At 41.6% G+C, this 144,179-nt stretch overlaps 1 protein-coding gene across 1 annotated transcript; it reads left to right on the top strand.

Moving 5' to 3' along the window:
* Positions 1 to 82,806: 82,806 nt before the first annotated feature.
* On the top strand, positions 82,807 to 143,969 carry FAM20C (FAM20C golgi associated secretory pathway kinase). The gene is made up of 10 exons (XM_074840874.1): positions 82,807 to 84,898; positions 86,810 to 86,982; positions 96,081 to 96,159; positions 129,143 to 129,235; positions 131,015 to 131,130; positions 139,138 to 139,318; positions 139,929 to 140,038; positions 141,769 to 141,850; positions 141,941 to 142,000; positions 142,821 to 143,969. Exons 1-10 carry the CDS (start codon positions 84,360 to 84,362, stop codon positions 143,071 to 143,073), a joined length of 1,686 nt encoding a protein of 561 aa, XP_074696975.1. The 5' UTR covers positions 82,807 to 84,359; the 3' UTR covers positions 143,074 to 143,969.
* The last annotated feature ends 210 nt before the right edge of the window (positions 143,970 to 144,179 follow it).

The following is a 144,179-nucleotide window of genomic DNA, read 5'->3' as shown; positions in this document are numbered from 1 at the left end:
TTATACGAAACAGCATCCGTCCGTGCTGCGTTCGGGGAACTGCAGCACTGTTCTCCACAAAAATTCAGCCTGGCTTCACGCCTGCCAATGCGAGGATGGCAGGCAGCAAGTGAGTAGTGCTCAACACTGGCAGCAAACGACCACACTGGCTTGCCCAGCCATGCCCAGAATGACTGATAATTGCCTTGTACAAAAGCATACGAATTCCACAGAAACGTTGTCCAAGATGCCGAGGACATGTAGGATGCGCAGCTGCCTGGGAGCCATCAGCTGGAGCCCCACACATTGACGCTCTCCTTTCTTTACACACTTTATGGTGTTGTTATCTGCTGGCAACTGCTTTTCAGAGCTGCTGGCCTCAGTGTATTTTTGCATATTCATTAAAACACTTGGACTAAAGCTACCTCCTTTCTGCCAAGTGGATCTGTTTGTGAAGGTAGTGTCACTGGTGGAAATATTTATTTTGAAAAAACAAACTTTCAAGCTTATATTGTCCAGTGAATTGTTCAAACAACCTCAGATATCAAATACTTCAACAGAATATAGGTGAAACTTTATTCATATTTACATTAGCACTACTCCGCTTGCAGTTTAAGCCAGAGGTGAAGTCTGAGACTTCTGGATTTGTTAACTGGCTGAGAGGAAAGTTTAGATGCTCATTTTGACCATTTTATCAGACTATTTTCTAGGGACAAATACACAGCTCCCTTATAACTCCAGCTTCCAGAAAGCAGCATGAATACTTGGTTTATTCAGATTAATTTTTCAAGTGTGCAATTTTATTTCTGTGATAGCATGCAATGTAATATTGTTTAATGCTGGAAAATAGCATCCCAGGGATGCTAAATTACTATCAACTACACCTTTTGCAAGTTTAACCTAACTTGCTCTAGAAATGTCAGCGAGAGGAAAAACTCATTAGCAATTAAATATTGTCCCAGAAGTAATTAAAAATATTAATGATACTAAATAAGAATACAATTATACCCTCTGGATGTCCAGTCTGAAGCAGTAAAAAGAAGTCACAGAAATAGAACTTGGTAAATAGCTGGATTTCAGAAAGAACCGAAGAGACTTCTTAACACAATAATAATATTTATTTCAACTCCTTTAATATAAAATGAAAGCTGTAGCACTTTCCAAAAATGTAGTTAGTGCTTAGCAGCAGCACCTGCTCATAGGCAGGAAATCTTTAAACTAATTTAATTTCACGATTTTAACAAAATAAGAACTGAACTCATGCCAGATCTGAAAAATGTCTAAATCTGGTTCAAGTTCGGTGAATAATCACATTTGATTTGTTTGCACTGAAATATTGCCTTTGACTCAACTCTTGTGGTATAGATGGTCATAAATTTTAAGCCTCAAGAGGTTTTCATAGTGTCATCCTTTTAAACACTGATATTCTGCTTTGCAATACTTCTCCCCAAAATCTCACAAGCCACAATATTCTTAACCACAAAGTCAATTTGAGGGAATGCAGTTCTCAAAATAAGCCTCTATTAAAATTCCTTGCAACTGGATCACAGTATTTGGCAGTATTAGCAATAACCATTAAACTCAGCCAAAAACCTTTTGACAGAAATCTGGGGCTTTGACCAGACAGAATATTTATTAAAAAGTATGCTGTTTTATTTTAAAGGAGTTTTCCTTGGAGAAAGAACTTATTCTGATTGCTTTTGGTTTACAAAAACAAGAAGTTGACATTTTCTGCAGGAAGTACAGCATTTTCTGATTAGCTCTAATAGCCACTTTTGGGAGATGCTGCAATTTATCCCAGCATTTGAAGTAGTTGAGTGTCATTAATTGCTACTCACTAGGGTATTCAAGGCACTTGGTACCTGGTAAAGACGGGAGCTAGAAATCAAACTGTAGGCCAGGACTGAACAAAACACTTCAGCACACGAATGAAGGCTGAACTGAACAGAAACCTCCTGTGCTTTGTTGGCCTGGAATTTTGCTTCATAAACCCCCACCAATGCGTCAGACCAAGTGCTAGTTTAAGCATCTGATAGCAAGATATGCGTCCATTATTTGGTTTTCTAGTTTCAAAAGCTAGGCATCTTTTTCATACATGAAGTGCTGCTAAAAAGTTTTCCAATTTGCTTTCCCCCGTATCACTCTTTCTCTCTTCTTGTTTCTCAAAAATACTCCCTCCAAACTAAATATATCTTAGCCTTATATTAAAACCACATAATTTTGTTACCCCTATAAACCAGATCTTGATAATGCCAAAGCTACGGTAATATGTAATTCTTGTCAAAAGAGTCACTTATTTCATTTCCCATCCTCAGAGATGTGCTCTCTAAGTTGGTTTCTGATGGAAACAAATGAAGGCAATGATTTGTCTTGAATAATAAAGCACCTGCAGCTGTTTGCAGCATTTAGAATGATAGTTTATCATTAGCAGAAATGCTTATATATTCCAAGCACCCTACATGCCTTGCAGGTAGGACGCCAGGGTCTGTGTCACTTACCTTAGTTTCTCATCATTTTCCAATAACAAGAACATCAAGAATGCAGCACATACATCACCTGCCTAGGAGTCTGGATTTGCTCTCGATAGTGACCTTTGAATAAGTCCCCTCTGCCCCCAGAAATGTCAGTAGGAGGGATTTCCTTAGACTTGAATCATGTAGAATCTATAGAGCAGAAATTTCTTTTGGGTCCGGGAGGCAGTAAGCATGATGGGACCCTGGTCTGTGACTGGGCAGTGGCAAATGCTAAGTAACTTCAGTGAGGATTTTAAAGGCAATTGTATACGCAAATATTCCCCAAGCTAGCAAAGCTTTGAAGACCAACTGTCAGGTTTGTCTTGCTTTGTTCTTAACAATCCCAGTAAGGTAAGACCTATGCACATATTGCTGTGCAGACCTGAGCATGAAGCAGCAGTAATACTGGGGAACTGGATGTGGGACTGTGCCAACCAGCTGAAATGGGAACTGGAAGCAGCTTTTACAGTGTAGTCGTACAGCAAGCAACTCAACTTCATTCAAAATAGATTAACTCATTACAGAAAACAGGAGAATAAATTGCACAGGAATGAGCAAGGTATTTTCAAGGGAGTTAATGCACTCTAAAATACCATGAAGCTCCTGTATGACTAGAAAGAATGAATTTGTAGCAGTATAATTTACAATTTAGAAAGTTCAAATAATTACACATGAATTGCTAAAATATTCATTAAGGGAACAGAAGATCCCTTTACTTTACAGAATAGCTTTAGTTTTTCAGCAATTCCATAAACACAGCCAGGTGAATCAGTTACTTGTCACTACCATTCAAATCTTTGGTGATCTGTTAATTAAAAAAAAACTCCATCCAGTTAGTGTTTCACATGGTTGCATCTCTGAGTCAGCATTGTCTCTAGCTGCAAACTCACAAGTTACAGCTCCACTGCAAAGTTAATACTAGATCAATTAGTGTAATTAACAAGATCAATAACAGGTTAATAATAAGCATTTTTCCTCTTAGGATAAACTGTGCTGCATTCACATAGCCCTAAGCTATGAGATTCACAGCCGAACACAGCAACATTAACCATCAAGAAGACTCAGAGCACCAGGGCAAGCACAGAAGAGCCTTTCTGCCAGTACTTACATGAGTCCCTTCCCCATTTCATTCTCATATCCTGGCTTTGCCTAGGACAGACAGTAATCAAAGCACAAAACCTAACAGGGCCAGTTTTCACTGCCCTCCCTGTAGTCTCATGCAGTCCACGCCATGGGGTCTTTGAAATTCCACCGACCTGACCCAGCAACACAAATCCAGAAGGAACTGTATCTACCGTTATTTTCAGCACGATGGTAACTACATTTGGTTGCTGTGTCTCTGGGCATCCTGCATAGTTTTTGCTTGTCCTACTCTCTGTTTATTCCAGTTTAGACACTGCTGCTTTTGATTTCTTCCTACCCATGACAGCATATTCCCAATTCCTCTGCTCCCACTCTTTTGCCCTCCCAAGCCTCTGCTCCTTCCAAGAAGCAATACTCTCACAGATATTACAGAGGACACCTTATTACCCTACCAGTCCAACAGACCTATCTCCACCCATCTGGAGGCATACAGAAGCATGCTCCTCAAGACAATTTTATGTCTGCTGCATGCCATATACTATGCATCATCAACCTAGCCCACAACTGCTCTCTCCCAGAAGACCTGAGGAATGAAGGAGGGCAACTGCCTGACCTCTTTGGCAGTAGAAGGCTATGTGCTCTGGAGGAGGGGAGTAGTTTTGGAAAAACACAACCCGTTTTCCCAGACAGCTCAAGGAGATTGTGGAAGTGCCACCAGACACAAAGGAGCAACAACCTGCAGACAGCAGGACACCGCTGCTCCCTTGCTGAAAAGCTGATTTTACCAGCCAGAAGATTGCTTGGCTGTATTTGCACTTTCAGTCAGAGCATGGGAGAAAAGCTGAGAGCTTATGTTCAGGCTACTGGTGACCTTCTCCTGCTTCCTCTGCCTTCCCCTTGCAAGGTGAGGTGGGGGGTCTGAAGGTACCTGCTGGTCCCACAGCCCCTATGCACTGGGCACTCCAGCCTTCAGATGCACCATCAGGGCTCCCACAGCAGAAGCCAGCAGTGCTGCATGCTTCTGGGTCAGCATTGGCCTCCTGTTGGCTTTCGGGCCAAAGCACCCTGTCCCAGTTGATACAAACCACAGTTTCTGATCTTCATTTTGTTCCTACAGAGACAATGTGACTACTGGCTATCTCCATCACCCTTACATTAGCCCCCCCAAACAGGCACAGAGCAGGCAGGAGAGCAGGGAACAGGCTCCTGGAGAGGGGTGAGGGGCTGTGCAGGTCTGCCACTTCTCCAGGATGCTTTATGGAATCCAAACTCAATGCTGGGAAAGGAGTGAAGCCTCATGGGGCACATCCAGGAGTTGACGGAATAGCTCCTCTCCCTTGCACGGTGCTTGGTAACAGCCATACTTATACATGGAGTTAAGTGAGAGAAACCTATATACAACACCACCAACAAATGATAGGGAAAACACTCCTTCCTTTGTTCTCCTCTGAAGAAACATGAAATCCTAGAAAAGTGGTGCTTGAGAAGTAACCTGATATCTGTCCTCAGCCCCAAATCAACATAAAATTCTATTCCTAGCAGATATTTGTCTAATTTAGCCTTTAAAAAGCTCTGAGGATGGAGGTATTTTTTACTCTGCTTGGTTAGACTATGCATAAAAGTTAAGAGATTTTTAGGTAAGTGTGCAAGCTGCTACAGCAAATTTTGCAAGCCTGTGCACAGGCCTATTATCATATTCCAATATTATTGGTCTTTACTTTTGCTGTGAGTTGCTGAACTAATATGAAATTCTGATTGAATTTGTGCTGCTGGTGAAAAAGCTGGAAATCAGTAAACACGCTAAGAGCAGACTGTGTCTGCAAGAGCACCAGGCAGAGGACTGCCACAGTGAAAGAGAAAAGCCTTGAAGGAATACTTCAGAGTGAACAAGCTCTGTTATGCCCTCCAGAATTGCTGTGGGAATGTCTGCCCTTCGTTGCAGGGATCCCTGCAGTGGTTTGAAGCCAGTGGGTAACATATCATCTAATGGTCACTGAAATGAGAGCAGAAAGGAGAAGAAAAGCAGAGAGGAAGAGATTATTTCAGAAGCTTTGCTCATACCAGTAAGGGTTTTCTGCTTTATGGAAAGTATCATATTACATCAGGTTTCTTATACACAACCTGTCAGAGATTACAGTTTGAGTTTATTTCCATGCAGCTTCACATGTCTTTGGCATGACCTTGAGAGCTGTCATTCTGCAGCAGCTGAGTTTCAGGGAATCGGCTTGGCTGAAGCACACCACCTGCAAGGCATTTCTCATTTTCCTTCCACAAGCCTCCATCAGCCTGTGTGTTGAGGGTAGTTACCAAACATATGCAAGTTTTACAGGGCTCACATAGTTTCTTTGCCCCCCCAAAGGCCTTTTCTCTTCCAAGAACATTTTCCATGGTCTGAGATGCACAAGTACCACTTCTTTCAAGAAAAAGAGAGCTCATGGGTAATGCCCAGAGGCCATGCTACCCCATCACTGGGCAGGCGCACAAGCTCATTGTGCCAAGTGAATCAACACTAAATATTACACACTAGCAATGGTTCTGTCCTTGCTCTCAACCACGAAGGACCTCAGTTTATCCTGAAAAAGTACATACTTCAAAGTAGTGTTGCAGACAGATGTGAATGCATACATCTCCTTTCAGTCCTTAACCAATGTCTTCAGATGGATTTTTCATTTAAGCATAGACATATCCCATAGGATTGTCTGTTAAAACAACTAATTTTTCTGAACCAATGTAACAACAATAAAACAGAAATAGCAGTGGGGAGAACAGTCCCTTACTTGTCTCACTGCAGCCATGACACAGCAGGGCAGAATTCTGTCCTTTAAAGACAATGCAACCAGTAGGGCAGGAGTTCAGGATACACCAGAAAAAAAACACATAGAGAAAATACAGTTCAAGGGCTACATTTGTAAACCTTTGCAGGCATCTAGAACCAAGTCAAGCTTCATCACAATTCATGCAGTCACCCCAGAAACTAATCATCGCCCTGTTATTTTTAGTTATTTCCAAGCAATGACTGCACACGAGCAATGTAGAAGTAAAGTTCTGAATTGTTTATGGTACTCAAAACACCTTGACAAAAATGTGTTCACACTGGCTCTTGAATTAGGAGCACAGAGTGAAAATTAGGATTTGGAGCAGAGTGGAAAAAATTCAGCCAGAGATTAGGATCCAATTTTTTTTTTAGCCACCCACTCGGCCTTGAATCAAGTTTTATTTTTCACATATCAAGTCTCACACACTATGCTTCAGGAGGTCTGCACTCAATTTCCAGCTCTTGTACAGATCTAATACAGATGTGACCAGGACATTCCATTTCTCTATGACTCAGTTTCCCACACATGAGAAAGAAGCTAATTTTCAAAGTAGGTCATTAAGATAAAACGAACAACATTTGAATCGCTTAGCTATTATTGTGATGGTCTATGTGAACAGAAAAATACCTTGAGGCAGTGTTCATTTAGAAGACAGTGTAAGGCAAACCAGCTTTCTAGAACAAAACAAGTGAATCTAATTTCAAATCAGAAAGGTATTTTTATATTTAATTATCTTGCCATTAATCCTTGGGGTTTTTTTTTTTTTAAAGGGAGGATGTTCAGTTTCCTGAAGTGATTCTACAGATGCCTCTCTTAAACCTTAATTTCACTGAATGAACCAGCCAATTTCAGGACTAAATAATGACTACAACTGCCATACATTCAGAAAAGCAATTTAATTTTGATCAGGACCTACTTCTCATCTTTGAATTCAAATTAAGATAGGCCACAATCTTTGAATGTAGTTACTTCTAAAATGGAAGAGATCTTGCTTCCTGCAAGAGATACATGAACTCTTACCATACCAAAAATTCGTGTTAGATAGTTAGTACTTGAAACACAATTCTCATTAAAATGGATTCATGTCCTGGAAACACAAAGAATAGAGGTTAATGGATTAATCCATGGAGAGTGCCACAATGATCTTTACCTTGTCCTTGCTAGAATAGCCCTCCCACAAGCCTTTTTCCTTTATTCAACTTCTAACAAACAAGGATGTTCTAGCTGAAAAGAATTCACTGAAATCAAAGCTGCCAAGAATCCTAAACATGCTTCTCTTCAGCTGTATGGTGTGACATAGGTAACGGCACATTCGACTTTGTTCCAGTAAGTTCAAAACTACCTTATCTTGTATCTGCATGTAAGAAAATCTACATTTGAAAAATATGTTTCCAATATTTACATTAGATACATTTTAATGAGAGTGCACCATAAAAATAAAAAAGCTTGCACCCATGAAAAGCCTCACTTGCATAATATTAAATATCTGAGATTAGGTGGAATCAAATTTCATTCTTTCCAGCTGTAGTGATTTAAAAAAAATAATAATTTCAAGTGATAGCATTTATCATCATGTACTTTTCTGAAAGGAGAATACATTGACTGGTTCACCGTATTTTAAAGCTCCTGTGATAAAGCCAGGAATTAGACATTTGCATGTGAAGAGTTCTGCAGAGGAATGCTCTTACTTATGCCAGTAATTCTGCTACCTTCAGCATAGTGACCGGTGAGTAGAGAACTCAACATTTTATATATATATATATCTTTTCTACTACCTCAACAATCCTGTCTTAAATATATCCATCATAGATGCTAACTATGTTTAGATATCAACTCCATAAAGATCACAAAAGTGATTAAATAACCCAGGGTTTCAATAGCAGGTGACTAGACTCCTTGATGCAGGGGATCACTTTTGGTCCAGTGTTCCTGATTTCATTGCCAGGGGATACACATCATTCTTGCAGTGCTGTGCCCATGCCCTTGAGCCAACATCTCCCTACGCTACCTGTTGATACAAAAGTGATACCCAACTTCTCAGCAAGTTATCCAGGATGGCCACAGTCCTGAAGTTAACCTGTCTTGCTTTTCCCAGATTGATTAAACAGAAGGGAAAATTCAGCTCAGACAGAAGAAATATTAAAATAAGAAGCTTTAATATTGAATCTAATAAGTTGACTGAATTTTTCTTTCCTCCAAACCTTCCTTGCATAACCTCAACAGCTTCCTACAAAGATCCCTGTAGGCTCCTGCAAAAGTATCCTTTTTCATAATCTTGGCTAGTTTGGCTTCCGCTCCACATTGCAAGTTCCCAGCTCCCTTCTTGAGCTTTTCCATATATCCTTGTGCAGAAAGCTCTCCATTTGCCTCCAGAAGTTTCTCCCAAAGAGCACCCAGTTCCTCCCTAGACTTCACCTGGCACAAAATGCAGCAGTTAGTACAGCCTGCACAAGCCACCATCCTTTCAGCTGTCTAGCTACACCCTTTGTAACCCATAATAAAAAGCTGCATACACTGATCCATGAACATATAAATGAACACCTCCATTTAAAACAGCTGTGCTCACACATCAGGTAGGTTTATAACTTCATGGGAAGATCTGGGGACAAGATGTGTCTGCCACAACGTTGATACAAGTTCTGTCCAGTAGTTCAAAGCTTCTTAAACTTTGGAAAGTGTTGGGTGTTTTCATACTGGTGAACAACCTCATTTTGGAGGGGTCTGAAGTGCCCTCGTGTAGGCCCAACACAATTAATTATGAGACTTGGCTAAAAAAAGCTGCCCAGGATCAGAAAGTGAACTGAAAATTCAAGATTTTTTTCTTGGGCACAGGTTAGCTAGCTCGGCTATAGTGGCTGTTTGAGCCTCACCTATGCAGAAGAACTACAGAGGTGTCTGTCACTCGAGCAGATCTTGAAGTTATTAACCAAGTGAACAAGTGCTTAAAATTGCTTTCCTCCAAAAACATACAGAACATCCCTGGAATATTACATGTAATTGTATAGATAACACCAAAATGGCCATTATTTTAATCCTGACTGGACAGCAATGTTATATGGAGGAAACACAACTGTGCCTATTCAGTGTTATGTTTGACAATGGGATTATTCAGACTACACCTTCCAAACAGCCTGTGTAAACCCTTCTCTGGTAAAAGCTGGATAGCATGAACAACAGTTCACCTTCAAACCATACTAAGCATGCCTTATTCACAGACAGAAGGAGCTAAGTGTACATCAAGAGAGAATAATTAGAACCTGACTTAAAATTTGGTATCAAGCATGTAGCATTTCAGTTACTGAATGACTGCATAAACAAGATGCACCTCCAAAAGTGAATATTCAAGTGTGAGACTTCAGTTCAACTGAGAACATAATTCTATTTCTACCAGATTTTTACCCTCCAGCCAGATTGAAAGATGTAGGTCAACTTTATTTTTAAAAAAAGATTATTTTGATCACGGTTTACTGCAGAAAGTTAGATCATTCAAAATTTAATTTCAATCCACTACCTTTCTTGCAACATCAGTATTGAATATTGGGGCAAAATAGTAGCTTTACCGTAAGGGAACTGCATTTTTCAAACAAAGAATCTGATTTTTTCAGCCCAGCAAATAGCAAGTTACAGAAGTCCATTTTCAAAGTATTAAGAACTATGAAGAACTGTTTAAAGGTTGCAGCACTACAAAGCAATGGAGCCTTCCAGTGCCTTGCCTGGCAGGAGGAGTACAGAATTTAACAACTGAGCAAACGCAGCTTCAAAAGAAGAAATAAATCCATAAAGTCCCCTTGACTTTTCTATAGAGGTGGAATTAATTTAGTTGCATCAAAAGGAATCAGAGTTCCTACCCCACTTTCCTTGCCAGTAGTGACTTTTGAGAAGGAGCAGAAAGGAGGAGAGGAATTGGAGAAGGGGCGTAGCAACAGAGTCCTGTAACTCCAGACGTGGCAGATGACAGGAATGGCAGATTCAATCTGTTTTGCTTTTGTACTTAGTCTCCTTGTAGCAGTGTTGGCATCAGAGTAGTTTAATCTCTACACATAAGCAGCTCCTCTCCTCCAGTGTTTCACTTTGTGTCCCCCAAAGGGAATGGTGCTCTCTCCCTCATCAACACAAGTCCACATTTGGTATTTTTAAAGCTAGTAATAAAAGTGAGCTTGAAACTCTTTAGCCAAGAGTGGTTGGTGGAACGCTATTCCACACAAATGGCAGTGCATGGGTGCAGGGCACTGTTCCCACCTTACTAGAAGATGCAATTGAGTGCAGGTCTGGGTACAGCTAGGCAGGAATAGAATAAGCTAGACGTAATACTACACAAATCCTTCCGACCTTTTCATCATTGCTGCTACTACTAGTAACTAATACAATGCTGGAACATATTACAGCACTTAAGATTTAAGGGTGTAGTTGTGGGGGAAGGGGGTTCTACTCACACTCCGTGGCATAAAGTAGAACGGAATCTTATTTCTTAACCTGAGGATTGAAGATCCATCCAAACTACCCAAGAAGACTTTGCCAGTAGGTTTTTATTACACTGCTCATACCTTGTTATACATATAACCATTAAGATGTTACCATGTGAGGCAGCTAACGTTACATCATTGCTCAAAAGCAAACACTGGTTTTAAAAGAAATATTCTGGCCCATCGTCTTATGTTTATTTTTGAGAGTGAATTTTAGTTGAAGACACTTTAGTATGCAGCACAAGACAAAGAATCACAGTCCAAAATGGGGATTTTATAATTCAGAACTGTTCCACATGGCTGCCCATTCAATACATATAATTCATTATCAAATCCCAACCCTGCTTACTCATTACCATGTATGGGTTGGATTTAATTTTAAATGGTATTTAAATAGTCACTAGCAGCATTTAAATATGAATCTATAGAAGTTTGGATACACAAAGTCCATTTAATAGTCCACATGTCTGTAATCTAAAGACCTAAATCCATTCCAACACCTGTTTTGTATTTAACAGCATGTCACAGCTACAAAGGTTGATGGAATACCAGAATAAAATAAAATCCTGTGTGAATATTCTCCCTCCATTGAACTACTAGCAGATGAACTATTAGTCTCATGATGAAATTAACAGGGCATTTGCATTATTTTAAGAAAAAACAATAGCTTTTGCTTTATCTTCATAATTTGCTTTCTTTTACATTTCATTAACAGCGCAGGTTTATTATGTATCTTGACTAGATCGGATACTACTCATCCCCCAAGCCTAAAACCAACTTTTAAATGTCTGGTTCAAATATTCTCTTACTAGTGTATTTTCCTGAAACAAGTTTCCAGTAGAGTTGTATAGATCACATAGAAAGAGTCTTATAAACTTGGAGAGCTAACACCAGAACAAGTTAAAGAATAGTTAAAACCATTTTGGTTTCTGGTCACTTTAGTCAATCATTAACTCAAAGACAGGAGAACGATTTAGCCTTGACTGCACTAACCCTCCACAGTGAGTGTTCCTCATGTGCAATGCTGAGCCATAAAGACAAGAGGAGCAGAGACATGGCTCTCTTAAGTGATGCTGCCATTTCCAATGGGAAGTCCATGCCTTTGACATCAGTTCCTCACCTGGAGCTCTTGAGCAACCATTCTGCCTGACATGATGCTCCTGATCCCCAACCCGGGGAATGAGATGGGCCCACAGGTGAAAAGCAGGTGATATCTATGTTGCTCTTGGTTACATCCCACTGTTATGGGACCTGCTGTTATACTCCTAAAATGTGTGCAGGGCAGTTGAGTGGTGAGAAGTCACATGTTTCAAGCTAGAGAGTTATGTGAGCACATAGGCATGGATGCCTGACACACATCAAGCCAGGAAAAAGCTACAAATACTAAGTGATGGAGATACTACCAGCCTGCTCCAGAGCAACATGCACCACTACATACCACTTGGTCTGAAAAAAAGAACAGATTTATTTAGCATGGCTAAGCATAGTCAAAGCAGATCTAGAGACTAATAAGAGCTTAGACAGCTTGTACTTCTCAAAGTACACTGTTACTCTTCCATCTGACCAAAGAACCTATTTCATTAGAAAGAAAACCTAAACCACAATGAATGCCTTCTCCTTCCCACACCTTCCTACGAAGAAATCATACCATAGAGTTTACTGTCCTAGCAGGAACTGGAGCCTAAAGGCTCAGTCTAACCTTAAGACTTGCAACACATGTTGCAGTTGCAGCCTTCACTCATCTGATACTCCGAGAAACATTGAATCCAAGTCGTTGGAAATAAACATGCTCTCAATGAAATTATAAATTCATAATTAAAATTATGCATTATATTTGTTTAATGTATTTGTATGTATACATGCACATGAAATTATAAACTACCACTCTAGAAGAAGAACATCTAGAACAAAAACTTAGTAACATTCCTCGTGAAATTCTGTCCTTGTTAGTTACCATTACCTACACTGTAGCTGACACACTTAATGTTTGTCCACATTTACACATATACCAGAACTGCTATCTTAAAAAACAATGCAAGTAGTAGACAAAACTTAACTTTGACAAAGCACCTAATCAAAATAATGCACTTTGATTTAAACTGAAATAGCCATTCTACCCAAAATACATACCAAGTCTGAAGTACCATGCAAATACAACATGTGTAAAGACCGTAGATAGCTATATATAAGGCAAAGTCAGAAAGAGTAAAGCCAAGCTTCTTCTGAAATGAAAATTTGGAGAATTGCTGTAAATCAGAGGAAAGTTCTTGTCTATTTCTGTTCATTCGTGGAATTCACTACAGACAACAATGCCTGAGTTATTCCATGTGTGATTATGTGATAAAATGAGAAAGAAATCCTGTACCAACAGCTCCTTAACATGTCTGCATCACTGAATATGGTGAAGGCTGTTTAGATTCAAGACCTCTTACTTATTTTTGGACATACCTGGAAACACCTAACAAAACCCCCACATATTTCCATCTATTGAAATAGAGTTCCAGCATCACATTTCTAAAATATCTGAAAAGCAGAAGTCAGTGTTGTCTTCAGAGATGTAAAGCATCAGAGTAACAGAAACAACTGGCTGGATTTGTTCAGTGTTTGGAACAATCCAGTGGAAACAAAAGGAATTTAGAGCCTGGAATTTCTTTTGATTGTTATTTTCCAACTAGAGCATGAAAAAATAACACAAAAGAATCCATTGGGAAAGATGCAACACTATCAGGTTTGGATCAAAATCATTGTCTGGTTAAAACTGAATATATTATTTCAAAAGTGTGGTCAATGAAAAGAGATCAAGCATCCTGTTTGTTGTAGGTGTTCTGCTCAGTTTTTTATTCAGTAAAATTTTACTAGTTTAGTGAGGGTTTTCTAAATAATGTTATTGAGGGTTTTTGCAGAAGTTACATCAAAGGGATAACCTGACATCTAAATCAAAAAGATTTTGAAATATGGAAAAATAAAGGCTTTTTCTACAGCTCTTGTAGATTGACAGACAAAAGTCAAAATACCACATATCACTCATGCCCTGCAGTCTGAAGTTGAAGGCTTAAGCTTCAGCCCTCATTCTGCAACACCCATACAATCAGGTGTGTACAAGCAATTCCCTTTGAATTCAGCAAGGCTCAGCCTGGCTGTTTGGGGTTTAGCATGTGCAAAGCACATACTGGCTCACTATAGCACAGCAGATGCCAGTATATCACAGTAGTCAGACCTGGAGTTTTTACAGTGAGTTTTTAACAATTTTTTTTAATTCTTTCCACTGCAGCTGGGAAAGAGTTTGCACTTTCCATTAGACATCCTGGACTACCAACTGCTTTGGTGCTAAGCCCAAACTCCTATCTCTCCTGTCCTGCCATACACTCAATCTCACTGTAGACGCTGGACAGTGAAACTCAGGTGTTCATGGTCATCCTCGCTCCACCTACAAGCCCTCTTTTCTACCATAATGACACCATAATACATCTAGACTGAGGGAAAATGATTTAGAAAGCAGGAGCTGCAGGGCTGTTTAGACATTCCTCCTGCCCTCTTTCACTTTAAGTGGAGAGCCTGGAGGACACGTGGAACACAAACCCTGAATTGTCAAAAAAAAAAAAAGTTAGTCCTTGATTGTCTTGGAGAGCAGATGTGCAATGTTACAGAGGCCCCAGTGAAGGCTGCAAGTACATAAAGGCACTTTTCATGGTCAGGCACACACTTCACTGACCTCACCTTTGCAAAAGGGGGTTCATGCTTTCAGATGTTACCACATGCTTCCATCACCCTAATTCTGACCAAATCTGGTTACAAGGGACACATCTGATCTGGAGGATTGAGAATTGCCAAAATTCTACTTTTGTCCTAACTCACTGCCGTGGAATCTGTGGTGCCATGACAAGAGATTAACCCAAAATATATTCCCAGTAAATACAACCGAAGTCTAATACAACTGCTGACTCAATATTACTGCCCAGCTTTTGTAGGGATGCTCAGATCATCCCTTCAGCCCCCACTGCATGACTGTTGCAAAGTTTCCTTAGCAGTAAGGGCCAGCTGGCTCAGATGGGAATGCACTAATGCTCTGCTGGTATTCCTCAAGACCAGAAGAAAACTCCTCCCCCTCACCAAAAGAAAAAGAAAAAAGAAAAAAAATGATGAAAGAAGAGACAAGGAGACAGAGTCTCTCACAGGAACACATAAGATAAGCTTCTAGTTACAGCTTGGGTTGGCAAAGAGAAATCACAGCTCTAGAGCAGAATGGAAGAAGTAAATGTGAGAGTTATTATCTCAACTACACAAGGTTATAAAAGGCAACTGGCCTTTCCATTCCTTCATAAATAACATCAACAAATATTTAGTCTTTTAAAAAATTGTTGGTGCCTAGCATGAAAACAAAAAGCAGTATCATACAGGTTAATGTTGCGATTTAGATCTGATAGAGCTGCACCACACTTCATTATCTGTTGCTGTTCATGCAAAGTTCTCAGGCCACATTGGTCATCATCACACATGGATGAGGTGGGGAGATAAGCTCTTTACTCCACTTAGCTAACTTAGATTTCAGACACCAATACACAAGACAGTGAAAGCATTTCCAAAGAACGGGAAGCCATCAAGTATTTGAACTGCAGTGGTCTTGTATCATCAAGGAAATTTGCTTCTTAAGTGATAAAACCATATGACAACAGCACAGCCAATGTGAATCTTTGCAGATTTATAAGTAGGTAACTATATATTACAGTATATTCTGAAGTTCTTTACCAAAAACAACATTAAGCTGACAAATTATACTAATACAGTATGATTTCAAGGTGTATCCACATTTGCAGCATGTGTAAATTTCTCAAATAGAATCCGATGTTTGCTAATATGGTATGATCTAAGTTAATAAGATCAAATTATGTCTGATCATACTACATTAGTAAATGTCACATCAAATTAGTCATTTTCAGAATTATAATGAAGCACAGAAAGCAACCAAAAATAACTTTTCCAACACAAGTAAGCAATGCTGAAACTGAAAATTGAGCTAAATGCCAAGCCCCTAGAGAATGCATTCTGAATTCAAGGTTAGCTGAATTTTCAGTCTTATTTGAGAGAGCTCTCACACATGATTTAAATCATAGTTTGAGTCACAGTAGAGTCTTGTCCAAAGGTCACTAATAGGGGCTGGAGATAAGGTCAAGAACTAGAAGTTGGCAAAACGTCTACTGAAAGGCAGTTAGTTCAGGGGTAGTCATCTTTCTGCATGGTTGTGTTCACTGCAATCACTTCAGGTAGGAAAACTCATGAAAATCCACTGAACACAAGTTTTGAAAGAGAAAGTACTTTAAATAGGAAGTTGCTTAAACAGTTATTAAACTTTCTTCCTTTCAAGTGTATTATCTGAACTGCTGTAATTAGTCAAGGCCTTGTAAGATTTTATTTTTCTTTTCTGTACTGAAATCAAGTTCCTGTCAGGTGTACATTTGGCATAATCTCATTTATTTGCAAACATACAGAGTTTGGTATCTTTGAACACAGCAGGAAAAACAAACAGCTTCTTGGCTCAGAAAGCCCTGAGTCTGTCCTCAGCAAGTTTCTCAGCCTAACATCCCTGGCCGTATGCTGGATCTCAGAGCCACAGTTATCTTTTTCCATCTTCTTCCACCAACTTGGAATGCTTCCACAGATTTCCTCCATCTAAAGGTAGGAAATATCTCTTGACATGCCCACATTAAAGCTGACCTGTCATGCAGCAGAGGCTACCCAAGTAGGGTGGTCACAGTCTCAAAGCCTACCCTAAAAACAGAACACTAAAGTCAGTCCTGTCAAGACTCTCACACACAACCTTTCCCAGAACCTTTAACAAGGGAAAAAAACCCAGCATGTGGCAGAAGTAGAAAGAGCAGGAATTTGAAGGAACATTCAATGGTCCCCACATTCACTGGGAACATGGGGAACATCAATCTCTCCAAAGTCCCCCATGATCTATTTCATTGTGACAGTGCAGAGAAAAGAAAAAAAAACAAAACCAAAAACCAACAGAACCCAAGACAGCCTAGTAAAGGCAGCATTGGACAGGAGAGATTTCATCTGCAAGGCTGAGCACAGTCTCCCTGATGAGGAAAGAATTCTCCCCTATGCCACCAGGTAAAGCAGAGTCTAGGATTTTCCCAGGCCATGGTATCGACTCCAAGAGACAAGGCTCTTCGTACCTTTTGATGAACTAAGAGACATTAGAAGGGAACAAATACTTGAGTGATTTCATTTCTATCTCTACTGAGTTAAAATATACCCATGTAACTACAGCTATCTAAGTCTTCTGGATAAATCACCTTTATTCCAAGCTGAATAAATTAGTGCCAGATGAAAACATTGCAAGCTCCAAGCAAGAAGCATTTTTCTGTGTACGGTGTTTAGGAAAGTGAAGGCCAAAGTGGTGGTGAATACCTAAGTTAACAGTTTGGTTTTTTCAAAAAAGTAAGATTAAAAACCACACTAAACAAGATGTCCACTGCTGAAAGGAGGATTTCTAGCTACTTTCTCAGAAGGCGAAACATATGTTCATTATTGTGACCTGTAGTGTTTAATATTAATTTTCGTGATTTAGTATACACTGGCATATGCTTCAAAGACTATTTTTTTCCCCACAATGGCTTTAGCAGCCCCTGTTGCTCATGACTTTTGTTTATTTGCTTGATATTTGTTTCTTTTTAATCCAAGCTGTCTGCATGAATTTTAACTTAATTATGGGTGTTTATATAAGGCAGTCTGTTCAGGGACAAAGTTGTTGATCCCTAGAGAAAGCATTGTTCCTATCCTGTCTGTATTTCAGCAGATTAGGTTTAAACCAGACCTATCATCAAAATACACTCACTAGCACACAAGCTTTACATGTGTTTTAGTTTGAATTGAGTTGTTATAATAGACCAGCCTTTTGTTATTAGTAATTATGAATACTTCTGTTGGATTCTGGTATGTCAGTGGACTAGGAACCCTTTGTTGTCTTTAAGCTAATGTCTACATTATTCTGCACTTTCTTCTTCTAATCCTTCCTCTATCCTGGAGGATTTTAGCAACATTTTACTGTCATTCTGTTATGAAACTTGTTTTCCCTTGAGCATGTGGCAATTTCATTAGGTACCTGAGAATCGTATAAAAATCAAACAACAACATAAGCTCAGCCAAAAAAAAAAAACCACCAAACCTCTGCTTAGCTCAAGACAAAAATAAAAGCACATGGGAGGAGGAGGGGAAAGAAAGAGAAAAATAAGGGAAGCATTATTTGCTGTATTTTGTTTAACTCCTTGCTGGCTATATTTGGTGGTGGATCTCAGATGATGGCTGTGCAGTAGAAGCAGCCAGGCAGCTTGCTCCCGTGGTGGTCCACAAGCCCTTCTCCAGTCTGCAATATGGGACAGGGCACTGCGAGGCCAGGAGCATTTTCTGGCCACTGTCTCTGCCCTAGAACTGGAAACAGTAGGCGTAACTTGAAGGTGGAAGCCATTCGCTGCTTTTGTAGAGATGCCTTTACCTCTTTCACACAGAAACACAAAATATATCCTACAGTGATGTCTTTCCTCTACCCTGCTCTCCTCTGCACACACCACCACCCCCCATCCCCCCACCCCCCAAAAGAAAAATAATCTTCCTTCTGGCTGAACACAGCTTGAAAGAAAAGTGTTGGAGAAAGTCAAGTGAAATTACATAGGACCGAAGCTGATGACCCAGAAGACCCTTCCAATCTTTTCCCAGGGAAATCATCTCAGCTAATCCCAGAAAAACACATCAGAGTCACACGTCACAGACTGTCCTATAAACTACTGTCTCTGACCAGATCAGACAGCCCAGGACAGCCTAGCCATTCTGATGGAACAGGAAAACTTTCCACCATTTTAACAGCAGAAAAAACTATCCTTCTCATTATATCAAGTCAAACAAGAGGTTCCTCCTTCTTGGAGCATGTTAATTACATGCTTGAGCATTTTCTGAAATATTATTTGGCTATACATAGACATGACTGATGAGTGGTGTTCTATTGACCTCTGCTTGTAGGACCCAAGAGTCACTCTTATTACCACCTCATTCACATTCTTTTGAAGTAATCATTCAGAAACTCAAGGGTTTGGATGTGTAGTGTTTGCATTTACCAGCTAAGCAATCTGAATCTAGCTATCAACATCTGAAAATGGGTATAAATCAGGAATAAACCTCTCAAGCCAGCTTTTTATGTAACATCACTGTACAGTCAAAAGTTTGAATATACATACAAGTTTCAGCTATTAAGCACAGTTCAATGACACCAATACAGTAAGCAGCATAGCAAAGCTAACAACAAAGAAAACTACTTGGCAGAGAAGGCAATGCATGCTGCTAATGCTGTACGAATAGCATTTTAATCAAAGCCAGGTTTCCACAAGTCACAAGCCCTGATCTTTTGGCTTTGGTTTAAATCTTGGGTCATTTTTCTGTTACACCCAAGTCCATCTCTTAGGATATAATCTTGCTATGATTTTACATCCACACACCCTGGAGAAAAGTACAGCAACATCAATAAAACAAGCTTTTCATACATTTATTTAAGGTCATAATGCATAGATAGTGCCACACAGGCCTTTGCCAGGCACAGAAAGATGGAAACTAAACTGGTCTTGAAGTGTTTCAGTACAACAGCTGTGTTCACTTTTTTCCAAAAAGGAGATTTTAAAGTTGAAAATGGCTTATATAAAATTGGCTTAAAATGAATTAGGGCCAAATTAAACTGAATGCTTTATAAATTTTTCTAAATAGGTTTAAAAGACAACAGAAACAGTTTTTCTTGTGTTTCCTTATCCTTGAGAGCATCCAGGGATCAAGCTAGAAAGTTCAAAGCCCTAACAGAATTAAATCTGGCCAGGGATGTCAAGGGCAACAAGGAAATCTCCTATAGCTTTCTTTTTTCTATAGCTATAGTATGTTGGTGATAAAAGGAAGACTAAGGAAAATGTGGGGCCCCTCCAGAAGGAAATGGGAGACCTGGTTACCCAGAGAAGGCTGAGGTACTCAACAACTTTTTTGCCTCAGTCTTCACCAGCAAGGGCTCCATCCACACCATCCAAGACATAGAAGGTAAAGGCAGGGACAGGGAGAATTAAGAACTGCCCACTGCAGGAGATCAGGTTTGAGAACATCTAAGGAACCTGAGGGTGCACAAATCCATGGGCCCTGAGGGAACTAGCAGATGAAGTGACTAAGACACTACCTATCATATCTGAGAAGCTGCAGCAATCCAGCAAAGTTCCTGTTCAGTGGAAAAGGGGAAAAATAACACCCATTTTTTAAAAGGGAATAAAAGAAGACCCAGGGAACTACAGGCCAGTCAGTCTCACCTCTGTGCCCAGCAAGTTCATGGAACAGATCCTTCTGGAAAGTATGCTAGGGCACATGGAAAATAAGGAAGTGACAGGTGACAACCAGCATGGCTTCACTAAGAGCAAATCGAGCCTTATGAATTTGGTGGCCTTCTACAACAGGGTTACAGCATTGAAGAATAAGGGAAGAGCAACTGATGTTATCTACCTGGACTTGTGCAAAGCATTTGACACTGTCCCACACAACATGCTTGTCTCTAAATTGGAGATGGGTTGATGGATGGACCACTCGGTGGATAAGGAATTGGCTGGAAGGTTGCACTCAGTTGCAGTCAACAGCTCAAAGTCTCAGTGGAGACCAGTGACAAATGGTGTTCCTCAGGGGTCGGGGTTGGGACTAGAGTTAACATCTTTGCTGGCGACATGGACAGTGGGATTGAGTGCACCCTCAGCAAGTTCACCAATGACACCAAGCTGTGTGGTGTGGCCAACGCACTGGAGGGGAGGGATGTGCCATCCAGAGGGACCTGGACAGGCTGGAGAGGTGGCCTGTGGAACCTCATGAAGTTCAACAAGGCCAAGTGCAAGGTCCTGCCCATGGGTTGGGGCAACCCCAAGCACAAATACAGGCTGGGTGATGAGTGGATTGAGAGCAGCCCCACAGAGGGACTTGGGAGTATTAGTGGATGGAAAACTATGAGCCAGCAATATGCACTTGCAGCCCAGAAAGCCAACCATGTACTGGGCTGCATCAAGAGAACTGTGGCCAGTAGGTCAAGGGAGAGGATTCTCCACCTCTACTCTGCTCTCATGAGACCCCACCTGGAGTACCGTATCCAGCTCTGAGGACCCCAACATCAGGAGGACATGGACCTGCTTGAGTGGGTCCAGAGGAGGCCATGAAGGTGATCACAGGGCCGAAGAACCTCCCTTATGAGGACAGGCTGAGAGAGGTGGGGTTGTTCAGCCTGGAGAAGAGAAGGCTCCGGGGAGACCTTATAGCAGCCTTCCAGTACTTAAAGGGGGCTACAGAAAAGATGGGGAGGGACTCTTGATCAGGGAGTGTAGGATAGGATGGGGGGTAATGGTGTTAAACTGAGAGAGAGTAGATTTAGATTAGATATAAGGAAGAAATTCTTCACTGTGAGGGTGGTGAGACACTGGAACAGGTTGCCCAGAGAAGCTGTGGCTGTCCCCTCCCTGGAAGGCCAGGTTGGACGGGGCTTTGAGCAACCTGATCTATTGGAAGGTGTCACTGCCCACAGCAGGGGGGGTTGGAACTAGATGATCTTTAAGGTCCCTTCTAACTCAAACCATTCTACGATTAAGTATCTTGACTGGAATTTTCAAAACAAAAGTGATTTAATTGGGCGATGTTCCCTAGCCCTGAGTGACAACTGGGCAAACTAGTCCTTGAATTGGCTTTGATAATTACAGTTTAAGATTTAGGAGTAGAAACAAGATTTGTCCTTTCATTTTTAAAATGATGGATTATTTGAGGTTTATGAGCAAGAAAATTAAAACAGGTCTTTGTTCATAGCAGGAGAGTTAAGATATATTTGAAGACAGAAACATGCAAAACCTTTGCTTTTAATTCCTTCAGGATTACCCACCCCCAGTGCTTGCCCTGCCTGACCCTCCTGAGAATCAGTCCTCCCCGCTAAAATTATTTACACCCCTTGGACATGAGAGGTGCCTGCATCAAGATAGATATCTAGGAACAGACGAGCATTCAGGGAACAGCAGGACTTACTGAAGAAAAGTTTCAGTGAACAAAACAGTTATCCTCACTGCAAGCACACCTAAAGCTCTGCACTGTTTTGTGTGTCCAGGTTAGCCTAGGCAGACACTATAATATCTCAATTTTATTATCTTCGGCATTATTGAACAATCGATTCCAGTATCATTAAGTGCCCTTGAATTAAGGGATGTAACAGCATTTTCATCTTTGTTTCCTAATGAGCAGCCCTCAGTGACCTTCACGAACCAAGGTCGACTGAGTGTATTATTCTTTGTCTGAGCACATTACACAACCCAATAGGACAGAGGAGACTAGTTCTGCTGCTCCACTTACACTAGCATGATCTCAAGCAGCACCCCAGTGCTTACTCTATGATAGGCTGCTCATTTTAAAACTCTTCAGCCACTAATGTATCTTTCCATTTTGATATTAGATGAAATGTAGACCTGTGTTTAAGACAGTGGTAGGCAAGGGTGGTCTAGGATTTAAAAGGCTATCCAAAGTCTAATTATTCTTTTATTTCTTCACCAAGGCTAATCCACAGCTAGCCTGTGTCTACAGCACACCAGAGACAGACACAAGGTTCAGCCCATTCCTTGGGCATCTTGGTGGGATTAAACAGACACATAGAGCATCTGTTTCCTACCTAGAGCTGTTCTGCACAGAGACAAAGTACCTCCCTATTTCCCTCACACATGCATTGATAATTAATGGGCCCTATACAGTCAATTGCTCCTTCTAAGAGACAAAAACCCCCAAGATTACTCGCTCTTCATTCATACTGTGCAGATTGTTTTCAAGGCAGAGACTGTATCTGGCCAGAAGAGTTAAAAAAAAGCCCTTCTCCCAACCTCTCAGTGATTCTGAGGATGTATCCATACCTTATAAAGCTCCATGATACCAGAATACTTTTGAAAATCTGCCTTCTGCTTGCAGAAATGAGCAGCCAAGTGGACACCAGCCTCCTTCCGTGCAGGACAGATAAAGAACAGAAGGGTCACAGTGAGGCCTTGTTACCAGCACTGAGTCTTACTTTGGGGAAACTACCTCTTTGCTTAAAGATCTAGATATCAACAAAGGACCATTTATTAAAAACCAGAAATCTCAGCTCTGGAAACATTTTTGCATAAAGCTTTCTATTAAGATACCTTAACTTACCAACCCTAAACATTCTATGAACTTACCTCATAGCTATTGGGCTCTTTCATCAGTATCTGTTTCTTTTCCTCCTGTTTCCTTCTCTGGCTTAATCTCCCAATACTTCTCCTCCCCCTTTGATTTTTTTCTTTTACAGAAAAGCACAGATGGAAGAAGCAAACAGAGCTTCCTATAATCAGCATCCAAGTAGTCCCCCCCAAAAAATAAGGCAACTAGGTTTAGAGCACTGCAGAAAAGGCAACTTCCAAAAAAAAAAAAAACAAAACCCCAAACAACCAACCTCTGCTACTTTACCTAAACCAAATGCACTCATAAGGGAAAACAAAAAAAGAAAGCACAATTTTCTCCCTACCCCAAATCCTCACCAAGTCCAACCTCCATACATTGCAGTTTCAGTCAAGCAAGCTTGCTGGAGTGGTGTCATTTTATGTGTAAGTAAATCCCTAATTCACGACAGCTGTCCCTGCCCTGACACACCATGTACTTAGGGCATGCAGCTGCCGCCACTCTTCTGCTAATTAGAAGCACTTAACCCCTTCCCTGCTAAACCCAAATGAAGGCTACAGATACTAGAGAGGACAGAAAGTGAATGAGACTGAGAACTTCTTATGAAACCTTGTGCATGTGATTGCTATCAACTTTACAGCTGAAACAGATTTAATTTCCAAACAGAAACAATTGCCAGACTTTGCCCTTTCCTTGCAGACTGATCACACTACATATCATTCTGGTTTCCCCTTTTAATTCCAAATTTCTTTTCTAGGATTTCATCACCTGGCAATGAAACACAGTCTCCAGAGGTTCCTGAACGATGCTGAGTTCAGTAGATCTGCAGCATACAGAATAGAGATAACAGATGGTGAGTTTGCGCTAGTGTGATAGTTCAAATCATATAGACAATTTAAAGACAATGTCCCAAAGGTCCCCAAATTTGGTTCACCCTACAGGGAGGTGCAGGGGCATGTGAATTGGATTGCTTGGGTAACTTCAGAAGTATTATTCCAAGGGAGAGCGGGTAGGTATTGATATGGAATTGACTGTGCTCTTTGTTCAGGTTAATGTGCTAGCTGAAGATGGCAGATTTGTCCATCAGTTTGCATCCCTGATCTTCTGCAAGGCATTTTGTTCCCTCAGCCTCAATGTTTACTACACATATGTTCGCTTCTAAGCGTCCTGACCTGAATCTTCTTTAAGGACAGAAAAGAAAAAAGATTTTTCTTTACAGAAAAAGGATTCTGTAAAAAAAAAAAAAAAATCTTCCAAAACACAGGGCTCAGCCTGAAGCTTACTGTAGCCTTTCTGAATCAGGGGTAACTTGGTAAACTGGTGAAGTTAAACGGACAGAAGTCAGAGCAGAGAAGAAAGCAGACCTTTTAGCCTCATAAAAACTAGTATGCGTATGTGGATTTATCCAAAGGCATTAAGGAGTCTAGTCCCCCATTAGTGCCACCAGCTGCCACACACTCTCGCTTCACATGGTAGCAGTCTTATGGCCTCAAGACACTTTCAGTCTCCCATCAAGACAGAGCTACATCTGCCATTAACACATTTCAGATCTGATTTTTGGATTCTGCTTTGCCCTGCAAGCTCCTGCATGCCATTTGGCAAGGTTTACAGCATTATACACAATCTGTAGCTTCTCTCTTTGGATTGGGAAGAACAGCTACAACGGTACTCAGCACGCACCCTCATTGGGCTGCAGCTTTTATCCTACATCTGGATCTGCTCACTAAGGAAGTCAAGCACTGTAAATATATTTTAAAAACACCAAGACTTGTAAACGCTGCAAGAAATGATTACTGTCTCTAAGTGATCAAGAAGAAATATGCCCTTTCATAAATGTGAACCATCTGACCCCAGAAAAGAAAAAGAGAACAAATAAGGGCAAGAAACTGCTTTTGCTTACAGTTGGCTTAATCCTAGCTGTACTACACAGAGACCTGATGTCATTAGGGTTACATCAAGTGTCATTGTGCGTTGACCCCACTTATAAATGTAAGAGGTGGATGATCCTTTCATATTTTTCAACAGCTGGAACCTGCATGGCTTAAATACTGTAGTTGGGTGGGCAACAATACTAGAGGCTCCCTGGTACACGGCTACATGGGAATGATTAGTTTAATTAATTACTGGGTCATTATAGGGATCAATTCTGGTGTTGTGGCCCATTAAGCTAGTTTGGTTTGTCCCAAAGCACTTGAACATTATTAGCTCAGAGTCAATAAGCCACATCACACAACCATAATCAATAGACAAAAAAGAATTTTGAAGGAAAATAAAGAAAAGGATGGATTTTGATCTCACTTAGATCAATAATTTCCCAGAAATTGGTGGAATTCCCTGATGTAAAATCAATGTGAGCAAGTTCAAAATTGAGTTGTTTTGCTTTGTCAAGAAGATAGAACGGAGAGCTGGGACTGTGCCTTTAAAGAGAGACATTTATAGATTAAATATTATTTGCAATATCTTGCTCTCCAGAGATTTTATCCCCATTTATAACCTTAAAATATCTGTGTTCAGGGGAAGAATAGAGGGATCTTGCACATCTGCCATAGGAACCTTGGATAGTACTTCAGGTCAATCACTATTCATAAAAATATCTACCCCCTGTCCTTGCCTGAGATAGAATAACTGATGCTCCATTTAAAGCCAGTATTTTCATTTAGGACACACCACTGAAGATGCCTGACATATATTCCCCATAATTTTAGCATTAACCTAATGTGTAGCCTGGCCCAAATGTCACCCATGAGAATGTGAATATCTTCAAGCGAGCAGCTCCATTGCCCCATGCATTCTGTGCAAGTGCATTATCATTGCAGGTGCACTTTTGAGTGCTCTTAGCATCAGACTATCCCACTCTGGGCTATGATACTCCACAGGGATAAATCCCAGTGTGACAGAGCTGGTGGCAGCCTTTAGAGACCCCTTGAGAGAAAAGCTGTTGAAGGATATATAGATGGACCAAGTCCATACAGTAGGTGTTTCCAAATTGTAGACTGAAATATGTACATAGGTAAAATAAGCTTTTTTGCTAGTGATCCTTTGAAAAAAGTTCCAAGATGGTTTTAGATTACTAATTAGCAAATATTGAAGCACATTTCACATAAGAGTCCAAAATGTGTGTAAAAACACACATAGTAGGTAAATGCATGCTCTGCTGAGTTCAAATATAGTTTGTATGGCACCATTCAGTAAAGCAAACAGGAGGCTGTAAAGCTGTAGTTATATGTATTAAATCTCAGGCTATGCATAAGCAAAAGAGGATCCCCTATGCTTGCAAATGAACAAGTTATAGAAAGCTCTTCTTTCAAGTCCAAGCAGGTCAGGGATTAGTGAAACCAGTTTTCACCTCCAGAGTTTGAACTTGTGTTTGACCACTCATCCAAGGAAGGTGTGAGTCATACAGTCTCACCCTTGTGAATGCAATAAAAGCCATGAATGTTACAAAACAGCAAAGCACACCTTGATGTAACGATCTGCCTCTGTTTAAAATTTCAAAGAAAGCTTTTGGGTGAAAGAATAAGATGGTGTGCTGACTACAGTCTCTGAGAGCTCAGTATATTCGCATCCATGGTATCTGTGCAGCAAGTCAGAGGCTGCGATCTTCAAAGGTTATGGGTAGGGGTTATTGCAGGGTTACCCTCAGCATGAACCTGTGGCACTCAGTTATTTCACAGTAATTGCCTCTTTCTAGCTGCTACAGCATTTCCTGCATATAAGAAAGTTCACTTCTTAACTGAGGTATTTCTCATTTACTGGGTAGCTGGTAAGGAGCAGCTCTTAGGGGTAGTCAAAGAGCTGTAACTTCAATGCCTCATTTTCACTACAGTGACTTGTTCAGCTCCTTGTTCTGTAAGAAAGTTCCAGCTCCTCAGCAATTTGTAATCACTGATAACTGGTAGTGGTGGTACTTTGATCTTCTCTGAAAATCCTAGCCAAAATGGTCATCTCTTTTGGCTATCAACTGTCCCATTCACTTACGATGTAAGCCCAGAGGATGGAAACACTAAGAAAAGTCACTTCACTAGGGGTGGTTTTTTAGCTGTAAAATATTACATCTGTGCCTGCAGTAGTTCATTTTAGAGTTGTGACATTTGGCAAGCCCCCAGAAGCCCCAAGTGTTCACTAACAGCACAAGCCAAATGCTCAGCAAGGGGACTGACAGCATGACCCTCTGAACCCACCTCTTCAGGCTAAAACTTTGCAAACAGGGAAAAACATGGTAGCTTAGAAGAGATGCAGGTAGAAACTTCACACACATTCTGTCCACCCAATATCCGCTCCTGTCCCTGCTGCACCTCTTCTCCTGTTAATGGTTGCTTTTTAAAGAATGTCAGCTGTTAGGATGGGAAGCACTGTCAACACAGAGTAAAGGTTATGGTTAAGAACACAGATTTGTTTCCAAATTATCTGTAAAAAATATTGGAGTATCATTACAAACCTCCAAGGGATTTAGGCGATTCAATCTCCAACACCATTTATGCTACAGCTACCCAAAGGATGATAGTGACAGCAAGATGTGATGACAAATTTTGCTCTGTGGACACTCATGGTGGGATTCTTTGCCTCTACCTTTCACCATCTAAGGAAGGTGTAATTATCACTGCTGTGAATTTTATGCAGTTGAGAGTGCAACAGAAAGGTTGGGTGAGTCCAGCTTTAAAGGTCGAGATAGAAGTTCAGGCCTGGGCACAATAAGGACTTTTTATCAGACATTTCAGAGTGTCAATCAGTGCACGAAACCAAACTCTACCATGAGGCAGAGCAATAGCTCTCTTGCCTTGCAAGTGTATCTATTACTGATGTAATGCATATCTGTGCTTCCAAAAAATCACATGAATTGGTATTGTGTACATTTTAATGTTTTGCTTGCTCTCCTTCCCTCTAAGAGAATAATTATGGTCTTACCTCCTCTCATTCGTTAAATCAAACCTTGTTCTCAGCACAATGAAGAGTATTCCCCACTGGATACACTTGCTCTTGTGCTGAGACCTTGTCAGCTCAGTTTCAGCCTAAAGCAAAATTTTCTGGCTGGGTTTATAAGCTCTTCAACAGAAAGGGACTATAATGGAAATTGCAATTTTGCTTCAACTCTGAGAGCTTGCCTGCCCTGCAATGAGACTCGGTACCCTACCAGACTAGCGCATGTACCCTCGGGCAGTATGAAATGACCACTTTCCTGTGTGACAGCCAAACCTCGTGACTTGATACAACTGTGTGGTACGTTCCTCCACTGACTTGTTTTTATAGGAGAATAATTAGTTCACAGTGACTGACATTGTTTTATTTCCACCCCATCACTGACATCTTGTCTGAGTTATATCATATCCCACAAATTGCATATCTTTTTTGGCTGCTGATGCTCTCTACTCCCTCTTCTTTAGTATGATACTCATTATAATCTGCTCTCTTATACTAAGGCCAAGACTCCTGCTGTGTTTCCAGGTAATGTATTCTTTTACTGAGTGATTCATTGGCGAGGAGAGAGGAAACAGAGAAGGAAAAGAAACCCTGAGAGGAAAAATGTCCAAGTTTCATGATTTCTGAGTCTCTGAAATAGTTCCAAAATTCCTTGGTGTTCTGGAGGTCTTTCCCTGCACGATTAAAGCACTGGGCTTTTGTACTGTTTGCTTTATTTTGCAATATTTTATGATTCTCATATATTCTGAGTTGTGTTGATTTGTGACTAGTTTTTCATCATTACCCCGAGAGGAATTTTCTATGGAAACACAGGAAAGAAACAACGCCCTGAAGTGAGACACTGCAAATGAGCAACTGCCATCAGACAATGGATTCCGTTACTTACCCAGTTCTTACAGAATACTGCAGCATCTGATCACCTCCTGAAATGATACAGTAAAAATAAAGGCATCTTTCTCCCTCTCCCTCCCCTTCACATTTACCTCCTGCATCAGCTCTGCAGGCTATTACATAGTAAGGAAGAGCCACAGTCTTCCCCAGACAGGGAAGTAGGCTCTATGATTAAAGAAGTAACCATGGATGCAAAACATGTCAGCTCAATCCCACCCTCCAACACATATTTTCTGGAGTGAACTGCCTAGTACAGAGCATCTAAAGTCCCTTGATTTGTAATGAAACCAATAGAAGTTATAGATTTCAATCTTGTTAGGAAACAAGACTCCAGTCTCTCTCTGTCTCCGATGCAATCTGTGAAATGAGGATATCAGCATCTCCCCAGCTCACAGGCAATAATTGATCCATGTAGATATAGAAAGTACTCAGATTGTGAGGCCATGGGAGCTGTTGAAATATCTAAGAATGATGACTCCATCTCCTTGCTCTGGGGTTATTCTTGATTTACAGAAATAAATGAGACCGATTTCTCACCATTCATATTTGAGAACACCTCCACAAAAACAGTGATTCCTTGAGCACTAGACTTCAGGGACCTAATTTCCTATGGATTTGCATCTCTCTGCTAGGAGTCCCTCTGGATCCTCTAATAAGCACCGAATTCATGACACAGCCATTCTTTTAACTGGGCACTAATAGGATTTTTCTTCTTTACCCAGCTGCCTACATTCATGAAATGTGTTGAGCTTATTGTCCCTACCTGTCTAACTGGCCACCAAGGCTTGTTTCCACTAAGAAATTGCCTTCACTAATTTAAAACATTCATATCCTCAGCTGCTGTAGCAGAAAGGGTATAAAGCCTAATACAATTAGTTTCAAGCCAGCTTTACTTACACCAGAAAAAAAATTACACTTCGCTTTCAGTTCTGATCTCCCAAAAGACTTTCATCATTTCAAATTCTGTTTGTGTATTCCTGGAACTATACTGACATCAAATCAGCAAAGTTAAGTGAGAATCAGTTAATGGAAATTTAGTCTATATTACTTAAAATTTTGTTTATCAAAATCTTGGCTTCACTATACAGGGCAAGGGGTAGATACAGAGTATTCTCACTACAGTTGGTAGAACTACTCCCAGTGCACTAGTTTAACTAAAAGCAAATCTACAAATATATCCATATCTAGGAAAAGTGGGCAAAATCCTGGTTTCAACTTCGTAGTTGAATGTATAGGGCAATAATTTCACCATGAGTTTTCTCTGGAGCAAGAAAGAGGGATTCCACCACCACAGAAGGGTATTTTCATGTCCCATATTGTTCCATAAAGGAAAATAAAAGTAGAAAAAAGTTAATTTTCATTGGAATTGGCTTGACTGGGTTTATAAAGGCTTGTAATAAAGAAGCACCAACTTTGAAACACGTATACAAGCCCAGTTTTGAACAACAAGCTTCTGTTGCAGTCTGCATTTTTTACCCATTCTTTTGCTTCAAAAGCAAATGGGCCTTTTTTGGAGTGTGTATATATAGAACAATGTCTTTTAGACAGCTTTCACATTAGGTGTCATTTTATGAAGCCAAGTGTCTTATTCTTGGCTACTCACACTAAAGCTGCAGTTCTTACGAGCACATTTTAATGTATCAATTTATATTCAGAACAAAGAACCTAGGGTTATTCCATCATCAGAAATCCTTATGAGCCTGATTTTTTACTGTTTCCATCATGTAGGATTACAGTTTCCATACAAAAATAAAAGAAGATTTCCCTTTCTTTTCTTCTTTTTTTTTTTTTTCCCTTTTCTTTCCTCCCACAGTTTATTTTTGGAATAGCAAATACTTGTGTTGGTTTTTTTAAAAAAAAAAATAACAAGCATTTGCTGTATATTATAAATTGGAAAGGAATGTGCCTTTTCCCACAAATGCATTAACCTGCTAGCCAGATGTGTAGTTTGGCACACTGACTGAATGCTGGTTCTCTCATGTAAAGGCCCACAAGACAGTTTGGGTCTGATCTCTGTTATCTAGTAGGGCAAAATTCTTGCAGATAAGGTTCCTTTTCTCCGTGTTTTTTGCACAGCATTGAGAAAACCCTATAAACTCTAAACGATTTATGTGAAAGTATTGAAGTGCCTATTGAAGATGCTCAAGTAGGAAAATTTTCACTAGCATGAAGTAGCCAAAAAGAATCATCTGTTTCTTCTTATCAATACCCAGAGATCTGCCACTTATTCACAAGGCAGTGAGATGACATGTCAGTATTGTACCATTTGCCAGAATGCATGTGTGTGTTTATCAAGGCAGCATGAGTTTATAACTCTCAAGGTGATGTTTTTTCCAATGAAAAACTAGAAAAAGGCATCAATACCTCCATCTTCAGAATTTTTTTTTTTTTTAAAAAAAGCATTTTGATGGAAAATTCCTACTCGGCTGTTCTTTGCATAAATTCTTATAGGAATAGAAAGAGCAGTGTGAATTCTCTCAATGCTTCCTGGTGGGTGATAGCATCCCTTGAGGGCAGGACCTCTTTGCAACGTTTCTTGTACAGAGCCACATCCACCTCTGAGGACTGCGCACCAGTGTACAGCTCCATGTGCGTCACAGTCCTTGCAGGATCAAGGTCTTACCTAGTATTTTTGAGTTTTCATTTTCATAAGCATTTGTGAAGAAACATGCTCTAAGTATTTTGCTCCATTTAGGCCCATAACCTCAACTGAGGAAAGGGGAACAGAGATGGAATTTACACCAAGATAGAAAAGAGCTGTTTTATAAATGTCTCTGTCCATCAACTTAAATTTGTCTTTTTGTTGTCTCCTATCATTCCTTTGTACAGCAAACTCCTTAGGCAATACCTTCAGACTTTAAACTGTTTGGGTGCAGCAAGCACTCTGCCTTTTTACAGGGTGCTCCACCTCTTTCCTGGAGTCTTGCCATGGCTTTGCAAGTCAAAAGATGAGAATGGACCTGGGAATCAATCCAGCTGTGTCTTTTACATCAGATAATGCTGGAAAGATTTCATCCCGAGACTATGCTCCTCACTCACTACTCTCAGAAAAGAGAATAGATGCTGTATCTATGGGGAGAAAACGCATTGTACAGAAATCTGGAGTCCAGAAAAAGATTCCTAAACCCCACCCATAACCCATTTTAAGAGAAATAGCACTCCAGCTCTTAAAAAAAACCCCAAACTACTCAAAGGTATGAAAGATCCTCATGTCCATTATCCAGAAGGCATTTGCTTTGGTTGCTTTCAAATCCCAGGGCTTGCTTTCTTTGTCATGTCTCACTTTGTTAATCCTTCAGTCACTTAAACTGAGATAGAGTTTGCAAGAAACTTCTTGAATGATGCCACCTAGAAAAACCCACGTGCTGTCTTGACGCAGTTCATTAGGAATTTATCCATCACTGATAGCAGAAACAGATAAGCAGCATTCAATCCAAACATGTGACACTGAAGGAGAGAGAGCAATGGATGTTGAGCATTTCTATTTATGAGGAAATGAAAATGGAGAATAGCTGGGCTTTTGGCTTCTGTCCACTACTTTCCTTCTCTTTAAATGTTTGCCCAGGCTTTACTGTATCTCTGCATATTGTATTAGCCCTAGACTTACATAGCTGTTTTCATTACTAACCTACGGAGGAATTACTGGAAGACTCTAGTGTGTTATGTATCACATAAACCCTCACAGGGCTGCTATGGCAATAGGCTGGACACCAGCACTCATTTTTTAATGCTCTGGGGAATGAATTGATATTTCAGAGAGACTAAATAAGTCGTCCCAAACTAAGTTACTTGGAGCTCAATATAATTACATTTTTCTCTGCAGAGATGGTAACAAGAGACTAAACTGCATTTGGGGTTTCGCATTCAGTAACATCCACTTTTCTGCAAAAAACAAAGTCGACTTCATTGTTTATCCTCATTTAAGATTACGAGAGATGTTCAGGGTCCTGTGCAAGATGATTAATGTCTTCAGCTGGCAGTGAGGCAAATGGGAGTTGAAGATGCTCAGGTTCTCGCTTTAGTTAAATGGATTTCTGTCTGGACACAGCCGCTGGACTGCAATATCTGCTCCTGTGAGACTGCCAGTGGCTGTGGTTGCTTTGCAATTAAGGAAAAGCTCCTAAAAACAGCCAGGCTGCACCAGAACAACATACCAGGACTACCCGTTTCCATCAATGCTCATCAGAAGATGCTCAGGAAAAGTGGCTAACAATGAAGATCTGTATAGATCCACCTTCCCAGCTGTCATCCAGACCTTTATTTCTGCTTTGTGAAGGTGATGCTATTCTCTAAAATTTCCAGTCTATTCTGTGTTCATGGGACAATGGCATCTCCCTGCAGACAACATTCTCCATTTTGATTTGTCCCTCTAATCTGCACTGCACATTTGAATCTTGTCCCATGCACTGAAAAATCTGTCCCTAGCACCAGCAGCACAGATAAATAATATTTCCAGCCTTCCAAGAAGAGAAAGGGAATGAAGGACAAAAATGTCACTTCATTTGTCTTTTGCATGCTGAGTTTTACTGCAGATTTATTAATGTCTGGACAAAATCATTAGCATTCTTTAAAAAGTCTGACTCTCCAGCCAAAACTAAAATTAATTTGATAGATTCTCCTTGCCTCTCAGTTTTTAGGTGAGTGCAGAAAATGTTCATAAACATGAAGGACCTTGACACTGCAAGCTGAAAATTGCCCTCATAATAAATTAAAGATTTTTTTATAATACAATTTCTCATTGCACATTTTGCCCTGCTCCTTCTTCCAAAGAAGTTTTTTGTATATATTTCAGGTTCCCTCACTTTCTCGCAGTGATAAGAACTTTTATGGGACTGAGTTGTATATTTTGAAATATTATCTTCATCAAGTAGTTCTAACAGCAAACATGAAATAAAAACGTGATCAGTACTGTTCAGCATCACTTTGACTTCATAGTGTGCTACAGTTTGGTTCAGATGTTCACCAAGATATTCTAATTAAAAATCCCAGTGGATTTGCTTTCTAAGAAAACTATCATTTACATGATAATGTTTTATATCTCAGAGAGAAACTGCAAATAGGCACTGAAAAGAGAAAGAAAGAAAAAAATGCCTGTGCTGCAAGGATATTTATGTATGAAAACTGGGTCAGAAATCACTTACAGAGATTACAGCTACAAGAAATACTGTGTTTTCAGCTGGAAAATTGGGTTTATCAAACTGCTTTTTAATTTTGATGATCTGATTGGGAATCTGACACTGTAACCTGCATATGATATCCTCCAGTCCTCCTATTTCCATGTAAATGAGAAGAGAATTTAGCCCACTGAGTGTGATGGGAGTTTGCCTTCATAAGCAATGAAAGTTTGAGTCCAACATGAGAGACACATCTGAGGGGGGGAAAGCAGTATCTTTCTGGGCAAATGTATGAGTTGTTGTCACTAATATAATCCTGAGATATATTTTCCTGAATTCAAAACTGTAGAACCAAATTGTACTGTGTATAGCCACATACATTTTATTAGATTATTCCAAAGTCCCTATAAGTGGAATTTAATTTTTTTTTTCTCCCTCTCTTTATATTATCCTTGGTGATAGTATCCATATGTCTCAAATGTAAGATACTTTTACAGACTCTACTTTGTCTTTTTATAAATATTTACATTTTTCTCATAGTGCTGCTTCTTTCGTAAAGTCACACTTTCTCTGTCTCACTGTTGATCACACACTTTCATTGCTTGCAAAACTGCACAACGTTTTCACACATACTGTGAAAGCGATAAAATTCCCCTTTTGCTGGTCTTAAGAGCACATTGAATTAATTTACCTCAAGATTCTTTTTTCATTTTTCTCAGATTGTAACAGTTAAAAAATTACTATTTTGCTTTAGAGAAACTAAACATTTTGCTTTATCTGACAGAGTATTGGAGGCTCAGTGCCACCCTTAATTACCACAAGCCATCAGAGATCTATTCACTTAGGTGGAGCTGCATCACCCTGTAACAACTGAAGATCTGGTCTCTAATGTGCTGTGAAAATCAAGTTTTCCTGGAAACGCAGTACAATGAACTGACAAGCTAAATAGGGAAAATCTGATCCTTCACTACTGTTTTTTTACTGCACAGGCCATTCATAAGGCACCCAGCATTATGGCAACCCACAATCTTGATGTGACTGGTGTAGAAGCTGAAAAAGACATTCCAAGCAATGGGCTTAAACTTTCAACTGGGTCATATCTCAACCAGTTTCTCTATATTTTCAATAATTCTTTCCACAGTGAGGACTCATACTATGCTTTTGTCTCGTGGCATTTTAGCACAACCATTCTAAAACAAAATTGAAAAACCTATATAGATAGAAGTTCAACCTGTATATGTACATGTATGGGAAAGTTATTCTTTCTCCAGGCTCTGCAGTCTTCAAAGTGGCTGAACTAGTTTAGTTCAAGTTGCCAGAAATAGCCTTTTCAGGCACACAGAGAGCTCGTAAGATGGTAGGTGAAGTTTTGAGCGATGGCAGCAGGGGACTGGGACAAAAACTGTTAAGCCACCTTGGCTGTTTTCTGTGCTTGTTCTCCCACTGTAATTAACCAGTCAGCTATACTGAGCTGGAATCCCAAACCCCACACCATCTTGCTTGCCCCAGTAGTTCTTTTAAATCTGCAGAAGAACTTAGAAACAAAATAGAAAAATTAGTCTGGTGACTTCTTGTAGGTGGATGATTAATTGTTCTAAGATTGCAGTCATGATTATGGAGCTTCCATCTCAGGTGATGCTAATTAGGTTTTTCATTCTTCTGCATGCATACGTGATATCAGAGCAAATTCACTGCAATAGCACTGGGGAGGCCACAGGCAAAGCCTCTCTGTTTATCATCAACCAAACATCCATAAAAACTACTGATCAAATGCATGGTTTATTGAAATAAGGCACTGTCTCAGTTTATGCAGTGTCTAGAACCCAAGGCCTCTGCTCGGGACAGTTTGCTAGTTGGGTTTAGGAATATAGTTTTACCAATCACCTATGGTAAATCTATGCCCAGGTATGCTAGTCCACCCTGAAGCCACTCCTTCAACTGCAGAGCAGACAGACAGGAGATAAATCTGGTGTGTCTGCAGCCCAGACAGAGTAAACACAAGCACTTTTCTTATCAGTGTTTGGGAGAAGTTCAGGCAAAGTCAGAAGCAGTAGGAGACATCCACTTCTCCCTGCTCCCATAGAAGAGGACATGGGGTAGGTCTGTAAGGGATCCAGAGGAGCAGGCAATTAATGCCACATAGGCTGGGATCCACCAGCCTTAAAATGCCTGGCAGGGGGTGAGTGTGCAGTCCCTGCTCCAACTTGCAAATTCAAGTTCAGTCAGAGGGAGCTACAGAAGAGCCACATGCTCTAACAGGGCCTGGGATGGGGCTGCTCTCTGCCTGCACACCCAGAGGCCTGGAGAGCACAGGGAGTTAAACTGGTTACGCCAGTGATGTGGAATCAGGCTGCTAATGCAGGAAAACAAGGAGGAGGGAGGAGGACAAAGCAAAGCATGGGAAAGCACATGGGAAATTTTGGAGGAAAAAAATTAAAACAGGCTATAACTTCTTAGTAAACATATTTTTTTCTCACCCTGGGAGAACCCTGTTTTTCTGAATGTATCCTACATCATAATAGCACATGGAACAAATTAACTCGCAGCCATGACCTACATTAGGATCAGAAAAAGACTGTTCTAGCTAAAACAAAGTTTTGAGCTGATGTTGTCAAAATACTGAGCTGTTGTTTTCTTACAGCCTTTAGGATGATCCCCTGCAGCAAAAGGCTTCAATGTATTCAACAGCAGAGCAAGTCTGCTAATAGCTTTCAAGCATTTAAGTCCTCAAATCCCTGGGAAGTATGGCTATCCCTCAGTCATTAGCCTCATTTGATCTAATGTGACAAGCACAAACAAGAGCAAAAACAAGGAATTGCAAGAGTGGAAACAACTTTTCCCAGAAACATCCAGTAGGTGTGAAATATCTGGAGTCCCCAGCATAACCACATCAAACCAGTGAGCTATATACGTACTTGGCACATCCGTACTAATTTTGAAATCGCTTTAGCCCTTTTGGATCCTATCCAAAGTAGGAAAAAGCCAGTACAGTTTCCTCTTCTGCAGAACAGGCAAAGCAACATTTGTTTGTTCAAGTGGACCGTGCAATGCACACAAAACTTGCTGGCAGAATAGCTGGGTCCTATTTTTGAAGCCGTATTTTTTGCAACCTAAAGATGCAAACCTAAGAAGGTAGAGGTGGGTCTCAACCAGGAGTTGCAAGCCAAGGAGCAAGCACAGAATCTTCCTCTTCCCTCTGGCTTGTTTTAGTCTCGGAATGTTTTCAGCAGTCTGGCTCCTGCATTTGCTTATATTCCCCGTGCCCCAAATTCAGCCTACACCCTGTATGTGGAAATTAACATCTTGTGAAAGAATTTGCAGCACTCTCATAACAAAAAGCTCCAGTATGCTCTCCCTTTCATTCTATTCTCTGAGGCTGTTGAAGTGGATATACCAACCCATAAGCAAACAACCTTTGCCAATAAACTTAAATATCAAGTCACAATTAGGAGACTGTGGTTGACGACACATAACAGAGAAGTATGACAAGACTGAAGGAGCGCCACAAAATGTCACCAGACGTTATCAACTGCTGTTGGGCCTGGAGCTTTCCTGGGGAAGCCTGCCAAGAAGACGAGAGAGTACGATGCCTGCGACTTGGTGGCAAGTAGCCTCAGACAGTGTAAGAGACCCAAAGTTATCATATATAAATCTCCAAAGGCTGGTGGAAAACAGTTAATGAAAGCAAGTAAAGCAGCAGGGAGAGATCTCTGGAGGCAAATGATAGAGCATCACCGAACCATATGCAACCCTACAAAGATAATGGCCCTAAATTACCTCTCGCTTGCGTTGGTTCATTAAGAATTTGATAGTGGTATCATTGGAAGCCTGTTCAGAGAGCTAAGTGGACTCTGGATCAGGCCCTGGGACTGGAAAATATATTAGGTCATAAAGTACACTATTACATATTTTATAAGGGAACAGCTATCAACGTCTGCTCCACCCAGAGAACATACAAAAGCAGCTGGAAATAAGAACAGCTGTGCATATCCCAGCCTCTCTTCAGCAGCAGCTTCTTCCAGCTACTCCTGAGCTCGTGTTAGAAAGACATTTCTATAGCTCCCTATCTGTAGGAGGAATCTTAAAACACTGAGAAAACAATTATGTTCAGTGACATATGTGAGTAAAATAATTATAGCATGAATAAGATATGCTTGACATTATTGTCAATTATTTCAGCTAACCTCTAGGTATGCAAATGTGGACAATAGAGATGTGTTTGCAGGCATCTTTAATAAGTACTGCTTATATCACAACCTTTCAGCCAAAATTTTGGTATTTGCTAGCCAGATTTAAAACTATTCTATGAATACAGTCCAAATCAGATCATCCATTGCTTATACATAAGATTCTTCTGTTAAGGTCTTTACAGAACAACAGGCAACAGGGATATGTAGTGGGTGAAGTTATTGCTAATGAGACTACTACTGATTACCAAGGCAGAGATTTTTAGACCTGTACTAAATTACCTGCCTCTTGGGAAAAATTCTTCACTCTCACAGCTGATTTTGATCACATGTTCTGTGTTAGATCCATTTGCAAGTCTACCACAATGACATCTTGCACTTCCAAGAGGGGAAAAGACATATATTAATCTCTAGATGGATGGATCCATGGTGCAATCCAGACAATTTTGCATTTAATTTCTTTTCCATCATGTCTGGGAGTTGGACCCAAATGGTGTTCTTTCATCATAGTTTTCCTTTAGTCATATAAACTAGAACATGTGTTGCATTGAACTGACTGATTGATTATTGAATTTAAATATCCAATAACTGATAAAGAAATCTGTTTACTTTTCTGACATATAATCTTGGCTGCCTAGGAATAACAGACAGATATTTAATTGTTATAAGGACTTCTATGTATTTTCCTAAAAATGAATGATAAAAAAATACAGAATGCTGTACTTCATAAAGTGCCCTTGTAAAATAGAATGTACTTGAGTGGAAAACCTGCCCAGAGTTTTCCATAACACACCAAATTAAATACTAGCTCTGTTTGGAAAAAACTTACTGTGTGCCTAAGGCTGTTTTTAGTACTGCTCACATGGAAACATCACACCATGCAAGTCTCCATTGTAACTCATGCAAAACTGATATTGCTCTCCAGGAATGCAGTCTCATGGCCTGTGCTGGTGGAGTAATGGATGTCAGTCTGCATAGATAAGTGGGAGATTCCTGGGTTTTTAGGTCTCTGGAGTAACACTAGCCTCAAGTTGCATCTAGGAGAGATTCTAGTAATTCACTGTCTCTTTGGCTATGGCAGAACTACAGAGGTCTATACACAAGAGATAACTTTTGGAGACTAGTGTTGCTAATGTGTATATATATATATCACACGTATCTGTCCTGAAGTTTTAGATGAAAGGCTTCTGCCATCTGATTTTATCCATACGATAAGAGGTAGAACTAAAATAATTGCTCAGTCATGACAGAAAAGCCCGAAGGTGATAATATCTGCCAATTTAATGTGAAAGTTGCCATGAGGAATTCCTGGGTGACGTAGTTCCCCCTCCCAACACTTAATAGGAAAGCTATTGACACTGAAGAAGGGCACAAAGAATAGCAGTGATGCTGTGTCTGGGCCATGAAGATTGAGCCCGTTGAAATTATTTTTTAATAAATACATTAACACTAAGGAAATACCTGAACACTGACTGACAGCTAGTGTGATGCCATGAGTCAAAAGTGGAGCTGAAGTGTGAGCCAGCGGCCAGCATCAATGCAAGGCAATGGAAAGTTGATACAAACTTCAATTAATAAAGATATTTAAAATAATAAAGTATAGAAATATAATTAACACCAGTAATCATGGTTTTATTGAAAACAGGCCTCATCATATAAATCTGATGTCATTCTCTGATGAGATTACAAGTTTGGCTGATAAAGATAACTGCATAGATGCAACACACTTAGACTTTGGTGAGTCATAGAACTCAGCAGAACACAACATACTGATGAGAAAAACATTACGAGATATGTGTATAAGAGGTTGTTTGTAGCGCAATATAGTTGTGGGCCAACCACAGTCAGTGGTTGCAAAGCTTCAGCAATCTGACATGCAGGAATCAGAAAATAAGAGATTAATCATTGAGAGCAATGTGCATTATTTAGCCATTTTGGGCACTTAGAACAAGATGCATTTTAATCCAGTCAAATGCAAAGTTTCACAGCTATCAATGAGGAATAGGCCATACTTGCAGCAAGGAGGACTACATAGAAAGCAGTGAGTTGGGAAAGAATTAAGCAACTGAACATGTCTTCATTCTAGGAAAAGAAAAAAAGCAAATAAGCAAATTTGACCTTTGGATACACCAAAAAAAGAGAACTGGGAGGTGTATTTTTACCTCTTCACACAACACCAGCAAAACTATCCTGGTTTAAAACTTGCATTTTTAAGGCCACTGAAAATTGGAGTAAAGAAAGAGTTTAAAATAATTTAGTAAAATGTTTTACATATTTTTCATTAGCCAGCAAGACAATGGAGAGGTGACTTCATTACAGTGTGTTTGTACACACAAAAGAAGAAAATAGTGGGTATCAAAGGAGCCTTTCATCTAAAGGATCAAATCATAACAAGAAGCAAGGTCTGAAAAGTGAAGCCATACAATTTTAAGTGAGCAATTAAGAACACATTTTAATGGGGAAAATTATAAATCGCTTGTGGAAAATACTGAGGAAACGGTAGATTCTGCAGTCCTCTGCAGGGACTTTTTGATAAAAATCAAAACTAGATGCTAGTTGCTTTTCTGGGAAAAAAAATAACCAAATATAAGTTTTCAGGCTAAATATAGGGGTAATTGGCCTTCATTAAACAAAATATCAAAGTAAGTTATCTAATGGTCCTTTCTGGCCTTAAACCAAATGAATCTCTAAAGAAACAGAGACTGCTTTTTCTTTAAAAATTCACATGATGACTTCTGCTTTTCAGCCAGTTGAAAACATGCTTTAAATTTTTCAGTTTTGACCGGTTTTCCCATTCTGCCCTGCGTGTTTGAAGCAGATCAGTATAAATATTGATAAAACATATTTCCCACCAAAAAGGAGATTTTTCAGTCAATAATTTCCATCGGCATTCATATATTTTTATATGTTTATGACTGGCTTTACAAAGTGCTGGATTCCTCTCACCATTTCCTGGCGAAAACCAGAACACTTTGTCATTGAAACGTCCATACAATTTTGTTTTGTATTTTTTTTCTTACCTGTATTTAATATTTTGTGAGTAATCAATGAAGTAAATGAACTTGATGTATGATGTCATTGTTTATTCCTATCTTTGCAGCCAGAAAGAGTTACATCAGTGCCATCTGCTAAAGTTTTTAATTTGTGTATCACATGATGGGCTCATATTAACGTGGAGCAGTTTCTCACTGCAGCACCGTATGTAGTGTCACATTTTTTGCATACCTCTATTGCTATGTGATACTTTAGCTTAACAGACAACTACGTGAATTTGTGCAAATTTTGGATCCAAAACACACGAAAGAAAATGGAGAAGTTTAGTTGACTTAATGGGATGGGACCTCCAGGACCAGTTTTTCCCAGCATTTCTTATGGTATGTCTTAGTCCTTCCCATCATTTTCCTATCATGATGGGAAGGCGCAGTGCTGCTGGACCATGGGGCACTGCTTCACGTGGTCTGAACCGCTCGACAGAGCTCACACCCACGTAGCAAAAACTAAAGAAACAACATCCTTTTGCCTCGCCAGCAAGGTCAAGGCTGGGTTTTTTTTCATGATACGGCCAAATAGAGTTGGTTTATCTCACTGGGGAATTCCACTTTGGGAAAACAAAGGATGAAGTGATATTTTCTAATGAAAAGCATACACTCTGCTGCGACCTACAGGCCACAACCGGTATGCGTTTGCCAAGAAATGTCTATTTTTTTTAGTAAGAGATTTTTCACTCGATTTTCCTCTCAGTGTTCTGCTGATTGTAATGGAGTTATTCCTGAATTGTTCAATATCAATGAAAGGAGAATTAGGTCCACTCTGCTTCCAAAACCCTTAACAAGTGCCAACATGTTTTTCTCCATCCGTCTCCCACCCATGCCGAGCATTTACAGCTACTCTATATCTTTCTAGTGCTATATTCACAAAGTAAAAGATAAAAAAAAAAAAAAAATCCTGCTCCATACATTTGCTTAAGGTATATTTGAAACAAGTACACAGCAGAGTCACAGTCAGAGCTTCATATTAACCTTCCTCCAAATGAAGTGAAGAACTCAGGGGGCGAAATTACATCCGAGGTGTCAGTTTGGAGTAACCTTGGGCACCTTCACTAGATCTTCCCCATCTACCAACTTTGAGAAGATGACTTGTCAAATAGCCAAGACTGTATTTCAATTCCTGTACTACAGACATGTAGTAAAAAAAAAAAGGGGCTGTGAGCTTGGAAACATCTCCACCCACAGGGAGCTCACAGCCCCTTGGTTTTGCTGATGAGAGTCAAAACTCATTCCACATCCCTGGTCAAAGCATCAGTCATAATTATGGGAAAAAAAAAAAAATCAGTCTGGGACCCCAAGGAGCAAGCCACAGGCTTTGCCCAGCTGGTAGTGGTCTGTCTCACCATATGTTCTTTCATTCGCATCATTTTCTTGTTGGGGGATTGTTGCAACCATCAAATTACAAAGTAAAAGACAATGTGGCTGATTACACTCCACAAATAACAAATAACCAAATCACCTAGAAGATGGTATACATCAGACACAGAAGCTGTGCTTTTTTGGTCTTTTAACATTTGGTTGTCACTCACGTATCCTTCATGGTTTTGAACATCTCCCTTTGTACATGAACACTTCATGTGCTGTCAATGATTTGCTTGAATCATACACCTTTCCAAATAAGTACATTCCCCAGCACCTAATGGCAAGGTCAGAAACCAGAAGCAGTTTGTAAATCATTCACAGATCGACCAGAGAACAGAGCCTTAGAAAGAACTCTTTGAACAGCTATAATATACTTAACAATATTGCAATAAAATGTTGATACTTGGAAATCAATAGGGTCTGACAGACTAAGTATAACTCTGTGGTCACAAATATGAGTTTAACTAACTTCAGAAATATTACCTAGGCTGGATGAAGATGAAAATTGGCCTTTTCCTTTATTGAGGGAAGAAAACAACAATTTCCTGCACTGTGGTCATGTAGAGATTTCACCTCTCTGCTGCCACACCGTTGTCCTGATAAGAACCTGTTTAATCTCCCTGACCCAGGGAACACTGATTCTGCTGATTCTCTGAAGGAAGTCAAGACATTCAACATGCCTTCATCTCAGACGTGTCCAGAGCCCTGAACGAAGCAGCATGACAGGACGTGCACCAGAGCTGCAGTGAGGCATGAGTCAGCCTCCTCCAGCCATAAATCTAAGTCATTGCAAAACTCCCTTCCATTTATTCCATCTGATCCTCTCCCCTGATTAATTTTGTAACTGTTCTTTTGAAATTACACCATTGCACTCTCTGAAGGAGGTACAGGATCTCTCGGGGAGTCTTGGAACAGTGTTGCCAACTCACATGATTTTTATCTCAAGTCTTATGATTTTTGAGCATTGTTTAGCTTTGGCTGCCAGAAGCATGCAATGACATGAGAAACTCAGCTTAGTGCCTCTCTTGATTTTTATTAATAGTAATTTTCTAGACTTTATGATTGTACCCTAAAGACCCAGAAATCAGAACACAAAGAAAAAGGGGCCAATTTAGTAATTTTAACTGTGATTTTTAAGATTACTGTGCAGTTCATGAAAACCTGACTCAAGATATTTTTCTATTAAAGTTGGCACCACTGTTTGCTTTTCATCCTCACTAAACTGCCCCTTAATATTATTCTAATTTAACTGTCTAGGTTATTAAAAGAAACAGGGAATACAAACTCTCTGTATCTGGAGGCAGAACAGCAACTTAAGTCATATTTTTCAGGTGTTTGCAAAGGGCTTGTTGGTACTAGATGAGGAACAGGGCCATTGGGATGGTGAGGAGGAGAAGGGAATGAGCTAGGTCCTAACTGGAAAGTCAGAGAAGAAAAAGAGAAGATGAGTTTGCCCTCACTTAAGGAAATGCCCCTCCATAGAGCCTCCTGGAGGCAGAACAGCCTTTTTGGTTGCTTCCTCCAAGATAAGACAAGATGAGGTGGCAAGAACCAAAGGCACCTTCTGCAGAGCAGGTCCCCATGCACATGGCTGACTCTGCTTTTCCTCTGGTTTCCACAGGACTGCAACTAGAGCCAGCTCAGTGCCAAAGAAATACTGTTCTTGGGGCAAAGAGGAGCCTGTATTTAACCAGCTTTGAACCCAGAGGGGTAAATTATACATATTCTTGTAGTTACCCAGCTTCCAAGCTGGGTTTCTCCTTAGTCTTTCCAGGTGCCAGGGGCTGTACGCACAGTGGTGCATCCACACTGTTACTGCTTTTCAAAACATAAAGGCTTGGAAATAAATGGGGGGTGGTGGGCATTAATTCTCTTCTCAGGCATTCAGGAGGGGTTTTGCTGAAGCCTATTGTGGCCAGACCATGTTGCTGACAGGGCCAAAATCTCTATGTCGTTAATACAGCAGCCAAGCTCCCATAAAGGAGAGCTTTGTTAGGGACAACCAATTTTGACCCTGAAGAGGTATATTGGTTTTTAGGGAAAGGCAGGAGGTTGTGCACAAGTCACCTTTTCCTAAGAGCTGCTTTGACACCAGTTAGGCAATGGGGACCGTTGCTCAAAAAGGAAGTGCCTCTGCCCAAAAGCATTGTGGCAGAATACTCTGTGGGTGTATGTTCCCTTGCTGAGCTGTAACACAGTCACTAGCTGGTGGCCACAACATGAGTCCTGTTATACTTGGCATCTTTCTGAAAGTGTTACCTACTGAAAGCATTTAATTAACTGATAATTTTAACCTTCAGAACAAATAAAACAAAATGCAACTGTTTAGCTCTGATGACTTTAGAGAAAACCTCAAAAACATAACCCAGGCATCCCCTGCAGGCACCAAAGGCAGATGGAAAGGTTGCCAGACTTCGTATTTTGCTTTCAGATACTATGGTTGTAAAGTTAACCTCCTAATTTTAGAGGACCTGACATCATTTTTGCATGGGAGGAGGCATTAATGGCTTATCTGGGCATTATCTTTGAGAGAAAAATAATTTAGAAGATATTAGCTATCTTTGGATAGTAATGGGCCAGTGAAGAAAAATGTGTTTTGCTTAAGTGTTCATTACCATTGCAAGTTTCACTTGCTTTAAAACAACTTGCATATTAAGTAGCAATAATATAAGCCTCATTAGGGACTGCCCATATGTCTGGCATTGAAAGGATACATAGCTCTGGTACTGTGAAAAAAAATAGAGACTTGCAACTGTAAGCTGTTCCCAACCTTTTCCACTGCCAATCCCACCCTGCCAAACTCCTCATCCAGGTGAAGGCTTCCACTTCTGCTGCTGGGTTGACCTGCAGTGACTCTTTCTCTCCTTTATGAATAACTACTCACATATCTTTCCATCTGTCAAGTGGTATATTACTCTGTAAGTGAAAAATAGATTACTGGTATGTCCATTACTAGATTGGACTCCTAGCGAAATAAAGTGATACTCAAGGAAGATGAGTAAATGTATCAAAATGCAGCACTAAGGAAGCATTCATCCCAGTACAAATGGAGAATTATGCTCAGCTGTACTGAGCTTTGCCCCAGAGAACAGGAGAGAGACCCGGAGAGCTGAGCCCTATAGCTTGATAATAAATATCATACTGCTGGGAGAAGAGTTTTGACAAATTGAACATGTAAATATGCAAATTTGAATTTAAAAATTTGCACACAAAGATGTAGATTTCTAAGTGTACTGAATAATCCGAGAATGTGGAGATTTGGCTCCGAGTAAAAAAAAATATCAAAATTTGCTGTATTAATAGCTAGATCCAAACCAATAATGGAAGAATTTCACCCAAAACTGTAAGATGTATTCTATTTTTCATGCCTCTAAACAATGAATATTGGTATTTCCTGCAATCTATAATACAAAATAACTTTAATTTCTTCCAAGCATGCATTTTTATGAAGTTAAAGACCTTGAAACACAGTCATACTAATAGTAACAAACTACAAAATATGTATGATCCAGTTTATCATTATGCCTCAGTTAGATGAGATTAGCTAATCATCTATCTTATTTTCCAAACATCTATATGCTGCTATTGTTTGTTTGTTTGTAGTTCTGTCAGACAAGCCTCAAAAGGATGAAAAACATGATTAAGGGTTTATTTACATTTTCTTTAAATATCAACAACATTATGTTATGAATGATGCTTTTAATCACCTACTCAATTCTGTGTTTCTAATGTTGCCCATAAATTCTGAGCACTGATTTCTTTTTTGACAAAACATTACTGGGTTTATGTGCAAACCTACAGAGCCTGATCTAACTCTCATCAGAGTCAAGAATCAATGGCTCTTATAGACATCTGGGCATTCAACCAGGTCCCACTGGTGTCTTTTCAATCACTGGCAATCACACAAGTGCAACAGACAACTTGCAGCTTCATCTCAAAATCTAAAGTCATGTTAAATCTATAGCTTTAAAGCCAGTCCTTGGAGAGGCAGAGGTGAATGCACTTGCTTTTGCAAAGAGCAGACCTATTCTTGGGGATGTGTTTTTTATCAGTAGCTCTGAAATCAGTTTAAAGAGGAAGCATTTTTGTCCCTAAATTTCAGATAGGCAAACTAAGCATGAAGTTACACAGCACGCCTGAGCAGATCCATCAGTTTACCATTGCTAAATGTGGGAATACTGCTCCCTTTGCCATCACTGCTCCTTCCTCACCTCACACCCTACTCTTGCCTGTGCAGGTCCAGCCTCCTCCTTGCACAGCCTGTCCTTCAAGAGTCACCCCACTGAGACAGTTCAACCCACTAACATGGCAGAAAACTATCCACTTTTTCCACCCTGTTAACAAGTTTGCAGCGGTTACCTTAAACCCACAGTTCTGCACCTCCAAAGCCAATTTATTGCAGAGGACTGCCATATTATCATCACAGCATTACATAAAATTATCAGCATCAAAAGCCTTGAGCCTGATTTTACCCCCACTCACAGAAATTGAGAAAACCACACTAGCATGTAAGAGAGCCATAAGCGAGAGGAGACTCATGGCTTCAAGATCCCTGAGTACCTCAAATTGCTCCTGCCTTTGTGGGCTGGACACAGGATGTCCACTCAGCACCTTGGATACTGCCTCTGAGAGGGGAGGGGGAAAAAAAAAAAAAAAATCAAAGGCTGAGAACAAAGAAGGTCATTCAGCAGCTGTTTCAATCCTATCTTTATTTTAACCATAGCCCCCAAGAACTAAGGGCTGGAAAGACTTATTAGGTCATCCTAGTCAACTGCCTGCCAAAGCTCTGTAGGCAGAGCAAGTAGGCAGACAAAGGAATATGCTCTGTAGCATTTTCTTGAGGGCTTTTATCCAGCTTACATTTTAATGATTCAAGTAATAGGGATTCCATGATCGACCAGACTTTGCTGTTTAGAAAAACACACCGACAGCCAGCTTACATTTCCTTCCGCTCATTTTCATGCCATTCCTACTCACTGTGCCTCCTTCTACCAACCAACATAACTTTTCCTGTGCTTTTGGGGCAGCTTCCCGGTCCCTGCCATGCTGCACTCAGGATGGGATGGATTGAGGGGAAAGGTTGACTCATGTGAAATGCTGCTTTAAGCACAAATTTATCTCCAAGATCTTGGGAATATTTGCTTCTTGGTTGCTGGCATAAAACACAGCAGTCTTGGGAATGTCCTGAGAGGTTTAAAGCACAAACTGGTGATCTTAAACTAGATACCCTGCCCTACTGGGTGTCTCCAATGTCTCTATTGACAGCTGAATTATACCTCTCCCTTGAGCTTTTATTTAAGCCATTCAAGCTTCTTTTAAGCATCCCTCCATTTACAGCCCCCCGCCCTAACTGACATCCTTCCAATCTGTCCAAGGGAGCCTTTGTTCCCCCAACCCACTTCAGAGAAACGAGGCCCTTTGCAAATTGCAGACCATCCTTTCAATTATATTTCTATAGTAATGCTGGCACATTAGTTCCACTTATCCTTGGTTAATAGTTCAGCTTATATTCAAACAGCCATTAACATAAAATCAACACAGCAATTTTGTATGAATTCTCATATCATTAATCCATTTAAAGTGGATACACAGTTCACACTCCAAATTCACTTAATTATTGACTTAATAACATTTAAAGAGGCCATGGTCTTTGGCTCCATTGAAATGCAATTTTTTTTTTTTCCCTCCCTACTTTTATAGGTTTTCTGCAGAAGTTAATTTCACAAGGTTTGGGTAATGCTTGGATGTGTGTCACCTCTGTGAGAAACCCCCACCTAATTATAGGTTCAATCTCATGAGAAATAACTTTACAGAATCCATTGGCTGGTTGGCTCAGTTAGGGGAAAGAGGGGAATGTCCATGATGGGCTGTCAAGAAGGGACCTCATTTGCCCAAACCCTTCTGTGGGAGGCAGCCCTGAGCATCCCGGGGGGGGGATTCCTTCAGCCTCCTCCATTGCCATGGGCTGCAGGAAGCCCTCACATTGTCCTGCTCTGGTGGCAGTCATAAGCCCTGCTGAGGAAGGGGAGATAATTACATCTTCCTCTGTATCTGATATAATTAGCTCTCTAGCTCTGGCACGGACAGTGGATATATCATGATAATTTCTGAGCACTACACATGAAATTAATAGTTTCATCAAAATTGCCTATGGAGAAGCTTGTTTTCCTCCATAATTTGATTCAATACTTCTTTCTCACTCCTTCCCCATCCCTCTCTTTTCTCGCCTTGTCATCATCCATGGCGAATGATGTTGTTTGTGCTTCAGCTGCTGTTACAGGGCAAAAGCAATCAGCAAGCAGCAGGTCTTGCATTTCACTTTGAAAAATGTCAGGTTGGGACTTGTCTGAATCCTCGCACAATTTGTGCCGCTGTTGGAGGCCCTTCCCAGAGATTCGTCTTTCTCCAGTGGCTCCAGTGGGACTTGGGAGCACAAACAAAGATCTGGGGAGATCAGAAAAACATCTGAGAGCCATGGGGAAGTGTGTGCATGGCTGACAGACCATTGTCCCTTCCAGCCTCCCTGTATGGTCTGGGTGCTTCCCTGAGGGCCCCTGGTGACAGCAGAGGAGGGTGCCCAGCACCACACAGCGTCCCAGGCTGGATTCCACCTTGTTGTCATGCAAGGCACAGCTATCAGTCTCAAGCAATAGGTAAGCCTGTGCTGGACATGTTTGCCAGAAGTCCTTCAAAACTACTTTGAGCCAGCCCTGAGATTATAGTAACTCATTTCATTACCTTAAAGCCACTTCTGTTTGCCCTGGCTACACGGCAAGCTGCATCTTGCATACAGACATATCCTAAACACCCTTTCTCCTCTCCAAGGTATCAAGGCAAGCCAGGCATCCCTGTGGCCTGTAGTACATTCACAGCACTATACTGGCAGGAAAACTTCATTACAGTAGACACAAGTGGAGGCTAATTGCATTAGGCTTTCTGCTGGAGAAGGGTCATTGGAGCCTGTAAGGCTATTCTGCTTTTCGTAGAGAAGTAAATGCTTGGAGAATCATATCAATGGAGAGGAGCCAAATTTTATAAATGTACTCTTGCCACAGACATCAGCAAAAGCAGAATCAGATGCATAGTGCTGCAGGTTATAAGCAAAGTTTTTAATTTGGATATTGTAGTAAAGAAAAGAGCAGAACATCCCAGGACAGACAATAACCATAGTGGTTTCTTCTTCTCAGTGGGGCCTTAGGGTGTTTCCCACATCTTCACCACACTTAACACGGTTCCCTCATAATTCAGGCATATGGGAATTCCCGGGTAGTGTTTGCTTAGGACTGCCTTTAAAATAATGGGTAGGTACTTGATAAAACTAAGTGCAACTTCGCACCCATTTTATTGCTTGCTTGGTTATTGCTCTGAGAACAAATGTTGTTTGCTATTTGAGATTCAAGACTTATCTACACCACTGAAGCATTAATGTTTAATGTCTACTGATGCATCTACTTATTTTATAAGGTAACACTGCAATCCTGCCTTTACTATATAACAGAATAAAAACATTGAAAGGAGTTGTAAAACTTCCCCTGAAACTCTGTGACATTTCACAAATACTAGCAAACATCTGCCTGTTCTTCCTAAATTTGCCACAGATTTTTTTAAGTGTTGCGTTTAGAAAACACAGTCCTCAAAGAACAGCTTCTCTAAACAAGGTCCAGAGCCTGGTCTCAGTCATTATGCAGATCAGCACTCTCGCTGCAGGCATTTATGTGTTCTTTGGGACCATGGTCCCTCTTGCGATTGCTGGGGAGACAAAGGAATTGAACACTTTCTGTCCCTATCTGCACACATAGATCATGACTCTTGGCAATTTGAAGGGTATGACAGGAGAAAGTCTACTGAAAAACACAGACTTCTAAACAGCCAGATCCATTTTAGGATATTCATTATATCGCCCTTATATCGTAGTGCATAGTGTGCAGCACCCAGGGCAGTGTGACTACAGCAAGGGCTGGACCTTGCGGTGGCCTTACATCTTGGCCCTACAGCTGAGCTTACTGCTCTACAGCACAGCATCATATGAGGGGCTTGAGAGGACAACAGGCTTTGTAACCAAAGTGGCTATATTTGTACATAGCATTTTTAAGAGAAAAAAAACCCTCAAACTGTTGAACATGAACACCCATAAACAGGTCAGGGTGCAGAGCACACCCACAGTCTGCCCAACAAATCTGCATCATACAAATGCCCCGTGCTCAGACAGCATGTCCCCCGAGCTGCGGGTCGGTGCATGCACTGCTGGCACAGGCAAGCTTTCCAGGCAGGCAGCCCTGCCAGTGCTAATGGTCTCACTGCGCTGCTGCTCATCCTCAAACGCCCAACCTGGGACGTGTCTGGACAAACAAGGCTGCTGAGCTCTAGCCTCAAGCCAGAACGGACTCAGCAGTGGGAGTGGAAAAATACCTCTTTCCCACGTGTATCCATTCACTCCTACCAGACGCTGCTCCTTCCTCTGCATTCCTCTCCATACTATACATGAGTTAATATAAACTAACTTGGAGGGCTGCCCTGCTTTGGAGATTCACATCATGCTTCCTGTTGGGCCCCTCGCCATCCTCATAAATATGTACTAAATCATGGTCGTTATTCCCAGAATAGATCATGTCATAATCAAATCTGGAACAATGCAGTTAAATATTTTCTCCATCTTACCGGGTCCAGCTATTTGCTGTGGAGAAACACTGGAAGGGACAATTTAAGGTTAAGAGATCCCAAATTTAACACACACACCCTTTCATGAAGACACTTAAGAGAAAGAAAAGAATTGAGTCACAGCTGGGCTCCTCTGGGGCATCTGCCAGCAATACTCAGCTGGAGGGATGTACCTGTGGACACTCCAACTATAGCCAACTCCTGTACACAGCTTCCCCCTTCCAAGGTGCTGCCTAAGAGGAGCACTAAGATGCTCAGAAATAGAAGTAATTTCCAGCAAGCTAGCTGCGTATATTACCATTGACTTTGGCAGAATGAAGATTCAGTCTAGTTGTAGGCCTGGAGACCACAAGAAGTTTCAGTGATGCACAGCTGTAAATCAGAGAACGAACACCAAGAATTGTCTTCATGTCTGGAAGGTGGAAGTTATGCAGACACGTTCAGACACACCCCGATGACATTTGCACATAGTGGGTATTAAAACTATGACACTACAGCACAATCTGCTTTGTCTTTCCTGCAGAAACAGAAAAGAGCAGCAATACTTTTCATATCTGTATGAAAACATAATCCTGATTACTGTATATGCTTCTTGAGAGGTATGACACATCTATGCTTATACATTAATACAGATGAAAGAAAAATGAGAACATTTGTTCATATAATCAACAAGACAGTTTAGGATTTTATCCAGTGTATATTTTAGACAGATTAGCCTTTCTTAATGCCTGAACTTTCCCTCTTCCCACTTTTTGCAGTTAAGATGCCCAGCTAACTATTGAGACTTTTTCTATCTGTGCTGAACCATGCCTTCTCCCCTGAAAAAACCACCCAAAACCCCATGTCTACATCTTGCTTCCCAGAACTGAGAATTCACCCTACTTTTTCTAGAATTATGTCTCTTTAGTAATTCAGCTCTTCCTGAAATCTTTAGATCCTCTCATGATTTTCATCTAGAGCTCTATGATCTACATAGTCCTGTTCATTTCCGCAGAGATAAATGAGGTGCAGAAAGACTGAACTACTTGAATATGACATAAGAAAGTCTGTGTTAATGAAAGGACTTAAAGCCATATCCAACAAATCCTTGACGGTGCTCAGATCACTGGAATTTTATCTGTAAGAGCATTTTATTGCAGCCCTGGGTCACAACTGGACATCTTGTTTCATGGAGGATACATTCAGATTAATTTCTCTTCCACATCAGAAAACACCAACATTTCAAAATCTCTTGCAATAGAAATTTTGGAGAAAATAGTTGCTTTGGATTTATCAAAACATTTGGTTTCTGCATGAATTACTTAATTTTATTTTTGACAGTTTCCATGACAGTAGGAAAAATATAATTTTAAATTCCCCCCGGGGGAATTGAAGTTTCTTGTTTTACTACCGCAGACATAGACCATCCCGATGCTGCTGTAATTTTCTTGTCCTTTTCTTTTTCCTCTACAACAACAAAAAATTGACTAAACAACATGATTTCACAAACAGTTTTGATTCTGGTGGAATTCAGTCCCTGGTAGGAAGATAATCCATGAACATCCCTATAGACAGATCTGTCTTGTCAGAGGTACCAATCAAATGAACAAGCAGATTTTGCTCTGCCTTTTTTGCTTGCAGAGCTCCATGTACTGCCCAAGCACAGAGCTGCTCTAGCATTGCTGCCCCTCTCCCACATTTTTTTCTTCCCCTCCTTCTTTTGCTCCATCAACACAACTTTTCTGCAGTAGAAATAGATGTAAGGCTTGAGTCTGTCAAACTGCAGTTCATGCAGGATCCTAGAAGTGCTGAGTTTCTCAGATTGCAAACAAGGATTTCAAATGAGATATTTGCTGTAACACAAAGCAGATACAGTTTAAATTGACTTTTTGGAGATGAGCAGGACTCTCAGCTACTCTTTAGGAAGGAAGGCACATCTAAATTGTTACATCACTTCTGCCATGGGGTTCCACAGTACTCGTGACTGACCTTAGGGGTTTGGGTGGATTTTTTGTTTTCACTGTGCATCAGGTATGCATTGCTGTCCATGTGGAGTTTTGCTGTAGGTTGCCACATACTTTGCTATTGTCTCTTCCTTCCCCCAAAGCCATTGAACATTCCTTCGCCTCACGTTTTATTTAGAAATTTGTGTGATTTTGTGTTTTATCAGTTTGAGGAGGGTGGAGTAAAGTCAGTTTTACAGATTTTTTCAGAAAAATCAGAGAACAACTCTCAAAATCTCACAGCAATGGTTTGCAATTTGTCAGGGGCTATCCTGCTTTATAGAAGCTAGAACATACGTTCCTCCAGTTTGGGTCCTGAACTGAAACAAACTTCCCTCTCAGCAAGCTGTAATACCAAGTGCTCAAGTCTGAACACCAGAGGAAAAAAAAAAAAAGCCAGCACTGCAGTTCTGGTCATGCAGTAACCTGTGGCTGACAGCTTGTTTTCACTGTACTTATTGGATCAGAATAATGCTCCTCCTGTTTTATTCAGGAGTCAAAGATGGGAGGCAGATTTCTATCCTCAGTATCAAGATCCAAGGAAACATCAACTGGAAAAAGACAACACCTACATAAAAATAAAAATTGTATATGAAAGGTTCAGAAAATACAGTGGTGCACAGCACTTTCCTTCTTGGATAAAGATTATACAATGATTATTTCCTTTCTTGACCCAATCTAATTTAGCAGAGACCATGGCTCCACCTCAGCACGTGGCACATCAGGTGACAGGTTGGACCAACCCATCTCTGAGTGATTCTTCCAAGATCCATGCATTGAACAGTCCTCTCCAGCCAACACACAGGAAAAAACAGCTGTTTGACCCTCCAGGGGCTGGGAACAAACCACCCTTAGGACCAGAAACATTCACCTCTTGAAGCTAGCAAGGGGAAGAGGTCTGCATGAAATATTCTATTTGTACACGTGAAAAGAAGCCTTGCTCTAGCTGAGAAGCCACCCGTATTTTTTCAGCTGCACTCAGCACAATTTTATATTTGCATTTAAATCAGCACCCTTGTAACAGGGTGGAGTCCAGGTTTAAAAGCCAAGAATAACTTGGAAACATCTTTCTCCATGAGCCAAACTTTTCTTATTTGATATGGCCAGAAATACAGGAAATGCTTTAAGGGGGTTCTGGGAAGATGCTCAGTGTGAAGCATCCTTTGAGCTTGCATTCACACAACAGCTATGCGCTGCTCACAACACCTGCTGCCTGGGGTAGGTGCCTTTACACCAGCAGAAGAGTGCCTGTCCCAGTGCAGCTTATTCCTCCAAGCCTAGGACTAGCTTGCATTAGGAAGGATGTGCTGGTACAACTTGACCACACACACCCCTAAGGAAAATACAGCTCACACCCATAAAAATTCATTTGTAGGGATAGCTTCAGTTGGTTCTCTGAGCAAACAAGCTATTACAGCAAAAGGATGTTGTTGGTGTATAAGTGTGTCTTTAAGGCTTTTCTCCAAAAGTAAAAAAAAAAAAAAAGGTAGAAAAATCATACTTCTGTGAAGTAGTAAAGTAAGGGTCACCATTTAAGTAAGGATTTTTTTAAAGGAAATATATAACCTGATCATTTTTCACTTCATTGAAAGAAATTGTGGGTAGATACTGTTATGAAACGGTTTTGAAGAAAGGTCACAAAAAGGTGGTGGATAATTAGAGAAAAAAACTCATGTTTAAGTACAGCACAATCTTAAGCAACTGAGATAGTATTATGAGTTATTTAATATTGCCTATTATTTTATTATTTATAATACTTGCTACAAACACATGACAGACTAGTAATAAAATGCTTTAAACTCTGCATTAGCTGCCACCAATACAGTGCCTGATTCCACTAATTGATGTTAATTGATTAAGTGAATGCACTTCATCTTTGGATTTTATTGCCAGCACATTCTGCCACCTTATTACAATCCATTTTGGAAGATACCTGAGGATCATACCTGAATACCCTTCCATTTCATTCTCACTTTCATCCTCTGATTAATTATCTGGTTTCAGCAAACCCAGAGCGTGCGTGTCCCATTTCTCATGAAAAGATGGCCCCGTTGGCTGCCAGCCAGCTGCTGACAACCCAGCTTCCTTGCAGCAAGGGACTCCAGCACATCAACACATTTAAAACACAGCACATCCAACCTGACCAAGAGCAAATACTTTTTCTACTCGACTCTCTTCCTTGATCAAGTGTTGCAGTGCATGGAAGACCCCTTCGGTTCAAGTATTCCTTTCCATTCAAGGATCTTTGAGCATTTTTTAATGAGGTCTTAATATACACCTGCTTAACAGTTTTGTATGTGTTTCAAAATTCTGTTTAAGTCTAGTTAATATTAAGATGCTTTTCCTCAGAAATTTACTCTGGGTTTTAGGATGTAATTCTCATTCTCTAGAGAATCTGCAGAGTGCCTATATGAAGGGAAGGGTGGTAGAGAAAACCCCAAGAATTTGGATAATGTGAAAATTGCAACTACATTATTCAAGTTAGAGACAAAAGAATTTATTCACCTAGAAGGGAAATATTCCCTGAGATAGCAGACTAAATTATATTTTGCATAACATTAATCATGAAAACACATGTACTCAAGCACTCACATAATGAGCAACTGTATTACAACCAAGCTACTAGAGGAATACAGGCCTGTATTTGGGTTATTTGTCCCCAAGGACTTCACTCAGGGCTCATCTTGAGAACTCAGAATACGATCTGACCCATATATGCTATTAGAGTATTGCATGTAGCACCGACTGGATTTCTGAATGCAAGGGAAAATGTGTTAGCACAATCCCTAGGATCTATATTCATGAGAGCAAGTGAGGTAGATAATATGCAGAGACCAGCAGTGCAGATAACAAGAGGAAAATAAAAATAAGTTCTGCAAGGGAGAAAAATGGACAATCTCTCTCACTCTGTCACTGTTTTGACAAGGCAGTATTCCAAGAAAAAAAAAAAAAAAAAAACCACAAACCCGTGCTGCTTGATTTTGAGTTATCCTAATAACTGGGGATGCTGTCATTACAGTGATAAGGTGAGGCTGAAGAATAAACCTACAAAAGGTCTTTTTGTCCTCACCACAAAACAGAAATTCAAGAAACTCATCCACATAAGACACGAGCCTTGTAGCCTGCTAAGGTCAGCAATTTTTGCAAATGATTGCCAGGCACGTTAACACGGCGTGAAGGCTATCTCAGAGCAAACAGCTAAACTTCCCAACCTCCAAAAGCTCCAGAGGGGAGAATTACAACCTGCAGATGATGCCTTTGTTACAATCCATAGTCTCCAACAGAAAGTACATCTGGAGCCAACAACTGGGATTTGCTACCAGTAACATAATTCCTCTATAACACAGTATAAATCAATGTCTATTTTCTTTTTCAAACTGATGCCTGTTAAGGTTTGTCTCCTAGAAAATGGCTCTTCCAAGTTCCTGTTGCACTTATCTTATATACAGATCTCTATCTTATCTACTGCATGAGTCAAGAAGGGGAGGAGGCTTTCTTATCTTTCTTAGTCAATGGGGAAGAGCTTAATGAAAAAAACTCTATTGTTCTTCTGCAACAATCTGCTTGCAGCTTCCAGCGATGCTCCGATACCTGATGGCCATACACTGATACCCATCACACTGCTACAAACATTTCTTTAGATCCAAATCACACATCTGAGTTATTCTACAAGAGTCCAGACAGCATTTCACTATATTTTTTTCCTCCATCTTCTGTATTTCTGAGCATGCAGGTATTACTATATTGTAATCCTTAGCTGGAAGTTTTCTTTATTAAAGATTAAGTATAATAAAGTTAACTACGTTTACACATGAAAGGTGATTCATATAAAGACAGCATTCTTCATACTGTCATGACTGTTTCTCAATAACTCCTTGTGCAGACAGCTGTAATTCCAACACATCCTCTCCAGAGCAAACCTTTGAGGCATTCATTGAACGCAGAAGTTAATATCTCTGCTGCCACAGTTTCAGGAGAACTTGAAGACAATTTAATCTTTCTAAAGAAATGCATTAATAAGTTTAACACCTAAAGCAGAACCACCAAAAGACTGTTCTTGCTGAAGTGCTAGGAAGTATTTTGACATTGCTAATTTATTCCTGCAAGGAAAGGCAAGTAAGATATCCCAGCATATGTTGACTTTTATGTTTTTAAAAGTTTCACACACGGATTCATGCAGATAAGTTTTTCTTTCTCTTTCTGAATTAGGGACACCAGAGAATCAATTCATCAGGTGTACCGAGGGCCACAGCCCTGATTGGCTTTGTTTTCCTTATCAAAATGCAATTAAAATAGTAATTCCATCTTCTCCTTGCATCAAATTTGTGATAAGAAGCCGTTTTCTTGCAATAAATTCCTAAAGATTTCATGACATGAGCAACAGAGCATGGTAGAAGTGCATAATAAATCAGTCCAAATTCTAGCTGTGTCTAAAGCGTTTATAGAAAGCTCTCTATCCGTTTTTCACACTCCAAAATCTGAATTATAATTAATTTCAGGAATCAACCAACCTACCCTTACTTTAAAAATGTCAAACTGAGGAGTGCATTATGCGAGATTACAATTAATCAGAAGTGCAGGCATGCACACACACACATCTTCCCACTTAAATTCTTTGGCCAAAAAATATTACAGCAGCCTTGACAGATACTAAATGATCTTTTCAAATAATACTCGCTGGTGATAAATGTTACAGTTTTTCAGCCTGGTGCTAATACAGAGCTTTTCAGCAGCAAACAGGCATCATTTGACAACTCCTGCGTTAACTCCAACGACATGCTGATGGCCATGACAGCTTTCTTTCTCTTGCATTCCCTATCCCATCTGGAAAGAACTCCAGGGATAGAAGAGCCCAGCATGCTAAATTATATAAAAAGAATTACCAACATTCACAAAATATTAATGAAACCTTAAACATAAATCTTTCTTAGGACAATATTGTTATTTACTCATTTTCTTGCACAAATTAAATGAGTTATGAGTAACTGTTGCTGCTGTCTTTGGCCCTAGCTGTGCTTTCTAGTCTTATATTGCCCTGATGAAAGGTAAATAGGGCTTTCTCTGTCTGGGTCTAATACTCTTTAAAATATGTGATTGCAACCCATGTTACCCAGATGTCCTCACAAAAAACAACTTCACATTTAGAGTGGAGCACTGATATGCTTTTACCTATATGACAGGAGTGAACACAAGGGACAGGCCTGTGTGGGCACCCAGGAGGCATTGACCCTCTCGGGGCAGGGTCCTTTCCGTGCCCTTCTTGCTCCTCATCTCTGCCCTTCTGTGGCTAACCAGCCCTACATGCTGGGAGAGAGGAGATCCAGGTCCAGAACACGACCCATAGTTAAAAGCAAACCGAAATATGAGTGTTCGTGAGCTTTCCCTCCCCTTCTCTGCAGCAATACCTGACCTTCCCTCTCCTCCTGTCTGGGCACCTCCCCAAATCTTCCTGCCTGGCAATCACACTAAGGAAAGGCATCTCCTTTCCCCTGCCTCAGCTCTTGAGATGCTAATGAAAAGGCTGGACATAGTCTCTACAAGGTAATAGTCCCAGAAATATCATTTTGGTTCACTGTCACCTGCAAGGGGTGAGGAACAAAAATAACTGCTCCCTAATTTAATATGGACTTTAAATAAAAGCACCTCCTCTTCCATTTATCTACCCGCAGAGCTATTTTTGTCCAGTTCACTGGGAGAATTGTTACATTCTGTTGTGCCTAAAATATTTTGCTTCTTTAATCACTGCACAGGGCTCCTACCTGCAGTAAATGAACTGAGCCGACAAGAGAAATTTATTACAGCCACCAGCCAGAGATCAAATTCTTCTCTCATCAATTATTTGGGCCACTATTGTTTCTAGCAGTTTCTCCTCTTAATAAAACTGATCACAGCTGAATGTTTGGCTGCTTCTGTAGAAAATGCCAAGACTTGTTATTTCATTATACATGTATTCTCCTTACTTGTATATTCTCTGGAAGGGTTTTATATATAAGTGATGAGCATTGTCTGGTTGACAAAGTATGACTAAAGTACAAGCCGAAGAGCTGGAAGATAAATTTGTTCTCGCAGTGCTGCCATTGATTTTCTATGCAACAATTAATAAAAAGCACTTTTCTTTTGCCCCTCTATCAGAGGCAGAGCTGGCAGTTTGGTTTTGGTGAGGAGAGGAAAGTGTAAAGAAGAAAGTCTGGGCAAAGCCATCCCCCTAGTCCAGCATTGAAAGGAGGACATGACTTCTGTACAGCCCTCCAGGATAGGGCTGAGAGCACTGGACAATCTTGTCCCTAAGAAAGCTCTTCCATACACTGGGAACCAAGTGCAGGGATCAAGTGATATGGACTTAGGTCTATATTACTTTTTCCTTGTCTTGTAGGGCACAGTTAGGATGCCCTCTTCCAAAAACTCCCTTTGCAGTCCCCCACCCAGCCTCTAGAGCAGCTCCAAGGGCCTGTGGATGGGAAAGCAGAGCCAGCCATAGCAGAGACTAGGAGCAAAACAGGAGAGCTGAGAGTGATACTGCTCTGGCAGGGAAGGTGCAACAGCACCAACCTGGGAAGGACTGGAGAGGAAACATGGGGGGAACTTCTCTTAACTCAGGAGAGGTGGAAAATCAAATCAGGAGTCACAGTTCTACAGCAACATGACCCATGTAACCTGGGAGCAGGAAGCTGGAGGCAAATGCATCCCTAGACTCTTTGTTGGGGGCTTTGGCACAGGTCATTACTCAGAGAGGGACTTTCTCATCTCAAGGACCAGCCAACTTGTTTCCAAGACCTGAGTTTCCAAGTTGCTAAAAGGTGAAGCTGGATTGAAGGATTTATCACTGGAAACACAGGTGATGCATTTGGAGGAGCCACCCTGACAGCTTCACGGAAACAGGAGATCACTGTGGCATGTGGGGAGATGAGTAAGGCCTCCCTGCCACTGCGAACTTGGTACTGGTGGAAAGGCAGCAGCAAGGGAGCTGCTGGGAACAGGCCTATTTCCATATGTTTCTTTTTGAGCACGGCATCACCTCAGGAGGGATCAGTGTGTGAAGTCAGGGCTCTTCCCCAGGCTAACAGGAGTTCAGCATTTCATAAAAGAGATGCTGGCAGCTTTGGGGATCCTTGGCATGCAGCTCCAAATCAACTTGCCACAGGAAAGACTTGCTTGTCCTTGAATAGAGGGCTTTAGCATATTGCACTCTGTGCACACAGGTGAGAGGCTCCTGCTGGAGGACTAAAAACCATGCTCTCACCTCCCTAGAATGAGAAGAGAAACCAATGAAAAGGAACTGAGAGCCCATAACAGCACTGAAATAACAGAACATATTAGGAAGGTTATAAGCCTTCACTTTGGCAGAGGTGCCATGACAAATTCTTCCCAGGGATAGGCACAGAGCAAGCTAAAGCAGCACAGAAGTAGAGAGGCCTGGTTGTATCTCAAGGACTCTCCTCATTCAGCCTAAAAGCAGGTTTTATGGCAGTTTTCCTAATGGCATTAAGGCAAACATCTCACAGCTACTGTAGCTCAAACTTCCTTCATGTATTTGCCCTGAAGTCTAATTCAGCAACCTTAACTAGAGATCACTTCAGCAGTCTCTAAAGGAACAAGTTTCCATAATCCCTATGGAATCCTCTTTCCACTGTCTATACAACATATACTCAAAGGAGTTGAGACACATCAGTTAAAAAAAAGCAGGTGCTATAAAACTTTTTTTGCCCTGTGCTTGCAAGCCTCATCACCCAAGCAGCCAGGAGGAAAGACTTCTGCTGTGAGAGACAAAGCAGAGAAGGTGCTGAGGGCAATTACTCTGACACCAGTGGGAAGATTCAGGGCTAATCCATTAGGGCCCTTGGTGCTACATAGCTCTGCCAGGGCACATGAGCTCAGAAAAACAGGATTCAAAAGCTGGGAGATTTAACATCTCTACCACTTAGTGAACTGAAATTTTATTTCCATAAGATGACTTTCAGGTCCCATTCATGTTTCTGAAGACAATTCCTGGCTGGAAGTGAAGCTCCCTTAGTAACTGTGTAGATGCAACAGTGCTGGTAAAGCCATGAAGTGACTTAGTCTGCTAGTAAAGTCATCCACATCCCTAGTGGTGTAGCACAAGATATTCTGAATCTTTGTTTCATGGATTGTAGGACTCCACACAAAAATGAGAGTATCTTAGACTTCTTGTTTGTAGAACCAGATTTCACAGTTGCCTTGTGACATGAAGTGGAGAGAGAGGTTACAGTGATGTGCATGTCTGAAACACCTCAAAGCTCCAGGTTTCTTGTCATTCTTCTGTTTCTAACCAACTAGAAAAAGCAAGGAAAAAAAGCAAGGAAGAAGCAAAGGCAAGACTCAGATCTCATTCACCCAGAACACAGAAGGTGGGTCTCCCCTTCGAGCAAGCTCACTTTGCCTGGCTGCGCACCTGCATACACATAAGCAGTGCTAAGAGCAGTCAAATTAAGCTAGAGAAAAAGGTTTGTGCACATTGTCCACTGGCTCTGAAGATACATCCACTGAGTCTCATTTGCCCTGATTCAGAAGACTAGCTCCAAAACCACTGAAATGAATGGGGTCTTGCCATTCATGAGGACTTTTGGATTACCTCTGTTATCTTGCACAAGTCATTTCATCTCCCTTTCATTTGCTTTATCACTTTGGAAAGTGAGAATAAAAGTCTTCCTCTACTGGACTGAATTACCTTTGAGATATCTCAGTTTACCTTTGAGGATCCCAGTGAAAATTGCCAGTGTCTTACTACAGTTAGATCAGTCTAAGACCAGCAAAGCACGTTGGAAGACCTCAACCTTGGAGGTCTAATTAGAACTTCAGGTTCTAGTGGGAACAGAGTTCTTAATCTAGAATATGAAGAAGTTATCTTGAATCTACTATATAAAATGATTTAAGAGATGGATGAAAAATTAAATGGTATAATTACAAAGGTTAACAAACTCAAGGGAGTCATTAGACAAACCGTAAAAAGATCATCAGTTTTTAAAAAGAGCAGAATCAAAGACAATGGAATTTCCACTCAGTTTTCCTCATTTTCCTCAGTTGAGAAAACATTGTAAGTCCATGTCAAACAAAAGTGTTAAGTGGTAATTTCCACCACCTTTATCTTTGAGTATTAGGTTTAAATGATGCTTTATAAGGTAAAGGCTGGCGACTATTTAATATGTGGTAGTGGAAAAGTATTTAAGATATTAAACATGATCTAAAATTATTGTTATAACCCATCATTTCCTAATCCCTTAACTCTTAGGGAGGATTTAAAGTTATATAAGCTTTAGTAAACAAATAAATATACCATATAGGAAACTAAAAGTGAAGCAGACTACCTGAGAAGGAAATGTACATATTACAAGTAAGGTTTAAGGGAGAGTTTTCCAAAGTACCTTGATGAATTAAGAACCTAATTCTCATTTATGGGAACGCTTAGGAGCTATGATAAAGGAAAGATTTTCTCCAGGAAAATTTTTAACTGAAGTTACATGGCAGAAGTACTTATTTTATGATTTTTATGACAACAAAAAGACACAGTGCAAAAATGCTCCTGGAGCTCCCGATTGCTTTCATTTCATTCCTCACTACAGAAGTGAAACAAGAGAATGAAGGGAAGATTATATTGCCAGGTTTCTCATTATTAATATTGAAGGAAATAGTTGCCTTAATGCATTTGATTACATCTTAATAATCACAGTTACCCAGTTCCTTTTCAAACATGCCAAATTCTGTAACAGAAAAATATCTTTACACCAACCACGAACTGTTCGGTCCTGACCACTGACAAGTTGTGACAACTGCACTGAGCCTTCTGGGAGAGTGTAAATATAACTGGCTTTGCAGCCACATGAGTATCATCTGTCAACACGAGCGCATTATCAAAGCTGCAAGGAAGGTAGGGCCATGCATTGCAGAAGTTTCCTGACATGCTTCAGGAATAATAAAAAGAGCAGTGCACATGCATATATAAGAAAAGGTTGCTCAGTGAAAGTGTGCAATGCAGGAGTTGCCCTCTGAATCCCTGATGTTTCTAGGCTGTCCCCAGGGATATTCCTGGAAAAAAGTTCTTTTTAATACTGATAAGAGCTCATTGAGGAAAACTATACATGTAAAGTGTGCCCAAATGCTGAGACTGGGCTCAAGCTGTTAAAAAACCTGATCTTTAATAGAAAAATAAAGATCAACCACTGGAATGTAACTGAAACATCCCAATCCTGAAATGGCCTTTCTTGGATTTGAGGTAAAGCAGTGCAGAGGACTTTCAGGAGCTGCTTCCCTTCTCCTCTTTTTCTGTTTTATATCTCTCTCAAGCTTTCAGGTCTCTCCTGAAGGGCTGACCAGCCAAGGCTTGCAGAAATTGCAGCGTGGCTTGTAAGATGCATCAGTCTTAGCCTTTTGCCTGCTGTCTAATAGAACCAAAATTCAGCATCAGAACTGAGACTCCTTTGTGAGGAGTCAGCAGTCACACAGACAGAGCAAGAATGCAAATCCACCACCTGGCTTCCTAGGGAAAACACAGACCTTTCAGCAACAGCTGTGTCTGACCACAGCTTTGTCTCCTCTATCACTTACTGGTAAGTAAAAGAAATTAGAAGTTTGAGAATTGTTTCTTTAGTAGGACAGCCATCTCAAAGCCACAAGCTGGTATACTGGGACTTGGCACTCTGATACCCTCTGATGAGATATGACAAGGCAGAGATGCAGAATTTCTTCTACTCAGACTTTCTTGTTGCCTAAACCCTAAGAGCAGAGTCTCAGCTCCCTTCTTAGTCCCTCACAGGTGGTTGTCCAGAACAAGATCCAAGAGGGATGGAAATGAGGGAAGTGTGAAAATTTGCAAGAAATATACAGTGAGGGAGACACACATGGAGGAACAGTAGCTCAGCACTGCCCTGAGACTGCTGTAAAAGGATGCTGCAGATGGGAAGGGAATAATTATTCTTCATGTGTGTGGTAGGTTAGACAAGAAATAATGAGATAAAATTACAGCTGGGGAAATTCGGACATCAAGAAATACTTTCTAATGGTAAAGGCTGTTATGCCCTGGAACAGACAGCTTAGGGAGACTGGGGAATATATGGTGCTGGTGGTTTAAAGAGGCAGATGAACTAAATGACCTCCTGAGGTCTCTTCCAAGCCCATTTTCTTTAATTTAGGGTAAATAATTTTAAATTTCTCCGTGGACTCTTGTGCCTGTATGACCTCTAGCTTTCCAGACTTAATGGATGTGCTTACTTCTGAATTAGCAGTCTTCAGGTTTAAGGATAGTATATAAATCAAGTAATAATAATAGTATTTTATTATATAGTTTTGCCATAATTATACACAATTAATCCAAGAATGTCATCAGGCATCTGGCTATGTGGCCTTCATTCAGTCAAGAACATCAGTCATTCCAAATAATATTCTTCAACTGCTCCCAAACAACATTCACATGTTACAAGGCATCAGTCTCTGTATTTAACTGCCTCAAACACTTTAGTGTTAACTCAAACAGCTCAGTTTGGCATTAGTCTGGCTGAACAGTTTCTGACAGCATTCACCGTAAAAATTCCGTGAAAGAAGCACTTTTGGGGGGCAATTTAGTGTCACCACTTATTTGATAAAAATCGCAACCTGAAGTGGGTCTAAAGAGGCAATAAATGAAATCGTACAGACCTCCCGCATGCAAAAACCAAAGAAAGGCTCTGGTGATCACCACAAATCCAGTCTTACCACCCTTTGCACACACTGGCATCAACCCAGAAAAGCACTTAAATGCATGCTTAATTTTAAACATACAGGTAGTGCTGTTTAAGCTAATGGAATCACTTAAGTGCTTTGTTGGACCAGGGCCAGTCTCCTCAGCATCTTGCAGTGTCAAGTACGCAAAGCAAGGCCTTCATCTAATTGCATCAGACTTTAATTGACAAAAATCAAAGTAATGCAGCATTCAGACTGAACCCATCTCTAAGGCAGCTGTTATAATCACAGTGAGTAGGACAGAGCTTGTTTGTGCTGTCCCAGTGCCTGAGGTGTCCTGCTGTATTTGATCCACCATGCCTCATCTCTGGTATAAGCTCTCTCAGCAACTCTTGTCCAAGTCTTACGTCCAACATGCTCTCATTGAAACGATTTGTTCACCTGCCCCAAATGATTATACTAGCTTCTCACATTATTATGTTGTCTTTCATACCATGTATGTTCTATAATTCACTATTGTTTCCTCTTGATGTGCAACTCATGCTTAGGCTGTGGACTCTTTTAGAAAGTGTTTTTACTTGTGCTTTGATACTCTTCATGCACCTGTGAAACTAAAAAAATTAATCAGGAGAAACACTATTGATAGTGTGGCAAGTGAGGAGAGCAGATCATATAATGGACAAGCCTAACATCTCCATAAAATGAAGAACAATACTCCTTAGATATCTAATTTATTATTCAACTTCCAAGCAAGAGAATAGTGTGTACATAATGACCCATTAGCTTATAGTCTCACCTCTACATAAGCTTCATAACAGCAACATTTCAGTTCTGAAACAGTTCATTTTGGCAAAAAAAACCCCAAGACATCTAATTCAGCATGGATTTAGAATTAACTTCTCATGATAGCATATTCCTATATACAGTTATGAAAGGGAAAGAAATTACACGTCTGGGAATTTGTCATACTATTGAGTTTAGTTAATGGAATTACTGAAAAACAGTGGTTGAGCGCTTTGTTAATAGTGTGAATAGAGCATGGTGACAGCAAAGAACAAGTGTTCCTGCATCTGTATGACCCCACTCACATGAGCAAGCCCTTTGTTTTAATTGCCTTTATCCAAGCACAAAACAAGTGCAAGGCTGAGCCACCAGCCCCAATCAAGATATAACCACCAAAACAGTAATTGGGAAAAAGGGCAAGATGTTTTCAGAAATGCAAGGGGAGGTTTGTAACATCTTTTGTCATTGTATTTTTCCATGGTCACAGTTAGAAAATAATCATCTTTCATCTATAGCTGCTGAACAGACCTATGTCTGAAAGGCACATTTCCCTGTCAAATAGGGAAATAAGGAGGTGGGGAGGGTCACATAGTTGGACATTGCAATGGCAGTATTTCCATAGTAGCTCTCTGAAATGTAACTACACCTTCAGAAATGCAACCACGTTTTCCTGTGCCTTCTGCAGGAAGCAAATTTATGCAGTTAAGAGCTCAGGAAGCAGTTTTTCGCACCACCTAGAAATGATATGCCACTGAATATTGACCATGCTCACAGCAGCTGAAGGAAGTGAAATACCCTAGAGCTGTAGCATCTCAACTCTTTATGCTCTGGTAGTACCTGTGCTGCAGTCATCCTGTAACACAGACAGGAAGGCAGAAATAATTCAAATACAGAGGTAATATTTAACACATCAACACATTTAAGTGAGCATGTTTGCAAACACAATTCATATTTCTTCAGGCTATGCAAGAATATAAGTCTCCCCTCTATTGGAGAAGTTGTGTTGAATTTCTAAGTTCTTACCCACTCCAGATTCCTGTTCAAAGTCACGTGCAGCAAACTGGAAGATGCAAAATCTAAAAAACCAGCTTGAAACAGCTCTTTCTGAAGCAATTGTTAGCAACTTTGTACAGAATTTTTTCTTTTGTAATGACCTTTTAGAATTTGATCTCTTGTATGCACTTATAAAATGGGTAAAAACTAGTGATCCTCAATGAATGCACTTAAACACACATGAATTTGGATACAGTAGCAATTTTGAAACTCCAGATTGCAGGTGCCCCTTCACATCTCACTGATAATACACAAAGTCATTGGGACCCTTCTGCAATTGAGCTATCCGTGGGGTCAGACCCTGACTGAATGCATGAGCTTTCCAATTGCCTTTTGCAATTACCTCATGTATAAGCATCACTTTCTAAAATGCATGGCCAAGACAAATGAAAGGATATAAAAATCAATTCAAGGAAAAACTGATTTTAAAATGTCAACAAGACTACCTCTCAGCATTTACTCAGCCCCTGTAGAGTTGTACGTCTTGATATGAGATCAATCTCTACCAGGGTGTTTTCCCTAAAAACACATTCTAGCTGAAAAAATATTCCAAACACATTTTTCTTTTTTGTGCCTGTCCCACAGAAAAGGACTTTTAGCTATTAACTCAAAATTTAGCTTTTAATCATATCTGTTCAGAACAGGGTTGAAGCTGTGATGCAATGCACAGCTTTCCTGCAAAGCATATGGTATTTGAAAAAGCGAGTAGAAGGGAAAAAACGACAGACAGGAAAAGGTTCAGACTTCTGTAGCCTCGGTTTTGCACTGTGTGGTAATTATACTGAAGAATTCATGACTCACTTTGGTGCACTACTGTGCGCTGCTAAATTAGAAGTTTGGCAAGGACACCAGACAAATGATGAAAGATATAATATTGGTTTCTCCAGCATAACCCATCACTATAGTCTCATGGTGTTTCAAAGGTCTTTTTTTTAGCACTCTAAGAAAACAAGTTCTTTTTTAAACAAGAGCAGCATATTGAATCAAAAATGTACTGTATGGAAGTTGGCAGAAATAGGTAAAATGCCTCTTAAAAAATTCAGCCTTTCAGGTAGTTTGGTTAACTGTTCCCTAAAACTTATTTCTGAGTCTACACAGAGTATCTTACATGGAGATTATTTAAAACTGCTGTGCATTAAAGCATAAATGTGATCTGGAGATGAAGCTCTTCCACTATAACATTCATAAAGGAAGAAAAGGTTTTCTTCACACCAGTTTACAAATGTGTATTGTCAAAATAATTTACTTAAAGGCTCCCTAGTCATTTGACATTGCAATGAGGCCAAGCACACTGGAAGATGTACACATTGGGGTAGTACTTACATTAACTCTTAAAGACAAGTCTTTTTCTCACAAGGATTGCAGTCAGCCTGGTGTTATGCAGCACATTGGAATTAATCCAGTTTTGCCAGATGCAGCCAATCCGCCATGTAATGTTGAACTAGTTATTCCAATTTGTAATGAGAAAGAATTGGTACCAGTCATAAGAAAGAGGCACCAGCATTAAACATTTGCTGCATGACCCAGAATTAACTTCTCAATTTACACAGATACAAGCCAAATAAAAATAGCCAGCTATCCAGTGGGGCAGGAATGGGAACTAACTTCTATTAGGCATTTGCACATCTTTCCAAAAAGTTACTGTAACATGCAAATGGTCATAAAGATTTTCACAGCTCACAGCAGTCAGAGGGTTTGAACATGGAGAAAGTGCTTAAAATGTTAGCAGAAATCCTATCTATGAAACTTGTCATTAACTTTAAGGCCCCCCTGCATAAACCTGGCAAGCTCTCAGAAATAGTGGAGGCAATTATTAATGTTAAAGTCTCCATATGCTAAACAACCACTGCTCTCTATATTATGTATTTTGTTTAAAGGCAGGCACAGAGATGGCAAACAGTTATTTTTAACTCTTTTCAGTGTACAGTACATCTGCTGTGGTTTTTTATTCCCATTAAAAATCAGAGTCATTTACTGATCTGGCTGTCATCCAGATTTCTACATGAAACACATGGACTAAGCACAAAATAATGCTGTTTTATGTGCATGGGTGCATGTGCTGTATTTATTATCTGCTACAATAATTAGAAAGGCAGTTAAAAGTGCTGGGGGGGCTTTGGAAGAACAGACTATCTTACTTACCTTCTCATTTCCTCTAGGTCCCTGGGCTTAAAAACATTAAGAACAAGACAGTGAAACCTTTCTTCATGTTTACATGCTGCTGTTGTGACATACAATCCCATTGACTTCACTTGAGAAGGGGATGCTGAAGCTGGCTGTAAAAGGGACACAGATCAGGGTGTACCAGATACCTTGAACATAGCTTTAAAGAACACACATCAAGAAAAGCCTCCAACAATAATGAGCTACCGAAATATCTGCCAACATGGACCTCAGCCAGTAAGTCAAGCAAATTAAAAGCTGCAATCACTTCTGACAATTCTCCAGCAAAACTTGTCCTGAGTTTTGCTTCCCTGGTGAAAAACAGAAGATGATCAGCATGCACTAAAGGTCAGTAGGTTCAGACTGAGACCAGCAAAGGGAGGAAATTAAGATGCTGCGAGGGCCGCAGAGTGCCTTGCCAGCAGGCTTTTACGAGCTCGCTCCAAAGCCTGCTGAAGTCAACTGGACTCTTTTTGCAGATGCCACCAGCTTCAGGTCACATCCTGGTTCATTGCAGAGCTCCAGTGCCCTCCCCTCTGCTGATTTCAAAGGCGGCAATGCAGTATTAGAGAAAAGAGGGACTCTTTCATATAAGCACTGAATTAGGGCTAGAGAGGTCAACACAACACTGGTCTTACTGAAACTTTGAGCTGCGTGGAGAAAATAAAGATATTCACTTGAATTTGAAAATTAATTTCAAGGTCATTGTCTTGGCAACCTTTCAGTACTTGTTTTCCATGCCTGCATGCACAGAGACCTAGTTCTAACCAGGACTCTTATAAAATCAGCAGGCCTAAAACACAAACAGCCAGATGTTCAAAAAAGGTGAAATCCAAATGGTATATTTGATTTCTGATGCGATTACATAACCTGTCCAGGAGAAGACAAGCCGATACCCTGTGGCTTACGTAAGCGACCCAGATGGAGCTTTGCTTGTAAGGCAATTCCTGTTATTATTAGAAAAGGCACATCTGGCTGGCCAGGCCATCCCAGCCACAGCCAGCCCCTAGCACATATAAGTCCCAGCCCATTGCCATTAGGGGAAAGTCCTCAGCAGGGTGAGTTACAAGGCTCATCTACCTTCTGCGGCAGATCAGGATGCAGAGATGCTGTTGGGTTCCCTCAGCCTAAGCAGGGCAAGCACTTACCATGTGCCCACTCACCCACCAGGAAGATGAGAAAGTACAGTTGTTTCAGATGTGCAGAGTCTCAAATTTTTCATCTTTAAGGACAATGTGATCTTTTCTTACTACGATTTATTCCCCCAGCCTTTATGTGCTGGCTGCATATGGTACTAATTTCACACCCATTTTCAGATGATGCAATGAAATTAAATGACATGGCCATAGTCACATAGGGATGGCAGCATTAATGCAGACTCTGGGAAGAGCTCCTTGTATTTTGCTCTAAATATGGGTGTACCATTTCTTTCATATTGTGTTACTGCTCTATGGCTGTCAGACTTGCCAGACTGACAATACCATCTTATGTTACAAAACCTACAGTTCAATTTAACTTTAGTGTCCTCCAGAGGTTAAACTTCCATGGGAAATTATTGCTGGAGAAATATGGCTTGCATATGTTTGTGCCAGAAAGCAGTTTCTGTTGCTTTTCTCCACAACTGTGATTCCTGCCTTTTTTTTGGAATCATGACTCAGAAAGACTAAATAAAAGTTCAGCTTGGGTTTCAAGAATGCAAATGTGCATATTCAGCACCCAGGGCAAGTTTTCCCACTACTGGCATTAGCCTGCCCAAGTCAAAAGAATAGCACTTCTGGAGGATCCAGCTGACAGCAATCCGAGTTGTTGCCTGCCCTTTGAATGCTGGGGTCTGTAGAGCAAAGAAAAGGAGAAAATAATTTTCCACAGAACCTTCTATTAAAAGACTTCAGAAGTGATTGTCACTGCTATGTGTGTCACCTCTCTAAGCCTCAGTCTTTTTTTCCTCCTTGCTCTCTTTCTGCTGTTTGTTTCTCAGCCCTTCTGGCCATCAGGTGCCAGTAAGTGAAGAACTAAATTACTTTAGATGGCACTTACTGTGGGGTACAAACAGGAGCACGTTCTTGCTGCCACCGCAATGAAGGAGCAGATGAGAAAGTGCTGCTGCATTGGAACACAGCCTCTATAAATTTAATGGCAGAAAAGAGGCTACAGGGGCATAAAAACTGCCAATATTTCCCTCTGGGGTAATGCTATCTGTATTTCAGTGCCTTCCAGCATCCTTACCCCTTCTGAACTGTTTTGCAGCAATGCTGATGTCTCCCTTCTGAGAATAAGCTAAAATGCCAGACCAAGTATGGAGGGGGAGGTTCAGCCAGTTTCTTTGAAGTCCTTTACAAGGAAAACAGTTTGGGTCTGGCTGGACTCACGAGATCCATTGGCCGTTTCACTCCCATTTTGCCACAGGTTTATAACCCCAAAACAGGTGGAAAATAGAGTGATTAAGCTCTGACTTTTGTGCTGCCTCTGTAATGGGTTCACCCTGGAGTGTGCTTGGGCATCTGTTACACACCATACACCCGCAGCAAGCCTCATCCCTTACCCCAGTGCTGCTGTCCCTGTGCTCTGAGCATCAGCGCAGGGGGAGCACATTTGGAGCAGCTGCACAGCAGGACCTTTTGGCCCTAATTTATATGCTGATCTCCACATCAAGTTTTCAAGTAACAGCTACATGCCAAGAGTCTGGGAAATAGCATCTTCCTTAGTGCATAAAGTAACCCTATGGACTTTATTGGCAGTGGTACTTCATATATGCTTCCGCACATCTCTGTAGCTGGCAGATGGGACAAGTCACACATTGCCAGACGTCCACTGAAGACTCCCTAGGGAAAGCAGCTTCCTCCCCATCCTCACACAGCCTTCACCCTACCATTACACACACCCCCAAGTCCTGTCCAAACTCAAGCACATACTGGTGTTTTGCCCTTTGCCATCTACAACCCCTTTGCCCCCTTCTGTCACTGTTGGTGGTACAAAGCAAAGCATCCAAGCAGTTATTGACTGCCCACAGTGCTATTTCTGTGTTATCCCTAGAGATCAGAGGTACAAGGCACAGCCTACCTATTTTTATTAGAAAAAAACCTATAATTATCTTCTCTGGATTAAAGAACAATAAAATAAATGAAAGAAAATAAAATAGGAAGTATAAAGCAAGTGTTCATATCGGACTGTGAGCACCTACATAAACGATACTCAAAAGCTGCATCTCATACTCTTTGTTATTCCCTTATTTCATTATTTCTTCATGTCCTTCATTTTCAGTCCTTCTGTATAAGACATTTTGTTCTTTTGCTTCATAATTTTGTTCTTTAATTTATTTGTCCCTATTTCCTTTTGTTCTTCCTTTGATGTTTATCCTTTTAATGTTTCTTTCCAAAAGCTTTTTTTTAAACCCTACCCATTTCAATGTGCTGTCTTTGAACCATTTTTGGATTTGCTGTTAGTTTGCTCTTCATGCAATTTTTATTTTTCTTGCTGGATTGTTATCTGCAGCATAGAAGCAGTCAGATACCAGGAATCTTCTTGTATCACTCCACATCTTAACTAAATACAAATATTAAGTTTAATTTTCACTTATTACTCCTAGCACTTGACTTACGAAGCTCATTTCCATTTGTAGACTGGAATTCTAAAGTGGACCTTATGGATAACACGTAAAAAATCTGTGGCATTACATTATATGAGGGTCTCCAATATTATTAATGTGGATCTTGCAGAACTTAGTCTAGCAAGGTGTTGACTATTAGTGAGTTGAGCAGGACCTCTACTCACATTGATGGTGTTATGCACAAGGTCTCCACCATGAGCTGAGCAGGACCTCTACTCCTGGTGATGGTATTATGTGCAAGGGTTTCACCAGCCTTCCAATTCAGTCTGTTCAGTTCTTGAATATCAAACTGCCAAGCTGAAGATCCATGATCAGAGCTTCTGTTGACTTCAGTGAGAAATCAATGAAGCCAGCAGGTTTTGCTGCCACCTCAAGCTGAGGGGAACTGATCCAACTGCAACAGCACCTTCCCAATGACATCAAGGCAACGAGCTCCAGGGCATGGCACTACTCCTTTGGGGATCTCAAGCATTAACCCTTTTTCAGAGTTTTCTGGCTACATCAGTACTGAAAGGAGTGACACCTCTGCAAAAGGCACAGAGAAGCCAGCCTGTGTACTCCACCTAACCTGTCAGAAGAGCAAGATCTATATTTGAAGGCAGCTGGAAAGGAGAGGGAGACGCATACCTTCATGCAGTAAATGCGAGCATAGAAGAGCTTTGTAGCCTCTGTTACTACAAACCTCTTGTGCTCTTGAAACTATTAGCTCCAGTAGAAGTAACAGATATGCCATTTGAAGAAAGATTCATATTTCTGAGTCACCATATTACCATTTGTATGTATGACAGTCATGTCTAAAGGGTCCCAGCTGAGATCTGGGCCAACACTAGCCCTGCTTTACCTTGCTTTACTTGAGTTTCTGAAATGTTTTACAAGACAACAGCTACTGCACTGGCTTGTATCTATTCTGCATGTTTCCCTATGAGAAAGGACAGAAATCAGAGTAGACAACCATGTACACAACACTAAAAGATAAAAGGAAAAGCTTTGCAAGGAGAGAATTCAATTCACTTTAACAAGAAAATCTTCACTTCTCAGTGACACCCAGAATGGTCAATGCTTGGTTTTTGCAGGCTCAGCATACAAAGGTCGTGATATTTTGTCAAAGAAAACAAAGGTGATGAGATGGGCTAGTCAATAATTGACTGAGCCTTGTTACTCACTGCAATCTCTATCTTGTCACCATGTTCTTGCCTCAAAGTTTCAGTTAAAACTAGTGAATCACTTCACTGAAAAAGACTTCTTAGCTTGAAAAAAAAAAAATCACCGTCACTGACAACAACAACAAAGACTTCCTATCTGGTTTTGTCAAAGGTCACTCAGCAGTTAGGTCCATTTACACTGTGACTTCTATCAGCTGTGAAGAACACAGAACAAAGCACACACTAATATTCACACCTTTGGTTTCAAGAATTTCCATGGAAACCTTTTTTCCTCTTTAAGTTACCTCAATCTTCAAAGAACCAGCGAAGGAAAAAGCCTGCACTTGAAACCACTTTCACTTTGCATGTCTGACATTCATGTTTGCAGCCCACCCGAGAGTTATAACCTTGACACATTTCTTGGCAACTGCCCAAAGTTTTTACCTTCCAGCAGAGAAGGTAAGCGAGCAACTGCTTTCACCACTGGCTGACAGGCACTGTGCATATATATTTTATCCCCATCCTTCTTCTAACCTGTATACCACCTGAGGACACTGTTCTCTTGCTGTAGGCACTGTACAAACACAGAATAAAGGATAGGCCCTACCTCAAAGCATTCCCCCTCTGAAGAGACAGAGCAGATAAATCAAGTCTTATTACTCCAACCTATATATGGAAATCTGTGCTGATGTCTCTCAACTAAATGACAACCCCAAAGGCAATTAGGTCTGACTTACAAGGGAGTCTATGGCAATTATGCTCCCAGCTTAGCAACTAAACTGTCTCAAGTGTTTGAAGCCATCCCTTGGAGAAGCCCAAGGCATGACAAGAAATAAGAGAGCCAGAAAACAAACCTGCCCCCAGCACCCTGACACTCCCATAGTCATAGATCATCCCTCTCTCATAACAGCACAGCTGCTTTACCATGAGGGCTACACACATCTTCCCACCTTCAACAGCAAATGCAAAATAACCGTATTTAATCACTAGAGTTTACTATTACAACATATCAGTGGAACGACCCAAGGAAGTGAGACAGTGTGAAAAAACCCTTAGGGAAACAAAGACAAATTTAGGACCAAAAAAGTGGAAGTCGCTGACAACAAAATGGTTCCAGGAAACCCTCATCCTGCTGATGGCAGTGAGGGAGAGAGACACCAGAGATCCTCACCATCTCCTGTGGCAAGCCAACAGTGGACTCCCCACATCTTCATCAAGGGAGAGGCCAAGCCAGCCCCAGGCCCACCTTAACTCATGCTAGAATGGTTTAATCCAGATCTCAAGGGTATGTAGCAGGAACTGCTCAGAATGGGATTAAGGCTGCTGCCTTGGCAGGGTTACAGCAGCACCAGGACACCCTGGCAGAATCTGGCAAGGGGAGGCCTGAACCATGAGGCAAGTGGCAATTCATCAGAAAGGAATCTCACACCAAGCTAATAAATTTAAAAGAAACCATATTTGTTAGGGACTAGGAACACAGAGAGGGGACATTTTTTTAGTCTAAATTTTTACAAAATAATGTTTTCACTATGACCTACTAAGCAATAATTCATGAGGTGGGAAAGAAGGGCTACTAGAAACTCAGGCACCCTTTGCAAGCACCTGCCTTTTGCATGTCTTTCTCTAAACTTGCAGTGAGTTTTATGGCAAGGCTTGATTGGACAACAAACATATCATCAACTGTTGGGAAAAGAGGGATTTTTTTTTTTAAGTGACAACTATTGTACAGGAATCTCCATGGTCAAAGTTTTCAGTATCTTTAATATCAAATCACCAGAATTGTACGTGCGGTTATGTCTGAACAGTGTCCAGGAAAACTCTTTCAGGACAGGATGCAGGAAGAGGGGACTGGGGAAAAGAGGAGGTGCAAGGGGGTTCTCACAAAACTCTCTCATTAGACTCACCGGGCTTTGCACTTCCAGTCACATCACACTGTCCTTAGGGATACGTGGTTGCTTAGATACACAAGGACACTACTAAGTTTAAGGGGTTTCATGACTCAAGGACTCACTCAAAATACCAGCATTTAAGAATATTCTACACAGGAAAGTCTGAAGAGATTTAGTTTCTTGTGGGGTTAAAGTCAGGAGTATGACTTATTCTCCAAAGAAGTGAGACCTAAAATATCATATTGCCATCTCTCTCCTACAGGGACTTTTATTAATATATCTCAAAATGCTCTAGGGTATCCTTCCTATCAGATGAGGAAACAGAACTGAAGCAACTTTCCAACATCACGTAGCCAGGGAGCATCCAGGTTGGAGAAAGTCCTGGTGTCTCCTGGGGGCAGAGTAATTCACAGCCTGTTAGGTTACACTGCCTAACTGTAAGACTCTCCCATGAAGGCTTTTTATTAGTATGTTAATTTCCATTTCAGGCTGTGGCATGCTTAAAATGTCTTTGTGGTTTTGCTCTTACTTCCTCAGGTTTTTAAAATTATCTGATTGAAAATTTAGCCAGCCAAGAGGAAAAAAGCTCAAGTCAAGAAGTCAAAACATCCATACAAATCAAAATTAGACAGCAACAAAAAAAGAATTCCCAGAAGTGTCTTCAGTATACAATTAAACTGTTCATGTGTGCAGGCATTCATGTCTTTGTACGCACGCAAATGGGTCTGTGTGCAACTCAGACTGCAGCGTGCAGAAGCTTCCTGTGTGCGAGTGTGTAACTACATCTTGTTTTAGCATCAGGATACATTTTCTCCAGTCATAAATCAGATAGCTCCATCAATTTCAATGAATCTGCAAAATTTTATGTGTAATCTAGCAAGCCATGTTTTATACACTTTAAAAAGATTCATGCACTACTACCTGAACTCAGAAAGGCCACAAGGAATACAGGCTATTTGATCACAATTTTTTTTTTATTTAAAGGAACCAGTTGTTATAGGAAGATGAAGTTACATGAATTCAAGCAGCACATGCTCTTACGTCATGCACATCAAGATAACTTGTTTTGACTTAGTTTAAATAATAACTTCTAGATAAAAACACAACCTCCCAACAGCTAATTTTCTTTATGACATCCTACCACTTCAAAAGGTAATTTTTCAGCCCCTCTAATGTAGCTATATGCAAGATTACTACACCACTTGAACGACTAGAGCAAATGTGATCCCTCCACAGGCCAATCACATTGCTCTAGCAACAATAACAGGTTTTGTTCTTGCATTGCCAGGCAGCTCTTTGTTCCAGCCAATGGAAGAATTAAGCATTGTGGACCAGATCCTCAGCTGATATAATTAGATGGCATTTCAGTGAAATCAAGGCCAGCTGATACCAGCTGAGGAGCTAACCCTTGATTCCGCAGCAGCAACAGCTGAGGAGTAACAAGCAGGCAGGGAAGCGAAACAGGCTGTTTCATTGCTTTAATACAATAATGAGTTCTCTACTTTCAACAGGTTTATCAAACAGACCCTTGGGTTTTGGATCATCCAGAACATTGTACCCCAAATTAAAGAATGGGAACACAAAGCAAAAGGCTGAAGCTGGAAGCTTGGGCTTTCTGAAGTCAGTTGAGGCTGGTCATGCATTTCCAGGATGAGCCACCCTTTGCCCAGCTCTGACAATTTGACAGTACCAGCCAGCTCTGCCAGTAACAGGGGAAGCCAATCACATGTCCCTCCTTTCACCACTAATTAGCTCAAGCTGGCAGCTCAATGCCCCTCCAGTCGACCTTTGCAAAACCATAACAGGAAGGAATGGCTGACCACACTGCCTGTTTGATCTGGGGGAGGAGATTTACTCAAGATTTGTTCAAAAAAATATCACATCACTGACAAAATCCTGAGTTGGAAGGCAACCAAGACAACAGTATTTTGCTTTCTTTAAAAAAAAAAAATATTAGCACACCACTTCAAACAGGTATCACTAACCCTTCATTCACCAACAAGAAGCTGCCTACAAAATTAACTTATGGAATCACCTTCTGTTCAGTATCAAGAATATTCCTTAGCAATAAAGGCTATTTTCACAGTGTGGGAGGTTAATATGCAGTACCCATTAGATTGCCAGTGTGATCAGTGTTTATAAGGCAAAGCACCAATAAATTGGGTCAGCACATGAATCTTCAGAGGGAGGAAAGAGAGGGAGAGCAGAAAGAACACCCTAGACAGCATCACCACAGGGGCCAGGCAAGGCATGTGATGCCCTCAGGACTTCCAGCATCATAGATAGAGGTTTTCAGAAAGGAAAATCCATTTTTTTTTCCATTAGAAGTAACAATGAAAATATTACTTTGATTGAAAATGTGCAATCAGGCCTGACTTAGTTTGCCCTGCTGCATTCAAGCTTTACATCAGAAGGCTGTAAACTGTTATAACGGAAAATAATAGCTGGCTATGTTTACTTTCCCAAAACCATGCTTCATTTATTTACCTGAATACATTATCACATACACTGACCATTGTCACTGCTCAGTGAGGCAAGCAGACAAAAATGGGGAAAATAAACATCTACGCAGATTTCACCAGTGGATAAGTTATTAATTCATGCACAAAACAATGAAGAAATACCAGTATATACGACAATAACCACTCCTGAATTCTTGATAGTATTATTAAATAAAAGCAAAGGTAAAACATGCAAAACACCTGCTTCATGTTGATTTGTAATATCAAATTAAAAAGCCTGTTAGAGCCACAGCAATCTTGGCTTGTGATAGTAGTAATTCAATGTGAAGTTTCCAACAACATTCAAATACTTCCAAGAAAACAGAGGAAAGATTTTAATTCAATGGCCAAAAAAAGAAAATAAAGAGTTGATGTAAGGGAGTTGTTTTCATTGAAATTATTGAAATGAGCTGTATGCAAGAACTTATTAATGTCACAATATTCCATTAAGAACTTATTCTTTCCTTGTTTACATAATGCTAGCAATTATAGGGATAATGCTGGTCCAACACTCAGCACAACAGAAATTAAAAGCTGTTTGCCATGTACTGGAATTCCATATGAAGGCAGAGAGTTTAGATGAGAATTATTTACATTTTTCTTACTGAGCCCGAGACCTTGGAAAGTAAAATAATAAACAACTAGCTTCTGAAACTACCTAAATCAGGCATTATTACAAAGGCTCCATGCACACAAGTTCTATGGTTAAAAGCTTGTTTGAAGAAGTTGAACAACAGTCAGCAATTACGAAAAATTTTTGGTTTGCCAGGGGAGGTAACTTGCATGAAAACGTTGCCCTTGCACTGAAAATGAAGAGGCCAGGGCATCAAGGTACACAGGCAGAGCTGACATCCAGCTAGTTGGACACAAATCCCTATTTCTTCCCTTGCAGCAGGAAAAGGGAACCATTCCTTACCAGGGGTGGGTCACACACACCCCCCCAGAGCCCAGCACAGTCACAAAATCTCTCCTGCACCAAGCACACACTTGCCAAGAATCAGCAATGAGGTTGTCCTAGGAATCTGCACTGGCCTTGTAGCCCTTAGACCTGGTCCCTGATCCTGCCTGCCTTGCCTGCTCCTTATCTTGCACCTGCTGCCCAATTTCCAGGCTATCCTGACCCACAGCCCAGCTTCCGACTTATCTCAGTGGCTTCACCCATCTACAATCTGTGGTTTCCTGACAAGCCACCTCAGCCCTACCAACCCAGCAGATATTCAGGTTCCCATCTCCAGCCCAGCCCAAACACCAGGCTGCCTGCCAGCCTCATGGGGCCACCAACAGGAATGCAAACGTGAGATTGTTACTTACTCTGTATTCCCAAACAGATTATTAGAGAGGCAGGAGGAGCCCCTTCACTCACACCCAAGGCACAGTGGCTCCAAAACAACAGCAGGGTTGTATTCTTGCACCTATTCATGGGAAAGGTCAATGGGAAAATGGAGGCTGGTATCCTCCTTGTGTTGAGATGTGCTAGAGTTGGAGCCCATACAGGAGAGGGAACAGCTAGCTGTGTCTTCGTTTCATTCCCTTGCTTTACCAATCAGCACAGCTTAGAGGCACAGAGGGGCTGTAATATACCACTGGTGCTGATCGTTAACAGCCTCCAGGATGGAGGAAGAAAGGCTCAGGAAACAGAATTATACATTGCCCCTTAGTCCAAAGCAAAGCCACAAGCTCGCTCTCTGCTAGTGTTTGCCAACTAGCCAGTGCATCTTATTTCACAGATGACCACATCAATGGGTAAAGGCATTCACATAGATACTGAAGTTGAGAAACAAAGAATTATCTGATGTTATTTTCCTTTCAAGCTTGCTTTATTGCATTGAATACGACTACAAAAGAAAAATCTGGTTCAGGTAACAGCATCTGCTCATCCCTGCTGGGAAAGGCTGAAGCCTAAAAGATATCAGGCAATTTAAGGAAAAATGTACCTGCAGACTGTCAACAGGAACAGAAGACTTCACACTGAAGGCAGCCCAAGTTAACCAGTTTGTAAGATATTTCCCAAGACTTTGAGGAGTCTGGAAAGTCTGGTACCAGAGCCAAGAGACACCCTCTTGTTCACCCAAGAATGGCACCAGCCCAGGTAACCCACAGGAGGTACAAAGGAGGATCACAACAGGAGCTGCCCACATCTGGGTTACCTGCACTCTTCATCCTAAATCACCAGAGGGGTACTTCAGAACAGTGCACTGAAAGACCCCATGGGTCTTTTTTAATCAGGCTTGCTAAAAGCAGGTATCACTGCTTATTTAGCAAACTGAGGTGAGACAGCCCTTGCCAGGCACCTCAAAGCAGTTAGCTATAGGCCAGAGCCATAACTGCACTGCAGATCATCAAAGGAGATTCTCCAGCTGGTGACACCTGCCATTTCAACAGTTTGACTTCACTAGTATATGGGTGCTATTTACACCATAGAAAAGCTCCCCCCAAAGTATTAAGTATAATCTTGCAAAAGTGAGACTGAGTTCTTCTGAATCCTACAGAAAAAGAAGAAGGAAGGTGAGGGAAAAAATGCAGGGAGATAAGACAGCTCTCCTTTATTCACATCTCTAGGGAGCTTTGGTCCTGGCAAAACTTGACCAAAGGTCAGTTACAGAGGGGAATAGGGTACATCCACCAGTCTCCCACCTTCAGACAAAACTCAAATGTTTGAAAAGCAAAACAAAAAGCTCACGGAAGAGAGTTAGGGAGATTCAGCTCACAGGCAGACACAATTTAGATGAAACCACTCTTAACTGGATAGCCAATATGCACCAAAGGTTATACTGATAAGAACATAAAAAATATAGTTTCAAGAATGTTACTTGTTCACAATACTGCTATTTCACCTTTTGAAAACCATGTAATTAATTACATTTAGTTGCTTATATTATATTTCAAAGCTAATCTCACTTTCATTATATAACTCTTGCATGTGGAGTTACAACATGTTTGACAGAATGTTCTGTTACTGCAAAGTAATAGATGTATTCAAACTTTAAGAACTCATTTAAGTAACTTGCAACTTTATCTTCATCATAACTGTTAAGGCTCACTCCCCAACTAATACCATAGCCTTCAGCTTTAGTAGGTCAAACACTAAGAAAAAGAAATCATGTAGATACAACCTGTAACCTACAAACCCTACTGTACCACTTTAAAGCAGATAACGTCATATTATCTGTCCTTACATGAAGTGCTACAAGCAGCTCACCCACAACCCCTTAAAAAAAGCCACAACAAAGGAAATACAAGTGATACCTAGGGAACTGTGTACCCTGCACTCACCCTCCTGGAGCACTGGCTGTGGCTGCTCTCCTCCATCACTCCACTCCCTGAGGCAGAAGCTCTAGCTTCCACCTGCCTCCTTTTGCCTCCCTGAGCTTGATTGATAATTCAGCTCAGCTGACTTCACTAAAAGACAGCACCAGAAGCTCAGCAGGACAAAGGCTACAGCCACAGGCAGGCAAAAAAACCCCAACCCCTAACCAAACAGTCTTCCATGTGCCATTCACGCTGCACCCCCATCACATATCATATCCCATTACAGCAGCGGTGTGTTCCCCAGCTGAACCAAAACTGCAAGGCTCTTCCTGATGGACCTAAAATGCCAACTTGTTAAACTAGGTTAAAATAAACTGAACTTTAGCTCACTGCATAGAGACGTAGTTAACTTATGAATCAAACTCAATTTCCCAAGCAGAACTGTACGGACTTGCTATCAAGCAGCAGTGGGAGGCAATGGCACATGAGGAACTAGTGTCACTATCCTCATAGTCAACTGACCAGATGCCCTTTGACTGAGCTGATCTTGGTGAAAAAGTGGAAAAAGATGGAAAGCCTTGCTTCTGGCTCCATAGCAAAATGTTTTGCTATGATTAAGTACACCTGTACTTGAAGGATCCAGGGTGACATAATGGCTTTCATGGAAATCAAAGTGCTGCATCTACAATGAGCTGTACCTCTGAACTCTGGTACTAAGAGGTCCCCCTAGGTCAGCAAGTCTTGCTCCTCCACAAAGGTACAGAGCAGTCTATCAGATCATGGCCCTGTCGGCTCTTTTTCCTCATCAATCTTTTTTTTTTTTTTTTTCCATTGGAAAAGCGGAGACTTCCCTTGTGCAAAACATGGTGACACTGTAACAGGGCACAGAAGTGCTTCAGGGAAGTGCAGAGCACAAGGCTCTGCAGAACCACCTACTGAGGGAACAGTGCTGGATGGAGCCCATGGAGGGTTGAAAATACTTTTTTGGGGGAAAGAACTACTTTAATGTTGCTTAATCCAGGGAAAAATGGGCCAGCATGATTAGCACTGAGATGTTTCTGTGGAAAGGTGGGGGGGGTAGGCAGAAGCACATGACCTACTTCATTGCTATTGCTGCCCCACTCAGTGACAGTGATGGAGCCCTGCTAAGGACCATAAAATCCAGGGGACTCCCCTGCCCAAAGACAAAATCAGCAGCCTGGAGCATCCCTGCCTGATCACCTGAAGACCACTGAAGTGGTTTGTCCCTTCCTCCAGACTGCCCTCAACCTCAGACAACCATCAGCGGCACTCACTGGGCTCCGGAGGCCGCCCTGGACCCAGGACCACCAGCTCCATTTAGCCTTTAGGCCACCCAGCTGACTGTGCAGCTGCCGGCAGCAGGAGAGAGGGCAGATTACCCTGCAGCACGCCCATGGATTATCACAGCCCACAGGATCTCGGATTAAAAATAAAGCCTGTTCCTCCGGCAGAAGCGGAGCAGAGAGCTTTCCGTGTTGACCTTGCTCCGGCGAGCGGCTGGGCGTGAGGGGAAGCGGGGGCCGGCTGCTCTCCAGCCCAGACAATGACAGCGCAGAATCGCTGCTCCCAGCCTGGGCACACAGACCGCGCTTACACTTTGCAATGCTATTAGTGCAGATTCCTCTCTCCGCTGCCACTTTTTAATTTTTTTTTTTTTTAATTTTTTTATTTTGCAAACCTTTGTGGAACAGACGCCCTCTCCTTGCCCCAGTTGGAGCTGCAGTAGAATGAAAAGGGGGGTGGGAAGAAGGGAGGAGAGGAGGGGAAAAAAAACCCTTTTGGTTGAGGTTTTCCTGTTACTATCACTGTAGCGTTTATTTAGCCAATCTCCTAACTATGACGTGAGGAAGGCAGGAATCATGGCTCGCTCATAATATTTAACACACCCACTGAAAGCTGGAGCTGCAGAGCTACTAGTCCAACCAGTCTCCAGAATTCAGTGTAGCTGAAAGAGGTTTTCACTCTGCACCTGCCAAAGATCTCTCCCCCCTCTTCCCTTCTCTCCCCCCTTCTCTCTTCCTTTCTCTCTCTCTCTAAAAGGCAGATCTGTAAGACCCAGCAGAGATCAAAGACGGGACCTCTTTGCTAAAAAGAACCTCTACTGATTTATATTAGTTTCTTTCCTCTAATCCTTCCTCCCCCCCCCCCCTTTTTTTTTTTCTGTGCCATATTTAACCTTTATGTTGCAGTTGTGCCATCAGACAGTTTTGCAGCCAAAAAAAACCAACCCAAGCCAAAGCAAAAGCCCAGCTCGGATACAGCAGCCACCCAGACTTGATCTCAGTTGAACATACTAATCTCTCCCAAGCACTGGACGCAATGGATGAAGAAACTGGAACCGCTCTAAGAAAATTATTTTCCAGCCAATGTTCTTAAACAGTCTCAGAGAAGAGAGGGAGCAAGAGCGAGCGGGAGAGCGCTTCTGCTGCATCACTGGTCAAATTCAAAGGAAGGGAGTCAGCGTTTCCAGCACAGCCAAATATTATGGATGATTTTTTTTCTTCTGTCGCCTTTCCGTACAGGTTTTCTTAATATTATTCTTCCCCCCTCCTCCTCCCCGTCTTTTTTTTTTTTTTTAAATTTTATTTAATCAGAGCTAGTGTCTGATGCCGGTTTCTCTTCCAGAACCAGTTTTCCCTATTTGTTGTGATCCCTGTAATAAAAAGAGAGAGAAATCGTGAACAGATGGCTTTATATATTGCAATGCCATTGGCATTGTTTTCCTATTGATTTGAAAGGCTCGGTCCGGTGCTCCTTTCTTTATTTTTTTTTTCCCTTTTATTTTTCTTTCCCTCCCCCTCCTAAGTTCTTGATGATACTGAGAAATGAGGACCTATTGTTTTTAGTCTGTTTATTTCTCGGCGCCTATGGAGATAACTTTATTGACTTGATCGCTCGCTTCCCGATCCGAACGGAGAAAGCCAAAGCCCCGGGGTGGGGGCTGGAAGACCCACGCCCGCCCGGGCTTTTTCCGCGAAAGCGCTCCCGACCGACCCCGCCGCCTCCCCTCCCTCCCCTCCCCCGGTAATTTATTAGCCGCCCCGGCCATGAAAATGCTCCTGGTCCGCAAGTTCCGGGTGCTGATCCTCATGGTGTTCCTCGTCGCCTGCACCATGCACATCATGATCGACCTGCTGCCGCGGCTGGAGCGGCGGGGGACCGAGGGCCGCCCCGGCTGCTCCTGCCCGCCGCCCGCCGCCGCGCCGCCCCGCGCCGCCCCGCGCTGGCCCAGCAAGCACACGCTGCGGATCCTGCAGGACTTCAGCGCCGAGCCGGGCTCCAACCTCTCCTCGCAGTCGCGGGAGGCGGCGGAGCGGGCGGCGGGCGGCGGAGCGGGCGGCGGAGCGGGCGGCGGAGCGGGCGGCGGCGGCGGGGGGGCGGCGGCGGCGGCGGCGGCGCGGACGCGGCGGCTGATCGGCCCCGGGGCACCGCGCCCGCCGCCCCCCGCCGCCGCCGCCCCGCTGGCCGCCCTCTTCCAGCACCCGCTGTACCGCGCCGCCCTGCCCCCGCTCGCCGACGGCGACCTCCTCTTCAATGTCAACAGCGACATCAGGTTCAACCCGCGGGCGGCCGAGCAGCCCGAGTGGTGAGTGCTGCGGCGGGGGGGGGGACGGGACACCCGGCCCGGTTTGGCTCGGCGGGGCTGGGGACCGAGCGTGCGGTCCGCCCCGGGCCCCCGGGGAGGCGGGGGGGGGGGGGGGTGGGGTGGGGTGGGGGGAGACCCGGCGGGGTGCTGGGCGGTCGGTGTGGAAACGTGGCACGGCGCTTCCCTGGGTGGCTGCTGCCTTCCGCTCGGGTTGTGGGTTTGTACCCGGGCGTTCCCGAGAACTGATGTGATGGCCGGGTTGGAGCAGGCAGGGGGTTAAGGAGAGCGATTCGGTGTCACCAGGAAAAAGAGCAATCGTACTGAGGCTTGACTGGTTGTGTTCCTTCAACTACAACAACAACAAGCCATGAAATACAAAATAAACACAGGAGCAGGAGAAGGCTGCAGCACTGAGGCCAGAGGGTCCGTATGCCCCAATATCCCGTCTCCAGCTGTAGCCAGAGGCAGATGCTACCAGAAAAGCAGCGCAAGAAAGAGGGGGAGCGCACAGTGAACCTCCCTCTCCAGTATCTTCCTGGTCTCCCACTCAGAGGTGTAGGGGCTAAGCAGTGAGACCAGGCAGTAAGTAGTACATTAACTTTTCTCAAAAGCAGGGTCTAGTATCACAAAGGCATTCATGCTAGCAGCTATTTCAGCCTTTGGGATCTGATCTGTGCTACATTTTTCATCCTCAATTAATTCCGAGTGTCCTAGCACCTCTGCTGCTCTCCAGCCTTCAAAGCAGTTAGTTGCCTCTGTGAATCGTATGCCCTGTTGGCTTGTAAGAAATGCTGAGAAATTTCAATGACTGAAAAATCAAAAGGCTTGTCTAATACAACAGCACCCTCTTCCAAACACACTGACATTGTAATGTTTAAACAGCTGCATTGTACCGTGCAAAAGCTCTGTCAAGCCACAGAGCAGCCAGCATGATCTAAACCTTTAGAAAGAGAGGATAAATATTTCTGATTTCCGCCCCATGAGCATGTGAATTGTCCAGGCCCCTTCTATCTAATAATCAAAACTGACTGTGAAGTGAAATAACCTGAAAAAGTTCTGGTTTCTCTGAGAGGGGAAAAAAAAAAGACTCACAAATGTATGAACATCTGGAGATGACTAAAAACACAGAAGACTTCTGGATCGAAGATATGTGATAGTGTATTCAGTAGGTGAAGAGTGAAATTATCATTGATGTCCACAATGCAGCTGCCTGTTGTACATATTTTCTTTAGTGGCTGAAGCCAAAGTTCACAGAACTAACATAAGATTTAGGAGTTAAAAGTCATTTTAACAATTCTTTTCTGTAATAGTATCCTACTGCTAGGGAAGAGGCAAAACCATCCAGAGTTATTCTTTAGCAACCAGTTCAGAGTGATCCAGTTTCTTCTCATTCTCTCCATTTAAAAAAGAGCAGAAGAGAGAGTGGGAGCATTTGGTACAACAGGTCGAGTTACTGCTGCGCTCTCAGTTTCCAGACCCAGGCCCTTGTTAAATAAAGGTTCAGGATGATGCTGTTGTTTGGGTCAAACTTGTAAAAGATGTGTGCAACATAATACAACCTAAACACAATATAAAACTTGCAGCTCTGTGTTTCTGCTATATAAGGGCCTCTGCTAATGCTCAGTGATGTCACTCTGAGTTTTGCTCCTGACTTTCATGGGCTTTAAATCAGGCATGATGAGTGGAGGTGAAAATCCATCTCCCCCTTGGCCCTGGGTGGGAGCAGGCTCCTGGCATGCAGCTGGCACAGGGACAAAACCTGGGGCTGCTCCCACCTCTGTAGTGCTTTGCCTTTCCAAGTTGTTGCATTTTGAAGCCATGTTTCTTGATACCTGTTACAAACTGTAACATTATTTCTTTCTCCTCATTTGTGGGTTTTTGTTGTGTTGTTCTCTTTTTTTTTGGTGGTAGGCAAAACGAAGATAATGAAGAATTTTTGCCAACTGGAGAAACCTCCATAGACTCCTACCCAAACTGGTTAAAATTCCACATTGGCATTAATCGGTACGAGTTGTATTCCAGACATAATCCTGCAATTGAGGCTTTACTACAAGACCTGGTCTCCCAAAAGATAACCAGTGTTGGTATGTTCAGATATATATAATATTTTATCATTATTTGCTCATTGTTCAGGATCTCATTGCTGTTTGAATATTAATATTTTGCATGGCTTCTCTCTGGCGTGCCTACAACATTGCTTCCTGACTTCTGCGCTTGTTTTCCCTGTTAAATGTAAAGAGATATTGCCAGCTCTGTATTACCTGAATAATTGCAAAGTCTGCTAGCAAGGCAAATCCCATTTTGGAGATCTTTTAGTCACAATCAGGCTGAAAGTGCCCTATTCAGTTATTTTAAATAAATATGATAATAAAAAAAAAGGATGGCAAAACCCAGATAGCATCTTGCACAAGCTAGATTTGTATTATTAGCTGATTATTATTTAAAAGGCTGTGCCTGGCAGCGCTTGTCTTCCCGAGGAAGGCGGCTGACCTGCAGCCCTGCAGCGATGGCTGCGGGAGCATCCGACGCTGCGGGGCTCTGCGGCTCGGCAGAGCTGCAGCTTCCCTGGGCATCGCACAGGGAGCTCTAGGCAAGCCAGCCTCCCGCTGAGCAGAGTTCAGTTCTGTTTATTCTGCTTGTAAATCCACGATGGGGATGTGCCCATGTCAACCTTTGGCTCTGGTTAAACAAGGTGACGCAGTTTGGGGCTTTTCTCTAGGGCTGTTTAATGACAACGTTTGTCTCCTTGAATTTAGCTGTGTTGCTGCACAGGGAAAAAAAAAAACCCACAACCCCAAACGAAAGCCCTGGGATACTAAACAAATGCACACCCCGTGGTTTCCAGAGGTAGAGAGCTGCAGCACAGCCAGCGGTTTCCGTTGGCCGTGCAGGAAATGAAGTTACTTGCGCTGACCACAAAGTTGCTAAGTCCATTTCAGAGGGATGAAATAGCAGGAGCTCTGTAAAAGTGCTGATGGTGTGTTGGCACCGTGGGATGAGGTCAGCAGGTCTTTAACCCTGCAAGGCAAAAATTCCCCTGGCTTCAGCAGGAAATGGCCTGGGCGAGAATAGCGGGAGCAGCCCTAAGCTTTACATTTTCCATCGTGTGAATCACAGTGGCTGCTCAGCAGGAATGAGGGAGATCCTCGGTCATCAACAGTGGGCTGATTTAGCTGATCCGGATGGCATAGGTGTAAAATTCAGGATGCCGCAGGAGAGCTTCACCTCTGTGAATTGAGCTGCCCGGTGGCTGTACTCAGCACACAGCTCTGCTCTGAGCTCTGCTGGGGCAGGGTTTTGAACAAAGCAGTTTGCAGTACCCAGGTGCCATCCCACGTGTTGGATTCAAGGGTTCAGTGGTCACCTAGCTCATCAAAGAGCCTTGTTTATTAACCTGTAATGGGTTTTCTATCCTCAAAACTCTGGATCGGAGTGATTCATTAAGGAGCTCAGGTCTGACAATTAAGCCATGTATTTTGCCTTCTCTAGCTCAGATGTGACACTGCAGGTAGCAGCAGACACTGGCTGTGCTCCTCCAGTCTGCGCTGGAGGGTGACAAGGGCACTGTACAGACATGGCCCGGATGATTTTCTCCTTGCCACAGCCCTCACCTTTCCTGATCCCTCCTCTCCATACCAACCAATTTCTGGAATATTAGTGGCACATGCGAATGGGGATTGAGGCAGCACTTTATAACACATGTTAATGTTGCTTTTTGAGCCCATCCATCAAGGAGGAAAAGATGCAGGCTGTGCCCTTGCCTGTCCCCCATAGAGAGCAGCAGTGCCCCAGGCAGTGACCAGGCTGTCCCTAGCTCTGTAGAGGTGATGCTTAACCAAACCATCTCCTGCCTCATCTATTGAGGTTTACACAAAATGCATTGGCCGTAGAGGTGTTTTGTACTGCATGGCTGCTAAGCGTATCGATCTCTATTTACCTCTTCAACACTCAAGCCATGTTGTCTATGCAGGAGGAGAGCAGTGTTTGCAGCAAACTTGACAGCATTCGAGCCATGAAGTCTGTCATTTCTGCAGAGCAAGGGGATGGTTAAGGTTGATGTAGGGATTAGAAGCTGGTGGGAGAAAAAGGGAAGTAGGAATGAGAAATAGTAGTTTAGTACCCACTCTTCACTTGATCTTCTGGGCTTGATCTTCACTTGTGCTTCTGGGCATGTTGCTTAACCTCTATGCTTCAGTGAACCTAGCAGCAAAATGGTTATCATAAAAAATAGGAGTGAAATCCTGACCCTGGTGACGTAAGTGGAAGTTTTGCCTTATACTTCCCTGGGGCCATGATTTCATCTAATATGTCATATAGATGTGTCATGTGGTTTCCATTAATTATGATTCTGATAGAGCTTTCAGATCGACGGGAGGAAAGGCCCATAGGACCACAGAGGAAGATTTATGATTGTTATTAGCAATTTCCTATGCGATTGTCTCTCTGTTAATGTTTGAACAAGGCTCTTCAGAGTGCAATAGGGCTTCTTATGCCCCTAACAAGAACACAGAGCCATGGTTTATATCAATGATTCCGTATAGTTTCCGTAACCTAAAACATTTGGTACTGGTACATTTGGTATTGGTATTGGTCACTGTGGGAACTGACAGGGAATGATTCCTATATGTAAATCCCAGTCTAAAATCAAGCATATGGAAATGCAAGGGGACTTTTGCCAATGTAGAGATGCCATGATCTGAATTTTGCTGGTAGCATCCACTGCCTGCCTCTGTGGGGATTCAAGAGCTTTGTCAGGTTGCAAAGCAAAAAAGAGCATATTGTTAATATACTTTTTTATTATTATTATTACGCAATGCAGCATCTCTATTTTATTGGAGTGTTTAAAAATATGTTTTAAAATAATACTTGCCAGTTTTCAGCTTTACTGCAGAGCAGCAGCAGGAATTCAAAAGCATGTAAGCTGATTAATAAAGAGTAAGGTATTTGACCAAAGGACACTTACAGGGCTGTTACGTTCTTTTGTATATTCCTGCATATCTTCTAATTTGTCTGGTTTTTTTCCTTATGGTCAATTTTTGTTGTTTTGCTTTTTATTTTCTTTTTTTAAGGCAGCTGCAAAGATGCCAAGTTAGAAATATAAAATAAATGGAAACCTTAACAATGCCCAATGTTCAGTCTTCTTTCTGCAAGCAGGACAATTAAATATACAGGCTTACATGCATTAGATGAAATGGGATATTGCTTTATCCAGTTTCTTCCCAGTGTTCTGATTTGCTTTGGCTCTAATAGAATTAGGTGATTTGCTGTGCAGATTCTTGATACCTACAGTAATTAGATCCAAACTGCAGCTAAACAGCTTCCTTAGCCACATCGTAATTTCTCTGCTCTGCTTGCATTATTTATGGAGGAGAGTGGTGACCAGATTGATCCCCTGCCATCTATCAGAACTGCTCACACAACTCTGTAATGTGCAGTGTTATTTTAAAATGAAAACGGTGACAGAAGCAATTCCCAGGAGCAGGGAGCACCAAGGTGACATTTTCTTGATGTTAAAGTTTAAATGGAACAAATCCATGGATGGGAAGGAGCATCACATTCAGTTCCCACAGTGACACCTAGAGCTGGCCTTGGAAAGAACAGGGTTACCCAGAGCTTTCAAGCTGAGGATGTATTCTGTGCCCTGCATCAATATATATATTTCCTATTCGTTTTGTTCAGCATAAAGGAATAGCTCTTAATTTGATTTAATTCGCTGAAAATTTCCTCTTGCCATAAATAGGAGCCTAGAGAGAATTGTTTTTCCACTGAGCACTGAAACCCAGTTTTCAGAAGCAGCACATGCACAAGCAATTGCACATTTCCTTTGCCTTTCATAACTGTTTATTGCATGCATAAATAACCGTAGTTAGCTATTTTGTTGCATATTTACAAGACGTCTGTGCATAATTGTGGCAGCACTGTCAGCAGTTTACCACAAATACGGCCTCGTGCATTCTAGAGGCAGTGGGGTCTTGATCTTGCTTGTCCTGCTGTCCAGAGGTTCTGTGCTGTGGGACTGCCTGGGAGCAGAGTAGGATTTTGTAATTCCTGTGTTTAGTTGGGGTTTATGTTTTTAGTCTTTAAATTCTCTGGTTGGAAAGGTTTGGAAACATTACCCGACTGAGTTAATTTCTGAACCTGCAATGCCTTCAGTTTGTACAGGCAGTAATTAGAAAGCAAGCATGCAAGATTACTCACGCAGTGAATAAATGCTGCATTTAACTAAGGTGGACTCTACTTCAAGTCAGGAAAAAAAAAGATAAAGGCAAGACGGTGAATATTGAACATAAATTCTGGTGCTAAAGGAAATTATAAAAATCTCATCCAAAGGAAGGGAAAAAGTGCTGTTGAGAACGCATGAAAAACATAATGAAATGTAGCACCATTGATTTACTGTATAAGAAAACAATGAATCTGCCAAGAGTCAACAGATTGATTTAATGTACAATTCCAGATGAAAGGAGGGGACTTAAAATGTACAACAAAGCCTCTGAATGATTTCACAGATCTCTTCCCCTCCAGAAGTCTTTTACTCTCTTGACTAAACCAAGAAAGGCCTTTAAAAACAAGTTAGCAGAATTGCTTGAACAAGAACAAAGTAAGAGATGATGAGGGCTTGAATTTGTTTTGAAATATGTTCTTTACAGCTTGTACAGGGCCGTGTCTCTAGCCTGGGGCAGAGTATTACTTGTTAAAGCCAATCAACACATTTATGTTAGATTTAAGCTTGATCTATAAATAGGCATCCAAAATGGATCTGAACATCCTCTGTTTCAGATGTTTACTGCATCCCAGGCTTTGACTGGATCTCACTTCTCAGGCATTAGCATTGCACAATTAAATACATTTTAAAATGTTTGTTGGATTCTGACCAAAAGCCAGGTTCGGAGGTCCTGCTGGGACTCATTCTCCATCAGAGGACCGTATGGTCTAGACAGGCCAGTAGGATGAGGGCTATCATGCATCAAAACAGTGGAGCTGGAAAGCCAGACCAATTCAAATTCCAAATCCTTTTGGGTCATATCCCTTTGGGCAACATTGTGTCTCTGTTAGGAATTAGTACCAGATGCTAGCCAGAACCCTGTACCATACAGTTATAAAAAGATGATTGACAGATGATAGGTAGTGCATCTTTTATACTGGATGGTGCCTGTGGATCAGGGAGGGTATTCAGGTCTTGTATTGGTGAGGGGACAAGGTGGGGAAGTAGTAGACATGACATGTGGCCGTGACAACAGGCTCATAGAGGTAAATGGAGTAGAAATTTCTGGAGGCTTGATCCAAAGTCTATCAGAGAAAACAGAAGGAGTCCCACCAATTTCACTAGTCTTTGGACGATATTCTAATCCCACATACACTCAAGCAAAAAGATATCTCAGGGATTTTTTTGCAAAGTCTCCTAAAGTTAGGAAGATTTTTGATCACAGCCGAAAGCCCTTGCACTGGGTTAACAGGAAGGTTTAATGCTGCTTTCCATTTCCTTCTACTTTGGGGGGGAAAAGAGAGGCTCTGAGTTGCCGAAAGATAAAAAGTAATGATGGTATTGGGATTTGTTTTTAACACTGTGCCAGTACATCCCGGAGCTGTATGAGACTTGATTTGAGGTACCTGCTGGGAGCTAGTGGGTTTATAAAGTCTTTTACAGAGCTGTTCATGACCTGTGATGTTACAGTATATTCAGAAACCTTAAAAAAAGAAGTGAATTCAGAGTATGACTAGTGGTTCCCTTGGAGTCAGTATAGCCTTATGTTGCAAGGCCTTCTTAAAAATACCTAAGGCTGCTGATCATAGACGTGACAGATTGCAATGGTGTAGCATCCTCTGATTTCTTGGAAAATTGTATATGCTGCTTCTGGGTATTATAAATTCTTCAGAAATGTTCATATGAGCAGTAGGTGAAAGCACAAGGGCATCTCCAGATGAGCAAACAGTGTTTGTTTCGGATAAGTTCCTGGAAGATGACAGGGCTCCCACTCTGGCCATAATGGCCAGAGGGACATGTTTAACTGAGGTCTGAGCAGGAAAGGGAGTTCCTGAAGGAATATAGCTCAGAAAATGAGAGGGAAGCCAGTACACAGATGTGACGCTAAATTAGGACAAGGGAAGTAATCTGACCTAGAGGTCTGAGTCACTCATCTCCAATGAGATCTGCTCTTTTCTGGCATTGCCACCCCCAAGATTTGGGCACCCTGGACTGCTCCCAAATCTGCTTAGTTTAGAGGTGCATGAAGGGTCTTGTTGAGTTCAAAAGGGCAGTCTAAGGTCAGGTGTCTCCCTCTCTGCAGGGATTGCAATGATAGACTCTAGCTAGTCTGGACTTGAAGGGTGGCTTTGAATCACCTCCAGCCTGGCCACCACATCTGCATCACTGAATAAGCAGCCAAAGTGGGAATATGATAGTCCAGATGATGTGGGGGGAAGCCAACGTGGAGCTCTGGCATGGTTTGTTGTCCATGATGCATGTGGCTTCCAGCATGCCCTGCCGTAAGGCACAATGGGACACCATTCCCACCAATGTCACCCTCTGTTTTGCGGAGGTCCAAAGTTTACTCCTAGCAGCAGTGGAGGGACAACATGCCAGCAAAACTTCTGTTCAGTTGAGGCTACTATTGCAACCAATTAAGGCAATACAATAAGATGGATCTAAAAAGACCGGGGGGATGCTTTTGTCTTACTTCAGCTCAATTCCTTCTGACAGGAATCCAGGCCTTTGTTTCTCATGGAAGAATTATTATGAATTGTTAATCTTCTTCATACATTTCCCTGCTTGGTGATGACACACTTGTTGGGTTCAGCTGCTAACAAAATCATTATCTGTCAAGTGGCTTCAATTTGCTGAGAAACCAGTCTTAGTGTATCTGAAACTTTGTGCTTAGAAAAGGGCATGCTGGAACATCTTTTTTTCTTCTTCATTGCATTGCTGTTATTTCCCAGATGCTTGGATTCCCAGCTGTACCTCAAAATAGGCTCTATCCTTTGCTTTTCTCTGATGGACTTACAGGATCTTTGGTATATTTTGGACATATATGTCTCATGGAGGAGAGGGAGCCAATCTCTAAGCCCTGAGCTCCTCAGAATCGAATGAAGAAGTATAAATTACTTCAGTTTTAGAGGAAAAACATTTGGTCTTCAGTTGGTGTGAGCAGTCTGCAAGCAGCTGTGTTGAGGCCGGTGGGCTGGGAAGTTATGTCTGACAAACAGGAGGCAGTTGTGCCCTTTGGCACTGAGGCTGATACGACTGACCTGTGTGGAGATACCCCACTCAAACAGGGGTGCAAATACAGGTTGTGCCTTAATGAACTGGGCAAATCCTGAGCCTTCAGCAGCGGCTGGGCAGGGAAGGTGGTGGGGGCTGGTCCTGGGCATGGTCGTGTTTCCTGCGGACATGAGGCAAGGGCAGCATCAGCTGCCTGTTTGCTGTCTAGACTAACCAGGAGTGTTTCCAGAGTGCATAGCTGGGCTCTGATGGTCCTAGGGCAGCAGAGCTAGGTGTTTGGTCAGAGGATTGCTGCTTCTCATTGCCTTCAGGCTCCAGGCTAGGTATGAAAAGGCCTACGGCTCCTTCTTCCCTCAGGTGCAGATCAACTGACCTGTTCTGCACAAGAGAGGGAGTTTAATGTGTGAAAGCCAGGTGCTTCTGCTTTACCTGCTCAGTGCAAATTATTTAATGCCCTTTAATTTCTAATTATTTATTTGTTCCTTTGGGATAAACTGGAAATGCAAGAGAAGGCTGAGGTCAGCAAAACAGCAAGGCAGGAGGGATTTTATTCTAGGAGAAGTATAATTACACTGACCAAATTTGCATAGCACTTTGTTGCAAAAATATAGATTACAAGTGCTGAAAGAGAGCTGGTGACCTATCAGCAATAAGGCAGAGAGATGAATAATTAAAAGGATGTGCAGCTAATGGCATTGGTTAGAGAAAAAACATGTACAAGCTATATAGGTGGAACAAGGGCAGCTCTAAGCCAAAATTTACAGATCAAGGTAACCTGACATTTATGTAGTTCTCCAGTTGACATGGGTTTTGTCAGAACTGTAAAGAAAGGGATTGATTATCTGGTCATTCATAGGAAGCATTTTTAAAGGACTGACTCATCCACACAGACACTACTGCCATGGCCTGCCTCTCCTAACACAGAAGTGAGTTAAGGAGACAGGGTGTAGGTCATTTCATTTATTCAGAGCAGTTTTGATTGAGATGGTAAAAAAGCAGCTAGTTTGCCAAAGTATATATTTATCTTTTTAAGTAGCCTTATCATCAAGTAAAATGCATTTTTATGAATTCTTATATATATAAAAAAATTGCTCTGACTTTAGAAACACTATAATCTGGCTGTTAACATGATATTGTCCAAATTGTTCAGACTGGTATGAATAAATGTCAGTGTTAAATTTCCATTAGCTCTCAGCTGGGAAGTGAGCACATTTAATGTTTGAGCAAAGATGGCCCTCGGTGTGCAGTGTGGACCATATAGTCCTTGCTGTCTCCACATGCCCTCTCCTACCCTCCCAACAGAGCCAGCGACCGGCTCTGCACAGCTCTGCTCTCCTGTACAAACCACCTTGGGATCCCTTGAAGTTAATGGATGGGCTTGGATACATATCCATTGTGCATGGAGGAGATGAATTTACATATCTCTACTGCCCAGCAACAATTACTAGAATTGCAGCAGAGATCAGAGATTGCTATAGTTTCTGCTCATAGTTTCAATTAAGGAGATGTCTGCTGCGCATTGGACTGTAACATCCCAGCTGCAGCTGTCTTCGAAAGCATCCCATCTCCTTTCCCAATGTGTGTCCCTTGTTAAAAGGAATTCCAGAAGCGATGGAGACTCCATCATGACTCCACTGAAGATGGAGAAAACAAGACTGCAATGGTCTGTTCCTATACATGCCATTCAGTTAGAGTGCTTATGGAGCCCATAGGGGCCAATTGAAGAAGACAAAGACATGTGAGGGAGTACAATCCATTTATAGTCCTGGTCGGCAGCTCAAAGCCCTCCCCTGTACTCTGCACCCGCTGAATAATCTGTTGTCCAGTTAGGATCACCCTGCTTGGTGCTCAGATACTGCAGTGCTGAATCTAATACAGAGCAAAACATATGATTTTGTTGCAGGGAAGCTGAATGTAAGTAGATCCACATTGTAGGATTTTAAAGCGGTTTTGTTTTTCCCACAGCGATGAAATCAGGAGGCACCCAGCTGAAGCTGATCATGACGTTCCAGAACTATGGACAAGCATTGTTCAAACCAATGAAGTAAGTAAAAAACAGTCTGTGTTATAAAGTGAAATTGTAGTGGAATATCCTGTTACTGTTTTCTAAGCCACTAAAAGTTTGCTGTAATGTCTCTCAAGGTTAATGTGACTGGTACCCTAGGCTTGCTGCTGAATGTAGAGCTTCAGGGTCTGTTGAGACCTTGCCCTGCTAGACTGGTCTTTGAAGAGACGCTAAGGAGGCTTCAGATCCATTGCAGTCTTCTCAGGAATGTTATTCACTCTGATCTCTGTGAAATCTCCCATCATAAATACAGGATGTTTTCAGCATTTCTTTCTTATGTAAACTTACTGCAGATCTGAGCTTTATCTAGAGTCAGTGCTTCTCTGGAATATGGCCAGACAAGAGAGATGGTTCAGAACAGCTTTGGGAAAAGCTAAATAGTATTTGTCTGATAAATTATAATTTAATCTGTTGATTTATTGTTGTTTGTATTAAGGGGTTGTATTAGTCATTTGGCTGTGGCTATGCTGACTCTGTGAAAACGAGTTTATCTGAGTGGTACTGCAAGGTAATGAATCTAGAGAGAAAGGGAAGGACTAGGATGATGCAGCCTTGATTTGTGCCTGCCCAGATCCCATTGAGATGAGGGAAGTTATTCAGATACAAAGCAGATGTAAATGAGTTCTGAATCCTGACTTGTATGTTTGTGTTGTAATAAGGAAAATGACTCTGTGCTTACTGTAGAGGGTTTAGGAAAGACACTTGGGGCTGTGAAATGTTTAATGAAGCTACTCAGTATCTGTGTCAAGGGTACTACTGGAATAATAAATTCATTTCCTTCTTTTGTTCCCACTGTAGGGAAGTTCAGTTAATTTCCTCTAAGATGGTCCATAAAAGACTAAAGTAACCGAGAACGAGTGGTTTGGAATATGTCTTGGCATTGTGTTACAGCTGTAGTGGGGAGCACAGCTCAGGGGGTAAGCTGCTGGCTGGCGACTGCAAAACTCCCTGTTTCACCATAGATTTTGCTATAGACTGACCTCAGACAAATACAGATTTGACTTGATCTTATTTGACTTCCAGAAGGGCCAAATAATTGGTCCCACTTTCCTTCAACCCAAGTTTGAGCAGGAACCCTCCTTATGTGCGTTTGTCCTGGGAATCATAAGGAAATCCTATGAACTTCCGGGCAGCACAAGGAATTTGTGCAGAGGCCAAATACCTCTGTGTTATTTCCCAAATTGCACACAAATTTCTCCATCTTTCTAGTGGATCACTGATTGCCTGGGAGAGGTCAGAGGAAGCACAGATATAATACTGACAAGTCAGAGGGAAGGCGGTATCAGAGAGCATCCTCTCCAATATCTTCCCTTCCCCTCTCTGCCCTCTCCCTGAATGCTCAGATCATTAGTGCATGGGTCCATCCCCTATATCTGCAAGTTTGATGCATATAGACACAATTCTTAATTGTGTCTTGTCCCACACGTGAAATCAAGAACCAGGCAGGTTTGAGCAGCCTTGAAGCATTTGGCAGAATTGTGGTTGCACTGTTGGCTTTTTACATAGTGTGTGATTTGTTTCTTCTCCATTTGCTCAGATGCAGATAATCTCAATCTTTATCATTGGTATGACATTGTAATTCTGGGAATGCTAATGAGGTCAAATCAAAAGTTTACCGTTGCTACTGTACTGTACACAGCCTTGGCAAGATGATGGATGACAATAGAGGTATAGCCACATTCCTGTGTAGAAGCAATTACTACCATCCACTAAAACAATAACGGAAAATGATGATGTCTTAATCATTCCCTTTGCTTGATTTGAAGGGCAGCAACACCCTACTTTCTCACTGCTCTTTGCATTACATACACCACTGGAAAAAGCAGCATTAGAGCATTCAGCAGCTGTGTTCCCAGGCACCACACCTTACAGTAGCAATGCTGCTGCGTTTGTGCTGAGCATCGCTGAACACATTAGTGATTTTGAATAAGGATATTTGCAAGCATTCGTCTTCATTCTGATAACAGTGAACAGGGCGCCAGATGCTCGGCTAGCGTAAATCTTCCTAGCTCCTTTGGCATCTGGTCCCATTGGCCTCTTTCACTAGCTTATGGACTGTTGTTGATGGAGTTCTTGGAGAGGTTTGCAGCAGCATTTCTTTATACAGAAATAAGCAGCTCAGAACTACAAAAAAAAAAAATCAGGCTTTAAAGCTACAAGACTTCTTCTTGTAGGACCTTCTTCAGGCCTTAGACACCTTCTAGGCTGTTTCTGGTGCTTCCTCTTTTCTGCAGGGTACCCTTCTGATCCAGGCTTCACAAAGGTGGGTGTGCCTTCCCAGTGTAGGAGCTATAAGGAGCTCACAGATCAGGGCCAAATACCTCTGGTCATCAAGACTGGAGGCATAAAGGACGTTTTTTTCTAAGTAGTTTAATTTGAGGACCATAAAATATCATCTTGGTGGCTACTTCTGAGATCAGCTCCTTGAAGGAAGCCCTTGGTGGATAGGACGTCTCCACATGGTGCATCCTACATGTTTCAGTTGTTATGTGTTATCACCTCCATTGCTTTTCAAAGCAGCAGAAATTATGCTTTTCTTTCTCCTGAGTTGATAAGCCTCTTCATACAAGCAACCTTCTTCATGAACCTCAGGTAACACAACAATTAAATAGTAGTGAGTGTCCAGCTGCAAATGAAAATTGGGGCCTCAGTTTATTTCTTAGTGCTGGAGGGGGCAATATGAGTTGAATCTGTATGTTAAACTGAACTGAGCCACTGTTTTTTAGGGAATAGAGTTGACACCCGTAGGATTGCAAATCTGATCCCAAGGAAAATTGATAATCTGGAGTTTTCCACCCTGTCTGGGATCTGAAGTACTGAAAGCTGAATGGTGTGAGTTTCACAGAGGGTAATATGTAGACATGAGGCCAGTCGCTGCCTGGATTTGATTAATTTGAACTACCTGAAAAGCTCTTTTTGCTATACATAGCTGTAGGCAGTATCTTCCAAACCAGATTAATACCTGTTCGAGTAGGATTGCGGCAGATAGGGGAGACCATACGAACCCTTCCCTGACACAGCTGGGCATCTGATAGCAAAAGGGTAGGTCTCCAGACCTTTGGCAGTGACTTCTGCAGGGGAGTCACAGCAAAATGTACTCCCTGGCAAATTGCTTGAAATTCTGCAGAACTCATCTGACTTGCTCTGCCCTTTCCCGGCCTCCCAATTCCATGATGAATTTATGCAAGGAGGAAGCCAGCTCCAGAAAGGCCCAGGCAGGATTTGGAAATTGGGAAACCAGAATCTGCCTTTGGCACCTTTTGAGCTCAGTATTTGACATTAGCTGACAACTCTTCATCTGGTCATCGATTCAAGCTAGTGGAGCAAATGGGAGGAGGGAAGCTTAACAGTCAGGGAAATGTGATAGCAGTAAATAAAGCCTGATCAGCTGCAATTATTTTATTTATTTGTGGCTCTGCATCTTCATTTCTGAAATAATTGCCCATAAAGTATTGCAGAGAAAGCCAAATCTATTTATAAATCCTATGGCCTGGTGTAGATTCCTTTGCTAATTCCAAATGCATCATAGAAAAAGTGAGTATTTGCTAAAACTCCAGGGAAGATTTAATGTATTTGCAATGTATCTTACAGTTAATGTGTAGTTTTATTTAGCTCATAACAGTTCAATCATACAAAATTATTACCATATGGGACAGGAAAAAAATAGCAACCTCCCCTTCTCCCATGATTAGTGTGTCTAACCATACTAGTATTGTACAGCATAATAAAATTTATTTATGTGATCGCTGATATCTGCAGCTGCAGCTTTCTATATGACTTATCAGGTAGGGATGGTGTAGAGCCATAAATTTAAAAAGGTTTTTGGCTTATTTGTCCAAAAGGAACAAGCGCTTTATAGTTTTATTTGGTTTCCCTTTGTTTCTGCTCGCTGGTGGAGTTAAATAGCTGGCTCAGCAACAAAACCAACACACTATTTTTTTTCCTCCCAAGGCTCTATTCTTGAAGGGTGAGATTCTGTTCCAGCAGAGCCAGTGTTAGGATTCCTATTGCATATGCTGGTGCCAGGATTTTGAGAGAGGCTTTTACAGTTCCTTATGGAAAAGCCGAATAGGATCTAATAGAAAATGATACCTTGTTATTGTAGTTGTGAGAAAAGTGTCCTGTGGTATGTGTTTAAGAATGACATCTCTCATTCCCAGTTTTATAGACTGCTTTGTAGAAATGTGTAGAAAGGGTATTCATTATAAAATCTTTGAGGTTTCTTTGTTCCATTCAAAGAAATACTACTGTATCTAGTGAACTCTGGACTGAAACAGATAAAAGCCAGTTCTATTCCAACCTTAGCATTTGCTTGATATTTTTAACATCTTTTTTCTTCTGTTTTTACAAGTCACAGTGCAGGATTGGTAAGAGCCACATGGCTGTTTCATTCAGTAGCTGAAGTTCACAGTTAAAGTCTTTGATAAAGTAGAACCAATTAGCATCAGGGTGATATCAGGCCAGAAGAGACTTTTGGGGTCGCGAAATCCAGTCTCCTTGAATCACAGGCGATCATCTCATGAAATCCCATTCATTAACTCATCAAGCACTGCTGACCATGTTGTTTGTAACTTTTACCCCTGCTATCCCTCCTGAGACTTGCTGCTGTAGAAATAATGCTACCCCCTGGGAGCATCTTCTGGTTCCTGCAACCTTCAGACCCATTCCAGTGCCAGCCACAAAATAAGCTGGTAGTCATGGTCTAGTGCAAAGCTAGTGCTCTACAGAAACAAAACAAGCACACCCACCTTTCAGCTTCTGTAATGTTCCTATAGCATAAAGACATAGGCACTGTTAGCTGGGCTGAAATTTAGCAGCAAAGGTCAAGGGGAAGATACTATTTTTGTTTTGATTGGCAAAGCACAGCTTTTTACTGGCTTTTAAATGTCATACTTATAGCGTTCTTTAAGTTTCTCTTTGATTTCCTTTTAGGATTGCTCAACAAATAATGCATCCTTTGATAGGGATATTAAATAGGCCAAACAATCCCTGTAATACAAACAACTGTTAATTGCTTTCATTTCCTACAGTAATATGCCCTTTCTGAAGCTTTGGTGTGACTGTTGTACCTGCAAAATGCAGCCTCCAGGCCTGATTATCATATCAGTTAGCTGGTGTAATTCTTCCAAATTGGTAGCATTGCTTCCAAGTCAGAGGAGTTGAAATGATCTTCAGAATCGGGGCCCCTGGAAGATTGCTTTCCTTATTACATTGCATATCATGCTGTTTTGAGGAAATACATTTTGCAAACCTGTTGCATTTCAGCTGGCAGGCATCCAGTATAAACATACTGTTATAAGTCAACATAGCAATTAAATCAAATTGCAATGTTTTCTCTGAGCAGCTAGAGAAGTGAGATATGCATACAGTAGCTGCTATGCTAGAAGCCTTCCAGGATTAACACTTTGGCACACTGGAATGTGCTGCATGAAACCCGACTGAGCAGTTGCTGGTCAAAGTACAAACCCAGCCACTATGTTTTGTCACTCGGCTTAAGCCGTGTTACTGTAACGGTCACTGGAGAACACTGGCTCTGCACAAGATGTGTTACTGGAGACCTAAGGTTGAATAAACTGATCAGAAAGGTTGAAGCTAGTCAGCCCAATGTTCAGTTTATGTAGGTGTATTTTAAAATTGCAAGGAGTGCTGTGTCATTATGTCACAAAGAAGAAATGCTTTCTTTGTTGCTGGACATAAAAATCAGTAATCAGATATTCTGTGGACCTCATCCGTGCAATTTTGGCCTTTTTAAGGGAATTCAAATCCTTACCTACCAAATCCCTGCTGAAATGTTCATCTGAGTGAGACTGACAGGAAGATTTGATTGTACTTACATCAGGAGTAAACTGGATGAATTGTATCACTTGATATTTAAAGTACATGAGATCTGAATGTGGTCCTAAATAAGGACAGCAGAGGTTGCCCTGTATTATTTTAGTTCTTTAACTTTTTGTATATTATGCATGAACTGTTTTTCTCTTTTATAACTAATCCTGTTCATCAGATCAGACTTCTTCAGTGTTTCAGTGCAGACTGTATTTTAGGACTCAGCAGTGCCTCTGGTCCAAACCTCATTTATGCAGATTGGAAAATTTGTGGTGACTTCAAGAGGAGTTGGATCAGGATTGAGGCTGACTGATGGCCCTGGACAGCAATGAAATCCAGTCTTCTGTCTGTCACTGTGCACTGCATTTCCCCTTGCCACAGCTCAGCAACTGCTGGCTGAAATATTGATCAATCCCTTCCAACCCAGGAGAAATTTGTTCTCAAATTCTGGAAGCATGTTTATGAAATGACCCCAGAGTCAAAGTCTGCAAAGTCCAGGTAGCTCAAAGGTTGTCCATTTAGATTAGGATCTGTAGGGATCTGTGACAGTAGCATTTCACCATGCTGGCAGCCAGGAAGGGGAAAACAAACCTTTTTCCCTCTCTTTTGGCACCAGCTCTGTTGTGCTGTCCCAAGCTGAGCTGCCCAGGTTATCCCCTGGAGCCAGGCAGGATCGCCTGAGCCAGGACAGGACAATATGAGTCCCAGTGGAGGGAGGGAGCAGACCTTGGGGTTCAGCCCCATCCCACTTCCTGGCACTGGGAAGCTGCCATCCACCACTGCTGGTGAATTCCCTCCAAAATCCCTCTCCCCTGACTTCCCCATGGCATCTTCAGCTCCTGGCAGAAGACTTCACAGCTCACAGAAACATCAGCCCCATGGTCTTTGTGAATGGGGGTTTTTGCACAAATAATTAAAGCCTTGCATTTTACTTTAACTCATTTGTTGGGGTTTTTCCAGCAGATCATAACATGATGCTCAATATCTATTTTTGTTCTTGTCTTACACAGACACAAATGGCCACGGGTACTGGCTGTACCTGCCCCTTATCACTGTTTTAAGGGAGAGCTGAGTGGGTAGTCATATTTTACAGTAGTGAAGTGTCTCTGCTTGATTAGCCACCTTCTATCTAAGTGCTTATAGAATCTTGCTAATTAGTCTTTGGGAACAAAGACATGCTGGTGTTTATTTTTTCTTTAAAAGCCAGTTATTGCAGCAGATAACATTTTTTTTTTTTTACCTGTTACCACAGTGTATTAGGAAAGAAGCATCTTCAGTGTCTGATTTTAATCAAGCTACTTCTTCATTTTAATTTTCTACATACCAAGAAATGCAGTCCTGTGGTTTTGTCTTTTAATCAGAGGCCCACTTTCAGTTCCTCAGTTTCTTATTTCACACATTTTACCCTGTATTGGCAGGGCGGAAAAGCAGCAAATGTTATCGAGGGAAGAGCTGGCATGAAATGCATAACCTGTAATTTACTGCTAAGTAACAGGGCTTGGCACACAGGGGACTCATTGGTGTAGTGGTGAGGTAAGATGTCCTTAGTAAATCTAAGCAAAAAAATTGTCCAAAATGTTTTCAGTGGGATATGCAGATACTGCTACCCTGAAATATTTCATGGGAATTTGTCTCCATTTCTCTACAATTTATAATCCTTAAATGAGGCTCAAGAGACTGAAATTCCATGAGGGAAAATGATTTGTGCAAGACTTGTGGTGTAAACCAGAGGCTGAAGCTGTTTTCTCTCTGGAGCAGCATGTACAGCTTTATCCTGGAGACAATTTGCACCGTGCTCATCTCCCTCCACCCTCTCCCCCACCTTGGAAGGAGTTATTTTTGGATGTTTTATGGAGCTAAATTGCTCCCCCTCTGCCCCTGGTCCTTATCTCACACAGTGATAGCTCTGGGGATCCCCACCGCTTTGGAGGGTGCACATGGGGATTTGACCACTTGCCCCGAGATTTCTTTGAAGTTTGTTTGTTCTTATAACATCCAGCTTGTTAAAGCCCTCAACATTTCTACAGGTTTCTTGAGTTAGGGCTGCTGACTATTGGAAGGGACAGAAGATAAGGAGCAGTGAAATGATATGGCGTGTCTAGTGGCTGAGGACCCACGTCCAACTTTGCCGGACGTCACTGGTTCAGGCGACACAGTCCCATGGTCAGTGATGATGCGAAAGCTGGGTGGCATTTGGGAGAGACCCACAACCAAAGTAACAGTGTCTTGCAGGTCGAAACAGGAGGGTTTAGGCAAAGCTCAGAAGCTTAAGAGAGAGCGCACAGCGCGTGTCCAAATTATGCCCTTGGCGTGGTGCTATTGGTGATTCATTGCTGTAAACAAACAAAAAAAGTGCGTGTAAAATAGCTGTAATAGCTGTTAATAACACATCTTTAGGACACACTGGACATTTCTGACTTTTTTTAATTTATTTTCAGTGTCTGGTTCAATGGTGTTGGTACTTCTCTTGTTAACTTACAATTTTCCACCCTGCTGTAATGTTCTGCATGTGGGTAAATAAAAGTGAGAAAGCCTGAAAGACTCATTTGCATGTGAAGAAGTAGCAGAAACCCAGACTAAATAGTGTCTGCAAATGTGTGGGAGCTGGAGAGTAGGGGGGGACAGCAAAACTGTTGTAAATAGAAGCCATTTAAAGTGCTGGATTATGCGCTATGGATAATAAAATACCCCAAGCCAGCATGTAAGCCAGATACTGTTCTCAGCAGCAGCATCTGACTGATCCTGTTAGCACTTCAAGCCCCTTTTGTAAACCTTGCTAATCGGTGGTCCAAATTCTTCATGCAGGGGTGGTCACCCAGCCAGAGGACAAATAATGCCATGACTGTGCTTGGAGAGCTGTAATAGTTAGCAGAAATATTGCACACAGACTTCAGATACACACAATCTGTATATGGATTTTAAACTGCTTTGATTAGCTGGCATGAAGCAGCAGAAGAAATGAAGATGTTAAATTAATCTGTAGATTTAAGGGGAAATTAGCTATGATTGGTATTGTTTTATTTAGTTTTCAGTATGACTGACTTGTAGTTTTTTTGATTCTATCTAATGATACACGCGAAGAGAATTTCAACCCAGCATATTTGTGTTTCTCTGTATTTTGTGCCTGTTTGAATCACTGTGATGCGATAGTCCAGCCAAAATTTTCAAACAAACCTCTTTTGCATCTGATTCTTTAGGGGTTTATTAAGCAGAAAATCTGATTCCCAGGGCATAAAACCCAGAGGTTTTTCAGCCTTTCATGTTGCAAGCCCAGGTTTTGTGTCAGGGCCCTGAGTGAGCCTCAGCCAGGAGGAGGGGAGAGCGATGCTGTGGTTCGAACGCCAGCTCTGCCTCCTGGGGATGACGATGGCAGAGACGACTTAAAACAAAATCCTGTTTTTCTCCACAAAATTGAGACGTGGGGCTGAGAGTTGTTGCTGGCAGAAGGACAGGGTGCAGCAAGGAGGATTTGTGCCAGCCCTGGGCATGGTGGGGGCAGCAGCTGCCCCCTTCGGCATGGACCTAGTGCCACCATGAGTCTCCATGTCTCCCCCCATTCACAGCAGCAGTCAGCTTGACATCTCAGGGCTCCGACACCAGCAAAACAGGGTGCCCAAGGAGGGCAGAGCCTGCTTTTCCCATTGCCTGCCTAGTTTTCCTATTCCTGGAGCCAGCTCCAAGTTGAAACCATCTTTTTTTTGCAGCCTCCTGACCCCAGGTACAAGAGCTGGGTAACTGGGAATTTAGCCCAAAACATACCCTTTTTTGCTCTGCCTGACCTACTTGTCGCTGCCCATGGGGAGCCGCGGGGGTTTCTGCTCCTCTTGTGCCTTTGCTTTGGAGAGTCAAGCTTTTGTGTTGCTGATTGTATCACGGTGCCTTGAAGTTATCTTGGCGTGCACTGGATATTTTGGTACAGAAGCTGCTTTTTATGTACTTCTGTAGCACTCAGGGTACTAATGCGTCGCCTGAAGCAGCAGTGAAGCCTCCACTTTCGTGCTGCGGTATGGCGGGGCAGTGCCAATCCGGAGAGAGTCGGTGGCTCCGGGCAGTGTGAGCACAGCTGGGGTCCTGCTCCGTTAGCTGTCTGCGAGGCCATGCGGAAGAGATGGGTTTTGCAGCATATCCAGGCCACCTATTCAAATCCAGGCTCTTTTGGCACCCATGAAATTGTCTGACAACTTGTGAGCAGGCACCGTGCCATGCAAGCAGATGGGCATGAATGTCCTGGCAGCCAAGAGCCTGGGATGTTCATCTGGCAGAGGGGAGTGAGAGCAGAGCTCCTCGGTGCTCGTGTCCAAATGCCTGTCCCTCCTCAAGTCACCATGGGAAGGGCAGGCATGGTGATGCGGTGTCTGGTTTGGGCACAGGGTGTTTTACAGCAGAGATGATACCCCCCACATTATCCCCCTGGTTCCTGCTACTCTATCACTGAGGAAAAGGTAGTTTCTGAGATGCTTTCAGACAGAGCTCCCTGTTTTGTTGGGGCCAGCCAGCACCTGTCACTGTCCTGTGCCCTCCAGAGACTCACCTTGAAGGCAACAGCACAGCAGGGTTTTTTTGACTACCTCTGCTGGTTGGTTTCCTGTGAGAGGCTGGTTCTTGCCAGAAGTGAATCCTGAGATAAAAGGATTAAAACATCCTCTTCGAGGCTTTACAGAAATTGTCACGAGGGCTTACTTTAAAACATAACTCCAGGGAAGGCCTTAATGCTTATTGCCCCAAGGGGCAGCTTTTCTCACACAGGCATGCATTTCATAATGATTGACACATCATTAATTAACTGTTATTAATTAACCCCATAATCTGAAGGGATGGAGGGAGGAATTCCTTGCAGGCCTGGATCCTGTCATTTCTTTGAACACACGAGTCCCCTGTTCTGCTGCATTCCCAAACCCATCTGTCTTTGGGACCAAAGAAGCTCATAAAGAAGGCAGGACTAATGAACAACATTTTATAGCCCCCCTTCAGCCACCTTCATTTCCTGACAGCCGCAGTTCAAACATGATTTGCAGGAGTGAGACTATTTGTATCTATTACTGTGAGTTTAGAGGAAGAGAAACATGAAAAAAAAAAAAATCGGTTGTTGCCTTTCAACCTTCCCTTGTTCCCTGCTGTGTAGGATATGATGCTGTGAAGGATACGGAATCCATCTGTAATATAACACTGGCTGTGCATGTGGATGGTCACATAACCTCCTTTTAGGCTGGCCGTGCTACGAAAGGCCAAAGTTAGGGCAGAAAACCATTCTTGCCTCTCCATTTTAGCTCCAGTGTGATGACCTCCCCACTGCCTAGAACAGCAGCAGAAGGGACAAATTCCTCCTGTGCTGACTTTAGCTGGGCTTGCTGGTGTCCTTGAAGACTTTATTTTGCTCTAATCATTTTGAGCCAGCCCATATCTTCTGCCAGTTCTGCCCGGTGGCCTCTAACAATCTCATATGTCAGGCAGCAGCATGATTATAGCTTTATTTAACTTAGTCTGCATTTGCCTTTCAAGGAGCAACAATGAAGCAATTCTGTAGACTAAATGTGGCCTAAGAAAAGAAATGTCCTGTTTATCCACAAACACCAGATTCTTGGGGTGATGCCAATGTCTCTAAGACATCAGTGGTGCTGATAAGCCAATAGTCATAATCACTGATCAGTGTTTTGCTGATGTTTTGGCAAGGTTTTGTGTCCAATATTGTTGACCCTACACTTTTCCTATTATGTACTGTATCCTTTGGCAGGAGAAAGACCTTCCCAGAGATCAGAATGGTACCCATACTGCAGGAGGTGCCTAAAACCCATTATGTTTGACATGGCTTATTCCTTTTATTCAGGGTCATATATCAGGGTTCATCCCTCCCATGCAATTTCAGGCACAGCAGTATTAATCCTGCCATTTTGCATCTCTGCAATTGGGAACGGCCTCTGGTTGCTGACATCTGAATTACATTTTTAACAACAATTTCCTTTGTTATATAAAATGAAGCCAAAACAAACACTGGTATTGGAAGCTCACTTTCTGGTTTAAATAACACAGACCTTTAAATGGATGAGGTCTATGAATCATTTTTGTGTAGATTCTGGTTTTGGGTTGTTTACTTGCTTGTTTGTGATGGATTTTGTTCTTTTTTTTTCCTTGGCAATGTAAGTCTATCACTTTTGATGCAGTAGGACAGTTTGGAAAAGCTCCCTGGTCCCTCTTATCTAACTGTACTGTTATTAGATTATTGGATTCTCTCTTCTCTCTCTTCCCCTAAAAATTCACTTACTAAAAGGGTGAAATTGCAGTGTATTGAATTGCCTGATATTGCACTGATTCTTTAGTGCAATATCTTCTAGATTTTAATAGCTACAGGCCTTGAAAGTATTTTGGTGTTACCAAAGACATTTAATATCTGTGAACTTATGGAACGTATTTTCTGGCACTCAGCAATGACTCCAAAGCCCCAAAGAATTACACTCAACAGCCCTGAATTTCAAAGCCTGACATCACTGCGAGCAAGGAATACAAATCCATCAACAGGAGCAGGATTTTAATTGCTTTTGAATGATTCTATAGAAACCTAAAATTGCTTTGTGGGATGAAAAAAAAAATCCCCACTTTTATCAGTGAAGAGGTTTTAATTCTGGTGAATAAAATAAGTGGTTCCTGTAATAATACAAGATTTTTTCCCTCAGACTGTGTAGCTGTTCCTTCAGACCCTGCCTGCTGGGATTTTATCCTTGAGCACTGAGACATCAGAGTTCATCAGATATTATACGTGGCAATTGCCAAACCAGGAGAGGCTCTTTGGTGGCTGGAAGATTTGTTCTTCTATTATGTTAGCTGTTAAAAAATGAGACCACCTGCATTCTTTTGCAATGTGACCTTCTCTAGCTGGTCATATGCTGTGTTTTCTCTGTGATCTGATCTGATTTTAAGGGTAATCAAAAGGCCAACAGTGCTTTAAAACCCAGTAATACCTTGACTCTTGCTTTACAGTTTTCTTTTTTTTTTTTCTCTTTTTTTTTAATGAAAGGAATGAAAACCTCTGCAGACATTTCTACATCTGGCTTAGCTTCTGGTTAAATGCATCCTCAGGGAGTGCTGGAAAGTATTACTTCTCCTGTTTAGAAGAGAAGTAAATGAGTCATATTTTCCAAAATAGTTTTCAAGAAAAGGGATATCAGTTGTTTGTATTTTCCTGTTTAACAGATCTGGTGAATAATTTAAAATGGTCTGCATCGCAAGAGAAACAACACCAGAGTGTGAATATTTCCATTGCCTTGGCAAATGGCAAATGCCTTTACAGCTGGCACGTATCAAGGGAGCGTGCATTGCTGAGCCCGCTCCAGGGATGGTGCCAGTTGTGATGGTCCCTTCCCTGATGTGGGGTCAAATAATGAGACTGTCCCTTGGACTGGTGTGGGGATGGAGCCAGGCATCCTCGTGTGAAGGTCGAGGAGAGCATCGTGTCCCCTACCCTGGGCAGGTTTGCAGACAGAGCAGGAGGCTTTTTCCTGCTCCTTCACCCCCTGGGTGGACTGTAAGAGGGGTCACATTGATCTTCGGGCATCTGGGGCTATTGAGTCTCTGCAGGCACAGTAGAAGAAGTCTCCTGGATTTCAGAGGGAACCAAATCTGGCCTCTAGTTTTACCTCAGCATTTCTGTTTGTAAATCAGTTGGAGCAATCCCCTTCCTCTGACCGAAAATATTCAGGATGCCTAAGGGAAAAATCACAGAAAAGGAGATATTCAGGGCCCCCAAACCAGAGACCACAGTGGAGATGGGGAGCCTGTCCCATCTCCTGCCTCTCCACGTGGCTCCTCGCCGGAGAAACCCTTTCTGAAACCCTGAACAAGCCTCAGCCCAGCCCAGGGCACGAAAAAGGCTCTATACCCCGTCACCACCCAAACCAGTATCACCGATGTAGCTAAACCTTTCCAAAGGCTCTCAAGGACATTCGCAGGCATCTCTCAAGTGGAGCCATAATAGCATCTAATACTGGTCTGCAATAACATTTCCTTAACCAGGTATTAAAATAATTATTGAGCTTGTTTTGGGGAGAAAACAAAAAAGATAAAAAGGACAATCTGATATTTTATATTTCAGTTAGCATTAAGCTTACGAAAAGGAGATTGGTTGCAGCATCTGAAATTCTGAACTAGTATTCTTCCTGTCATTTGAAGCGTGTTGATACTAGCATGTATTAAAGTGCAGAAAGCCTTCCTATTGAGGGCTTTAAAATATTTTTAATTCTTTTCAGAAATAAACCTAGCCATTATTGTATTTTTGAAGGACAATTATTTTGTCCTTTCTTGCATAACTACACATTTTAAAATACATTTTTGAATAATTATTTTTAAATAATTTTTCTTCAATTCGACCATAACAAACCAGACAAATCTCTTCAGAATTAATTTTCCACCTAGCTGAAGAAATTAGCTATTGCTTTCTCCCTCCCACCTCGAAGCTGTGCTAGAATGGTTACCTGGATACCCTGCCTGTAAAGGATGTATGTGCTGAAGCAATTTAAATAGCCTGATTTGTCATCTAACTGCAGACATCATTAGCAAAGCATTATTTGGCTGGAACGTTGTAGGCTGAACATGGATAACTCCTCTGTATTGAGGAGAGATTTAGTTTAACCACCTTGTGACCAAATATTACCTGTCTTGAGTGTGGAGCTGCAGCAAGTCTACTGTGAGGAATACGAGCCGTATCTGGGTGGGAAATTATTTCCCTGTGGTGTATAGCTATTGGAGATGTATTCCGCATCAGGATGAAAATAGGCTCTTTCAAATATGTTGTTTCAGAATCTACTGATTTGTTTATTTTGGGGCAAGGAGATAATTTTTGTATGATGGGGAAGAGGGAAGGGAAGGAAATATAAGCCTGACTTTTGCTTTTTTCCCTGTAATTTTTCTCCTTGTCACAATCCCCATTTCAATTTATTCCTCTGGTTATCATCTCTATTTTTAAAATGGCAATTCCATCAGGATGGAAGGACCCTCATAAGCAGGTTTTTAAAAAGAAGCTGGTGAAATTACAATGATGACTTGAGATTAATTTTACTGCATATGATAGCGTGTAAAGCAGAAAATGGTGGTGTCCTCTGATAAATCCTGCATGTCAGGAGGCAGAAATAGTAATTTCCCTGGAATCTCACTATTGAGCTTGGTCAGGGAGGTGGTCTGTGCAGAACAATAAGGTATGCGTAAAAACAAATCTGAGCTTTAAAGAAGAGGATTTTATTAGTTCTCAGACTACTTTTTAGGTCTGGACTGAACTAACATACCATTTTAAGGGTTTAACCAAAATCAGGTTATTTGTTGTTGATTACAGTGTGATCTGGAAAACAGCTAGAGTCTGGAGATTTGTCAGGTAGGTTCAATAGACCCGCATCCTCCCATCTAAGCTAATTCTGCAGCTACAGCTGAATTGCAGGAGCACCACGATTGCATAGCTGCCACTTACATATTCCTGAACATCCTTCTTGGCAAATCAACTCCCAAATCATGTTCAGGAATCATAGTCTTAAATGAAGCATGGTTGCAAAATATTCTACTGATCTATGGTGCAAGTCCTTTTCCTTTAGTTGTAATTGACGTTACAAAATATTTTATGGCTTCTGTCATTAGTATTCCCAGTTGGCTCAATCTACAATTTATTTCATGCTGTAAAAATGATAAGAATTTTCTACTGATTAGCAGCAACAGTAGGGCATGTTTCTAGATTTATCAACATGGGATTTTTTTGGGGTGGGTAAGGAATCTTTTGTCTTTGAATTAAAATGTGTCTAGACACTCTTTTTCCATTGCAAATCTAGCAAAATGAAGATACTTTTGAGGCAGTAATTAAATTCTTTCAGTGGCATACAGTCTAGTAGGCACAGGGCTTCAGTATAATATTTATTTCCAGGAAATCTACAGTATTTTCCTTGCCATTTGTAGGACTCAGCATATAAATAATGCAGACCATGCTGTGCTGCTTTTCAGTTCATCCCAGGAAATTATGCCATTAAAAATGCCACGGTTCTTTCAGACACACACAGACACAGCAGGTAAAGAGAATATTCATGTGATGAACAGTGACAGAAGCAGCATCAGCTAATACATAACCCTGCAAAGCACACCTCAGACGATGAAATTGTTTGCAGTAATTATAGCATGGAATGAGACTGTTATTTAACTTAACATCATGGCAGTCAAACTATGATCCATCAAAGTGGGCTCTGAATTTGTAATCCAGGGTTAGGACTCAGAGGTGCAAAATAAGGTGAAGTGAAATGAAGAGCTCTGGAGCCTCCCCTGCCACCCCAAACATACACGGTCGATAAGTGTAATGAAAATGAAACTTCATTTGAGCAGTTTTGGAAATAAAAGGTCCCTATAAATTCCTCACAGACTTAGTTTTTTTTGTTGCCATTTGAAATCTGCAGTTCAGATGTTAAAATATCTCCTCTGCAAAAATAGCTGTTGCTCTTGCAGTGTTCACACAGCAAAGATCATCCAGTGTATAAAAGCGCAGACGTGTCCCTTTGCTCAGTAACGTAAGACTGTTTTGTCTGTTTAAGAAGAAAAATTTACCATCTCCTGTTCGTAGGCATTACTTATGCATAAGCAGAGCTTTAGTACGTGTTGTAAATGGAAATAAAGTACATGATGTGCCTGGAAGGAGTTTGTCTAACTATTTATGGGCTGATCACATTTTAAGCTACAACTGACTTGGTTATTTTTAGTTAAATAATGTTACAGTAGCAGTTGCGTTTATAAAGAAGCAAGAAAATTCCTCTGCAGTGCACAGACCTTTCTCGCTGGGTCTCATTTCAAACCTTAATGTCCCCACGCTCAGAGTCCCTGGAGGAGATGCTGAATCTCTAATGCCATGGGGCTGCCTGTCCAATTGTGGATCAATATGTTGCAGCTCAAAGACACGCTTTAAACTCCCACAAAGCAGCTCTGTGTGTCTATGTGCCTCTCCTTCTTCCCTCCCAGCTCTGTGCAGGGCACTCGGATGGGTTTTGCCAACTTGCAGCCACCCACTCTGGTTTGGAAGTGGACCGTGCCTGCTCTCTGACAACCCAGGTTAGGTTTTCCCATCCCTTAAAGGTGGTACCCATGTGGAGTGCATGTGTTTGCCCAGTGGTTTTGGAAGAGATTTGTTTTCAGAGTTGGAGTTAGGTCTAACTGGTACAAAAGGAGTTAATTCAACCGAGCATGAGGTTCATGTGTGAAAAGTTTTTGCTGGATCTCTTGGAATAGTTCAGAAAGGCAAAAAATCTCACTGTCTTTGAAAAAAAAGCCTCAATCTGCTTTCTTGTCTTTATTTTCATGATTAAAATCAACAATTTCAGGCAAATGCTCTTTGATATGCCTTTAGAAAGAACTTTAGAGATGCAGATGTAAAACATAGCTACAGCACATCATTAGCATGAGTGACTATTCCTTCTTTCTAATAAAAAAGGAATGCAAAACCATTAAGACTCATGAGATAATAAGGCAGAAGCATATAATTTAATATGGTCATCTATTTGGAAATGCACATTGTGCATAAATAATCAGACGTATCAGCAGGGAATCCACAGACATCTAACAAGTAAGTTGTTTTGCAATTGCCATCTGACCTGTAGATAAGTGGAAACAATGTCTTCATTAAACTTACAAAACTGAATATTAATCATTAGCAAAACCAGCCCTGCAAGATGCAGGGGAAGTCTTGCTATGTCCCCGGGAGCTGTGTGCATGTACCTAATGCCAGGATTAACTATTAAGGTCATATCAAAAATAGATCTGCTATTTGGTCACAGTGCTTACTGGCCTGCTACAAAGGCAATCGGATTTAGGATGTAGTTTAAAGACATATTGTATGCTGGGGGAGGAGAAGGAGTATCTGGAAATATGTCCTAAAAGATTTGATTTCACAGGTCATGTCCAGTAAAGAGTCTTTTAGGGGGGATGAACTGGGTTTTTAGTGGGGATGAACATTGTATGCAATGCTCTTTCTTAGAGACTGACTCTCCTCGTCGCTCCCCCCATCCTTTCCAGCAAGCTATGAAGCAACCTGTCCTAGTGCAGAGCTTTTGGAATGTTTTCCAACCCTGCCTCAGACTGCTTTAGCCTGGTCTAGCCTGTACAGGTTTCTCCAGTGCCTTCTGATAGCACTGAGCCAGGAGACTAGTATCTGCCAGGTGTGGTTTGTTCTCTTTTCCTCTTATTTTCTCCTCCGTGCGTAAAAGATTAAGAACAATTGAGTGTTTTTCAGTGTTTGTTTTTTCAGTGTTGCTACTGCTCAGTTCTCTGCTCCCTGTTAGTGGAAGTGGCCCAGAGCTGGGTGGTGGGAGCAGGAGGTGGTGATGCCCTGAGATTCCCAGGGCAGTCCATCTCACGCTCTCAGACTGCACAGTAGTTACGTAGGTGAAATCCCTAATTTAAATAGCGTGATTGATGTGATAGTGTGGCAACAGTATATATGATGCTGGAAATCAAAGAGTGAAGCTAATATTTTTAAAGATGTGACTAAAAAGATCTATATATGTTAGAAAATGGAACGGCAAATTTAATACTGCTTTGCACCTTTGGGTCATTTTGCAGGTATTCCTATAGGCGAACAATGAACCCACTTTGTTTTGTTTCCTTTGTTTTCCTCTTCTACATGTTACAACCAATAAGCTGGTTCAGTCAGAAAGTAGTCTGACTGTCTGTAACTAATCCTGTAATACTTCCTTGACATTCATATTGCTGTTGAGCATTTCTGTCAATACAATCATTGCCTGTGAACTGAATGGAAAACAGCGCCCAGGAAAAAAAAAAAAAAAAACAGGTTTCATTCTTATCAAGATTTGTGATAAAATGAAGATCTTCACTCAACTTTATTGGAATTTACTCAGGCATTTGCTAATAGCAGCCTACTGGAGATTGCTAAGGAGGGAACTTGAGGGACCTGTAATAAAACACAAGAAGATGGCTTGTATATTCTTTTTTATCCAAGATCTCAGTCCTGACAGTGTCAGACACACAGTGTGCTTTGGACAGAGTTGAAATCCCAATATTAATTTAATACTTTTCTCCTCCTGCTCTTGCTTAATCCTGCAATATCGGCCTTGATATTAGCAAGAACTGTGGAAGATGTCATGGACATATTTAAACTAAGCACTAAAAACAGAGGTTGTGTCTTCTGTCCCTCACATCTAGGCATAGACAAGAGCAGGGTGTTTGCTGTCACAGATGGGTCGTTTAATTGTTCGCTTTAATCTGCATCTGCTCCACACTCCACTGAAGTCAATGGGAGGCTTTTCCCATGACTTTTCTGGCCTTTAAATTTGAGCCTGGGCAGGTTGGGTCTCAGTTTATGAACTGGCTCTGTCCTTCCTGATTCACTTCACCTTGAACTCAACGGGAGACCTTTCACTGAGTAGAAAGAAAGTTGGATCAGACCCAGAGAAAAACAGTAAGTGCTGAAGGACTGAGATGATGAAGTCAAATGATTAAATCATGCAATCACTTTGCTCCCCCATATACTTATCCTCACAGTTCATATTTAAAGGTAGGAAAACTGAAATACAAGCGTCAGTGGCTTTAGGAAAAACACAGTCCTCTCTTTGAAATGAGACTCCCACAAAACTCCTGTGGGCTATGCACACACATACCTGTTGCATTGTACAGTAGATAAGCTTCATATTTTGTAGACATTTAAACGCAGTTAAAAATTCAAGAAGAGGTAACCAGGCATGCACTGTTAGCGAAAAGCAGCTGCATGTCATAAATCAGCTCCATAAAAAAAAATTTTGGTAACAATGTCATTTCACTAAAGGTTTTACTGCACATCTTTTGCAGATTTTTCCTCCCTTCTTTTGTCCTCTACTCTTGCCTCTTTTTTTCTTGTGCTGTTTTTTCTAAGCTTTGCTTTTGTTATCAACCCTCGCATACTTTACTGTAATCTCCCCTTATCTTGCCACGCAACCTCAACATAGGTAGGCTTTTAAGTTTAAATTAGCCGAAACTAATTTCTGAGTCTTGTGAAGAGGAGGACACCTGTTTCACATTGAACACTAACTCAGCTGAGCCTCGCCTGTGGAAAGTGTTCCCCTCTGTACACCTGTACACACACACACACACAGATACACACACACACACACACACATACCCTCCTTTATCTTCACTCCAGGTTGAGTGGATGCATTTTTGTGATCCACCGAGCGTGAATATTTCTCTGCACCTTGAGCATGGGAGTTCACCGAGCGCTTTGAACTTGGTGGGAGATATTTATATAAAACAGCAGTTGCTCTGAGCAGTGAAGCCAGTGAGAGTCTTTCTTCCCTTGTAGTGCCATGGAACAATTCCCCTAACATCCTTCTGCTCTTTATTTTTTCATATGGGATATTTTTCAGATAGATTTCAATAGGTCTTTTTCTACTTAAGAGGAGCAGGTTAGGCCAATACTGAGCCCTTTTGAAATCCTGCATCTACTATCCTTTTAAGTGATGCTCCTCAAAAACTCCCCCTCCATTTTTTTCCTAAAATGCTGTGTCTATAACTAGGATTAAAGGAGGAGAGGGATAATGCTCTGTGGAGAGTGGAGACTGTGCTTGCAGCCCCCAGCAGCAGCGATGATGTGGAGGCCAGGAGATTAAAATCCTCCTTCGCAGTGGAGATGTAGAAGAGGGAAGAGATGCTAATACAGCTTGATTTTCCCCTGGGAGTAACACAGTGACTCCCCGTGGGCTGCAGAGCGTTAACCCACCCTTTATCCAGACAGTTGCAAGCTAAAAGGACCCTGATGTGTAATTTCCAATGTAATTTGTGACTCATGTGGTGCCCTTAATATAAAGCGCAGATTAGTGGTGGGGGTTTCCAGCCTGGAAGCTGAGAAGTTTAGAGAGAAAGTAAAGTTTTTTAGAGTTTTGTAAAGCAGCACAATTAATCTGTGAGGTGGCTGCAAAAAAGGGCTCCCAACCTAGTAGACTCTTACTCATGCAATAAATGAACAACCAAGGTTGAAAAAGATACAGTTAGTTAATTCAGATGTAGCTGGGAAGTGAAACATTTCAGTTAATACTGAGATGGTCCATGGATTCTTTCTTCTTGAAAAGTTAGAGCATCCTCTAACTGAGGCTGAGAAACGCTGTTCCCAAGTACTCGAGAGGTTTAGGAGCTTCTTGGAGTATTTGTGCTTCTAAATCACCTTGGCAGCTGAGGATCAGAAAGTAACTACTTGAGAAATGCTCCAAACGGCGAAGTGGTAACGTCAGCACATTCCTAAACACGTAACACTTTGCAGACAGGAATAACCCAGGTGGGACATGTGTCTGTCAGGGGAAATCAGCCTCAGAGATGTGTTGACCAGCCACTGGTTTTTGCAGTGGGATGGGGCCAATGCCCATGCACAACTGGGGAATGCTGAGCAACAAAGTGCTGTTCTGTATTCCTCGTTTAGGCAAAATTCTGGTTGGGAAGAAAACACATTAAAAATGGAAGTTTACTTACGAACTGCAGAACCAGCTTAGGGCAAAGAATGTTAGACACCCTTCACAGAGATCGTGTTTGCTGACAGGAGAAGTAGTAATGAGACAGGAGTAAAAATAAATAAAAAAAGAGAGGTTGCATAGTTTGCTTTATTAGAGCAATGAAATACCACACCATATCAAAGCAATTCCCATTTTGTAACCACAAAGTGGTCTGAAACAGGCAATTACACTTTCTTTCCAGCTCAGAGAGGCACGTCACCCTTTGCCACACATTAAGGAATGTTAATAGCAGCGGTAAGGCGAGTTCAGGGGTGCGTGTGCTTTATTGGGAAATCGCACCTCCAAGGAATTAGAAACTCTGAGCCCTGGGGAGCGATTATCTCGAAGTAACCACATGCTGCTGTCCTCAATGGCATAATTATGGAAGATTCTCAGGATCTGGGATTAAAACGAGCTTGAGGAGTAAAACTTGCGGTTCTCCTGGCGAATGTGCCCCTCTGAACAGCAAAAGGACAGGGCACCAAGTACATCCTCTGGACCCCTATGCTGGGCACTCCCAGGGGGACTAGTGTGTAGTGGCGTGAGCTGAGCCCTCCACTGGCACTCAGAAGATCTGGAGTTTGCAGGAGGAAATTGCACAAGATGCTTCACTGTTCTGATCCCCTGTTTCTCTTTTTGTACTGGATGTGAGAACAGTGTCCAGACTTTGAGATCCATAGCTGGCAAAAGCAGCTCACTGTACAAATGAGAATTTCATGCTCTTTTTTTATGTATTGGTCTACACATATACACCATGTAGGCTCCATCCTCTTAATGATTTTTATGCTAATTATTTATCTGTAAAATCTTGGGCACTTAACTCAGTACAATTCAGTATCCAGTAGCTCTTGAATGTTAAACTGTAAATAAAAAGCCAGAAGTATTTGACTTCTGCATGGGTAGGTGGGAAGGGGGGAGGGATCATGGTTAGTCCTTTGGGGTCCTTGGGAAAGTGGAGATCCCCTATACAAATGCAGATATATAGGTCACCCATAACACAACAGTGAAATTTCAAAGGATTTTTCACTTTCATAGCTGGAGCCTGGGCATCCTTTTATTTATTCTTCCAAGCCACAATAAAATGACAGTCTCATTGTATGGCTAATAGGGAGGTGTGATTGTATTAGGTTTTATCCCTATTATATGATCTTAAGAACTGCAAACATTTCATTTGAGAAAGAAAGGAGAAATTCAAACTCAAACTACAAACTGAAAGAGGAGCCTGTACCAAATGGTCTGAATATAGAGTGCAAACACTGTGGTACTTCTAGTTGTGTCAATATTCAGTCCAACTTCTTCCACTTCGGCTGGAGAGGAAAATGTTGGGTCTGCATTGCTCATACATACTGCCTGTGGCCCTTCAGCCCCTTCCACAACCTGGAATGTGAAAGGTCATAAAAGTTGTCTGAGCTTTTCTAGATCTCTTTGTATTTCCCTGTGTGGAGCAGGAGACAGAGTGAAAGCCAGTATTTGAGTAATTTCTGGTTAGTCTGGTAATATAAATAAGAAACGTAATTATTTTTTTGTTTAGTGGAGTTGCAGTGCTTTGCATGGTACAGTTATTCAGGTACAAGGAGTCTTGAGCACAACTAAGACCTGCAGACCTCAGTGCCAACTTGAAAGGTGACATCTGGGAACTACCAAAACCCATGGCCAAACTGACTGTACTTTTGGCAGAATGACACATTTTTTCCCAAAGTAGTTGTTGTGGGTGGAAGAAGAAGAAATAAAAAACAACTGTGAGTCTGGAAGTAGATGGGGTGAGTGGCCAGAGCTGCTGCAGGGATCTGGTGCTTATCACTGGCTTGTTCTTGTGAAGTGCTGAGCACAAAAGAGCTCCAAGGAAGTATTAAGTCTATGCTTGTCTGTCAAGGACACACATAGTTCACTGGCTATATGTGTGCCCAAAGTTAAGCATGTGCTTAATGAGGCTAGAGTGCTTTGCTTAGGGCAGAGCTGAGTCCTTAATAGCTCCATGTTTTGCAACTTTTGCTGAAAAACGGGGCTAATATTTTCCTGCTTCCTGGATTTTGAGGACAAGCTTACTAGCATTCGTAGTTCTCATAATGATGGGAAGGAAACTCATGAATAAAAAGGAAGAAGTTATGTATCAATTCATCAGATTCACAATAATTACTTTTTCCAACCTATTTTGAACTGAAACCTATTGTGAACCTTGGAATTTCAATTGCACATACATCACGTACAGTGAAAAGAAAAAATCCAACAAGCTGAAAGAAATTTGAGCTCTGCTATGCTTCTAATATGTTTAATGTTATTGTTCCATTAAATCCCTACCCTTAATGACCCCAGACATATCAAATAACATTCTCAGGGCTGAAGAAATTCTTCAGACTTCTAATTTTACACATATTTTTTCTCCCGTGCTCTCAGAGCTCTACAAATGTTTTATATTGAAAAAGCTGTGTAGAAAATACTCCGCAGTCTTTTTCCTGAAGAAAGGCTGAAGGTACCTGGGCTCACACTGAGGTCTGTTTACACTGCCTGTTTTTCAAAAATAGTTTTTGCAACTGTATCATTTTTCATGTTTGCAATTTATGGCTAGCAGACAATGTACAACAGAGCCTCAAAGAGATAAATCAAGGGGAAAGATGGCAGATATCATGGGCTCGGCATGGCAAAGATGCTCACACCACTTGTTTAAGAGCACAAAGGAATCCAAGACATACAGGGGCAGAAAATATTCATAGTGATATAGTTTCTTAATGAAGATACTTTAAAGAAAGACACAAAATATCATTGTAGCATGTCATTAATGATGTCTTCTGCTTATTTAATTGTAATGAGGCTTTTTCCTCCCTGCTGTGGCAACAGAATTGACCCTATTAATGTTGGCACTGGGAACTCTTTTGTTGTGCTGTCAAGTACCTCTTAATCTTTCAACTCCTGTATGTCAAGTCAGGTTTCTATCTCAAAGATGAATCAAACCTTATTTCTGGGTTAAGAATTTTTTTTATCTGCAAAGTAAATTAGTGACAGGAGCTTCCCAGAGCTTACCTTTCTCTTAATACCGTGACTCATCTGTTTTTCTGTACAAGCCCTGCTTTTTCTGGACGATAGAAAAAAATTCTAGCCAACAGGCACTGCCAGCTAGCCACTGTGGCATCAACGTTCATCTATTCTCCATCCCACATCCCCTCTTCCCACCAGCACCCTAAAAGAGGGAGAGGAGGATGAACTTGCAGCAGGTCCGCACACTTGCACACCTGCAATTCCACATGCATGTGCTGCCTCCTGCGCTGTCAGTGTACCAGTATGGATTACATGCGCAGAGGGTAGGCTTCTTTAAATGAAGGTATGAAGACCTGAGCTTCTAATTTTGGAAATACACACTTTGATCCCCACTACTGGCCAAAAACCAGCTGTGTGTGTCATTACTTAACAACAGAAACAGCCGTGCACACAGCCTGCAAAAGTCTTTGTGAAAAGCATCTTTATTTCACTTACCCCCGCATTCAGCGTTGCTGCTTTTTGGTAACTGAGATCAGCCTCTATCTCATAACGTTGGAAAAACTCACCTCACCTCAAGTATTTTATACTTGCTTGCTCTCTAACACTGGGCCTGCCTCTTAAATTTGAGATGTTTGTGGGATGCAGGGGAATTTCAGGCAAATATTATAAAGAGTGATGCTACTTGTATGGTGACATTGTGTCCAGTACCACAGCAGGCAGTATTAGATATTGATGTATGTGTTGGATTATACATTAAGTGTACCTATGTACATCCGTCTAGAGTTTGGTAGCACTGGAGCTCATCTCTCTCGTTTTGTGTGACTTACCTGCTTTGTAACAGCATTTAATTTTGCTTTTTTTCCAGCCATCTTCTAAATAATAACAACAACAACAACAACAAATTAAAAATACTAAATAATTAATAATAAATATAAACAACCTGTGAATCTGAGATCTGGCCAGGCTGAGTGCAGCCCCAGCACAGGGACCCCATCTCTTTAGCTGCGTTCCCTGGGAGCGGGAAGGGGACCGCTGGCTGTCACGCCGAAAAGCGCGGGTGGGGATGACATCCTGACAAATGTGCTTACGCTAATATTTTTTTTCCATTTGCTTTTCCCATGGTGACAGGCAGCTACATACTAGGCAGAGCTGGAAGTAATATTCTGAATTGCTGAAGGAAATTTTCCCAGTTGATCAAACTCTTATGTGTTTTGTGCTGATCAAAGATTCTCTTCATGTCTTCTGTATCTGAAAGAGCAGAAGAATGAATGAAAAAAAGAGCTATTCTTCTGTGCTGGTAGACAATGAAATGATGATTGGTGAGATTATGCCTTGACTTTAGTGTCAGCACAATGTCACTGAAGGGAACGGTATAGAGAGGGTACGTTTTGAGATATTAATACCAAATCCAGATCACTAGAAGGAAGAGAAGAGCCCCAAAGAAGAGGAAAATGTCAGGGTTTATTATTATTTTTATATTTTAATGGAGACTAAAATGAATCTTTCATATTCTTGGATCATATTAGTTACCCTGATTATTCATCCCTTCATATCCTATCTGCTTGTGTAGTCAGGAGTGGTAACTCATGTTTTGCTCAGGTGAAAATCTGCTTTTATTTATATATGTATCTATGTCTCTCTCATATATATATCTACATCTCGTGCATGGGACAACAGGTACCTTTCACTGGTGCTGCTCCAAGCAAAGGACTGGTTTTGCACAACCTTTTCACAAATACCCTGATCTATGTAGAGGAATCAAAGATTGCTTCATTGTCTTCTAGAAACAGTGCTGGATTTAAGTTTTAAGCATAAAGTGGGCGGCTTTGGGTTGGTTGCATTTTTAATGAACTAAAATAAATTAATTTTCTTAGTAAAGAAGGGACCTCTGAGCTGAGGAATCTGGAGTCTAAGGGCATTAAGGATTAATTCCCAGGTCTTGACTTGGGGATGCCCTTTTCAGGAATGGCAGGCAGTTGTTCTGGCATGTCTATTGCATGTATTACTTCCTTGGAAAGGCACTCAGATCTGCTACTGCAAGTCTTACTGTGATGGTTTTGCCTTGACCGTGGAGCGAGGAGGAAAAGACAGACTAGAAATTAGCAGAAGAGTAAGGCCAGCACATGGGGACAAGGAGGGTAGGTCTGTAGCCATGGGAATATGAAAGGACATTTTGAAGATCACGTTATAGCGATGTCTGTCAAGAATGGTTTAGATCTAGCTGATCTTGCCCTGGAGCCAGGGGATGGGTTAGGTCACCTCCTGAGCCTTTTTTTCTTTGACTCCGCAACTGGAAATGGAAAGAAAACTCACCTTAATATATTGTTTCCCTGTGGATTTTCTCTTCCACTTCCCCCCACTATCCTCCTGTGTCAGGTAACAAGATATTTATTTACACAAATGGTCTTTCAGAAGCTTATTGTCATTCTCTGCATCAGAAGTTTATGATTTATATTAAGCTAACTGGTCCTTCAGAATGTGCTGTTGTCAAGATCTCTTCATCTGCTCTGGAGAAAAGCACTCCGGGGCTGGCATGCAATAGCATGATCTCGGTATTTATCCTTTTGGTGGTTTGCTAATTATTCCTATTGCTATCACATCCCTGTGCAAATTTCTGTCTTTCTGCCACGGTAAATATTCTCTCATTTTTTCTAGCTGCAGAACTGCTAGTTAAATGGGAGAAGCCTGAGTATCCTGCAGAGGCCCATATTGTCATTTGGATGATAGCGATGGAATGGGCCAAACATCCTTTCTGTACCACTTAAATTGCATGTCTTTGCATTCCTGGATTGGCCGCTCATTTTCTGGACTGTATTCTACTCTTGTAAACAGCTCGTGTCATTCCTGGGAGTGCTCTTTGTAGCAGAATGCTTTGATAAAGCCAAAGCCATCAGCTGCCAAGACTCCATAAGGAGTCAGAAATAGGCACCAGATATCTTCGCTACTGTAGATGTAGCTGCATTAGCAATATCATTTATCTTCCTAAGGACTTACTAATCCACTAAAATGTATTATAAAATTAAGTGGCCTTTTTTCCACCTGTTCTAACTGGTGCCAAATGCCCTCCCGGATGATACAACTCTGCATGCAAAATCTAAGTACCCTCCTAAGGACTGCAGCTGCCTCAAAGACATCTTTTTTTAATTCCACGGGCTGCCTCCTTCACTTAGAATAATAAGCTTTAGATTATCTCAGGGCACTCTAGATCCCCCTGCTGCACAATCCAATTTGACATAAGGGTTATGGGGGGCAGGGAGAAAATCTTGCAAGCAGACACCGGACTTTCAGTCTGAGTTTTCCAATGGTACAAAGAAGTTCATAGATGAGGACTGGGGAGATTTCATGCCTGTCTGTGTTGGCAGAAAGGCTCTCTGCACTTGATGGAGCATTTGTGCCTCATTGCTTGCCAGAACAAGGGGCTGCCTACAAAGCTCCACCGTGGTGCTTCCAAATGCACCAAGTCCCCAAGTCCCTCTCAGGCCACAAAGTAATTGAAACAGCAGAAAACTGCTGAGCAGAAGCCTTTCACTCTTGTATTAACTATGTTTTATCATTTAGGTTGTTGAGCCTGCAGCTCAGCTCCAAGACAGGTATTTACACATCTTATATACTCCATGGGAAGAGAGGAAAGCTACTTTCCAAAGGAGAAGAATACCAACCTATAGCTGTGGGTAGACCCAGATAATCTCTAGTTACCTGTTCCGATAGCCAAAGTATGCTCTTATCAATGTTAGTCGTGTCCCTACCAATGCAATTACCATGCCTCATCGGCCTGTTACATCTCTTTGTGATTTTACTGCTGCCGAATTTTCCTGGCCAGAAGGGGTAGGGGTCTCCATCTGCAAAACAGTGTAACCCAAGCAAACCCGCTCACTGCTGCAGCAAAACTCATTGTTGTGATCCATAATCATCCCTAATCCCTGTGGTTGATTCCCCTGATTACGTGTCAGAACAGGAGTGCAATCTATTTAAAAGGAGCTGTTTTCAAATCAGTGGCACGTCCTTTCATTAGTTAAGGTATGCGGGTTTGACACAAAAGGTGTCTCTGAAATGTCTCTGGACTGCGGCATAGGAAGACAGCATGTGCCTGTCAGGATAATACTTGACTCAAATTGGGCTGTTTGCCCTATTTTCTAGCTTCTTGGCTGCTGTACAGATAATCGGACCCCTCCAGAGCAGAGGAAGTCTGGCATTGAGGCAGGATTCTTTCGAGTAATACATGACCCTGGTGGGTATTAATCCTGGTAATTTAGGCAGGTGTAGGCAAGTGATCCTGGAAACTAAATATAGATTTCCATGTTAAAGGTTTAGTTTCTATAACAGCATTTTCTGAAATGCCAGAGAGTCTGCAGATCCTGCAGTCTCACTGTGGTGATGACGTTCATTAAAATGGCAGGAAAAAAAGAAAAAAGAAATTATTAATGTTGGGTTTTGGGGATCAACTATTTGACCAAAAAACGTTTGCAGAAACGTTTAAGAAAAGCTTGAGGCTTTGCAATTATTTCTGCACACAGATCACTATGTTGGTTTATCCAAATACTACTGAACACCAAACCAGGTCCCAACCATAGCTAGGATAGAGCTGACTCACCAGATTTATTCCTGACTCTGTTCATTTATCAGAGTAGCTTCACTTCTTACATTTGTAAGCGTGACTTGCTTTTCTAGCCACAAGATCAGATCACAGTTGCACCTCATCTTGTGTCAGTGCAAATAAATGTGTCCCTGTCCTGTTTAAAATCATTATTTACTTCCCGTGTTTTCTCCGAGTTGTGCCATGGCAGGGAAATTTTCATGGGCTTTGATTTCCCTTAGTTTCTACTTCTCTTCTACTAGTGTTACCGTGCTGATTTGTCTTTTCCTTATGCTGTAATTGGTCTGGTGCCACAGTGTAATTTTTAACTGTGTGCAGTATCAACAGACCTCCATCTGTCTCTCCTCCAGAGCTTCCCAGCCTGCCGTTATAAATATCTGCCAAATCCTTCTCCAAAGAGAGGATCACCAGATTCCAACTGTTTGCAAAATAAGAGCCCCCGCCAGAAATCCTCTCCCACCGTCTGCAACCTGCACAGAACCTGTGTCCTGCCCGTTGTGAGATGTTACTCCTGGCACTGAGGAGCTCTGACCATTGCTTTAATTTATTGTCCCTCAGAAGCGTACCCTTCTGCAGAGGGTTCAGCATATTGTTCTGTTTGCTCAAATATATCATTATGTGTGTCATTTTATTAAAAAATAATAACCATCAGGTAATAAAACCAAAATAACTTGAAAGTTGGGGTTTTTTTCCCTTTAAAATACAATTCTTATTTAAAACATGCTGTGGGATGGATCAGTTCCAGTGTTGTTTTATAAGACACTTCACTTGACCTGAAAGGGACTCAGAGTACATGTCCCTTTCCCAGCCTGTCACTTAGGGACTGAGGGCCAGTTACCACGATCTAAAGCCACAGTAACTGATAGGACCTGCTGACTGTACATCCACGCTGCTGAGAGCAGAGTTTGATCTTCCACCTCTCTATACATACACATCAGAATAGATCATTAGAAGAATTAGCACCAAACCAGGCAATGCATTTATTGGATTATGCACGCTGAAAAATAGGAACTTTTTTAACGTGGATAAAATAAAATCATGTATAAACACATTTAGATAAAGTAAAATATAGATTGTGATGTAGGTGCCCTTTTAACACTGTTAAAGCCATTCTCATAACAGTACGTTGATTCCATTGATTCAAAGCTGTGTTAGGCTCATGTGGCTTTTTAAATTCAGTTGTGTACCTTAGGCTATGATCATCTCACATGTTAGCGTTTGCTGCTGGTACAGCAGCTTAGTGTGGCTGAGGAATTGCCGACGAATCTGTTCAGGTGCTGCTGCAGACATCAAATTAACAATAATGTATGTTTGAATAAAACTCTTGCCACCTAAATTCAGATCCAAGGAACAATATTCGGGTTCTATCTATGGGATATTGGAATAAGGATTTTTCAAGGTTGTTTCAGGAGAGGGTTTCACATTTTGATCTGCTACATCTTAGTTCTGCAGAGCTTTGCAAAGGAAGATAAGGAATGTAAAGCATCTTGGGGGTTTGATAAATCGTCCTTCCAGTCTACATTCAGAATGACCCAATATTTCCAAGAGACAGAAAAGCAGGTACCACACTTATTTGACATGGGCATGGACCATGGGGACTGCGGCTGGAGAGTGTTTTTCTGTGGATAAGTAGAGGAAGGCACTTGAAGGACCAAAGCAACTTGGGAGTTTGTTTTCTGATGTATAGTCAGGTTCAAAAAACACTGGTATTTCCATTGTCTAGGTTGCACTGTGGATTTGATGTTCATTTTTGAAGGTTTTAGGACAATCAAGTTCATGATTTTCTAGGAGGGTGTGCTACCACTTAATAATACATTATGACAGGAGAGAAGTATGTACAAACAAGTCTAAGCCTGCAGGACAGCTATACTTAACTCCCAAATGAATAATATCCCCAGCCATTGCCAGTGGTGGCAGTGAGCAAATGGAAAAGTGAAATTAGAGAGACCAGACTACCCCAGCGGTGATGTACTGACTGCCCAGCGTGTCGAGCAGGCAGCACAAAGGAGCTGGTCTGGGGGTATAGCTGTGCTTGCAAGATTGAGATCTATCCCTTATTTAAGTCTGATTTCCTGGAGCAAGATTTTCTTGTAAAGGAACAGCCATGATTTGCTTAAAGTCTTTGGGAGATAAAAAGCAGATGGCATTGATTAGCTAATTAGTAATATTTTCTGCAACTTATCAGCTGTGCTGATATGTGTAAAGTTTGCAAAAGCTTGGGATGAATCTTTCTCTCTTTGATTTGTTGAAGAAATTGACTATTTTAAAATCTGGAGGGGAGGGAGAGTTATATACAAATGTGTAATCTTCTGCCCAACAGAAATGTGTTAATCTTTTCCTTGGAATTTATATTCAGGACTCATTTCTTATTTTTGAGGGAAATATGCACAACGAGGTTGCAGCTCTCTTAGCTCTTGTCTTGATTGCATGGTGTATTGTGTGATGTGCCATAGCTTTCTGGCTCTCCTCTATTCCTTTTTGTGGTCATGCTTCCTCCCCTTTTGCATTTGTTATGGAGACAAAGCAAAATATTATTTTTTATTTTATGCCAGGCTCACTTTTAGCTTGTCTCCCTGTGAACCCTTTGCAGCCACAGCAGTGCCCTATCAGGACTTCTGCCGAGTGTTGGCCACCTGTAAAATCAGACTCATGTTTTGCTCAGCATAGAAGAGGTATCTCCATTACCACTACTAAGGTAGTGCTGTTTTGGCCAGAGCATCACTGGGGTGTTGGAGGCCCCTCTGACCTTGAGTTATATGGGACACAAGTCAAATATCTTGAAGTTGTCTCTATGATGGCAATTGTTCATCATTTGGGATAAGATAGAGTACCTCACTAAGATGTTAATATAAAGAAGAATGCCTGAGAAAGGATATCAGCCTTTCCGACCCTGCTGGTTGTGTAGCACAATCTTCATATAGCCAAAAAACATGAGACTCATCTGCTTTCTTCATCAAGGTGGAATCAGGAGGGCTCGCAGGCAGATACCAGTCCCTGTAGTCATGGTGGTCTTTATGGGAATGAGCATGCGTGGACACAGCTTCGGATTCCCAACAAGCTCCATAATTAGGGCTTGCTGCAAATTCTCTGGAGGCTTGAGCTCTGCACCACACCACTCCAAAGCCTTTCACGTGACAAGGTCCCGGTGCAGAAACTGCATTTTAATTGCCAGTGTGCAGCATGGGTGACGCACAAGCTGTCAGCTGGCCACCTGTGACAGCAGGGAATGAGAAAGAGCTTTGTTTTCCTCTTCTGTGGAGCTGCCCTCCCTTGCAGATGCTCTGCAGAGCAGCTTAGCAGTGCTTAACTTCCATAAACAGAGCATGATGCAGGTTGAGGTGGGGCCTAGACATTGTGCTGGTCAACTGCCTGAGTTGTGCTCCATTCAAAAGCCATCAGGACTGGAAATTCCCTAAAGTGAGACAGATTTGTGCCTCTTATATAGAGTTTTCTATTTTCCATGGGGTTCAGTGTTGAAGCTTTAGCCAAAAGAATGACATTTTTTTATTAGTTCTTAAACTGAAGAAACAACAAATTCTGCATCCTCTCTGGAGCACGATCTTGTTAATGTTCTTTGAAACATGACATGTGTCATGGCCGTCAAACTGCAATGATCCCATTTCTTCTGAAATGAGAAAAATATGTCACTTTTGGCTCTAAGTGATACAAAAGGAGAGTCATATTTTAGATAGGAGCTGCATGGCTGCCAAAGATGAAAGAAAAATGTTATTACTTTTGGAAATTTCATAATTACAGTTAATGATAATTTAATGAAATGACATTGTCTTCACCACTATCACTAATGAAATGTTTGAGAGTGATAAAACAGATCTTGTTAAATAGAGTGAGAGTCTTGAGTGGAATAGCTTTGTGACAGCAGCCTGCGTGCACAAGTCTTATTTCTGTTTTTTGTTACGGTAGTTTAAAGAAGATAAAAGGAAGGCTACATGGCAAATAATGCACACATGAAGTATTTAAAGGCCTTCCATTAAGCAAACAATACTGAACTCCTGAATAACATGCTGATGACTGAGTACTACTCCTTAGAAATACTAACCCTTCATTAAAACACTTGCCTTGTTTTTCTTTGCAGACAAACCAGAGAACAAGAAACCCCACCTGACTTTTTTTATTTCTCAGACTATGAAAGACATAATGCAGAAATAGCAGCATTTCATTTGGACAGGCAAGTAAACCAGATTTGCATTAAAAGAAAAGTGGAAATACTGTGATAAGTTTCTGCACTTGGCCAGCCCTGTAACTGAATTACTTTTAAAAAAGGAGAAAATGGAACAAAGGTGAGCAAACGCCATGAATAAATGAAATGGCAGATGATGAAAGGGTAGATTAATAATTAGGAAATGTGACTTGCTCTGGGAATGAGAAACCTGGCAATAAGTAATTCTCAAAAAGAAAGAGAAATCATATTGAAGAGAAGACGAGAAATTAATTTCCCCTGTGATCTTGAAGTGCATATGGAGAGGATCTATCTCCTGGGGAATATGTCGCTTAAGTGTGACGGGAGTCTGGCTCACCCCAATTAGCTCCAGGGCATGCAAATCCGAGCAAGACATGGGGAATGGTGTGAGTATTCAGAGAGGAGTAATTGAGATGGGGAGGGAGTTCTGGTTTCACAGCAAAAAGCTGGGGCTGTCCCATATCAGGAGCATATTTAGGCCATAAGTTAGTGGGAAGGAGAGTGCAATGGTGGTCATCCCATGCTCCTGTTAGCTGAAAATGTCTCCCCAGGCAAAGTTAGTGCAGGGTATGGTGGATACCCCAAGACTGGGAAGGGACTGCAGCCCTCTCAGCCTACCCAGATTAGGATTGGGAATTAATAATTAGTGATGAATTAACAGTACAACTAGAAACCATGGCATTTCACTGGCTGAGTTAGAACTGAAGCATCCTGCACACCCTGAAGTGCCAAGAAACATCCTTTCAAAAGCTTGAAGCTCTGGGGCCACAAATTATCTGGGGGTATGTGTAGTATTGCTGCCTCCTGGGTTAGGATAAGGGAACCTATCAGCGGGTGGCACAGGGTAGATTTGCCATTAAGAGCCATCCTGGTCAGATCCTTAAGGGATCTTCTGTATTTTAGTGTTGTTGATGTTGGTGTTGATCCCTTCTGCTTTAGATTTTATATTGCTGTTTTAAGCAGATGGTGCTGCAGGAAAAAACATTAATGGAGTTCCTACAGGGAGGTGCGTTAAATATCTACACACTAAGCAGAAAAAGCAGTTGCTACTCAATGTAGAAAATCTTATCAGCAGTCAGCGGACATAAAAATCCCACGTATGGGGAGGCTTTATATGGGGACTTCGCTATTTTAGTGTATCTAATAGCAATGCTTCTTAGGGAGTTTTTAATGATTTACTAAGGCAGGGGAGTTTGGGGTAAAGAAAGGCTCTTCACCCAGCCTTTGCCCATGGGAAGATTTTTAGTCTCAGGGAGATTGCTTAGGTTGGTATAAGGGTATTAAAAGAGAGAGGAGCAGGAGCAAATAAATCAAACAAACACTAAGACTGTCAGAAAAAAAATTACTATTAGATGGTGTTTATGGAAGAAAGAGACTGAAATCCCATTCCTCAAGTCACTTAAAAATTGTTGAGCAAAATGCATGTTATAACAATCCTGAAGTAGCACAAAGTAAAAAATAAGTTTCTACTGTCTCTTATTTCTGGAATTCTATGTATCTTCATTTTTTTCATCTAACAATGTGTTCCCATACTCTTCTGTATTTTGCATCTGCTCCACTATGTAGGCAAGTCAGAGGTGATCATATTCAGGACATAATTTATAATATAGTATGCAAAGAATTATCCAGTTTAAAGTTGATGGGTATTTTACTCCTTAAAGACCACAGATAAATGTGCCTTCAGAGTGTAATGAACCTTCCTAAATCATACCACTATCATTATATTTTAATCCTTTGCATAAACTCTCTCTTTCCTTTCTCTTCCAGGATCCTGGATTTCCGTCGCGTGCCACCGGTTGCAGGTAGACTGGTAAACATGACAAGAGAAATACGAGATGTTACTCGTGACAAGAAACTGTGGAGAACGTTTTTCATCTCACCAGGTAGTCTTGGAAATAACACTATATTCTTTCTATCCCGCCAAACACGTACTTAAGGGAACGATGTGTAGATTGCTTAATTGCTCAGATACTTCTAATAGAACTGTCTTCTAGACCTTTGAATAAAAATAAATGTGGAGACATAGCCTACAAAGAAGACTTTATTGTTTTGAATTGAGTGCCTTTTCCCCTTGACAAATTATCTGCAGAGACAGGCTTTTATGTTCACAAAAGCAATGTATTCAACAAATGTTTTATGTAGAGCAATTTCTAAAGCAATTTCTTCTGTTGCTCTCAATTTACCCAAAACCTTATTATTTAGCCTGTTAGTTATTTAGGCTTTTTTTCTACTGCAATGTGATCCGTCACTTCTGTTGGTCAGATGCATTTGTTTCTTGGTTTTGACTGGAGGACCAAAACCTAATTTTCTCAGAGTCATGTACTTCAGTTTTTATTACAACAGCAGTTTGAAAAAACTCAAGCAAATAGATGCATAACATATCCTGCTTCCATCTCAAGTTCTCCACTGGATAGAAGCCAGAGTAGAAGTAACCTGAATTGTTCCCAGTCCTTGTTCTTGCTTTGAGGGCTGACTCCAGGAACTGATACCACTCTCCCCAACTCTTCGCTCTTTCACAACATCTGGTGGCCCCAGCAAGGATGGAGCTCCACGGGGTGGGAATTTTACAAACACAGGGTAAAACCGTGCCCTGCTCACCGGAATAGGTGGAGATGAACAAAGGGTGAGAGAAAGGGTATCATTCTCTGTTTAGCATCTGGGATGCTGAGGTGGAGTATTAAGGCTCTGAGTTAAGGCACAAAAATACATGCATAAGTATGTACTTAGAGAAGGAATATATAGGGAAACGTTCGATTTAAAGCACGTAGCTATGTTCGAGTGAGCTTAACTCATATTTGCGTGCAAATGTGCTTTGCTGAACTCTGGCTGTGACTTGTGTAACAGGCAATCTGGAGCAGAAATCTCAGGAGATCTCTCCCTTGCTCTGTGTGTGATTGGCCAGAAGCTGTTTATCCCAGATCCCTAAAGTCAAGATCCAAAGACTTAATTACAGTTTCTCCCAATGTAGCTGTAATTTATTGCTGTTAGCTAGAAACCAGAGCCCTGTCATTGCAGAGCTGTCTCTCTTAAAATGTTTATCACACTTTTGTGATCACCAATAAAGTCCTTATTATGGCTGTTATTTTTAGCTTCATATTTATGTTCAGCTCTGCAGGACACAGTTGAACAGACATTTATTTCAATAGCTTCACTTGTAAAATACATTACATAATTACAAAAGGTTTCATCTTACTCCATGTTCTGAGTGCTCCAATTTTACATGTACGGTTGTGGTGACAGTGGTGGCAGTACATGGCGACAGTGTTCACCAAACCCGATGCACAGACATTTCTGCGTGCTCCAGATAGGCACTTGTGCTTCAGTTGCTTTCCCTCCCTCTCCCTCTCTGTCTCTGTCTGCATTTTTTTTCCCTTGATTTTTTGTAGGCAAACAATCACACACAAAAGGTGGCAAAAAAATCTTGTGACTGTTTATGCGCACGAGATACTTTGGCTCGTTTGAAATATAAGCCATTTTATTCCCACTTTAGCAAGTAAGACATGGATTAGTAGGTTTGCTTGCCTTTTAGTCTTCCCAGGTTATGTATGAAGGCTTAGGGGTGAATTGAGTGATATCTGAGAATTACAAAACTGTACTGAAGTACTGAGCAGCTTACAGCAGCCAGAGCACGGCAATGCAAAGTTAAGGCTGCCGGTTCGGATGAAGATCTTTATCTTGTCATTATGAAATTCCAGACATCCAAGGGATGATCCAAGCATAATCCTTTATTCAAATTTATTTAGAGGCCGCAGATAAATTCAATTAAAATATTTGATTAACTATGAATCAGGCTTTTCTGGAGAATAAAATGCTTAAGCAATTAATTTTTTTTTCAATTTTACATTTCCTAAATCAATATACTTTGTTTAAATCATGCTGGTTACTGTCAGAGTTCCTCCCTACAAGTCCCCAGTTTAATTAGTCAGATTCTCATTAACATATGCCCAACCTCTGTTTTGTATTTCATGCTGACCTTAAAAGGCAGGCATTAATTAATGCTTAATGAAAAAGTAATAAAGGTCCTAAATTAAGCATTTAGAAACAAATTCACAAACCTAGCAGACAACTCAAGCACCAGACTGAAGATAGAAAAGGGAAAAGAGGATGGTGCTGGGATGAGCCCTGTGGCCTGGGAACGTGAGGATGGAGAGAGGGAACGGGGCGCCTGGGGGAGACTGGAAGAGACTCTGGCAGATGAGGTGCAGCAAAATCAGTTGGTTTTGAGGGAAGACTTGTTACAAAGCTGAGAAATTGAGATGTGACATATAGGTACTTGCAAGAACCAATCTGCACACCCACATTAAGCTATCAAGGCCCCTCTGGGACTCCCTTTCATGTGGCAGTGTCTCTGCATCTCCATCCCCAGCAGTGCTCAGTGACAATGGTCATGGGGACACATGGTGTCTGCTGGCAATGTATCCCCTCTCCATGCACCCATATACATCTCTTAAAATTACATGAGCACTAAATGTAATTATTTTATAGAAAGCTCTTCCCCTCGGGCTTGAAGATCACTCTTTGTGGTGGAAACCCTCAGAGGGTAAATATTGATGATGCTCATCAACACACTGTTATTCCCTGGACCAGTGCGGGGATATGTTGGAAGAAACCTCACTGCATTTCCATGCCTGGGCCATCTCACTTATCCCATCAGGCATGGAAATCAGGGCCAGGAAGCTGCAGACAGTTGTAGCATCAGAGCACGCTGCAGAGTGGCATCCCTTCCTCCATTGGAAAGTGGAAATGGCTGCGAACAGACAGGTCAGTCGATACATTAGGCTGCATTCAGAGAGAAAGCAGATTGCAGAAAAGTGCACTTCCAGGCAGTTTGGACTAAACATGAGAAATGGAATTAGGTCAGTAATTATTTAAATTAATTTTATATCCTTTGCAGCAGGGCAGACTGCAATAGCCCTGCTACTTTTACAAATGAATGGTAATTTGCTAGGAAAAAAGAGACATATTAATGATGTCAGCCTTCATTTTGGAAGTAATTGAGGCAGCAGCTTAAAGAAATCAATGTTCCACAGCTAGTAAGCACTATGTTTTTGTTCATATTAATCAATTCCAAGGGATTATGGATTTTTTTTTCCCTCTCAGCAAACAATAGCAATTCTGAGTTACCTATTATTTTGAGCAGGTAAAAGAAAGATCTTTTCATGCATTGCTTTAGTAAATATTCAGGATTCTTTCCAGTACTCCAATTCCACAGGCTTGCTAAATGTCCTCTATTAACAGTCATGCAAATCTCAATAAAAGAATTGCTCTGCCAAGCAATTTGATTTAAGGTATCTCCACTTGTTCTTTTTCTTCCTGAGAAGAATTATTGTTCAGCTACCAGGATGACACACAGAAAATGTGCAGATGAGTACACAGACACTCTGATTCTTAACTGTAATTAGGTGGAGTTTCGATCACCAGACCATGATTTCTGCGTGGATTTCATTATGAATTGTATCCATTCATCCTCAGATAATGAAAATCAGACATTTGCAACACCACCCAGGATTCTCTTGCCTCTCTAGTGCTTTGGGGAAACAATTTTGTTTTTAACGAAGAAGGAGTTTGCATGTTGCAAATTCCCAGCATTTGAACGTTTGAGCATGTATAAACATCCCTCCCTTTCTGGTTTGCCAGCACTGCTGCTGCTTCCATTTCTATCCACTCTGCAGGAGCACAAATCGCTGGCAGTTACTTCTTTTGCAGGTGTTAGGGACAGGGGTCTGTACAGAAACGCCTGTATCGGATGGGAGAGGAACATATGGGCTGGGCAATTTTGATGCGAGAAGGACCACACTCCAATAGACCTCACCTCCCCTTTCCCTCTTATTTTTGCCTTTGAAAGGCCAAACCCTGCTCTTACTGTGAGATTGCCAGCGAAGCACTGGGCTTGTGTCTCTGGCTGGAATTTCACCCTCAGCCTGCTGTGCAGAATGTGGGTCACCTACTTAGGTTTCAAAGAAAGAAGCTTGCTACTGCACCTTGAAGTCTTAAATGAGAACTGTGTTTTTCTCTATTTGGTACTTTCTTTTTTTCTACGTTTTTAAGAAACCTTAAAAATGAATGTTTCTCCACATAATTCAGGCTGCTTCATCTCACTGCCTGTATATAAAAACTAGGGTAGACATACTAGGATTTCTATTCTGTATCAATCAAAGCAGTTAATTTTTTTAACAATAACTTGAGATACAGCATTCTTTCACCTCCACTACCCCCGGATATCAGAAAGGAGCCATGGAGAGTAAGTACCACAGGTCTGAGCCCACAGGGAGAATAACAGCTGGCAGAAAAAACCTTTGCCATTGGAAGTAACTTCTCACTGAGAAATACACTTGTGGTTTTACTGCAAGTTTGCTGTCTTAATGACAGGAAACATCCTGCCATTGCTCAGAGGACTGGACTCCTGTTGCAGGCAATGGGGGCTCTGTGGGAAAATCATTAGCTGGAGGAGCCCCGCAGGAGCAGGGATGAGCAGCCCGGCGTGGTGCAGGCAGCACACGTGCTAGCTGTGTCACTGCAGCAGCGAATGCCATCGCTGCCATAGCCCCCAAGCTTTCCTGAAGATTTATCTGGATACAAATGTGTGATTACTGTCAAATGATTAGTCCCAGTTGCTTTTGTTGACAATACAAAGCAGGGTTTCATTGTTCCCAAAGTTAAATTCAGAAGCAAACTATTAAACACAATATTTATCTTCCCACTGTGCAAAATGCTGTGTTTAGTATAATTCCTTTTTTGAAAGGTCAGATTTACGTAGTGAGCAACAGAGGCTGTGATAGCACAGCGGGGGCGTTGGTGGGCCTTTTGCTCTTTACAAAACTGTTACAGCAGCAGATAAGCAGGCATCAGCTTCCCACTGCCAGGTGGAAGTCAAGTCACCGAAACCTGGAAGATAAATTATCTCAGGTGATCAAGACAACTCTGCGTGGGTTCCCTCCCTCCACAGATGAGTGGGTGATGCTGACACAGCTGAACTGAACCACAAGCCCCACTGCAGCTTCAAATTGGTGGAAACATAAACCCTCACTGCAGTGCAGAGGAGAGCCCTACCTTCCCACTGAGACAGCAGGTGCCCGGGAAATAAGTGATCTCTTTATATCTCTTAACTCTTCCGTGCTAGCCTACAGCAAGCAGCATCTGTATGTGATTTCTTCTAAACCATCCCTCATGGCAGCCTGGAACCCCTTGAAATACTTTGTCTGCAATAATTTTGTTCAAGGGTATAAATCACAGATGTTTTTCCCCAGTTTTTATTGGCTGAAAATATCCCAACCTTGCTAACAGCCCAGTATGATCCTCCCGTGTGCAGGAGATCTGCATCTGGCAGTACTGCCCACAGGTACTTGGACTACTCTTCACTTTCATCCTGAATTATGGAAGAGGTTCACAGAGAGGCATGAAGCCCTCCTGGTTTTGCCAGGATGATCAAAGGCAAAGTTGAGGCACCTGTGTTAGCCCTGCAAAAGCTATGCCAAGTCCATGCTGTGATAGCATTTTTGAAAAGGAAACCTGTGAGAGATTATAGACTGTGGGGTAGCGCGCCCAGGGTTTGCTTTAGGTTGGGTTTGTCTAGATGTTGACTTTACACTTGATTTTAGACTAATGAAATGAGTCTGAAGGAGGACCACGGAGACAGTCCTGGAACTGGTGCATCTGGTGTACAAGGAGAAGCTGAGGGTTTCAGGTTTTTTTAACCTGAAGAAGCTGGCCTGAAGCTGTAGCTTGGACTAGAAGCTTCCAGAGTCCTTTCCAACCTGAGTTTCCCTAACTGTGACTGCTCTTGGTTTTCAAAACTTCACTCTCAGCGCTATGAGTTATATTACTGAGTTGCTTAAAAGGAAAAATGAGTGAGGTTTCTGTTTAGAATTTAGAAGGCATATCGTGTGATGAGCAGCACCAAGATTCATGCTGGGGTTCGTAGGAAATAGCTGAGTGCCGGATTGGCCCAGGACGTGGTCACTTTTTAGCTCATGGGAAGTCTCAAACTACTGTTCCTTTAATTAAAATGTTAAGGGACTAAGTATGCCTTCTATGTAAGGAAAAGCTTTTAAAATAGTTTCTAAGAATGGATATTCTGCCGGTAAAACACTTTAAATTACAAAATTAAAAGTATAGACATGCTGAGTGCTCCCTTCCTTCCTTTTTTAATTTCTGTTCTTCATTTTCTCTTCCCTGAAGTACTTTCAGTAATTGTCAACAAGGTTTTTGAGCACAGGGTAAATATTTCTGGACTGAGTCAGGATGTATTTAACTGGTATAAGCCAACCCTGTGAATGTAAATATACAGTCTGGGTTGGAGTTGTTCCTGAGCACAGATAGATGGGTGGCCCTTATGAGACAGTCACAGCAGAGGGATTCAAAAAAGGCTGTCTCCAGAGTAAAGTAATCACAGCTTAACGGACAAATCTGATGGCCATTAATAGAGGCTTGGAAATGAAGAGCTGGGACAAACTGTCAAGTAGTGACACATCAGCCTTATAGTCCAATTATTTGGTGTAATTCCATGCTTAGCAATTAGTCCCAGATAATGCACCTAATTAATACAATCAAAAACATCACGAGACCTGATTGCTTTTCCATGTTTTCCTACTCCTCTCTCCCCAGTTGTGGCTCTGTGCTCTGTTTCTCCCTCCCTCCTATTACCTCTGTAGCACCGGGGCCAGAATTGTTCCCTGTCCTGTTGACTCATTGTCTCCGGCAGTGTACCATCTCCACTGGGCGCTTTGCCAGCCATAGGTTGGGTCTGGACCAGGAGGACATCATGGCCATGTGCAGGGCAGCATGCTACAGGGCATCTCTGCCATGTAAACCCACCAGCCTACCTTTCCGAGCCATGGGGTCTCCTGTGGCAGGCAGAAAATCACCTCCCTCTATTCACCAGCCCTTCCTGCCTCATTTATACTGAGCCTGCCCAAAGGGAAAGTAGCTCACAAGCAATATTTGAATTTAGAGGCCTTGTGGGGAATTAGGAAGCAATGTGACTTCTCAGATTCATGCATTACCATAAGGAAAGGGCACAGTCTTCCTCTAATGACGCTTTATGTGCGTAAAGCAATATCAAAAGAGTTGTAGCACACCGACAAGAAGATCAGCAGTGTGCCTCTATTCTTGTTCATAGTCCAGCATTGGTGGGGTTTGGGGATGAGCTGCTCTCTCCCACCTCCAGTGAATTCACATGGGAAGGGGGTTCTTGTAAAGAGGTGGGTGTTCCTGTTGGTACAGAAATGTGTGGTGGCAGCTTTGGGGAGGTCTTAAGGTAACACACACTCCAAAACCAAAAGGTTCTTCTTTTTTTGTGGTTGTTGGAGTAACGTGATGTGTGGAGGAAGAAATCTGTGTTTGGGATGTGTACTGACAGAGTTACATCTGTGCCGTTTCCACCTTACACACACACGCCCACATGAGTCTTCATGGTAAATAATTCTCCTTAGTAAAACTGCCAGTTCTTCTCATACCAGCAAGTAAATGAATGAAATGTTGTTGTCTGTTCTTAAAGAAACGAGCCAAGATTTTGAAAGGTGATTTTATTTTGGGCACATGCCGTTTGTTCAGCTGTGGGATTTGGGGTTCCAGCCTGGGGTAACAAGTATATCCCAAAGGATGTATCAGTCTGGGAAAACGAAAGGAGAAGGGAAAGGATTAAAAAAAAAAAAAAAAGGGGTTTTTGAATATAAATAGACTGGAAATAGTCACAGAGAGCTCAGCATAGGGCATGATCCCAGCCACTGAAATGAATGTCTTTCTAGTGGTTTCAGTGGAAGAAAACTATGTGTGGTAACAGGGTTTTGGGTCTGAGATTTATTTCTGCTCATGCATACATCACTGCTTTTATGAATTTTTGAATGCTAATTTAAGGGTAGGTTTTGAAACTATTTTCCTTTATTTACCAGCCAACAACATCTGCTTCTATGGGGAATGCTCCTACTACTGCTCAACAGAGCACGCCCTGTGTGGAAAACCAGATCAGATCGAAGGGTCTCTGGCTGCTTTCCTACCTGATTTGTCTTTAGCTAAAAGAAAAACCTGGAGAAACCCTTGGAGACGTTCCTACCACAAGCGCAAGAAAGCAGAGTGAGTAGTGGGGAGCAAAGGGTTTGCCAGCTGCAAAGGGCCACAGAAAAATAAAACAGTGCTGCAGTTACTGCCCTTGCCTGATCTAAGGCACTGAGGCTTAGGAGAGGATCTGCATTTCTTCAGCGGGTCCAGCTCCTGGGAAGGGACAGAGCACTTAGACTTGTAAGGAGCCCCATCTTATGGTCCTGAACCTGAAAGGACCTTCAATGGCATAATTCCCTCATGGGACACATACCTCCAGTGGCTTTGACAGGATGCAACCAGACCTGTCTAAGTCCTATCAGAGGGAGAAAGATTCACTGCTATCAGCAGCCCTAAACAAGTCTCAGATGTTCTCATCATATGACTGATGGTGAAGCTGGTCTTCTAAATCTTGAAGTTATTAGCCAGATAGAAAATCTTGTGATTTTCTTCCTTTTTCATCAGTCACAATCTTTATCAGTTGCCTGCATTAGCAGAAGCAGCCTGAAGAATTTGCTGCCTGTACTTGACCCTGCCCTCAGTCAAATGTGATACAACTAGATCTTTGCAAAATAACTTCTTTTTTTTTTTAATACTCAGTAAGCTTTGTATGTCACGTAAAATATAAAAATATTGGCTTTTCCAGATGGGAAGTTGATCCAGATTATTGTGAAGAGGTTAAACAAACACCCCCATATGACAGTGGGACCAGAATTCTGGATATAATGGATATGACAGTTTTTGATTTCCTAATGGGTATGTTTCATCTCTTTCAAAAATTAAATGCAACATTTAATTAGAATAAGAACCATTTCTTTCTATACCACTCTGCATAGCTCAGCAGTTTGCCAAAGCATGGTTGAAGCTGCATTTACTGTATGTGCCATTCTAGATGATTATGAGAAAATGCAGATTTACATGGTTATATATTCCCATCAGAGCAGATTAAAGGAACGAGGATGTTCAGAAATGCAGAGTGATGATGAACGCACATCAGGCTAGTCCCCTTCTCAACAGTTAAGGACTTCACAGTTTGCTTTAGTGAGTGCTTTACTGTTGTAATGTATGGCTCCTGGATGCACATGCAAGGACTGTTCATTACTGGCTCATTGTTTTCAACCTGCAGTAGTATTCACTGTTGCTTGCTCTATAAACTGTCAGAGCGGGGAAAAAAAAGAGATGTTGCTTTGTCACAGAGCCAGCTGTGGTGTGTATCAGGAAGTTTTTTTCTGTTTATGTAACCTGGTCAAAATAAAATAATTATTAACAAGCAGGTAATAGTGACCTCTTCCAAGCCTACTCAGTGGCTAACACTGAGACATTCTCATACAAAACCTGTTCTGCTGCAGCTAATATACCTGTAAGGTGCCAACATACATACTTAATCCTTGGACACGTGCCAGCACAGACATATCCTCTGCCATTGCCACTACTGATATTTCTGCAATAGACTGCATCAGGAGAGGCCAGAATCACAGCTCAGGCTCGTTGTATGTGGCATCTATAAGAGGCTTAAGACCCCTGCCATGAAGACAAAATTCATAGCTTGACACCAATACTCTGCCCATTGACCTTAAAAAGCAGATCGCACGTCTGCCTGCCGTAGGTGCCCAAAGAGAGCTGTTCAGCCATACCACTGGAGTAGCATCCTGATCCATACGTTAGAGCCCTGATGTCATTTTGGCTTTCCAGGCAGCCAGAAATTTGGACAAAGTTCTTAATCAAGGAAAACCAGAATGTTTGGTCTCAGTTCAGAAAGTTTAATACGATATTCGCAAAGTCACGTGGATTAATTTCTCTGCTTGGAGGATGCATTTTCCCCTCCCTAAGCTAAGCCTCGCACCAACATGGGTACCGTGGCTGCTTTGCACACCGAACTGACCCAGGGCTGGAACAGCAGGGCTCGTTTGCACTGATGAAGCTCAGGCTTAGGATGTGGCTACCTCATGGATGACCAGGCTCCCCAGACAGCTGAGATGCCATCGTGGACTGCCCAGGGAGGTGGTGGAGTCCCCATCCCTGGAGGTGTTTAAGAGTAGGGTCGACATAGCACTTAGGGATATGGTGTAGTTGTGAACTGTCAGTGCTAGGTTAACGGTTGGACTAGAAGATCTTCAAGGTCCTTTCCAACCTAGGTGATTCTGTACTTGAGAGGGATTTCCTTGGCATGTGCTGGGAGGGCTTGCTGGAGAGTGGGGAGGTTGGCTTTGTCTCCTGCTGGGTCCTCTAGAGCTTAAGTATAAAAGCTACAGAGAGCTTGAAAAGTTCCCAGAGGCTTGACAGCCCGTCTTCCAGTATTGCACACTTCGGGGCTTCCGTGGTAGAAGGAAATGAGCTCAGGAGATATGTTGCTTTCTCTGCCCTACACGGCCATCATGTTTGGGGAGCACTGGGCTTCTTGCTGAACCGTGGCTTTTGTATTGCCCTGGCCTGCAGGCTCAGCAGCAAGCCAGAGTGGGAACAGTCTTTTTTTCTTTGTTCCATAGGTAACATGGATCGACATCACTATGAAACCTTTGAGAAGTTTGGAAATGAAACATTTATTATCCACTTAGATAATGGAAGAGGGTAAAAACCTTTAATAATCTTTCTGGGGAAAAAAAAGAAAAAAGTCTTTAAAACAGCCTTTGTCATGTTCTTGCTCTTATCTTTAAACAGATTTGGAAAATATTCCCACGATGAACTTTCCATTTTGGTGCCTTTAAACCAGTGCTGCAGGTACGTTTCACCTCCTGAATTGTTTCCCATTTTATACAGATGTTTCCGCTAATAGGACTGAAATGTTGAAGTGATTCTTTTATTGCATACCGTGGTGTGGAGGAGATGTTATGATCCTGCCCAGGGAGGCTGACATGAGCTAGCCCTAAGCATTGGCACCAGCACGTTAAGTGCTTTGTTGAGATTGGGAGCTCGCAGGAGCGTGGCTGTGAGCTGTTGAGAGAGGCTTTATTGAGACAAAATACACATCCCATGGAAGTCAGTGGCAAATCTTAGCTTAGCTTGTTCAAGTGCTTCACAACATCTTTCCTCAGTGCCCATGGCCAGGATTTTCAGAGGGAACAGGTGCCGTCTACGGTTTCAGTTTTGCATGACTGGGACACAGGGTGAGCTCTGTGTCTGCGGAGGCTCTGGGCATCCCTGCAGGCTGAGCTAGCAGGAGCCTCTGCTGCCATCGCCCACGCCCCAGCTCCATGCCACGTGCATCATGTGTGTCATTGCCAAGGTGGACGTGACCCTGTGAATGATGCACCAGATCCAGCTGGTGCCTTACCCAGCTGAGGAACATGAAGGCTGTTTGCACTTGACTGTAGAGCTGTGCTCCAAAACCTCTCCACCTCTAAGGGCTCCCAAAGATCGCTGGCCAGGTGACAATGCCAGCTGCTCATTAGGATTGTGACAGTGCCTGGTTCTCATCATTTCAGATCACATAAGGTTTTTACACTATTATTGCTATGCTGACTATAAGCCTTTTAGCCTTGTCAAGATCAATAGTGATTAAAATACTGATTTGCATTTTTTTTTCTCCTTTTTCTCTCAGAATAAGGAAGTCTACCTATCTGCGATTACAGTTGTTAGCCAAGGAGGAATACAAACTCAGTCTCTTGATGAAGGAATCTTTGCAAAAAGATAAAATAGCTCCCATTCTTTACCAGCCTCACTTGGAGGCGATGGACAGACGGCTGCGGATTGTCCTCAAGGCTGTTAGTGACTGTATAGAAAAGGATGGTTATGACAATGTGGTTGAAAATGACTTTAACACTGATGTTAACACTGTTACGACCGAGAGGTAGTAAAATCGCAAGACTACGTTTTTACCAGTCAAGTAAAGAAGATTCAAAGAGGAAAAAAAATAAAAGAAGTCTTGCAAAAGACTGTGTATGCCACTTTGTGAATTCAGTGAATTCAGAAATGAGATATAATTGTTCCCAAAGTAGGTAAAGTTTAGACTCTGCAAAGGATTAGTTCATTAAGAAAAATAAGTCTAATGTGATGCTTTTCATTAGTTCCTAAAGAGAGATTATGAAAAGATTCAGAAAATACTCAGATCATTGACAGACAACAGTCTGATAGCAAAACACCTCCTGTCCTTTTTGTATAGAAAGGAGGCCTTTACTTAATATTTTGTATTTATATATGGTATATCTATGAAACCCCAGACCTACCTACCAAATTTAACTAAGAGGGACGGCATAGTTTTGTGACTCACACTTTATTTGTGGTGACAGTCCACTTAGTATTTTGTGTTAACCCTTTAAGTGCTCTAATCCACTGTATCTTATTTAAATTGAATGCTTTTTTTCCCAGCTACTCAGCATTTAAAGGGTTAAGGCATTATGAACTTTTAACGGCAAAAAATAATAATAATTATAATAATAATAATACAGTGGTTACCAGAAGGGAATTTCACTACTTGTGCATTGACAGGAATACTTGAATGTTGGTTTTACAAAGTGATGTAAAATGACAAGTTGTACTATTTGTCCATAAGGAGGTGGCAGCTCTTATCTTTCTTGACTATCATAGCTGAGCTGCTACTTTTCAACTTTGCTTTTGATAGTTTTGTGTAAATATATACATATATGGGTAAAAAGCTGCTTTCAGCAGCTCTAGGCTTACTTTTGCAGCATTTTTGTGGAATTGTTTGCAACGTGGTAAAAGTGCAATAAAGATATGGCAAAATGTGTAACCATCACGTCTAAACGGATTCATTTTTCACTGGAAATCTTGTTCGGAGCAAAGCTGTGCACACCAGCCAAGTATTCCGGAAGTAGTTGTTTAAGTCGTCGTCCCCTTTTGTAGCAACAGCAAATTGAGCTAAAGTAGGAAATTGGTGATTAATATACATTATGACTCTGATAAAGACCATGCTGTTGAAAATGTCTAATCTTTCATATGC

Source organism: Strix aluco, chromosome 15, assembly GCF_031877795.1.
Source record: "Strix aluco isolate bStrAlu1 chromosome 15, bStrAlu1.hap1, whole genome shotgun sequence".
NCBI lineage: Eukaryota > Metazoa > Chordata > Aves > Strigiformes > Strigidae > Strix > Strix aluco.
Note: the sequence above shows the minus strand (reverse complement) of the source record. Positions and strands in the feature narration are given on the sequence as shown.

Excerpts from the sequence above, each read along its gene's own strand:
- FAM20C (XM_074840874.1), top strand. The coding sequence starts at position 84,360 with ATGAAAATGCTCCTGGTCCGCAAGTTCCGGGTGCTGATCCTCATGGTG. Across the intron at positions 139,319-139,928 it reads CACAAGCGCAAGAAAGCAGA|ATGGGAAGTTGATCCAGATT; the intron begins GTGAGTAGTGGG and ends TGGCTTTTCCAG. Across the intron at positions 140,039-141,768 it reads AGTTTTTGATTTCCTAATGG|GTAACATGGATCGACATCAC; the intron begins GTATGTTTCATC and ends TTTGTTCCATAG.